Source organism: Hylobates moloch, unplaced genomic scaffold, assembly GCF_009828535.3.
Source record: "Hylobates moloch isolate HMO894 unplaced genomic scaffold, HMol_V3 SCAFFOLD_18, whole genome shotgun sequence".
Lineage (NCBI taxonomy): Eukaryota > Metazoa > Chordata > Mammalia > Primates > Hylobatidae > Hylobates > Hylobates moloch.
The window spans coordinates 57,588,413-57,732,591 of NW_026652293.1; the positions used below are offsets into that span (position 1 = coordinate 57,588,413).

The window sequence follows — 144,179 nt, forward strand, 5'->3', positions numbered from 1 at the left end:
AGAGGGGCAGAGAAAGCCCTCAGGGAGAGACCCAGGAAAGCCTCTGCACAAATGGGCACTGTCTGGAGTGTACAGAGAGGACAGGAGAGGCCCTGACGTGTGTCCGATGCCACCTCACCAATGTCACACCCACCTTCACCATGACTTTCTCTATCCAAATCCCAGGGGCCTAAGCTTCAGGACCCCTCACTGGCATGCCCCATCCAGGCCCTAGGAGAGAAGCGTTGTTACTATTATCCTGTGTTTACAGATGAAGAAAATGACAAACACGGTGAGTGGAAGGAACTTGCCCACGGCTAGAGAGCAGCAGAAGAGGGCAAGTCTTATCCCCTGACAATCCCTTTCCTAATCTTTAAGAAAACAAAGCACAATGATGAAAAGTTTAAAGGTTTAAGGTTTAAATAATGCTCCAGGTAGGCTGGGCATGGTAGCTCACGCCTGTAATCCTAGCACTCTGGGAGGCCGAGGTGGGTGGATCACAATGTCAGGAGTTCAAGACCAGCCTGGCCAACATGGTGAAATCTCGTCTCTACTAAAAATACAAAATTAGCTGGATGTGGCAGGAGAATCACTTGAACCCAGGAGGCAGAAGTTGTGGTGAGCCAAGATCACGCCACTGCATTCTAGCCTGGGCAACAGAGCAAGACTCTGTCTGAAATAAATAAATAAAAAATAAAAATTTTCCAAGTATAGTCCCAAGACAAAAAGGAGTGACTCGTGAAAGGAGAGAGGACTTAAATACTCTTAAGTACTGGCTGTGGGTTAGCACAAGAAAGGAGTAAATAAAAGGAACTGGATAGAATGACTGATATAGTGGCTGGGTGCAGTGGCTCGCACCTGTAATCCCAGCACTTTGGGAGGCTGAGGGGGGCGGATCACCTGAGGTTTGGAGTTTGAGACCAGCCTGACCAACATGGAGAAACCCCGTCTCTACTAAAAATACAAAATTAGCCGGGCATGGCAGGAGAATCACTTGAACCCAGGAGGTGGAAGTTGTGGTGAGCAGAGATCGTGCTCTTGCACTCCAGCCTGGGCAACAAGAGTGAAACTCCATCTCAATAAAAGGAATGACTGATTTAGGTACAGGTGAGTAGTTTGTTAATACACTTGTGCATAACTTTGCTCACTTTCTTTTTCTGTTGCTAAAGTAATTTGTAGGCCAGGTACAGTGGCTCGCACCTGTTATCCCAGCACTTTGGGAGGCTGTGGCAGGTGGATCACTTGCAGTCGGGAGTTTGAGACCAGCCTGGCCAACAGAGCGAAACCCCATCTCTATTAAAAATAGAAAAATTAGCCGGGCGTGGTGGAGCACACCTGTCGTCCCAGATACTCGGGAGGCTGAGGCAGGAAGATTGCTTGAACCCGGGAGGGTTCAGTGAACTGAGATCGTGCCCCTGTACTCCAGCCTGGGCGACAGAGCCAGACCCTGTCTCAAAAAGAAAAAAAAAGTAATTTGTAGAAATTCACATAAAAGTAGCAAAAAGGTATATACATTGTCCATAATCCCAGCTCTCAAAGGCCACCATTATGAATGCTTTTGTAAGTCATGATGAGTGCTGGGATTACAGGCTTGAGCCACCCATGCCTGGCCAAAGCAGATCTGTGTTCCCTGTTCTGTCCTTCCCAGTCTACCTACCTTCATTTGTCCAATCACAGACCCCAAGACCCACAGACCACAGTAAAAGGTCCTAAGGTAGAAAAGCCAGACCAGAAGCTGAGCGCTGGGCTTTTCCCCCACCATGTGCCACTGTCCCCTCTGTCCCCTAACATTTGTACCAGCTGCTTCATCATAACCATACAGAAAATGGTACCTGGTCAGCCTCTTCCTAGGTTAGCGTGCAGCTCCCTGACATACTTGCAAGTCTTGTTCCAGGTCAGGTCTGTGGTCCTGTAAATCCAGCTCTGTCTATCTCTCAACTAGAGGCGTCAGGGTCAGGGGTATTGCCTCTGACTGATGGACAGTGAAGTTCTGCAGCTCCTGAAGGTCACAGTAAAGAGGCATTGAGGGGTGGAGGGCGAATGTTACCCTCTATTTGTAACCGTGGAACGCAGAGACGTAGCCTTTGCTCTTCCCTCTACCCAGCAATATCTTCCTCCCAAAAGCTGCACCACTTACTCTCACTTCCTTCAGAGATCATCTTACCAGAGGCCTTTCCTGGCCAATCTCCATACAGTAACCACCCCACTCACGCACACCCTTAGCCCTTTACAGAGCCTTTCCCTGCTTTTTCTTCACAGCACGTGCCACTTGTTTTATGTATATATATATGGGTGCATACATAAATAGATATATTTGGATTTATTGACTGTACCCTCCACCCTCTTCCCACTGGAAAGATAGGCCCAGAGGGGAGGAACTTTGGTTTGGCTCTTAGCTGTATTATTGTTACCCACTAGCGCAGCTGCAGTCAATACATATTTGTGGAAGGGATTACTGAAATCTCTCCTCCCACTTATATTACTGTCCTTGCAGTTTCTAATTTCAACTTGCAAGTGGACTATGAACTGCAAATTACTACATTGTGCACTGATGCTAATTAAAAAATCATTAGGATGGCCTGGAATGAACTTGGCTTAATTTTAATCTGCCACCTGAATGTGGTCCAGGTTCCAGGTGAAAACAAATACATGCTCCTTCAGGATTTGAGACCTGCAGTACAGTAATTCCAGCAGAGATAAGCAGGGCTTCTGGAATTTGTCCCTTATCCCCTTCACTGCTTAATCACACGTTGTTCCCTGCCCAGGCCAATTGGCATTACCTCCAGACTTCAAAATGCCCTTCTGCAGCTCCTGTGCTGATCAAAGAAAAAAAAAAAAAAACACCGTGAAGTCCACTGGAGCAAATTTTAATTTTAATGTGCCAAGTCACCAAAGAGCCAGCTGATTCAACTTGGCTGCCGAGGAAGGAACAGTGAAAAGTATGTGGACAAAAGAGATCATTTGTTGTTTTTACCTCAAACAATTCTCAAAACATATTTCATATTGAGAATGAGACAGGTACAAATGCACGTCTGGACTGTACATATTGTTGAAGGTAAATTCATTTGCTTAGTGAGTCAAGGTTGGCAGGAAGCCAAAATGTTCCGACCTTGCTTCTGATGCTGAGGCTTCAGCCAGTCATAAAATTATCTAGATCATTTAAGACATAATTACTTCTATCTCAGCCAATTATTCCAGTAGAAAGTTTTTTTTCTTTTCCAAAACAATCCTTAATTCATTAAAAGTGCTTATTTCAAAATATTTTATAGAGAAGGGGGTTTAGAATGTGTATGTACAGGCCAGGCGCAGTGGCTCATGCCTGTAATCCCAACACTTTGGGAGGCCGAGGCAGATGAATCACTTGAGGTCAGGAGTTTGAGATCAGCCTGGCCAACATGGTGAAACCCTGTCTCTACTAAAAATACAAAAATTAGCCAGGCGTGGTGGCAGGTGCCTGTAATCCCAGCTACTCGGGAGGCTGAGGGAGGAGAATCGCTTGAATCCGGGAGGCGGAGGTTGCAGTGAGCGGAGATCACGCCACTGCACTCCAGCCTGGGCGACAGAGTAAGACTCCGTCTCGGAAAAAAAAAAAAAAAAAGTGTATGTAGAGATTAAACAATAAAGTGAACCTCACGTGACTACACTGGAGACACCAGCACCTCCAGAGACCCCTGAGCACTCTGCCATTCCATCCCCTTTCCTCTCCAGAGGTAATCAATATCCCGACCTTTGTGTTAACCACCCCCTAGCATTTATTCTTAATTGTTTTTATCTCTCTGTGAATCTCTCAAAAACATTGTTTAGTTTGGAAAAAAACTGAGCAGTAAGCACAGCCCTAGCTTTGTAAGGGGAGGGCAGTGATGCTCCCATGGCTCGCAAGCTCCCTGAAGATGACCTGAGTGGAGCTTCTGGGCAGAGCCTGACTTCCACGTCCCCTTGAGTTCTCCAGAGTCCGTCTGGGGTTGTGTCACAGGGCGTAGTGTGAGTGAGGTGCTGGCTGACCAGCAGAAACATGGTCAAAGGGCATGGGCTGCTCTGGATTTTCTGCCTCTAGACTCACCACGGCTGCAGTGGGTGGAAACAGACCTGGCAGAGATCATCAGTGCCCCCGGGCACTCTGGGAAGCAGGGACTTTCATCTTCTTCGACCTGGGCACACCTGAGCATTTTTATCTTCACGTACAAGGACCATCGTTGCTCTGTGATCATAACCCTCTGCATGTCTCTCTTCTGAGTCACGGCCGCAGTCTGGACCAGCTGCTGGCTATTGCTAGGCAGGAGCTGTCCTCCCAGGAGCTCCCTTGTCCGCCGCCAGGTTCAGGACCCCTGTATCCCATGTCTCCTTTCTCCTGGGACTACTTCTTCATCTGCGGGAGCACATCGTCTGATAGTCTCCCCAGAAAGGGTGAAAGGATGTAAATAGACAAGCCTACCTGACACTACTCGGGGGGGTGGGGTGTGTCCGATGCCCCCTCTGCACCGCTCCTCTCCGAGGGCTTCCTGGGAGACAGCCCACCAGCTGGGATGTTCTAATTTGGACTCAGTAGAAACTATCAAAGTGGATGCAGTCTCAGAAAACTAGGAGGGTCAGGAATTGAGTCTGTTTTTGGCTGATCTTATCTCAGACAAAAAAAGAGAGAGAGAGAGAATTGAGCCTGTTGTAGTGCACAGCATTCCAGCCTGGGCAACACAGTGAGACCCCTCTGTAATAATAAAAAAAAAAAATTCAGCCTGGAGGAACTTAAATTAACATTGTCCTGGACTTGGAATGCCTTTAGAAAAACAATAGAAAAACCCCTAGGCCCAGCGGTGCAAGCGGGAGATAAAGGGAGCCTGTCAAGCGCTGGTGCACCAAGAACTCAAGGCCTGGGCCCCACAGCTCCCTGGCAGCAGCATTTCAGCCTTATAAGGCAGCATAAGTTGTTTCTAAGTGCTGAGGAGACTGGGGATATGGGAGGCAGCAAGTCCACATCTCTCCTCCCCTACCTGGCAGTCTCCTCCCCATCCAGGCACTGATAAGATATTGCAGTCCTGACTCTGTCTCCTTGAGATTTAAGAGAGGTATCGGGAGACACACCCTATGTGTTTGGCTTCCATCCCCAGCCCTGCCCATTTGCTGCTGGGAGTAAACCAAAGCAAAAGCACTCTGAAATGGAATGAAGTCACCATTCTCTCCTATCTGGAATCTGCGTGAGACTCTGTGGTCTTAGTCAAAGCATGCTGACCTGGGGGCAGGGGACTTGGGCCCCACCCCTGGGAGCCACTAGTGCATGCTCCTGGACAGTCATTATCAGGGCCCTGGGTTAGTTCCTCTTCTTTAAACTGGAGGTTGGGTGTCAGGGATTCTCCTCTCTTGGAACATCAGAATCACCTGGAGAGATTTAACTAGCTACAGCCGCCCAGGCCCCACCTGGAGACTCTGATATAATTGGTCTGTAGGGAGGCCCAGGTAACGTATTTTTGAAAACCCTTAGTTGATTCTTGTGTCATCCAGCTGAGAAACACTCACACATGACTCTAGGGACTTTTGTAGCATTATGATTCAGTAATTCTGATAAGAAACTGTAGGTAATTTTTTTATTTTTTAAAGAGTCTCGCTCTGTCGCCCAGGCTGGAGTGCAGTGGTGCGATCTCAGCTCACCGCAAACTCCGCCTCCCGGGCTCAAGTGGTTCTCGTGTCTCAGCCACGGAGTAGCTGAGATTACAGGCAAGTGCCACCATGTGTGGCTAATGTAGGTAATATTTTGCAACATAAAATCCAAGGGTAGGCCAGAAGCAGTGGCTCATGCCTGTAATCCCGGCACCTTGGGAGGCTGAGGTGGGTGAATTGCTTGAGCTTAGGATTCGAGACCACCCTGGGCAACACAGTGAAACCCTGTCTCTACTAAAAATACAAAAATTAGTTGGGCATGGTGGTGCACACCTGTAGTCCCAGCTATTTGGGAGGCTGAGGTGGGAGAATCACCTGAGCTTGGGGAAGTCAATGCTGCAGTGAGCTGAGATCACACCACTGCACTCCGGCCTGGGTGACAGAGCGAGACCTTGTCTCAGAAAAAAAAAAAGGCCAGATGCGGTGGCTCACACCTGTAATCCCAGCACTTTCGGAGGCCGAGGCAGGCAGATCGCGAGGTCAGGAGTTCGAGACCAGCCTGGCCAACCTGGTGGAACCCTGTCTCTACTAAAAATACAAAAATTAGCCAGGCGTGGTGGCACATACCTGTACTCCCAGTTACTCGGGAGGCTGAGGCAGAAGAATCGCTTGAACCTCACTCACAGAGGTTGCAGTGAGCCGAGATCGCGCCATTGCACTCCAGCCTGGGTAACAAAGTGAGACTCCATCTCAAAAAAAAAAAAAAAAAAAAATCGAAGGGTAACCTCAGATCTCCTGACAGGTAGTCTTGTAAAAGAAATGTCCATTGTTATGTAGTATTCAATAGGACTTCAAAACTACAGTGCAAGCACCGGCTTCTAATTATGCCTAAGGAGAGACATTAGCATTCTTCAGTGTCCCTAGAGTTAAACATTTGTCCATTTTCTTAAATGTTTTACTCTCTAGACTAGACGGGAGGATGGGTATTTCCTCACTTCCATCCTATCCATTTAAAAATCACTTATTTATTTATTTTTGAGACGGAGTCTTGTTCTATTGCCCAGACTGGAGTGCAGTGGTGTGATCTTGGCTCATTGCAACCTCCGCCTCCCACGTTCAAGCGATTCTCCTGCCTCAGCCTCCTGAGTAGCTGGGACTACAGGTGCCTGCCACCACCCCCGGCTAATTTTTGTATTTTTAGTAGACACGGGGGTTTCACCATGTTGGCCAGGATGGTCTCGAACTCCTGACCTGGTGATCCACCTGCCTCGGCCTTCCAAAGTGCTGGGATTACAGGTGTGAGCCACCGTGCCTGGCCACTTATTTATTATTTATTTATTTATTTTTAAGACAGAGTCTTACTATGTCGCCCAGGCTGGAGTGCAGTGGCACAATCTTGGCTCATTGCAACCTCTGCTTCCTGGGCTCAAGTGATCCTGCTGCCTCAGCCTCCTGCATAGCTGGTATTACAGGCACATGCCATCATGCCTGGCTAATTTTTTGTATTTTTTGTAGAGATAGGGTTCTGCCATGTTACCCAGGCTGGTCTTGAACAACTGGACTCAAGTGATCTGCCTGCCTCGGCCTCCCAAAGTGCTGGGATTACAGACGTGAGCCACAGTGCCCGGCCAAGCTAATGTTTGTAAGTCCACCTGTCTTTTTCCTCTATCCCATGCTACCAGGAACTATTAATAACAAGGCGTGTGACATTTTGGCTGCTAAAGCACAGAATCTCCAAACCCGTGCCATGCAAGCTGCCAAATTAAAGTGGATACAAATAATTTCATTCTTCACAAATGAATCTAGAGTAGACTATAAACTGAGGCTGGCAATAAAGGATTTAAGAATCTTTCATTGAGATTGTTACTTCAATGTTCAAGTTCTTAGTGGGCTGAGAAAAATAAAGCAATTGTTTTTTGAGAAAGTGTCTTGTTTTGTGGCCGAATGTGGTGGCTCACGCCTGTAATCTCAGTACTTTGGGAGGCCAAGGCAGGTGGATCACTTGAGGTCAGGAGTCTGAGACCAGTCTGGCCAACATGGTGAAACTCTGTCTTTACCAAAAATATAAAAAATTAGCTGGGTGTGGTGGCATGTGCCTGTAATCTCAGCTACTTGGGAAGCTGAGGCAGAAGAATTGCCTGAAACCAGGAGGCAGAGTTTGCAGTGAGCCGAGATTACACCACTGCACTCCAGCCTGGGCGATGGTGCGAGACTCTATCTCAAAAAAAAATACAAAACAAACAAAAAAAGAAAGTATCTTGCTCTGTTGCCCAGGCCTGAGTGCAGTGACAGGATCTTGGGTTACTGCAACCTGAACCTGCCAGGCTCAAGCAATCCTTCCACCTCAGCCTCCTGAGTAACTAGGACTATCGGCATACGCCACGATGCCTGGTTAATTTTATTTCTTCGTACAGACGCGGGTCTCACTATGTTCTTCAGGCTGGTCTCAAACTCCTGGACTCAAGTGATCCTCCTGCTTTGGCCTCCTAAAGTGCTGGGATTAGAGGCATGAGCTACTGCATCTGGCCAAATGAAGCAATTTTAAAAAATCAGACATGAAGGCCGGGCGCGGTGGGTCACACCTCTAATCCCACCACTTTGGGAGGCCGAGGCAGGTGGATCACAAGGTCAGGAGATTGAGACCATCCTGGCTAACACGGTGAAACCCTGTCTCTACTAAAAATACAAAAAATTAGCCGGGCGTGGTGGCAGGCGCCTGTGGTCCCAGCTACTCAGGAGGCTGAGGCAGGAGAATGGCGTGAACTTGGGAGGTGGAGCTTGCAGTGAGGCGAGATCGCACCACTGCACTCCAGCCTGGGTGACAGAGCAAGACTCTGTCTCAAAAAAAAAATAATAATAAAATAAAAAAAAATCAGACATGAGGTAGGTCCTCAAAAAGTGTTGTTGAATTAATTTGCTTTTCATCTCCTTTTATTCATTTTTCTTTATTTTTCTCAACCTCCTATTTCAATTTTTTTAGAAACAGGGCCTCGCTCTGTCATGCAGGTTGGAGTGCAGTGGCACAATCACAGCTCACTGCAACCTTGATCTCCTGGGCTCAAGCAATCCTCTTGCCTCAGCCTCCCGAGTAGCTGGGATACCACCATACTGGCTAATTCTTTTTCTTTTTCTTTTCTTTTCTAAATTTTTTAATTTCAATTTTAATTTTATTTTACGTATTTATTTTTTTTTGAGGCAGAGTCAAGCTCTGTCGTCCAGGCTGGAGTGCAGTGGCACAACCTCAGCTCACTGCAACCTCCGCCTCCTGGGTTCAAGTGATTCTCCTGCCTCAGCCTTCTGAGTAGCTGTGATTACAGGTGCATGCCACCATGCCCAGCTAATTTTTGGATTTTTAGTAGAGTCAGGGTTTCACCATGTTGGTCAGGCTGGTCTTGAACTCCTGACCTCAAGTGATGCGCCCGCCACAGTCTCCGAAAGTGCTTGGATTACAAGCGTGAGCCACCGCACCCGGCTTCTTTTTCTTTTTCTTTTTTTAGAGATGGGGTCTTGCTATGTTGCCCAAGCTAGTCTTGAACTCCTGGCCTCAAGGGATCTTCCCACCTTGGCCTTCCAAAGTGCTGGGATTACAGGCTGAGCCACGGCGCCTGGCCCTGATCCCCTTTTCTAATATATGGCTTTTTAATTTGAAAAACTGATTTCCTTATACGCTGTGAAACAGCATTTCTATAGCTCCCTGGACTATGCTAGTTCCCTCACCCAGTGTCTCCACTTCTAAAGTCCTCAGTTACTGTGAAACTCATTTATCTTTCTGCAACATTAATTTTGAGAAAGTTGAAGCGAGCGAAACTTCCTGGAATCTGAAAAGAAGACCCATTGTCCCCATACCAGGCTCACAATCAGCCAAAGGGGGAAGCAGATTTTCCTGTCTGTACAAAAGAAGGTAATTAGGATTTTGGTTGTAATAAATTATCTATAATCTCCTCTTTGAAGCTGTTTTAGAGAATGCTCCTGTAGGCCAGGGTCTTAGAAAGCTTCTTTTGAATGCCTTGACCATATTCAGGGCTCCTGGGCCCCTCAGCATGAGAGAAGTATTGCTAAAAGGCTTCTGACCAGCAGTAACTAAATACCAGAGGAAGCCCCACCTCCAAAGCCTTACGGCTTGTCTGCAGACAGCCACGAAATCTTAGTTTGGTGGAAATGACATCAGATCTCTTCACTGTTAACTGTGCTTTGTGCCATAGACTAAAGTGATTCAGTTGTTCAATTATTATAAAAAGTCACTTGCTGGCCAGGCGCGGTGCCTCACGCCTGTAATCCCAGCACTTTGGTAGGCCGAGGAGGGTAGATCACCTGAGGTCAGGAGTTCAAGACCAGCCTGGTCAACATGGTGAAACGCCGTCTCTACTAAAAATACAAAAATTAGCTGGGAGTGGCAGTGCATGCCTGTAGTCCCACCTTCTCAGGAGACTGAGGCAGGAGAATTGCTTGAACCCGGGAGGTGAAGATTGCAGTGAGATCGCACCACTGCCCCCCAGCCTGGGTGACAGAGCGAGACTCTGTCTCAAAAAAAAAAAAAAAAGTAACTTGGTTCTTATTATGCGTCAAGTGCTATAGATGCCAAAATGAGGACAGGACATGCTATGGTCAGTTTTAGCCTAGCACTTAAATAGCAGATCTAGTATCAGTGCTGGTCAGTCCAGGTCAGCACAGAAGGCAGTCTGAGCTGAAAGCAGATGGAGGAGGAAAAGCTGCTCAGGAAATGGTATTGAAATCCCAACGCAGTCCCTGTGGGTGGTAGGGAGGAGACATTCTAGGAAGGGGGAACATCATGAGCACAAACTCAGAGGTGTGACAGAACATAGCACTGGAATGGAATGGCAATCAATCCAATCAAGGAAAGAGGAGGGACAGGTACCAAAGGTGGGTTGATGTCAGATTACAAAGTCCATGTGTAATTAGACTAATGAATTCATGCCCCTGAAGAATGTTCCGCAGAGAAGTGACATGATTTATTTTATTTTATTTTTTTGAGACGGAGGCCGGAGTGCAATGGTGCAATCTCAGCTCACTGCAACCTCTGCCTCTCAGGTTCGAGTGATTCTTGTGCCTCAGCCTCCCAAGTAGCTGGGATTCAGGCGTGCACCGACATGCCCAGCTAATTTTTTGTATTTTTAGTAGAGATGGGGTTTCGCCATGTTGGCTAGGCTGGATTAATTTGCATTTTGGAAAGGCAACTCTGGTTTCAGTGTACAAGAGATTTGAACAGGAGATTAACCAGGAAGCTATAGTAATAGTTATGAAAGGTGATGACAGCCTGAAATTAGGTCAGTGTCTATGAGAACAAAGGGGATGGATTTCAGAAACGTTTCTAAATCATAAATGACTGAACCAGAAGAACTGAAGCTGATGTCAGATTTCTCGCTTGGGTGATGAGGAACAAGGCAGGAAGAGCAGCAATGAGGACAGAGGTGGAAGGGCAGCTCAGGAATTTCCCTGGAGTTTTCCCATCTTGAGACTTCAGTCTTGGAGGACAGAATGGCTGTGACATAATGTGGACTTCTTACTTCCACCTCTAGGAAAGCGTTCTTTGGAACACCTTTGCTGAGTCTCTCTCTCCTCTGCTCACGGGTAAGGCTTACTTGGTAGTGGGACCAGATTGCACAGTGTCAACATGCTTTCTAAGGAAAATCCCAGAAGGCGGCATTCGTCCAGATAACCTTGCTGGCTGCATACATATTTGAAGCTTATATGCACAAATGGAGTTCTTCCAGAAAGAGAGAATGGCATTTGTGGAGGGTGAATCAATTAATTCAGCTGCTGCTTTTTCCAACCTCAGTTTCTCACCATAAAGAGACAGAACAGCATGAGCAAAGTATCTGGTGTTTTAGGGTAAAAAGAGGGAGGAAAGGGTGGCTAACTTATCCACCAGGCATACTAAACTATATGTGGTTCTTTACTTTTAAGCAACCCACATATTCAACATTGATATCCCTGTTGTTTTTTATTTTCATAATATGTATTTATAGTACTTCTTCAGAATCAGATGAAGAATCATGATATACAGTTGTTTTTTTTTTTTTTTTCTCTAAGACGGAGCCTCACTCTGTCACCCAGGCTGGAGTGAAGTGGCGCAATCTCGGCTCACTGCAACTTCTGCCTCCCGGGTTCACGCCATTCTTCTGCCTCAGTCCCCCGAGTAGTTGGGACTACAGGCCCCTGCCACCACGCCTGGCTAATGTTTGTATTTTTAGTGGAGACGGGGTTTCACCATGTTAGCCAGGATGGTCTCGATCTCCTGACCTCGTGATCCGCCCGCCTCAGCCTCCCAAAGTGCTGGGATTACAGGCCTGAGCCACCGTGCCCGGCTGTATGTACAAATTTTTACCTTAAGTTTGTTAACTTTTTTTTTTTTTTTTTGAGACAGAGTCTTGCTCTGTTGCCCAGGGTGGAGTGCAGTGGCATGATCTCGGCTCACGGCAACCTCTGCCTCCCGGGTTCAAGCCATTCTCCTGCCTCAGCCTCCCTAGTAGCTGGGGTTACAGGCACACGTCACCACTCCTGGCTGATTTTTGTATTTTTAGTAGAGACAGGGTCTTGCCATGTTGCCCAGGCTGGTCTCCAACTCCTGAGCTCAAGTGATCCTCCTTCCTCGGCCTCCCAAACTGCTGGGATTACAGGCATGTGCCACCGAGCCTGGCTAAGTTTGTTAATTTTTTTTTTTTTTTTTTGGGGGGGACGGAGTCTCGCTCTGTCACCCAGGCTGGAGTGCAGTGGCACGATCTGGGCTCACTGCAAGCTCCACCTCCTGGGTTCACACCATTCTCCTGCCTCAGCCTCTCGGAGTAGCTGGGACTACATGCGCCCGCCACCACGCCCGGCTAATTTTTTTGTATTTTTAGTAGAGACGGGGTTTCACCGTGGTCTCAATCTCCTGACCTCGTGATCCGCCCGCCTCGGCCTCCCAAAGTGCTGGGATTACAAGCGTGAGCCACCGCGCCCGGCCAGTTTGTTAATTTTTTAACACAAGTAAACATACTTGCAGAAAAGAGCCCATATAAGCATATAGCATGACGGATCTTCACAAAGGAAACTCGACCATGTAAGCATCACCCGGATCAAGGAGGGCATGGTTGGCACACCAGGGGCAGACCTAATTCATGCTCCCTTCCAGCCACCACCCCTCCCTAAATATCAGCCTACTAATGAAATCAATTGGCTTTGTCTTCGAACTTTATATATATTAATCAGTAGAATCACACAAGAACTGGCTTCTTTCAATCAACATCTATGAGCGTCACCCATGTTGTTGTAGCCAGTTTGTCATTGCTGGGTCGTACTGCATTCTAGTGTGCGAAAACACCACATTTATCTGTTCTACTGATGATGAACATTTGGTTTGTTTCTAGTTTTGATCTATTATGAATTATGCTGCTATTTTGGTGAACATATGTATGCATATTCATTTATATGTGTGTAGGAGTGGAACGTTGAGCTATTCACATGTCTCTCTTTTTTTTTTTGAGACGGAGTCTCACTCTGTTGCCCAGGCTGGAGTGCAGTGGCACCATCTCAGCTCACTGCAACCTCTGCCTCCCAGGTTCAAGCGATTCTCCTGCCTCAGCCTCCTGAGTAGCTGGGATTACAGATGCGCAACACCACACCCGGCTAATTTTTGTATTTTTAGTAGAGACGAGTTTCACCATGTTGGTCAGGCTGGTCTCAAACTCCTGACCTTGTAATCCGCCCACATCAGCTTCCCAAAGTGCTGGGATTTCAGGTGTGAGCCACCGCACCTGGCCAGCCACCGTGCCCGGCCGACATGTCTCTTTATCATTTTTATTTTTTGGGTATTGCTTTGTCACCCAGGCTGGAGTGCAGTGGTACAAACATGGCTCACTGCAGCCTCAACCTTCTGTGCTCAAGTGATCCTCCCACCTCAGCCTCCCAAGAAGCTGGGACTACAGGCGGTCACAACCACACCCAGCTAATTTTTGCATTTTTTGTAGAAACAGGGTTTTTCACCATGTTGCTCCGGCTAGTCTAGAATTCCTGAGCTCACGTGATCCACCTGCCTTGGCTCCCAAAGTGTTGGGATTACAGGCGTGAGCCACTGCACCCAGCTCTTTATCATTTTTCATATGACAAAGTCAAACTTCTTTTTATTTTTGAGACGGAATTTTGCTCTTGTTGCCCAGGCTGGAGTACAATGGCACGATCTCAGCTCACAGCAACCTCTGCCTCCTGGGTTCAAGCAATCCTCCTGCCTCAGCCTCCTGAGTAGCTGGGATTACAGGTGCACACCACCATGCCTGGCTAATTTTTCTATTTGTTGTAGGGATGGGGATTCACCATGTTGACCAGGCTAGTCTCAAACACCTGACCTCAGGTGATCTGCCTGAGGCCTCCCAAAGTGTCCCAAAGACACAGGCATGAGCCACTGTGTCTGGCTCATATGACAAAGTCAAACTTCTATTACCTGGTGAGCAAACATTAAAAATTCTCACCTGGAGGAGCTGTGCCCCAGCAGTCTAATTTGGACAAACATGTTGTTGAAGAACAGTTCATTCACTTCACTTTATTCAATGCTTCCTGTGTACCAGAATCCGGGCTGGGTGCTACAGAGACACCGACTGACAGAATCCTTGCCCTTGGCCAGGCACAGGGGCTCACGCCTGTAATCCTAGCACTTTGGGAGGCTGAGGTGGGCAGATCACTTAAGTCCAGGAGTTCAAGATCTGCCCGGTCAACACGGTGAAACCTCGTCTCTACTAAAAATACAAAAATTAGCCGTGTGTGGTGGCAAGCGGCTGCAATCCTAGCTACTTGGGAGGCTGAGGCAGGAGAATCCCTTGAACCTGGGAGGCAGAGGTTGCAGTGAGCCGAGATCGTGCTATTGCACTCCAGTCTGGGCGACAGAGCGAGACTCCATCTCAAAAAAAAAAAAAAAGAAAAGAAAAGAAAAAGAAATGCTGATAATAGTGATAAGCGTAAGTCTCATAATCCAACGCAAAAGCAATAAGGCTAGAGTCTGAATCATGAGCAATACCATCTCACCCAAATCTATTTGGCTTCTCAGCTTTGGAAGGTGAGTAGTGCAATCTCAAATAGTGAGGGATTTATCCAAAGAATGTATCCAAATCTATTCAGTTCCTGAGTTCAAACAGTGACATCTAGAATAGTGACAGATAAAAAGTATAGGTTACTATACTTTTACCTAAATTATATCTACTTATACTTTTTAGGGTAATAAGGCATTTTACAACATTTTTAGCTTTTGGAAATAAGATCTTCCCGTAAATACTACTTGGACATGTTTTCAGCAATAACCTACATACGAACGTGAGAGGCCACCTGCTTCTTCCCACTGACACCAGCCCCTCCCTTATCCAGGCCCTTGTTCTCTGCTCAGGTCATTTACCTCCTTCCTTCATCTTCTCGGCCTTCAGGATTCCGCTGACACGTCGCATTCTTGGGAGAACCTTCCAATTCCAATTATGGACTAGCTGCTCTTGCCCTGTGCTCTTTGCTTGGTGACTATTCTTATCCCTCTTCAGCCCTTCTCACACTGTTTTGCGACTGTCTCTTTACCTGTATTAAGTTGGATATTAATTTGGCTCCTTTCACACGCACCAAAATATAAATGGCTTAAGCAACATAAAGATCACACACACAAGTGAGGCAAATTGACCATCTGAGGGGTGAGGAAACTCTGGGGCAAGGGTTGCCCACGATCCTGGTTTCTTATTACTTTGTCATTCCCTAGGATGTTGTCTCCATTTACAAGGCCAAAACAGGTTCATCATCAGCTCATCACTCTCTAGTCCCGGGAAGGGCAGCATGGAGTTAAAATGACAGGTAGCACCTTCTTTTTAAAACAAGTTATGACTTTTCAAGGACACAGCCAGAGTCTTCGCTTCTGGGGGAAGGTGTGTTGAGTTCAGTGTAGGCTGCCGTGAGTTAATGATGGGTTAATGCAACCCAAGTCACTTCCTTATAAGGATGTAACCAGAAGCTGTTCCCATCGCTTCTGTTTATATTATACTAGCCAGATGTTTGTTAGTCACTTTCCTGGCAGCAAGAGCCCTTCTTACTAAAAGGTAGAAGGAAAGAATGGACATTATGGGGCGATAAGCTCTCTGCCACACACACCACACTGGGCGTTAAGTTCTGAGTTTGTTCACCATTATGTCAGTAATGCTCAGTACAAAGTGTTTAATGAAATGGCTAAATCTTTGACAGTGTCAGAACAGAGGATATAATTCCGGGAGTTTCTGAACAGAGGACTGGATCTTTTTCCCAAGAGAAAGAAAAGTTAGACCGCTGTAGACCAGAATTCACACTGTTCCGCGAGTCCCCTTGAACAGGCTCTGAACCTTGTTCTTTTTGATGAAATGGGGATAACGCTATTTGATCCCCAGTATGAGTTGGGAGCGTTGATAACATTTGGCAGTGTGTAGTACACAGATCATGCTGAAAAATACGATCTTCCCTTCCATTTGCAGAAGTGCTGGCAACATCCACTGTCAAACTAGCTGTCACAGTATCTGCCTGCTGTTCAACCTGTACCATACCTGACTGGCAAAGCCAACGAACACGCAGCCAGTCTGCTCTCTTATGCGTTCTACATTTTATGCCGAGGTCAAGCTAAACTACCAGCAAGTTGGATACTTAGACCTAACATTTAATAGTCAAGAAGATTTTTGCTTTTTCTCAAAAGCCACATCTATGATATACCTGACTGTGTTTCTCAGGATTGGGTGGATGTCAGAGTTGAATCTGCTCCTCAAATTTAAGACCTCCTGGTGCATATTCCAATTTTCCCTTCATTCTTTTTTTTTTTTTTGTGAGACGGAGTCTCACTCTGTCACCAGGCTGGAGTGCAGTGGCACAATCTCGGCTCACTGCAACCTCCGCCTCCTGAGTTCAAGCAATTCTCTTGCCTCAGCCTCCCAAGTAGCTAGGACTATAGGTGCATGCCACCACACCCAGCTAATTTTTGTATTTTTAGTAGAGACGGGGTTTCACCATGTTGATCAGGATGGTCTTGAACTCTTGACCTCGTGATCCACCCGAGGCGGCCTCCCGAAGTGTTGGGATTACAGGCGTGAGCCACTGCACCCGGCTTCCCTTCATTCTTAATCACCTACCTTTAGTATGTGATCCTGATTTGCCTTTTTTTTTCTTTTTTGGTGCTCCCTCTTCTGGTGTCCTAAGGTACCCTCTTCTTCATGCCCTTTCATTGGGCATGGTCATACTCTGCTGAGATGTCTGAATCCTTCTGCGAACTCCTCAAAAAAAGGACTGTGTCGGCTGGGCACAGTGGCTCGCACCTGTAATCTCAGCACTTTGGGAGGCCGAGGCGGATGGATAACAAGGTTAGGAGATCGAGACCATCCTAGCTAACACAGTGAAACCCCGTCTCTACTAAAAATACAAAAAAAATAGCCGGGCATGATGGCAGGCACCTGTAGTCCCAGCTACTCAGGAGGCTGAGGCAGGAGAATGGCAGGAACCCGGGAGGCTGAGGTTGCAGTGGGCCGAGATCACGCCACTGCACTCCAGCCTTGGCAACAGAGCGAGACTCCATCTCAAAAAAACAAACAAAATAAAACAAAACAAAAAGACTGTTTTATTGACCTTTGTAACCCTGATTTGCTTTTAGTAACATTTTTTCACCACATTCTTTTTGTAAATTTTTTTTTCTTTTTTTGAGACAGAGTCTCACTCTGTTGCCCAGGCTGGAGTGCAGTGGTGCAATCTTGGCTTACTGCAACCTCCACCTCCGGGTTCACGTGATTCTCCCGCCTCAGCTTCCTGAGTAGCTGGGATTACAGGTGCCTGCCACCACGCCCGGCTAATTTTCATATTTTTAGTAGAGATGGGGTTTCACCATGTTGGCCAGGTTGGTCAAGAACTCCTGACCTCAGGCGATCCGCCTGCCTTGGCCTAATGCTGGGATTACAGGCATAAGCCACTGCGCCTGGCCTTGTAACATTTTTTTCTTTTTTTGTAGCGATGGGGGGCGTCTCACTATGTTGCCCAGGCTGGTCTTGAACTCCTGAACTCAAGTGATCCTCCCACTTAGGCCTCCTAAAAATGCTAGGATTACAGGCATGTGCCACTGTGACTGGCCCACATTCTTAAAAGGAGCCCCAAAATTTTTGTAGAATGAGGTGAAGTAAAAATTTAAGAAGAAAGAAAAGTAGGTGACCAGACCCATCTAAATGTAACTTCAGGATATATTGTGAGCAACACTGTAAATGATGAGTTGAGATTAAACACAACAAAAATCAAGCCTTTCACAAAGTATTGCCTAGGGACTCATCAAACATATACAGTGGCCAAAGGAGAGTCAAATCTGGGACAGTTTAAATATCATAATGATAATAATGGATAATATATTAAAAAATAGTAATACTTGACTTTAATGAGGAATAGACTTTATAGAGTTTCAAAGTAACTTCCCGCTGGGCGTGGTGGCTCACGCCTGTAATCCCAGCACTTTGGGAGGCTGAGGCGGGTGGATCACAAGGTCAGGAGTTCAAGACCAGCCTGGCCAAGGTGGTGAAACCTCGTCTCTACTAAAAATACAAATTAATAAGCCGGGCTTGGTGGTGGGCACCTATAATCCCAGCCACTCAGGAGGCTGAGGCAGAGAATTGCTTGAACCTGGGAGGAGGAGGTTGTAGTGAGCTGAGATCATGCCACTGCACTCCAGCCTGGGAGACAGAGCAAGACTCATCTCAAAAAAAAAAAAAAAAAAAAAAAAAACCAACAAAGTAACTTCCCATAAAATACAAATACACTACAAAGTGAAAAAAAAGAGTAAAGAGTAACTTTGTAGTGTGAGAAGCCTGGAAGAACTACCTTAAGTGATCACAGTGAACATCATGAGTAACAGGACAAACTGAAATTGTATGCCACATGACAAGTGCACAGTGTCACTTTGTCATCTGCCAAAGATGCATAACTTGAGTCTAATCACAAGGAAAACATCAGACACATCCCCATCGAAGGCATTTTACAAAGTAACTGGCCTAAAACCTTCACAAGTGTCAAGTCAAACCTGAAGAACGGTTCCACATTTAAAAGAGATTAAATAATGTAGCCACTAACTGCAGTGGCCTCCTTTTAAAGCAGCGGTCCCCAATCTTTTTGGCTCAGGCACTGGTTTTGTGGAAGATAATTTTTCCAGACAGGGTCAGGGGAGGTGGTTTCAGGAAGAAACTGTTCCACCTCAGATCATCAGGCATAAGATTCTTATAAGGAGCGTACAACCTAGGTCCCTCAAGTGCACAGTTCACAATAGGGTTCACGCTTCTATGAAAGTCTAATGCTGCCACTGATCTAACAGGAGGTGGAGCTAAGGCAGTAATGCTCGCTCACCCACCACTAACTTCCCACTGTGCGTCCTGGTTCCTAACAGGAGACAGATAGGTACCTGTCTCCAACCAGGGGGGTTAGGGACCTGTTTTAAAGGACATTATCAGGACAACTAGAGGAACTTGAATGGAGGAGGATTAGATGGCAGTCATGTATCAATGTATTAATTTCCTGACTTTGATGGTGGGTTATGTAGGAGAATATCTTCAAGTGTAGGAAATACACATGACAGTATTTGGGAGTGATAGGGCATCAGGTTGGCACTTATTCCTAGATGGTTGTGGAAGGCGTGGGAGGAGTTCTCTGTAACTTTTCTGTATAGTCAAAATAGTTCAAAGTAAAAGTTTTATTTGAAAAATGTAAGAGTAATTTTATTTCAGTAGTTTAAAAATTTTCCTTTTTCTTAAAGAGGAAGAAGGCATTTTCATACAAGGCTGGCCAGATGGGAAGAATCTTCAGCTTCAGCTTGGCCTCATTCATTTGAAAATAAAATGTTTACATGAGGCCGCACCTGTGTCCAGCTGAAAGTGGGTCCTTCAGAGCATGTGGGGGATTCTCTGCCAGCTTGATGGGCTAGCTCCTCTAAGCCGGCTGCTGGAGACGTCACCGGCTGAGGGACTCCTGCAAACGTTCATACATGATTTGATCCTGAAAGAGGGAGAACACAGAATACAAGAGCCCATCACTGCTTGTTTTGGGCTGAATGGTGCCCCCCAAAATTCACATACTGCAGTCCTCACCCGCAGGACCTCAGAATGTGATTGCAACTGGAGAGAGGAGACTGGATTAAAATGAGGTCATACAGGTGGACTCTTATCCAATATGACTGCTGTCCTTACAAAAAGAGGGGATTAGGGCACAGGAGGGAAGAGCATGTGCACAGAGGGAAGAGCACGTGCAGGCGCTGGGAGAAGACAGCCATCGTGAGGACAAAGGCTCCAGAAGAACCAACCCTGCCCAACACTCTCCAGAACTGTGAGAAAATAAATTTTCCACTTTTTAAGCCACCCAGTCTGAGGTACTTTGTCATAGTAGCTCTTTGCTGACTAACTTCCTGTTAAAGAGAGGTGATATTTTACTTTCCTGCATCTAAATCCTAATCTAAATCCTATACATGCTCCTTTCCACAGGGGACTCCATGACTTTCACAAGTGTTGACTCAAGTTTTCCTAAAAAATCAGGTCAAGAGTCTTATGTCTATCTAATTAGTGAAGAAAGCACAATTCTAAACTACACTATATCCAGATGGAAAGGAGGCAAAAGCAGAAGCTTCTTTTTTTTTTTTTTGAGACGAGTCTCACTCTGTTGCCCAGGCTGGAGTGCAGTGGTGCAATCTCGGCTCACTGCAATCTCTGCCTCCCAGGTTCGAGGGATTCCCCTGCCTCGGCCTCCGGAGTAGCTGGGACTACAGGTGCGCACCACTACGCCCGGCAAATTTTTTGTATTTTAGTAGAGATGGGGTTTCACCATGTTGGCCAGGATTGTCTCAAACTCCTGACCTCGTGATCCACCTGCCTCGGCCTCCCAAAGTGCTGGGATTACAGGCGTGAGCTACCGTGCCAGGCCGGGAAAGTAGAAGCTTCTTACACTATATTAACGTTCGTAAGAAATTGCCAGAATGGGACAGGCGTGGTGGTTCACACCTGTAATCCCAGCACTTTGGGAGGCTGAGATGGGCAGATCACGAGGTCAGGAGATTGAGACCATCCTGGCTAACATGGTGAAACCCCATCTATACTAAAAATACAAAAAAAATTAGCTGGGCGTGGTGGCAGGCGCCTGTAGTCCCAGCTACTCGGGAGGCTGAGGCAGGAGAATGGTGTGAACCTGGGAGGCGGAGCTTGCAGTGAGCCGAGATCACACCACTGCACCCCAGCCTGGGTGACAGAGTGAGACTCCATCTCAAAAAAAAAAAAAAAAAAATTGCCAGAATGTTTTCCAGTGTGGTTGTATCTACATTTTCAGCAACAATGTATATGAGTTCCAGGCCAGGCGTGGTGGCTCAGGCCTGTAACCCAGCACTTTGGGAGGCTGAGGCGGGCGAATCACCTGAGGTTGGGAGTTGGAGACCAACCTGACCAACATAGAGAAACCCTGTCTCTACTAAAAATACAAAAAATTAGCTGGGCGTGGTGGCGCATGCCTGTAATCCCAGCTACTCGGGAGGCTGAGGCAGGAGAATAGCTTGAACCCAGGAGGTGGAGGTTGTGGTGAGCTGCGATTGTGCCATTGCATTCCAGCCTGGGCAACAAGAGCAAAACTCTGTCTCAAACAAAAAAGAGTTCCAGCTGTTTCACATCCTTGCCACCATTTAGTGTTGCCAATCTTTTAAATTTTAGTCATTGTGGTAAGTGTGCAGTAGAATCTCACTGTGGTCAAATTAAAAAAAAAATTTTTTTTTTGAGACGGATCTCAATCTGTCGCCCAGGCTGGAGTGCAGTGGTGCAATCTTGGCTCACTGCAACCTCTGCCTACCAGGTTCAAGTAATTCTTCTGCCTCAGCCTCCTGAGTAGCTGGGACTACAGGTGCACACCACCACGCCCAGCTAATTTTTGTATTTTTAGTAGAGATGGGATTTCACTATATTGGCCAGGCTGGTCTTGAACTCCTGACTTCATGATCTGCCCGCCTCAGCCTCCCAAAGTGCTGGGATTACAGGCGTGAGCCACCATGTCTGGCAAATTAACATTTTCAATGTTGGGTGGCAATTCCACTCCTGTGTATTTATCCCAAAGAAATACTTGAAGTGTGTTTTTTCTTCTGTGTTTATTTGTTTTTTTTTTTGAGACGGAGTCTTGCGCTGTCGCCCGGGCTGGAGTGCAGTGGCGCAATCTCGGCTCACTGCAAGCTCCGCCTCCTGGGCTCACGCCATTCTCCTGCCTCAGCCTCTCCGAGTAGCTGGGACTACAGGCGCCCGACACCTCGCCCGGCTAATTTTTTGTATTTTTAGTAGAGACGGGGTTTCACCGTGGTCTCGATCTCCCAACCTCGTGATCCACCCGCCTCGGCCTCCCAAAGTGCTGGGATTACAAGCGTGAGCCACCGCACCCGGCCTATTTGTTTGTTTTTGAGACAAGGTTTTGTTCTGTAACCGAGGCTGGAGTACAATGGTGTGATCATGGCTCAATGGAGCCTCAACCTCCTGGGCTCAAGTAATCCTTCTGCCTCGGTCTCCTCAGTAGCTGGGACTACAGGTGCATGACACCATGCCTGGCTAAGTTTTAATTTTTTTGTAGAGACAGGGTCTCACCATGTTGCCCAGGCTGATCTTTAACTCCTGGGCTCAAGCCATTCTCCCACCTCCACCTCCTGAGTAGCTGAGATAATACGCATAAGCCACTGTACCCAGCTCCACAATGATTTTTTAACCCTTCTCCCACCTATGGTGAAGATGTTTTTATTTCCCTAAAATGTATGGGTAAGTCCCTATGGCTTAGTTTGGGTACAGTCTAGCTCTAAGAAATACAAAGCTATTTGTCAAAAAGGGTAGAGTAGGTCAAATAGTACTTGAATTAGATGATTAAAAATTCCGAGATTGGCCGGGCGCGGTGGCTCACGCCTGTAATCCCAGCACTTTGGGAGGCCGAGGCGGGCGGATCACGAGGTCGGGAGATCGAGACCATCCTGGCTAACACGGTGAAACCCCTTCTCTACTAAAAATACAAAAAATTAGCCGGGCGTGGTGGCGGGCGCCTGTAGTCCCAGCTACTTGGAGAGGCTGAGGCAGGAGAATGGCGTGAACCTGGGAGGTGGAGCTTGCAGTGAGCCGAGATCGCGCCACTGCACTCCAGCCTGGGCAACAGAGCGAGACTCCGTCTCAAAAAAAAAAAAAAAAAAAATTCCGAGATTGTGGGCCGGGTGCAGTGACTCACGCCTGTAATCCCAGCACTTTGGGAGGCCAAGGCGGGTGGATCACGAGGTCAAGAGTTTGAGACCAGCCTCGCCAATATGGTGAAACCCCGTCTCTACTAAAAATACAAAAAATTAGCCAGGCGTGGTGGTGCGTGCCTGTAGTCCCAGCTACTCAGGTGGCTGAGGCAGAAGAATCGCTTGAACCTGGGAAGTGGAGGTTGCAGTGAGCCGAGATCATGTCACCACACTCCAGACTGGGTGACAGAGCGAGACTCTGTCTCAAAAAAAGAAAAAAAAAAATCTGAGATTGTGGAGGCAGGAGAGGTCATTCTCTTTCTGAATAAAGTTGTTAGAGAATCTAGTTAGGAAAACTGTGTTCCAGTCCCTAAGAAACATATAAAATTAAAATCTCTCAAGAACATTCTCACAAAGGCAATTATTTTGCTTGTTTTCAGATCAAAATGAACCATGTAATTTCTTTTCATGAAGTAGAAGTAGTATACAAAACAATCTGTAAAAGAGTTTAATTCAGCCGGGTGCGGTGGCTCACACCTGTAATCCCAGCACTTTGGGAGGCTGAGGCAGGCAGATCACGAGGTCAGGAGATTGAGACCATCCTGGCTAACATGGTGGAACCCCGTCTCTACTAAAAATGCAAAAAATTAGCTGGGCGTGGTGGCAGGCACCTGTAGTCCCAGCTACTTGGGAGGCTGAGGTATGAGAATGGCGTGAACCCGGGAGACGGAGCTTGCAGTGAGCGAAGATCACGCCACTGCACTCCAGCATGGACGACAGAGCAAGACTCCGTCTCAAAAAAAAAAAAAAAAAAAAAAAAGCGTTTAATTCATGAGGTCATATCTACTGGTCTAAAATTCTAGTTTCCTTTCTCTATACATTTAACAGCATTGCTTACCTTTTTTGATATAGATGATCTTACTTTCTTAAAAGCTTCTTCAAAATGCTTATGACTAATCTTGAGTTCACCTATGGAGCAAATGCAGGAATATACACATCTCAGTATCGTATGGTAACTGACTTAGAACTTAACTTCCTTTGAAAGACTTCGAAAGTTTCAAGGGGTCCACTAAAGAGATCAGTGATGAGATGGGCTCTATTCTTTTAAAGAACAGTATTCTAGCCAGATATATTCTGCTCATCAGATTTTAATCCAAAACCACCCAAAGAGACCTGCCACTCATAAGTTGGTAACTTTTTGTAGGCCTCTTTGCATTGTTTAACTTAATGGTGATGCTTATGAAGAAGAACCAGAATTATTCAGATAATTCAAATAAATTTAACTGGGAATAGAAAGTAGGATTCCATAGTACTAATATTTAAGAGTATGCAACACACAATGAGATCTTATGGAGCCATAATATCATAGAATATTTTATATATGATATATCTCAGCACTGGTTTAGAAGGGAGCTTTAGGTCAGGCGCAGTGGTTCAGGCTTGTTATCCCAGCATTTTGGGAGGCCGAGGCGGGTGGATCACAAGATCAGGAGTTCGAGACCAGCCTGACCAATATGGTGAAACCCCGTCTCTACTAAAAATACAAAAAAAGTTAACTGGGTGTGGTGGCACACGCCTGTAATCCCAGCTACTCGGGAGGCTGAGGCAGGAGAATTGCTTGAACCAGGAGGTGGAGGTTACACTGAGCCAAGATCGTGGCACTGCACTCCAGCCTGGGCGACAGAGCAAGACTCAGTCTTGAAAATAAATAAATAAATAAATAAAAATAGAGACAGGGAGGCCGGGCGCAGTGGCTCACACCTGTAATCCCAGCACTTTGGGAGGCCAAGGCGGGCGGATCACGAAGTCAGGAGATCGAGACCATCCTGGCTAACATGGTGAAACCCTGTCTCTACTAAAAATACAAAAAAAAAAAAAAAAAATTAGCCAGGTGTGGTGGTGGGCACCTGTAGTCCCAGCTACTCGGGAGGCTGAGGCAGGAGAATGGTGTGAACCTGAGAGGCAGAGCTTGCAGTGAGCTGAGATTGTGCCACTGCACTCCAGCCTGGGCGAGAGTGAGACTCTGTCTCAAAAAAAAATAAAAATAAAAATAAAAATAGAGACAGGGTTTTGCTCTGTCACTCAGGCTGGAGTGCAGTGGTGCAATCATAGCCCATTGCAGCCTCGAACTCCTGGGCCTCACCCTCCCAAGTAGTTAGGACTATAGGCATGCACCACCATGCCAGTCTAATTTTTAAATTTTTTATAGAGATGGTGTCTTGGTTTGTTGCACAGGCTGCTCTCAAACTCCTGGGCTCAAGCAATCCTCCTGCCGCAGCTTTCCAAAGTGCTGGGATTACAGATGTGAGTCACCACACCCAGCAGACAATTTTTTTCCCCCATATGCGCTCAAATAGTAACATTAAAGACACTGTCAAATGTGAAGGATGTTGCAAAGCTGTCGAGATGGCCCCAAAGCATCACATAATACAATACACAGATTTTATATTTTGAAAGGAAAGTCTCAACATATGGAAAGTTATTCCAAATTTCACTTCTCTCGTGTATTTCCTAAGCTCTCAAATTTAGGCTGCATTTTAACAGGCAAGTAGATACCACCTTAGCAAAAGAATAAGTTTTTCCAGAATTGATAAGCAGCCCAGACTCATGATGAAGACAGCAAATGGATCCATTTGCCTATAGGGACAGTACTCTTTATTAGAGAGGTACTAAATAACTTTGCTATTATTATAATTGTCAGCAACAGAGGTTACCTAATATTTCAGAACAGCTTCTAACAGTCTCATTAGAAAAACATTAGCTTTAATATCATAGATAACAGACACTAGAAAATGGTCATTTTCCAGGGCAACAGTGGTTTTAAGTATCATAATTAGAATTGAGAGATTCTGGAGACAATTGTACCTTTTTCATTTCCACTCTTCTGTCTTGCCATTTCCTGTCTCAGGGCACAGATAGAAGCTTCTCGTACCAAAGCAGAGAGATCTGCACCCCTACAATAAAATAATAGTTATTTACTTATTCTTAGATACTGCAAAACCCCAGAAAAAAACCCAGAAAACAATTTTCATATAAGTCATATATTAAATAATCAGGAGAGAAAGTGACCAATAAAGATTAGAAATAAATTGATTATCAATCAATAGAAAAGAGCTCTTAGCTTTTATGTAAGATATTTCTAGGCCAGGTGCAGTGGCTCACGCCTATAATCCCAGCACTTTGGGAGGCTGAGGTGGGTGGATCACTTGAACAGGAGTTTGAGACTAGTTTCAGCAATATGGAGAAATGCCATATCTACAAAACTACAAAAAAATTAGCTGGGCATGGTGGCATGAACCTGTAGTCCCAGGCACTGGGGAGGCTTAGGTGGGAGGATCACTTGAGCCCGGGAGGTGGAGCTTGCAGTGAGCCAAGATCGCACCACTGCACTCCAGCCTGGACAACAGAGTGAGACTCTGTCCCAATTAAAAAACAAAAACAAAAAACTAAACTCGAGAAGAAAGGAAATTATGGAGGAAACAATACAATGTATAAAGGGCTAAAGTGCTGACTAGCATATTCGTGTATTACATAATGTCTAAAGTAAGCTTATTAAAAAGTCATTTATGGGCTGGGCGCAGTGGGTCATGCCTATAATTCCAGCACTTTGGGAGGTTGAGATGGCAGAATTGTTTGAGTTTGGGAGGCAAAGGCTATAGTGAGCCTGGGTGACAGAGTGAGACCCTGTCTCAAGAAAACCCCCCAAAAAGTCACTTATGGCTCCAAGTTCAGAAGGGAAAAATACAAACCCTGGAAAGTCTTTAATGCACCTGATTTAAGTTAAAACGGAATGAACACATCATAAATTACTTAAAATATGACAAATACAAACAGGCCTTCACTTATTTAATTATTTCACATAATAATATGCTGAGTCAGCACAGTTCTGAGTTCAATGAAAGACACTCATGCTGACTGGAGTTTCACTACATTACAGCTGTAACAGGATTCTTAGAGATTATTTGAGAAAGAGTTTGAATTTGGGGATAAAAACCTCACTTCTATGATTCACAAGTCTTGGAAAGAAAAGATGAAAATGAAAAATAAATTTTTTTTTAAAAAAACCTCATCTCTGGACATTAAACTTACTATATAATGTTGATAATCCCCATACTATATAATTTTTTTTCGTTTTTTTTGAGATGGAGTCTTGCTCTGTCACCTAGGCTGGAGTGCAGTGGTGCGATCTTGGCTCACTGCAACCTCTGTGTCCCAGGTTTGAGTGACTCTCCTGCCTCAGACATATACTATATAAAAGTAAAGACCCACAGGCTTAAATTTTTAACTGAATCTGGTGTTTTGTTGGCTAAATGTTAGGGTTATAACATTATTTAATAATCACATACCTGCTGGGGTATTCATTCCTTCCCATACTATGAAATCTAACATTGGTGGAAACACCATTAACTAACAGAAACAGATAGCTATAGACTGTAGTGGTGTAGTGTCTCTCAAACTGTGATTATAGTGGCATGAAAATCCAAAATGTACACCATTCAACTTTAGCCCTAACCCCTTCACAGACTGACAGCCTACTTGGTATATCCAAAAGATTTAGCCCAGGGCAAGTCCTGCCACCAAAACCACCTCTGTTACTCACCGAAAATCTTTTCAGATTTGAGCACTTACAGCAGTATTATTATTATATTTTTTTGTAGAGACGGGGTCTTACTATGTTGCCCAGGCTGGTCTTGAACTCCCGGCCTCAAACAATCTGCCTGCCTTGGCCTCCCAAAGGGCTAGGATTACAGGTGTGAGCCACTGCTCCCACCCTTAAAGCAAGCAGTAGTCCCCTAAGCATAAGATCATTTCTTTATTTTAAATTTTATTTATTTTTATTTTTTTGAGATGGAGTCTCGCTCTGTTGCACAGGCTGGAGTGCAGTGACACGATCTCAGCTCACTGCAACCTCCACCCGCTAGGTTCAAGCAATTTTCCCATCTCGGCCTCCCTAGTAGCAGGGATTACAGGTGTGCACTACCATGCCCGGCTAATTTTTGTAGTTTTAGTAGAGACAAGGTTTCACCATGTTGGCCAGGCTGGTCTCAAATTTCTGACCTCAAGTGATCTGCCCACCTCAGCCTCCCAAAGTGCTGGGATTACAGGCGTGAGCCACTGTGCCTGGCCACATCATTTAAATAAAGACTGGTATGGATTTGATTCCTAATTAGGGGGTGAGGCACATCCTATTTAAGGGGAGGTAGGGGCATTTACATCTGCCCCTCATCACCCCTGCCTGAGACTCTGATCAGTTTCTCTTCACTGAGAATCACTGCTACATTGGAAGGACATAACGTGAAAAAAAGGGCCAGGCGTGGTGGCTCACTGTAATCCCAGCACTTTGGGAGGCTGAGGCATGAGGGACTACTTAAGCTCAGGAGTTCATGACAAGCCTGGACAATATGGCGAGACCCCAAAACTACAAAATTTTTTTAAAAAAATTAGCTGGGGATGGTGGCATGCACCTGTAGTCCCAGCTATCCAGGAGGCTGAGGTCAGAGGATTGCTTGAGCCCAGGAAGTCAAGGCTACAGTGAGCCATGATCATGCCAGCCTGGGTGAAAGAGGGAAACCCTGTACGGAAAAAAAAAAAAAAGAAACAAAACAAAAAGCCGGAGGGGGCATTGTCTCTGTTAGTTAAACTTGAATTTCATTTCCTCCCTCTGTGTTCCCAAATTGGGAGTTAACAAACACATTTACTTCAAAACATATGAAGAAAAACTAATAACTGTAACAACCACAAACATAGGAAGGATGAAGGCAGAAATGTCAGATTTCCTGATGTTACTACAGGCTATGTGGAGGTGAAAAGGCGTGCGGCAAAAATGCATCCTGAGGGCTGCAAAATGTGGCACTTGTAGATTAGTCTCTTTTAAATGCTGACGCACCAGTACAATTTGTAAAGGACAGCAATGCTGGTTAGGGTAGGTTAAGTACCAAGAGTCAACATATGAAAGGACTCCCCTGTTCCCAGGAATTCCTTCAGGGCCTCCAAATGTGCAGTCTCTTCTCTAGGAAGGGAGATGCCAGACACTTTATATGCTTCATGGGATACCTCATTTAATCCTCCCAACAATCTGCTGAGGTGAGCATCATCACCCCTCATTTTATAGATGAGGAAATTGAACCCCAGAGAGTGAATTGACTTAAGATTTAAACACTTACGTATAGCAATCACAGCGAAGGTCACCAGCAATTGCTTCCAAATTTACATCTGCATCCAGTGGTGGTTTGGTACCATTCTAAGTAAGAGAGAAAAATGATTTTTCATTGGAGCTTTAAGACCATGCCGGGCACGGTGGCTCATGCTTGTAATCCCAGCACTTTGGGAGGCCAAGGTGGGCAGATTACCTGAGGTCAGGAGTTTGAGACTAACCTAGGGAACATGGTGAAACCCCGTCTCTACTACAAATACAAAAATTAGCCGGGCATTATGGTACGCACCTGTAGTCCCAGCTACTCGGGAGGCTGAGGCACGAGAATTGCTTAAGCCCTGGAGGTGGAGGTTGTAGTGAGCAGAGATCATGCCACTGCACTCCAGCCTGGGCGACAGAGTGAGACTGAGTCTCAAAATAAAGATAAAGACCATATTCATCTACATAATAGGTTCTTAATAATGGCTGTTTGACTAAATGAGTATAACTGACTTCCAGACCAGTGCTGTTAAGGTTTATACAAATTTCAATGTTGAGAAATGAGGCTAAGAAGCAGATTCCAAACCTGAGAAAGCTAAAGGCAAACAATTTATGCTCATGAAGTTTGAGGAATTTGTGTACAGCTGCAGCAAATACTAAACACCATCAACAAGAATGAAAACCAGCACCTCGATCTTTCCAAAGGTGCAGAAACACATTTCCTTTCCAGCTTAAATATGGCAAATACTTAAGCAATGCTTAGTGTTGGTGTGAGGCTGGCTAGGACGGGAGAAATAATACTGAACCTGGCCAGGAGATAAGGAGCAGTATCTGCTCTATCATAAAAGCACAAAGCCTTCTAAGCTCAGTATATTCCTTCTTAATCATTTATCTAACACTCAATCTTGATTTTGGTGCCAATTCCCCTTCAGCTCATTTCGAGAGACATTAGCAATGACAAGTATGTAACTTCGAACTCTTAGAATTTCTCATGAGACTGGATGTAGAGAAAAAAAACCAACCCAGAATTTTAACACTTAACCCAGTACCTTGCATGCATACATTATGTTTAATAATATTTTTAGTGACAAACTGCAGAGGCAAACAAAACAAGCTTTTTCTTCCCCCCAGGGTCTTGCTCTGTTGCCCAGGCAGGAGTGAGTGGAACAACCACAGCAGACTTGACCTCCTGGGCACAAGAGATCCTTCTACCTCAGCCTCCCAAGGAGCTGGAACTACATGCCACCATGCCTGGATAATTTTTTTTTTTTTTTTTTGAGACAGTCTCGCTCTGGAGTGCAGTGGTGTAATCTCGGCTCACTGCAACCTCTTGTCTCCTAGGTTCAAGCGATTCTTCTGCCTCAGCCTCCTGAGTAGCTGGGACTACAGGCACATGCCACCACGCCTGGTTAATTTTTTATATTTTTAGTAGAGATGGGGTTTGGCCAGGCTGGTCTCAAACTCCTGGCCTCAGGTCATCTGCCCGCCTCGGCCTCCCAAAGTGCTGGGATTACAGGTGTGAGCTACCACGTCTGTTTTTTTTTAAAGACGGGGTCTTGCTATGTTGCCTAGGCTTGTCTCAAACTCCCGGCCTCAAGCAATTCTCCTGCCCCAGCCTCCCAAAATTCTGGGATTACAGACATAAGCCACTGCACCCAGTCAAAACAGTTCTTAATTATTTAAAATGTATGACAGTTAGATGGTAAGTTTATGAGTATTTGTTTATTATTCTGATTCATAACTTACATATACATTGCATATGTTCTTTCCTGTGCAGCAAATATTATTAAATAACTATTTTAAGAAGAAACACGGCCAAGCGTGGTAGCTCACGCCTGTAATCCCAGCACTTTGGGAGGCCGAGGAGGGCGAATCACCTGAGGTCAGGTGTTCGAGATCAGCCTGGCCAACATGGTAAAACCCCATCTCTACTAAAATAAAAATTAGCTGGGTGTGGTGGCGTGTGCCTGTAATCCCAGCTACTCGGGACACGGAGGCAGGAGAATCACTGGAACCCGGGAGGTGGAGGCTGCAGTAAGCCAAGATCACACCATTGCACTCCAGCCTGGGTGACAGCTGGAGAGTTGGAGACTTGGTCTCAAAAAAAAAAAAGAAAAAAAAGAAGAAGAAACACACACAAAAGTGAATAAACACAAGCCATTAAGCTTTCCTCTTTTCTTTTTTTTTCTTTGAGACAGGGTCTGGCTCTGTCACCCAGGCTGAAGTTCAATGGCACAATCTCAGCTTACTGCAACCTCCACCTCCTGGACTCAAGCCCTCCTCCCACCTCAGCCTGGGTAGCTGGGACTACAGGCACCCACCACCACACCTGGCTAATTTTTGTATTTTTCGTAGAGACAGGGTTTCACGATGTTGCCCAGACTGATCTCAAACTCCTCAGCTCAAGCGATCTGCCCGCCTTGGCCTCCCAAAGTGCTGAGATTACAGGTGTGGGCCACAGAACCTGCCCGGTAAGCTTTTCTTAGTGTAAAACGTCAGCCTGGCAAATGCTCCAGGCACAGGGTTCGGCGACCTGGCTGAGAGGACCGGAGCTGCCGGCCTTGTGCACTAGTTACCTGTTGCTCTGCCCACACTCACATACCAGCGTCTCACTGCCTCCCAGCAGGGCATGTTCAAGAACTGCATAAATTATACATCTGTTAGTTGCTATCACTAAATAAAATGGACATGTTATCTACCACAGGTTCAAGAAACAGTTAATTTCCCATTCAATCCATTTTGACCTGGGACACAAACTATGATCTTAGGCAAACCATCTTGTGCTTTTTTCTCTGAGTAGTAAAACTAAAGGGTCAGAATGTAGGGTTGCTAAGCATCTTTTAGTGTAAACAATTTTCAACTGAGTCAGGATAGTGGTCAATCCTGGGGGCAGGTAGAAGTGGGTAGTGGCTGGAAGCAGAAGGGTAGCTTTTGTCGATGTGGGAATGTTCTATTTTATTGTGGCAAAACATACAAAAAACTGACCATTTCAACCATTTTTCAGTGTACAGGTCAGTGGCATTAAGACCATCCACGTTGCTGTATCACCCCTATCCGGCTCCAGAACTTTTTTATCTTTCCAAAGAAAACAATGCAACCATTAAACACTAACTCCCCATTCCTCCCGCCCCCGCCTCCCAACCTCTGGCAGTCACCATTCTACTTCATAATTCTATGAATTAGACTTGGAGTGTTCTTTTTCTTGATCTGGAGACTTTGTAACAATTCATGCAGCTGGACATTTACCACTTTTTAATTTTTTTCTTGAATCTCTAAATCTACTTTACATTTACCACTTTTCTGTAGGTGTATCATACTTCAATAAAAAGACCTAAGGAGTGGAAATAACACTGGATGAGGAATTAGAAAACCTGAGTTCTGAAGTTCAAATTTGCAACTGAATGGCCCTTATAGAAGTTTGTTAATCTTTATTATTTATTTAATTTTTTAAATAAAGTATCTTAATAGATAAGTATCTATCTCCAGATGAGTATATATAATTTTGTGCTATATTTGAGAGGGGAGGGGGGCATCAGTGAACATATAATAGTGATTTCTTAAAATGAAGACTAGCGTAGACTTTCTTGCTATGGTGGTGGGACTGCCACATTAGGTAGGAGCCCTTGTTAGGTGCTTTCTATGATTTTAAGAACCTATCAACTTACCTCGACTGTCACACTGTCGCATTAACTGTACGGATCTTCCCTAAGGACACTCTGCGTGCTGTTAGACAATCTAATCTAAAACTATCTAGTGTCCTGTTTTAATCAAAAGCTGAATCATAAGAAGACAATTCTTTTATACTTCTCAATATCTAAATGCTACCCTTGGGTTAAGCTGGACCTCCACAAGGTCCTGTGCACTCTCAGAGTGCATTTCTTGGACCTTCATCAAATTGTATTTAATGAACTGGCTTTGAGTAATATCCTCAGTTTATATTAAGAAAATGACAAGCCTCAGTCCCAAGAGGCTTATTGTGTTTATGTCAGAAATACTGTTTAAAGACATGGTGCATCACATCTTAGCGTTCTCTTTGTGAGGACCCAGAGGAGGAATTTTTCTTTTTTCTGTCTCGCTCTGTCACCAGGCTGGAGTGCAGTGATGTAATCTCGGCTCACTGCAACCTCCGCCTCCCAGGTTCAAGCGATTCTCCTGCCTCAGCCCCGAGTAGCTGGGATTACAGGCGCGCGCCACCACGCTGGGTTATTATTTTTTTTTTTTGAGATGGAGTCTCACTCTGTCACAGGCCCAGGCTGGAGTGCAGCGGCGCGATCTCAGCTCACTGCAACCTCCGCCTCCCGGGTTCAAGCGATTCTCCTGCCTCAGCCCCCCAAGTGGCTGGGATTACAGTTGCCCGCCACCACGCCTGGCTAATTTTTTGTATTTTTGGTAGAGATGGGGTTTCACCACGTTGTCCAGACTGGTCTTGAACTTCTGACCTCAGGTGATCCACCCACCTTGGCCTCCCAAAGTGCTAGGATTACAGGAATGAGCCACTGTGCCCAGCCAACACTGGGTAATTTTTGTATTTTAGTAGAGACAGGGTTTCACCATGTTGGTCAGGCTGGTCTCAAACTCCTGACCTCATGATCCGCCTGCCTCGGCCTCCCAAAGTGCTGGGATTACAGGTGTGAGCCACAGCGCCCAGCAGAGGAGGAATTTTTCTCACATTTGCATAGTGAGAGCAATTGTCAGCTTTCTATTCTTAGCATACCCTTTGTTTAAGAAAATCTTTTGTGAAAGAAAGCTCAGTATATAAAGGAACACAATAAATAAATGAGGTGGGGTATGAGCTTCAGAAAATGAATTCACTGTTATACATTTAGATACTCTCAGAAGTTTCCTAATTCTTAGAAGATTAAACCTTTGGAAAAAGAAATAATTTCAAGTACCCTCACTTGAAAGAAAGTAACAAACTGTCCTTTTTTTTTTTTTTTTTTTTTTTTGAGACAGAGTCTTGCCCTGTGGCCCAGGCTGGAGAGCGATGGCGTGATCTCGGCTCACTGAAAGCTCCGCCTCCCGGGTTCAAGAGATTCTCCTGCCTCAGCTTCCCAAGTAGGTGGGATTACAGACGTGCACCACCACACCCAGCTAATTTTTTGTATGTTTAGTAGAGACAGGTTTCACCATGTTGGCCAGGCTGGTCTCAAACTCCTGACCTCATGATCCACCCACCTCGGCCTCCCAAAAGTGCTGGGATTACAGGCACGAGCCACCGCGCTCAGCCAAACTCTCCTTTTTTTGAGGGCATGAGGTGTGCTCTACCTAGGATACCTCCAAAAGTTTCATTAGCAACATTACTTTCTAATTAGTAGAAATAAGGGCTAAGGAATCTTTGGATCACTGAAATCTAACTATTCTTTAATTGAAATGTGGTAATGTTTCTGACTTATAGTAAGAACTAAAATGAATTCTATTTATTCTCAAGTGAGAGCAACGAGAACAATTTTAAATGGCATAATAAAGAGCTTATAAAACAAAATATGAGTATTTTGGAAAATCACTTATTGAAATGGTACTAGGATATCAAGTATTTAGAAGCTTAAATTAATTTGGTTTTTCTTTATGACATTATCTCTATTACAATACTATTATATTATTTTTTAATAAAGGCCCTAATGGAAATCTCAAATAGTTTGGTAACTATAGAAAGCTAAGCTAAAGGAATTATTAGAAAAAGAAGGAAAATAGTCTCTTAAGGAAATTATAGGCCAGGCGCCGTGGCTGATGCCTGTAATCCCAGCACTTTGGGAGGCCGAGGCGGGCGGATCACCTGAGGTCAGGAGTTCGAGACCAGCCTGGCCAACATGGTGAAACACCATCTCTACTAAAAATACAAAACTTGGTCAGGGGTGGTGGCAGGTGCCTGTAATCCCAGCTACTTGGGACACTGAGGCAGGGGAATCGCTTGAATCCAGGAGGCAGAGGTTGCAGTGAGCCGAGATCACACCATTGCATTCCAGCCTAGGGAACAAGAGCGAGACTTCGTCTCAAAAAAAAAAAAAAAAAAAAAAAAAAGCAAAAAACAGGTATGGTAGCAGGCGCCTGTAATCCCAGCTACTTAGGAGGCTGAGGCAGGAGAATCACTTGAACCTGGAAGGCAGAGGTTGCAGTGAGCCAAGACCACGCCATTGCACTCTAGCCTGGACATGAAGAGCAAAACTCCATCTCAAAGAAAAAAAAGTAAAGTTATATCCCACAAATAATCCCACAAATATTGTATGATTCTACTTGTATGAGGTACCTAGAATAGGCAAAGCATAGGGACAGAAAGTAGAATGGTGGTTGCCAGGGGCTAAGGAAGGAGGAATGGGCAGTTTGTGTTTAATGGAGACAGAGTTTCAGTTTGGGAAGATGAAAAAGTTCTGGAGATGAGTAGTGGTGATGGCTGCACAACAATGTAAATGTACTTAATGCCACAGAAATATACACTTAAAAATGGCTAAAATGGTCAATTTTATGTTATATATCTATAGTATTTTACTAAAATTTGAAAAAAGTTATGGTTCATTTACACTGGTATTTTCCTATAATTCTTATTAAGCATTATATGTTATGAAATATTCAGGTTCAAAAAGTAATTCAAGATGTGCTACTAGTTTTATTTTAACAAATATTTTCATTTGGTCATACAAATCTACTCTTTTTTTCTTTTTTTTTTTTTTGAGATGGAGTCTCACTCTGTGCCCAGGCTGGAGTGTACTGGCATGATCTCACTTCACTGGGTTCAAGCGATTCTCCTGCCTCAGCCTTTCGAGTAGCTGGGACTACAGGCGCACGCCACCATGCCTGGTCAATTTTGGTATTTTCAGCAGAGATGGGCTTTCACCATATTGGTCAAAGTGGTCTCAAACTCCTGACCTCAGGTGATTCACCCGCCTCGGCCTCCCAAAGTGCTGAGATTACAGGCGTGAGTCACCGTGCCCAACCAAATTTATTCTTAAATCTATTCTTAATTACGTATCAGAGTTTAGAATCATTAATGCTTTTTTTTTTTTTTTTTTTTTTTTTGAGACAGTTTCACTCCTGTTGCCCAGGCTGGAGTGCAATGGCGTGATCTTGGCTCACTGCAACCTCTGCCTCTGGGTTCAAGCGATTCTCCTGCCTCAGCCTCCCGAGTAGCTGGAATTTACAGGTGTGTGCCACCATGCCTGGCTATTTTTGAATGAGATCACCTCATTCAGGTGATCTGCCCGCCTTGGCCTCCTAAAGTGCTGGGATTACAGGTGTGAGCCACCACACCTGGCCAGTAATTATTTATTTATTTTTTATTTATTTTAAAATCCAGCTTCTGCAGGAAGCAATTTTTATTCACATAGTCGACTGTGAAAAATTAAAGAAAGGGCCGGGTGTAGTGGCTCACTCTTGTAACCCTAGACCTTGGGAGGCTAAGGTGGGTACATCGCTTGAGCTCAGGAGTTCAAAACCAGCCTGGGCAACATGGTGAAACCCTGTTTCTATAAAAAAATACAAAAATTAGCTAGGCCTGGTGGCACGTTCCTGTAGTCCCAGCTACTCAGGGAGCAGAGGCAGGAGGAAAACTTGAGCCTGGGAGGATGAGGCTGCAGTGAGCCAAGACTGTGCCACTGCCCTCCAGCCTGGGTGACAGAGCAAGACCTTGTCTCACCAAAAAAAAAAAAAAAAAAAAAAAAGTTTGTAAAAAGTTTGCTCATCAGTAAAAGGAAAATATTTAAATATTTTGTAAGACATACACTTCAAAGGGAGTGTCAAGGTTTAAGCATGTGTATAAATGTAAAATGAAAACACTACATGGAACAGAGTAAGGGCTTAATAAATGTTAGCTATTATTATATCAGGTATTCTTAGGTCATACTTTTTTTTTTTCTTTGAGATGAGGTCTCGCTCTGTTGCTCAGGCTGGAATGCAGTAGTGTGATCTCAGCTCACTGCAACCTCCACCTCCCGGGTTCAAGAGATTCTCCTGCCTCAGCCTCCCAAATAGCTGGGATTACAGGCACCTGCCACTACACCCGACTAATTTTTGTATTTTTAGTAGAGATGGGATTTTGCCATTTTGGCCAAGTAGGTCTCGAACTCCTGATCTCATGATTCGCCTGCCTCAGTCTCCCAAAGCGCTGGATTACAGGCATGAGCCACCGCACCCGGCCTTGTCACTCTTTTAAAGACTATATATTATCTGAAAGTATTTGGCAGATCTCAAATAATGTTTCTGGTTTTCTGAGATCTTTTAATGACACTTAAAAGGAAGTAGAAGTTATGAAAAAAAAATTTTGGGGCTGGGCGTGGTGGCTCATGCCTGTAATCCCAGCACTTTGGGAGGCCAAGGAGGGTGGATCACCTGAGGTCAGGAGTTTGAGACCAGCCTGGCCAACATGGAGAAACCCCATCTCTACTAAAAATACAAAATTAGCTGGGCGTGGTGGCAGACACCTGTAATCTCAGCTACTTGGGAGGCTGAGGCAGGAGAATCACTTGAACCCAGGAGGCAGAGGTTGCAGTGAGCTGAGATCACACCACTGCACTCCAGCCTGGGCGACAAGAGCAAAACTCCGTCTCAAAAAAAAAAAAAAAAATTTCTACTTCTCAGGAAGCTTTTAGTGATAGACCTCTTATCACCACATCATCACCAGAAATACCAAATAAAAAATATTAAAAAGTAGTATATGGCTCTCTCTTTTTTATTTGAGGTGGAGTCTCCCTCTGTTGCCCGGGCTGGAGTGCAGTGGCGTGATCTCGGCTCACTGCAACCTCCACCTCTCGGGTTCAAGCGATTCTTTTGCTTCAGCCTCCTGAGTAGCTAGGACTACAGGCGCGTGCCACCACGCCTGGCTAATTTTTGTATTTTTAGTAGAGACGGCTTTCACCATGTTGCTCAGGCTGGTCTCAATTTTTTTTTTTTTTTCTGAGACGGAGTCTCACTCTGTTGCCCAGGCTGGAGTGCAGTGGCGCAATCTCGGCTCACTGCAACCCCCGCCTCTTGGGTTCAAGTGATTCTTCTGCCTCAGCCTCCTGAGTAGCCGGGACTACAGGCGCCCGCCACCACGCCCAGCTAATTTTTATATTTTTAGTAGAGACGGGGTTTTACCATATTGGCCAGGCTGGTCTCGAACTCCTGACCTTGTGATCCACCCACCTCGGCCTCCCAAAGTGCTGGGATTACAGGCGTGAGCCACTGTACCTGGCCCACTCGCTCTTCTTTTACTAAACTTAGATCCCAAAAGATATGAAGAAGTTGCTTTGACCCACAAATTTTTTTCAGACTTTTAAGAACAGGACTAAAGATCTTCATTCTAATCTCCTTATAATATTTCAGATGTTAATAGGAGAAAGAGAAAACTGTATATAAAACAATCTGGATAATTAAAGTCAAAAGCCAGCAAACTGAAATAGAAAGGGTAAACATTAAAAATGCCAATTTTCCTCATTTTCTGTTGACTTACAAAGAACATACATGGGCAGGAAGTCTGCCTTGTGACTTCTCCCCTCTGAAATTAGATATTGTGCTTCCTCTTCCTCTCACTCTGCCCTGCTTTAGCCATCAACAAAGTTTTTTAAACAAAAACATTCATGACCTCTGAAGGATGAGGTAAGATAAGGATGTGAAATTGCACTGCTAACAGCTCTCTTGAGAGGGCAACAGGCCGACGCAGGCAGACAGGGCACAGGGAGGCTGCATGTGGGTCCTGCTCCTCCTGGGCAGCTCTGCCCAACGAGGTTCCAAGTCTTAGAATAGGACACAGTCAGAATTGGAGCAAAAATGCACTCTCAAATCAAAGAGAATAACAAAAGCCCTTCTGCCGTTGGCACAGACAGAGGCTGAGGACTGACTATGCAGCAGTCTAAACCACAATCTACAAAAGTTGCTTTTGGCCTGGCATGGTGGCTCACACCTGTAATCCCAGCACTTTGAGAGGCTGAGGTGGGTGGATCACCAGGTCAGGAGTTCCAGACCAGCCTGGCCAACATGGTGAAACCTCATTTCTCTAAAAATACAAAAATTAGCCAGGCGTGGTGGCACGTGCCTGTAATCCCAGCTACTTAGGAGGCGGGATCCGTCCACCTTGGCCTCCCGAAGTGCTGGGATTACAGGTGTGAGCCACCATGCCCGGCCAAAGTTGACCTCTATTGAAATGTCTTTTTTGTTTTTTTTTCTTCTTCCATATTCACAACTTTGTGCTTGGAAGCTGCAGGGCTCCTCTCTGTTACCCACCGCATTTATGTCAGATGACTTTTTTTTTTTTTTGGAGACAGAGTTTTGCTCTTGTTGCCCAGGTTGGAGTGCAATAGCACGATCTCGGCTCACCACAACCTCTGCCTCCCAGGTTCAAGCTATTCTCATGCCTCAGCCTCCTGAGTAGCTGGGATTACAGGCATCCACCACTATGTCCCCCTAATTTTGTATTTTTAGTAGAGACGGGGTTTCTCCATGATGGTCAGGCTGGTCTCCAACTCCTGACCTCAGGTGATCCGCCTGCCTCAGCCTCCCAAAGTGCTGGGATTACAAGCTTGAGCCACCACTCCAGGCCAGATGACTATTCTTTACACAGACAGACAAACCAAACACATACATACATATATGGTCATGAGAGAAAATCTGAAAATATAAAGCAAATGAATACTCTGGGAGGCCAAGGCAGGCAGATCACTTGAGACCAGGAGATCGAGACCAGCCTGACCCACATGGCAAAACCCCATCTCTACTAAAACTACAAAAATTAGCTAAGTATGGTGGCGCATGCCTGTAGTCCCAGCTACTCAGGAGGCTGAGGCAGGAGAATCACTTGAACCTGGGAGGCGGAGGTTGCAGTGAGTAGAGTAACATCTGACATATAGGGTGATATTAGCAGGTAGGTCTTGTTGCTCCAAGCTGGCTGGGCCCTTACAGCGAAGCTGTGGTGCTCTCCTATTACACATAAATAATTCCACAGAATATGGACATTAGACAAGGCCACTCTGTGACCATGAAGGATCAAGACAGAAATGAGAACACTCTGTAATGAAGTCTGAACATGGACAAAGCACAAACACTGTCCAAGACACGAAAATGACCAAACATCCGCCATCTTAGCTAATAGAACTACTGTTTCTTTGCCAATCACAGTTTCAGCCTTGGTCTAGTCTTCCTTCCTTTTAGGCAAGATTTATTAAGTCACCCAATTATAGAATTATGCTTGCTTTTTAACAGCCATTCAGGGCAAAGGCCATTATTAAATCCTTCCCAAATCTAACACAAACCCCAAATCAATTAAGTCCTAAGACTCTCTTACTGAGATACACCCTCAGTTCCCCATGGAGTACATTCTCCTGCGCTGCAGAGTAATAAGCCCAACTTGTTCAACTACATGTGTGCTCTTGGTGGGCTTTGGTTGAAGAGCACTAACACAGTGGAAAAATGACGCATAATGCCATCTCCCAGAGGCAAGCACTGTATGTTGGCATATTTCCTTCTTGATGTTTTTCACTGTATGTCTTTATAAATATAGTTGAAATCTCCACACTATTCAGTCGCCTTTATTTACTTCCCCTCCTCAGGAATGAATTAATACATTTGTCATTGCTTCATAAACATTCCTATTATCATCTGGAAGGCAAGCTCCTGATAGGTAAGACAATGTCTTACGTTTCTTAGTCTCTACACAGTCAAGGATGTATTTAGTTTATAACAAATACTTCTTGACGAAGTAGGATACTTTTTTTTTTATTTTTTTTGAGACGGAGTCTTACTCTGTCGCCCAGGCTGGAGCACAATCTTGGCTCACTGCAACCTCCGCCTCCCAGGTTCAAGCGATTCTTGTGCCTCAGCCTCCTGAGTAGCTGGGATTACAGGAGCACACCATCATGCCCAGCTAATCTTTGTATTTTTGTGGAGACAGTGTTTTGCCATGTTGGCCAGGCTGGTCTTGAACTCCTGACTTCAAGTGATCCACCTGCCTCGGCCTCCCAAAGTGCTGGGATTACAGGCATGAGCCACTGTGCCTGGCTGAAGTGGGGTACTTTGAATATTTACCCCTTGGTCTGAGGCCTAATGATTTTGGCAAATAGCACTGAAATTCTAGATGAATGAAGTATAAAGTTGTTCTGGTGTGAGTACCATACATTGAATGAAACACAGCAGGAAGAATGAGCCAATCATTCTTCTGGTTCCAAATTTATAAAGCTCTGAATACTACATGCCTCATGTCTGGCATGTCTAGAAATAAATACCAATTCAACTTTTCTCTTTAGTTCATGAAATCCCAAGGACAAGTGTGAAAGCATTATCATTATGTCACCATGACTACAGGAAATTCATAGAAACAAAATTGGATTATATGTGTGTGCTTATTTTGTATATACATACACACCCACATACATTGACCAAAGCAAACAAAATCTCACTAACATAGTTCCTGATAGCTCATGCCTGTAATCCCAGCACTTTGGGAGGCCGAGGTGGGCGGATCACTTGAAGTCAGGAGTTTGAGACCAGCCTGGCTAACATGGTGAAACCCTGTCTCTACTAAAAATGCAAAAAAAAATTAGCCGGGTGTGGTGGCATGCACCTGTGGCCCCAGCTACATGGGGAGGCTGAAGTAGGAGATATGCTTGAACCCAGGAGGTGGAGGTTGCAGTGAGCTGAGATCATGCCACTGCACTTCAGCCTGGGCAACAAACAGGGTCTCTTTTTTTGACATACTGTGTCAAAAAAAAAAAAACAGAGCCAACGAAAGGGAGAGAAGATACTATGATGCAGTCATCATCAGACTTGTTTGATGCAAAGAAATAAGTATATGCAACCAAAGCAGGGTTTCTTAACTTTGGCATTACTGACATTTTGAGTTGGATAATTCTTTTTTTTCCCCTTGAGACAGGGTCTCAGCTCTGTTGCTCAGGCTGGAGTGCAGTGATGTGATCATGACACACTGCAGCCTCGACTTCTTGGGGTCAAGCCATCCTCCCACCTCAGCCTACCAAGTAGCTGGGACTACGGGTGTATGCCACTATGCCCAACTAATTAAAAAAATTGTCTTGGCCAGGCGCAGTGGCTCACATTTGTAATCCCAGCACTTTGGGAGACTTGAGGCAGGTGGATCACGAGGTCAGGAGTTCGATACCAGCCTGGCCAACGTGGTGAAACCCCGTCTCTACTAAAAATACAAAAATTAGCTGGGCTTGGTGGTGCACGCCTGTAATCCTAGCTACTCAGGAGGTTGAGGCAGGAGAATCACTTGAATGCGGGAGGTGGAGGTTGCAGTGAACTGAGGTGGCACCACTGTACTCCAGCCTGGGCAACAGAGTGAGACTCTGTCTCAAAAAAAAAAAAATTTTTTTTTCTTGTAGAGACAGGGTCTCACTCTGTTGCCCAGGCTGGTCTCCAACTCCTGGGCTCAAGTGATCCTCCTGTCTCAGCCTCCCAAAGGGCTGGGATTACAGGCCTGAGTCACCATGCCTGGCCTTGGATAATTCTTTGTTGTTGGCTGTCCTGTGCACTGTGGAATATTTAGCAGCATGATCACTCCTCTGCGTAGTGGTAAATAAATGTCCCTAGACATTGCCAAAAGTTCCCTGTGGACGTGAGGTGGGGTGGTGGGAAAATTGCCTTAGGTTGAGAACTACTAAACTAAAGCAACATGTTTTCATGGCTTTGACCACCAGCTATGGACTGATGACAGACAAAACTATAGCCCAGCCAGAGGACTCTCCTGGACTCCCAACCACAGACCCAACATCCTGCTTAACTTTTCCACTTGATAGTGCCCAGGCACCTGAAACTCAGATAGCTCATCTCCCAGACCTCTAATCCTGGTGGATGCCACCAGCTGCACAAGCTGCAAATTCATCTACCTTTTCCTTTAACTCCCAACTCTACAGTTAATCCAATGTCCTACTAATTAAAACCTTTAAACAGTTCTCATGTCTATATCTTCTTTGTTATTCCCGTGATAATGCCTTAGTTCGTTACTTTTTCTTTTTCACTGATGTTTCTCAATCATATTGCCTTAGTTCTAACATGCTTAATTTCATAACTTTTACTTTACTGGCTTCCAAGCTATTTTCCATACTGTCCATCAATAGAATCTTTTTACCCTACAAAGATGATCATTCTTCTGTTCTCATCTGCCCTGTTCTCCCTCCTCTGGGTGATTTTTAGGAACACTGCTAAAGGCGGTTTTAAGTAATGATGGCCCAGTGAAGCAGGATCACAGAATCTTCCTTTGTCAGCATCAGAAGAATACTAAAAAAAGTTAAACAACTTGCCAGTAGCAACCAAAGAAAGGGGTAAACCTTCATGCTGCAAATGTTGAAAAGTGGGTGCGAAGAGAAAATTTGAAAGTGGCTGATAATTAGGCCTCTATTCCTGGGAAGGAGTACTGAACAAAGAACGTAAGTTAACAAAATCTTGTGATGTCTATTAACATTCCAAGCTGGAGACAAGCAGCCTGAGGAGAAGATAGCTCTAGAAAAAGTTAGACACACACAATCAAGGGATTTCAGCAGATTCAGGAAGAACTGCCAAGGTATGCCACTTTCCAGGGAGCCGGACAGAACTGGGTACAATCCCATGGGAGTGGGACAGCTCCCATGGGGGAGGTATCTCCAACTGGATGGACAGAGCGGGTCCAGGTACAAGTGATTTCATCCCCAGAAGGGTTAACACCACCAGCTTAGCTCCCTCTCCCATCCCAAGGCTATAGAAATGTAGAAACAAAGCAGTTCTACAGACCTCAAAATGTGATATGTGAAGGGCAGAAAAACTAGTTCCACGTAGTGAGAAGTGGGATGACAGAACTCATTCAATTTTTTTTTTTGAGAGAGGGTCTTGGGCTGTTACCCAGGCTTGAGTGCAGTGGCGCGATCTTGGCAGACTGCAACCTCCACTTCTTGGGCTCAAGCGATTCTGCAGCCTCAGCCAGGCATGAGCCATTGAAGTCCAGCTAATTTTTGTATTTTTTGTAGAGATGGGGTTTCCCCATGTTTCCCAGGCTGATCTTGAACTCCTGAGGTCAAAGCAATCCACCTGCCTTGGCTTCCCAAAGTGCTGGGATGACAGGTGTGAGCCAACGTGTTTGGCCCACTTATTTATTTATTTTTAGATATAGTGTCTTGCGGGTCCGGGTGCGGTGGCTCACGCCTGTAATCCCAGCACTTTGGGAGGCCGAGGCGGGTGGATCACGAGGTCAGGAGATAGAGACCATCCTGGCTAACATGGTGAAACCCCGTCTCTACTAAAAAACACAAAAAATTAGCTGGGCGTGGTGGCGGGCGCCTGTAGTCCCAGCTAATCGGGAGGCTGAGGCAGAAGAATGGTGTGAACCTGGGAGGTGGAGCTTGCAGTGAGCCAAGATCATGCCACTGCACTCCAGCCTGGGTGACAGAGCAAGACTCCGCCTCAAAAAAAAAAAAAAAAAAAAAAAAAAAGATAGGGTCTTGTTCTGTTGCCCAGGCTGGAGTACAGTGGCATGATCACAGCTCCCTGCAGCCTTGACCTCCTGGGCTCAAGCAATCCTTCCACCTAAGCCTTCTGAGTACATGGTCCCACAGGTGGGTGCCACCATATCTGGCTAATTTTTTCTATTTTTTTGTAGAGACAGAGTCTCAGTATATTGCCCAGGCTGGTACCAAACTCCTGGGCTCAAATCTGTTCACCTCGTGCTCCCAAAGTGCCAGTTTCTCCAAAAGTTTCTACTCCATTTCAAATATGATCTGATGTAAATTATTTTAAAGTAATAATCGAAGATCAGTTCACCGTCCCTTTGGGAGATATAGGCTGGGCAAACACAGTTACAGAAAAGAAAGTAATCAGTCAACCAAAATTACTACCTGTTATAACTGTCTCTATTTAAAACAAGAGAAACATACAAAAATATACCATTTCCTTTACTCACTTTTGTGATAGTTTTTAAGATGGCAAGGCGATCTGCAGGGGGTGGTAAACCCACAAACAGTGTTTTGTCCAGGCGGCCCGGGCGCAGGATTGCAGGGTCAATTATATCTAGAGAAGAAGGGAGAAAAAAAGTCTTAAATAAAACCTTTTATTCTTTTTTTTATTTTTTTGAGAGAGGGTCTTGTTCCATCTCCCAGGCTGGAGTGCAGTGGCATGATCTCAGCTCACTGCAGCCTCGACCTCCCAGGCTCAGATGATTCTCCCACCTTAGCCTCCTGAGTAGCTAAGACTATAGATGCATGCTACCATGCCTGGCTAATTTTTTTCTTTTACTTAATTTAATTAATTAATTTATTTTTTATTTCAATAGGTTTTTGGGGAACAGGTGGTGTTTGGTTACATGAGTAAGTTATTTGGTGGTGATTTCTGAGATTTTGGTGCACCCATCACTGGAGCAGCATATACTGTACCCAGTGTGCAGTCTTTTATCCCACAACCGCTCCCACTCTTTCCCTCGAGTCCGCAAAAGTCCACTGTATCATTCTTATGCTTTGTGTCCTCATAGCTTAGCTTCCACTTATGAGTGAGCACATAAGACATTTGGCTGGCTAATTTTTTATTTTTAGTAGAGACAGGATTTTGCCATGTTGCCCAGGCTAGTCTTGAACTCCCGAGTGCAAGCAATCCGCCATTCTCGGCCTCCCAAAGTGCTGGGATTACAGACGTGAGCCACTGTGCTCAGACCAAATAAATAAAATCTTTAAAAAAATGCCATTGGCCAGGCGCGGTGGCTCATGCTTGTAATCCCAGCACTTTGGGAGTCCGAGGCGGGCAGATCACGAGGTCAGGAGATCGAGACCACGGTGAAACCCCGTCTCTACTAAAAATACAAAAAAATTTAGCCGGGCGTGGTGGCGGGCGCCTGTAGTCCCAGCTACTCGGAGAGGCTGAGGCAGGAGAATGGCGTGAACCCAGGAGGCGGAGCTTGCAGTGAGCCGAGATTGCGCCACTGCACTCCAGCTTGGGCGACAGAGCGAGACTCCGTCTCAAAAAAAAAAAAAAAAAAAAAAAAAAAAAAAATGCAATTAACAGCTGGGCGCGGTGGCTCACACCTGTAATCCCAGCACTTTGGGAGGCCAAGGCAGGCAGATTACCTGAGGTCAGGAGTTCGAGACCAGCCTGGCCAAATTGGTGAAACCCCGTCTCTACTAAAAATGCAAAAATTAGCCAGGTGTGATGGCACACACCTGTAATCCCACCTACTCAGGAGGCTGAGGCAGGAAAATTGCTTGAGCCTGGGAGATGGAGGTTGCAGTAAGCTGAGATCGTGCCACTGCACTCCAGCCTGGCCAACAGAGTGATACTGTCTCAAAAAAAAAAAAAACAACAAAAAAAAACCAAAGCAATTAACATGAGATGAGAAGAACCTCTTTATAAAAAATAAAAAATTAATAAATTGCATTTTATTTAAATGAAAAGCTTCTGCTCATCAAAATACATCTCTTTGGCCATGCATGGTGGCAGATCACCTGAGGTCAGGAGTTTGAAACCAGGCCTGGCCAACATGGTGAAATCCTGTCTCTACTAAAAAAAAAAAACCAAAAAATTAGCTGGGTGTGGTGGTGCAAACGTGTAATCCCAGCTACTTGGGAGGCTGAGGCAGGAGAATCACTTGAACCTGGGAGGTGGAGGCTGCAAGGAGCTGAGATCGTGCCACTGCACTCCAGCCTGGGCGACAGAGCAAGACTGTGTCTCAAAAACAATAACAAAAAAACAAAACATGTCCTTAAGAAAATGAAAAGTCCACCCCACCTTCCGGCCCCAAACTGCTCTTCTTCCAGGATTCCCTATCTCAGATAATGATCACCACACTACTCCACCCCACCCTACCTCCCAAATACCAGGCAGGTTTCTCCCTTCCCTCTAACCAATTTCCATCAAGCATTCCTCTGATTACGTCAACCCTCAGTCAAGGCAAAATGTGAGTCCTCCTAACTGGTCCTGCCTCTAGACTTCCTCTCTCTGGGCCTCTTTACAATGCCGCTAGTGTTATTGTCCTAAAATACACGTCCAATTCTCTCAAATTCCGCTCCCACTGCAGAATGAATCCTCCAGCTGTCACTATGGCAGGAAATCCCTTTAGGATCTGACCATCTTCCTTTCTGGTTTTATTTTTCCTACACATTCTTCCAACTCCCACACCCTGTTTACATCAGATCTCTTGCTGTTCCCCAAACAATCCAGAAGCTTCATGCCTTCTCTGTGCTCTCAGTGGTTCCCTTCCCTGAAGTGCCTCCCTCCTCATTTATACCTGTGGGAATTCTCAAAGGACACCTCTTTCAGGAAGTTTTCCTTGAGTCTCCCCAAATAAACTCTCTCACCTTCCTTTGTGCCTGCCAGACCCTTGGTATCAGGAGCACAGAGCAAGCCCCACACCTGAAGCTCATTTTGACCATTCCTGACTCCTCCACAAAGACCTCATTTTTAATAAAATCAAATCATTTCCAACAGTCCCTTAACCATTAATAAGAGGGTTCTTATAGCTCACAATGTTCAGACACAGGCTATAATTAATGAGATTCACGTTTCTAATAAACCTACTAAGACTTAACCAATGATTTACTCCTCTACAAAGAGGTAAATTATTATTATTCCCTTTTTAGCTAAAATTCCAAACCTGTTAGATGTTGTTCTTTAACCACCTTATGGAACCCATCTACTTATTATTCAATGGTTTCATCACTATTCAGCACATTGTTGGAATTCTCTCTTGGAATGCTAGGATTCCATACTTGGAAATAGGAAGGAATATTACTGCATAACACTTTCAATAGCATACTAGAGCATGATTCAACAAGCCTAAGGTTCTTCTGACTCTACAGGGCAGAGGTTGTCAAATATTCATGTCTCAGAATCCCTTTGCACTCTTAATTTATTGAGGACTCCTTTGTAACCTTTCTCTCCTGCCCTTCCCTCCTCTCCTTTATCCTTAGGCAGCCACCTATCTGTTTTGGCACTATAGATTAGTTTGCATTTTCTAAAGTTTTATATAAGTGGAATTATACAATATGTACTCTGCTTTCATGCAACATAATCATTTTGGGTTTCACCCAAGTTGTTTCATGTGTCAGTAATTTTCTTGTACAAGTCTTTGTATATGCTTTTTTTTTGACATCGTCTCACTCTGTCACCCAGGCTAAAGTGCAGTGGGGCAATCTGGGCTCATTGCAACCTCTGCCTTCTGGGTTCAAGCAATTCTCTGCATCAGCCTCCCAAGTAGCTGAGATTACAGGTGTGCCCCACCGCCCCCCATGCCCAGCTAAGTTTTCTATTTTTAGTAGAGACGGGGTTTCACCATCTTGGCCAGGCTGGTCTTGAGCTCCTGACCTCATGATCCACCTGCCTCAGCCTCCCAAAGTGCTGGGATTACAGGCGTGAGCCATGTCTCCCAGGCTGTATATGCTTTCATTTCTCTTCAGTAAATTACCTAAGTGTAAGATACCAGTAGTATGGCCGTATCAAACTGTAGGTATATGCTTAACTTTTAAGAAATTGCCGGCCGGGTGGAGTGGCTCATGCCTGTAATCTCAGCACTTTGGGAGGCCGAGGCGGGAGGATCACGAGGTCAAGAGATTGAGACCAGCCTGGCCAACATGGTGAAATCCCATCTCTACTAAAAATACAAAAAGTAGCTGGGCGTGGTGGCGCATGTCTGTAATCCCAGCTACCTGGAAGGCTGAGGCAGGACAATCACTTGAACCTGGGAGGCGGAGGTTGCAGTGAGCCGAGATCAGGCCACTGCACTGCAGCCTTGGGACAGAGCAAGACTCTGTCTCAAAAAAAAAAAAAAAAGAAATTGCCAAACTGTTTTCCAAACTACTCTTACGATTACATTCCCATCAGCAGTGTATAAAAGTTCCAGTTCCTCCATATCCTTGCCAACATTTGGCACAGCCAGTCTTTTCAATCTTTGTTAGTTATTCTAAGGTTTGTGGTGCTTATTGTGACTTTAATTTGCATTTCCCTAGTGACTAATGGTGTGAAGCATTTTTCATGAGTTTATTTGCCATTTGTACACCTCCTATGGTGAAGCAACTGTACAAATCTTTTGGTCATTTTTATGTTTAAAGTTGATTAAATAATTTTGTAGACTGACAAAGAAAAATGGTATATATTTAGGTTGTACAACATGTTTTTTTTTTTTGTTTTGAGATGGAGTCTCACTCTGTCGCCCAGGCTGGAGTGCACTGGCATAATCTCAGCTCACTGCAACCTCTGCCTCCTGGGTTCAAGTTGATTCTCCTGCCTTAGCCTTCTGAGCAGCTGGGATTACAGGTGACCACCACCATGCCAGGCTAACTTTTGTATTTTTAGTAGAGACGGGGTTTCACCATGTCGGTCAGGCTGGTCTCGAACTCCTGACTTTGTGATCCACCTGCCTTGGCCTCCCAAAGTGCTGGGATTACAGGCGTGAGCCACAGCGCCCGGCCTTTTTTTTTTTTGAGATGGAGTTTTGCTCTTGTTGTCCAGGCTGGAGTGCAATGGTGCAATCTCAGCTCACCGCAACCTCCGCCTCCCGGATTCAAGTGATTCTCCTGCCTCAGCCTCCCGAATAGCTGGGATTACAGGCATGTGCCACCACGCCCGGCTAATTTTTTTTTATATATATTTTTAGTAGAAATGGGGTTTCTCCATGTTGGTCAGGCTGGTCTTGAACTCCCAACCTCAGGTGATCTGCTCATCTCGGCCTCCCAGAGTGGTGGGATTACAGGTGTGAGCCACCGTGCCTGGCCAACATGTGTTTTAAAAATGTGTATACACTGTGGAATGGCCAAGTTGAGACAATTGACACACGCATTACCTCATATTCTTATTACTTTTTTTGTGGTAGATCACTTAAAATCTACTTTCTTGGCAATTTTAAAGTACCTTTTGGCCACTTTTAATATGGTGCAGATTTTTTTTTTTTTGAGACGGAGTCACTGTCACCAGGCTGCAGTGCAGTGGCACAATCTTGGCTCACTGCAACCTCAACTCCCGGGTTCAAGCGGTTCTCCTGCCTCAGCCTCCCAAGTAGCTGGGATTACAGGCATGCACCACCATGCCTCAGCTACTTTTTGTATTTTTAGTAGAGACGGGGTTTCACCATGTTGGCCAGGATGGTCTCGATCTCCTGACCTTGTGATCCGCCTGCCTCGGCCTCCCAAAGTGCTGGGATTACAGGTGTGAGCCACTGCGCCCAACCCAAAATGGTGTAGGGTTTTTGTTTTTTTTCCTGAGACAGAGTCTCACTCTGTCGTCAGGTGCGATCTTAACTCACGGCAAGCTCCGCCTCCCGGGTTCTTGCCATTCTCCTGCCTCAGCCTCCAGAGTAGCTAGGACTACAGATGCCCGCCACCACGCTCGGCTAATTTTTTTTGTATTTTTAGTAGAGACGGGGTTTCACCATGTTAGCCAGGTTGGTCTCGATCTCCTGACCTTGTGATCCGCCTGCCTTGGCCTCCCAAAGTGCTGGGATTACAGGCGTGAGCCACCGTGCCTGGCCTAAAATGGTGTAGTTTTTAATCCTTTATCAGATATATGCTTTGCAAATATTTTCTCCTAGTCTGTGGTTTATCTTTATATTTTCTTATTTGCATTTTTTTAAGAGACTGGGTCTCACTACGCTGCCCAGGCTGGCCTCGAACTGCTGAGCTCAAGGGATCCTTCCACCTCCGTCTCCTGAGTAGCTGGGTTTACAGGTATGTACCACTGTACCTGGCTTATTGGCACTTTTTGAAGAATAGTTCAGTTTATCTATTTGCTCTTTTATGGTTTGTGCTTTTAATGTCATATAGGAAATCTTTGCTTAATTCAAGGTAGAAAAAAATTTCTCCAATGTTTTCTTCCAAGAGTTTTATAATGTTGTTTTCAATGGTCTTTGATCCATTTTGAGTTATTTTTTGTATGTGGTAAAAGGTATGAATTAATTTTTCTTTTTGCATATGGATATTCAGTCGCTCCAGTACCATTGTTGAAAGACTATACATTCTCCACTGCATTGCCTTTGTGCTTTTTAAAAACCTCAACTATCTAGATATGCATAGGAATATTTCTGGATTTTTTTTCTGTTCATCTATCTGTCTCAGCTCTATGCCAATTACCATGCTGTCGAAACATCTTTTAATTTAAACACATAAATACACGCCAGGCATGGAGGCTCATGCCTGTAATCCCAACACTTCGGGAGGCTGAGGCGGGTGGATCACTTGAGGTCAGGAGTTCGAGACCAGCCTAGCCAACGTGGTAAAACCCCGTCTCTACTGAAAATAAAAAAAATTAGCTGAGCATGGTGTTGCGCGCCTGCAATCCCAGCTACTCGGGAGGCTGAGGCAGGAGAATTGCTTGAACCTGGGAAGTGGAGGTTGCAGTGAGCCAAGATTGTGCTTCTGCACTCCAGCCTGGGCAACAGGGTGAGGCTCCATCTAAAAAAAAAAAAAAACCCACAAAAACAAATCTTAAAGCCAGTTCTACATGCCCCAAGGTAAAGGGGCATACGGATGATAATTAGAACGCATTCTTAGTTTGGAAGTCCTATAATCACTTAACATCTCTGACAAATATCACACTTAATATTATGCAGTTTATTATTTTAATAAGTTATTTACAGTAAAAGGCATTCTGGACACTTTATATAAATTTTAGTATTAGATGACTTAAACTACACTTCACCAAAGGCTCCGGCAAGATTCCATGTATCACATCATTAGAAATGAGATGCTAATCTCTTCCTAGCTCTTCCCTAAACAGGCCCCTACCATTGTCTTTCCCATCTTAGTTAATGTGAACTCATTCTCCCAGTTTTTCAGGCCCAGACCTTGAAGCCATGCTTGATTCCACTTTCCCACATCCTTAATTACTCCATTAGCAAATCAGGTCAACCCTATGACATAATATATTCAGATTCTTTCTACATCCACAGCTATCACCCGGCTCAAACCATCACCATCTTGCACCTGCATTATTCTTACATCTTCCCAACTGGTTCCCTATCTAATTATGTCAGAGAGAGAATTCTTTTTTTTTCCTTTTGCCCTCTCAACCCAGCTTTTCAGAACTTTGGGAAATCTGGGAAGAGAAAGCCTAAGAGACAGAATTCTTAGGTAGATGACAAAAAATAACAACTCTGATATTTACAATAAAAATGGCACTAACAATCCCAACACTTTAAAGAGAAAGTCCATTCACTCACAAATGAGATGGTTGCCTGAAAAAGAACCCTCCTTTGATCTGTTGATAAGCAGCACCTATTGTTCTATATCAAGCACCTCCCTCTCCTCAAAAAAGCTATTACAGCTTGCCATGGGTAAAAAACATTAATTAGAAAAAAAAAAAGTTAAAATTGAGAGGTAACAGTAGCAACTTTAAACTTTAGGAAAACATCGTTTTGTTACAAATGGACCCTCAATTTTTAACCAAGGTAACAAGACAATTCAATGAGGGAGTAATTAATCTTTGCAACAAAGGTACTAGGACAAGTGGATTTTGTTTGTTTGTTTGTTTCTTTTTTTGGAGACAGGGTCTCACTCTGTAGCCCAGGCTGGAGTGCAGTGGTGTATCATAGCTCACTGCAACCTTGATCTCCGGGGCTCAAGCAATCCTCCCGCCTCAGCCTCCCAAGTAGCTAAGACTACAGGCATGCACCACCATGCCCATTTAATTTTGTTTGGTTTTTGTGTATTTTTTGCAGAGATGAGGTCTTACTATGTTGCCCAGGCTGGTCTTGAACTCCTCAGCTCAAACAATCCTCCCGTGTTGGCCTCCCAAAGTGCTGGGATTACAGGCATGAGTCACTGCACTGGGCCCGACAAGGGATATTGACACTCAAAAGAATCAACTTGCACACTTTCCTCACAACACGCAACAAATCAACTCAAAATGGATCAAAGACTTAAATGTAAGAGCTAAAATTTTATGAGAAGAAAATGCAGGAGTTAATTTTAGTGACCTTCGGTTAGGCAATGATGTTTACACCATTGATACACCATCAAAATTGCAGGCGGTAAAAGAAAAAACACATAAATTGGAATTTATCAAAATTTAAAACTTGTGTTTCAAATGACACCAAAAAAGTGAAAAGACAATCCACAGATTGGGTGAAAATATACGTAAATCACATATCTGATTTTAGATTTGTATCTAGAACAGAGAACTCTTACTACTCAATGACAAGGCAAATAACCTAATTGAAAAATGATTCAAACAGACATATCTCCAAAGAAGACACACAAATGACCAACAAGCACAATAAAAGATGCTCAACACTATCAGTTATCAGGGAAATGCAAATCAAATCAGAATGAAATACCACCTCACATCCACTAGAATAACTATAATAAAAAAAAGACAATAACAGGTATTAGTAAGAATGTGAATAAATTAGAACTCTCATATATATTTAATGTCAGAATTACTAGTGGGAATAAAAAAATGAAGAAGCCACTTTGGAAAAGAGTTTAGCAGTTTCTCAAAATGTTAAACATGGAGTTACCATATGATCCAGCAATTCCACTCCTAGGTATAGATCCAGGAGAAATTAAAACATATGTCCATACAAAAATGTATACATGAATGTTCACAGCAGCATTATTCATAATAGCCAAAAAGCAGAAACCGCCCAGATGTCCAACTGGTGAATAAACAAAATGTGGTATATCCATACAACAGGATATTATTTCATAATAATAAGGAATGAAGTATTGATACATTCTATAATATGAATAAATCTTGAAAACATTATGCTAAAGAAGCCAGATTTAAGAGCCCTCATATTGTATAATGCTATTTACATAAAATATCCAGAATAGACAAATTTATATAGACAGAAAGTAGATGATGGCCAGTAGTGACACATGCCTAAAATCTCAGTACTTTGAGAGGCCAAGGCAGGGAGCATGCTGCAGGCCAGGAGTGCGAGACCAACCTGGCTAACATGAGACCCTGTCTCTACATTAAAAAAAAAAAAAAAAAAAAAAAGGAAAGTAGATTAGTGGTTGCCTAAGGCTGGAGATGAGAAAAGGAAAAGTGAATGCTAACAGGCATGAGATTTTTTAAGGGTGATGAACATTTTTTTTTTTTTTTGAGATAGGGTCTCACTCTGTTGCCCAAGCTAGAGTGTAGTGGCACAATCTCGGCTCACTGGAACCTCTGCCTTCCAGGTTCAAGCGATTCTCCTGCCTCAGCCTCCTAAGTAGCTGGGACTATAGGTGCGCACCACCATGCCCTGCTAAATTTTGTATGTTTTTGCCAGAGACGAGGCTTCACTGTGTTGGCCAGGCTGGTCTCAAACTCCTGGCCTCAAGTGATCCACTCACCTCGGCCTCCCAAAGTGCTGGGATTACAGGCATGAGCCACACACGGCCCAGGTGATGCAAATATTCTAAGATTAGATTGTTGGGATGGTTGTAAAGCTATGTAAATATACTCAAAACCATTGAATGGTATACTTAAAATGAGTAAATTTTATGATATGCCACTTACATCTCAGTAAAGCTTTTTAAAAAAATGAATCCTCAGACTAGCAACACTATAAATATATCCATTGAAAATAATTACAAGATCAGACAACCTTCATGTAATAGGTTTCTACTCATGATTCATTAAACAAATAATAATAATAAGAATGATTTTTTTTGTTTGTTTGTTGTGAGACAGAGTCTTGTTCCATTGCCCAGGCTGGAGTGCAGTGGTACAATCTCAGCTCATTACAAATTTCACTTCCCAGGTTCAAGCGATTCTTGTGCCTCAGCCTCCCAAGTAGCTGGGATTACAGGTGTGTGCCACCATACCCAGCTAACTTGTTTTTTTTTGTATTTTTAGTAGAGATGAGATTTTTGCCATGTTAACCAAGGTTGGTCTCGAACTCCTGGCCTCAAGTGATCTGCTCACCTCGGCCTCCCAAAGTGCTGGGATTACAGGCATGAGCCATCGCATCCAGCCATAAACAAGTAATTATTGAGCTCTACTACATATCATGGCATCTATAACTCAGCCAAAGTTCTGGCTGGGCATAACTTAATTTTAAAAGGGCAGTACTGTGCCAAAGGGCAAAACATACAGGGTTGACCATGGCACCAAGTCATTGTTCAATTACCTTCAAATGCATTCAGCAACGACCCAAGGCATCCAGACTAGATGTGTAAGGAAACACTCTATTTAGCTTGGAACTTCAGGGGTAAATATCTTAGTACAATGAAATAAATACCTTCTCTGTGAGTCATCCACTCTTTCATCTGATAATTATTATTATTTTTTGAGACGGAGTCTTGCTCTGTCACCAGGCTGAAGTGCAGTAGCGCAATCTCGGCTCACTACAACCTCCACCTCCCGAGTTCAAGCTATTCTCCTGCCTCAGTCTCCTGAGTAGCTGGGACTACAGGCACGTGCCACCATGCCCAGCTAATTTTTCTATTTTTAGTAGAGACGGGTTTCACCATGTTGGCCAGGATAGTCTCGATCTCTTAACCTTGTGATGTGTCTGCCTCAGCCTCCCAAAGTGCTGGGATTACAGGCATGAGCCACCACACCCGGCCTTCATCTGATAATTATTAAGGGCTTAGAATGGGCAGAGCCTCTAACTAGAACCTACCTCTCAGAAATAAAAGTGCAGAATGAATCCCTGCCCTGCAGAAGCTTGCACATCTAATCATAATTTACTTATTTATTTCTTCTTTTCTTTTCCTTTTTTTTTTTTTTTTGAGACAGGGTCTTGCTCTGTCATCCAGGCTGGAGTGCAGTGGTGCAATCATAGCTCACTGCGGCCTCAAACTTCTGGTTTCAAGTGATCCTCCTGCCTCAGCTTCCCAAGTAGCTGGGATTACAGATACACACCAGTGTATCTGGCTAATTTTTATTTTCATTTTATATTTTTTGAGACAGTCTTGCTCTGTCACCCAGGCTGGAGTGCAGTGGCGCGATCTCGGCTCACTGCAACCTCTGCCTCCTGAGTTCAAGCGATTCTTCTGCCTCAGCCTCCCGAGTAGCTGGGACTATGGGCGCGTGCTACCACGCCCAGCTGATTTTTTTATTTTTAGTAGAGACAGGGTTTCACCATGTTGGCCAGGCTGGTCTCGAACTCCTGACCTCATGATCTGCCCACCTTGGCCTCCCAAAGTGTTGGGATTACAGGTGTGAGCCACTGCACCCGGCCTAATTTTTATTTTATTTTGTAGAGATGGGGTCTTGCTTTGTTGCCCAGGCTAATCTTGAACTCCTAGCCTTAAGAGATCCTCTTGCCTCAGCCTCCCAAAGTGCTGGGATTACAGGTGTGAGCCACCACACTTGGCCCTTATTTATTTTTTCAACTGAGCCATGCATAGAAGGCAGAAACTCTTTCTGGATTGTACTACTGGTAGAAAATACATAATTATTGAGTAGAAGAGAAAGTAATAAGATATTTGGGTTTCATAATTGTGCAGGAATATCTTTTTTAAACAGCTAGATAATAGATTAAGGGGGAACAGGCAGTTCCGTAACTGAGAACATCATTTACAGGAGTTGGTATATGAAAACAGGAATGCAAAGATGTGCATAGGAGAGACTAAGGTTAGGGTACAAAGAACTGCATTTCCTCTGGTTAAGCACAAGGAAGTTCGCTTGTTTCCAGAAGATGTGGACTTTGATATAGCACACATTAGAAGAGGGCTAGGGCTACGCACGGTGGTTCACACCTGTAATCCCAGTACATTGGGAGGCTGAGATGGGAGGATTGCTTGAGCCCAGGAGTTTGAGACCAGCCTGGGCAACATAGTGAGACGTCATCTCTACAAAAAAGTTTTTTTTTTTTAATTAGCTGGGTGTGGTGGTGCATGTCTGCAGTCCCAGCTACGTGAGAGGCTGAGGTGGGATGATCTCTTGAGCCTAGGAGGTCGAGGCTGCAGTGACCAGTGATTGCACTACTGCACTCTAGCCTAGGCTACAGAGTGAGACCCTGTCTCAAAAATACAAATAAATAAATTAAATAAAAGAAGAGGGCTGTTCAGTTCTTCAAAATAACCAAAGGTGGAATGGTGAGAGGACAGTATTTTCACTTACTTTCTAAGCATTAATACCTCAATAATTGGGAAAAAAATTAAAGGCAAGAAGATGAAAAATAAGAAAAAAGGACATTTAGGAGATCAGTCCAGGAGGGTTTAAGATCCAAGTGCTAAGCACACAAATTAAACAAACAAACAAAAAGTCACATAGAAAGAATAAGAATGACATGGAACCTTTAAAAGAAAAAAAGCAATGTCTATAAATTATGAAGAAAAATAATTTTAAACTCAAAATTATATCCCAGCTAGGTTACCAATCAAAATTAGGGTGGAATAAAGATATTTTCAAATATAAAAGAACTATGGGGGATGGTCTCACATTTGGAAAAACAAATCAAATATACAAGCAGTCAAAAAAAAGCTACTTCCTACATAATCTTTCTTAGAAAAGCCACTGAAAGGTAAGTGCCAGCAAAATGAGGGCATAAGCAAGATAAAAAAAGTACACACAAAAAACCCATGAGATCAGAAACAAAGGGCAAACAAAGGAAAACAGTCAAGGAAGTCCTGAAATAACAGCTGTTTAGACCACAGGCCTAAAGCAACCAGTCCAGATTAGAGCAGGAAGGTGGAAAGCTCCAGAGGGAGGTATCCAGAAACAAACAAATGGAACTGGTACATCGTTTGAATAAATAACATCGACAGCTGTGTAAAATATGTTATGAACAGTAACAGAAAACAAAGCAAAAGAAAAAAATGAGGGCCACTGAATCCAAGAACAAGAGTTATATGAGAAAGGAAACCTAATCAGTGTCATGCCTGGGTCAGCAAAGAGAAATAGTGACACAGCCATAGTAATGTAAACACTAGTGACTTAACCAAGAGTTCTGATCAAACTATATTACAATACTGGGAGGATGGGGAAGAGGACAGATGATGTGGCAGTGATGGTGGGAGTGGAGGGTATGGAGAAAGGGTGAACATAAGATAACTAAATCTTCATCTACCTTAAAATGAAGTTAATGGGCAGTGTTTAAAATTGATAAGAAATAGCCATAAGAGTATATTTGAAAATATGAAGGAAAAAAAATAGCTCAAGTGGTTGCCTCTGGGCAGGGGATTAGAAGGGATGGGACAGAAAACTACAGTTTTTGTTATAAGCTTTTCCCGCCATTTGATTTGAAACTGGGTCCCTCCCTCTATATGTCAAAATTACAACTGGAGATGAGATTTGGGTGGGGACACAGAGCCAAGCCATATCACTCACCAAGGTTCAACTTTTGCACACGTGTAGTTTCCTCGTAGGGCTGTTGTGAGGTTTACAATGGTAAAGCATCCAACAGAGGGCCTGGCACTCAGTAGGTACTCCAAGAACCTAATTGTTATTACTGGTGATTGTTTTAAATAATATGGACTTGTAAAGAAAATGAAATAAACTCATTTTCATCTCCTTGCACAGACATTTTAGAACTGAAAATAGACCAACTTTTCTCCAAGTGTCCCCTATCTCAGAAGTGGCAAAACCTTTCACCCAGTATAGGTAAAACAATCTAACAATAAGAATAGCCCTTATTTATTTTCTTTCTCTTATCCCACATCTAATTCCAGAAAATCCTATTAGTTTTACTTTCAAAATATGTCTCAAATTTTACCACTTCTTACTTCTCCCATTAAGCTCACACAAATTCTCCATGGACTGTAGATCTTCTGGCTCAGAGTATCTTTTGTGTCAAGGACTTCTTTGGAATACAGAAAGTTTATAGACTGCTTCTTAAACGTTTTTCAATGTATAAAGTAAAATACATCAGAAAGATTACAAGGTGAAACGCCATCTCTACTAAAAATACAAAATTAGCCGGGTGTGGTGGTGCATGCCTATTACAGGCTCAGAGTATCTTTTGTGTCAAGGACTTCTTTGGAATACAGAAAGTTTATAGACTGCTTCTTAAACGTTTTTCAATGTATAAAGTAAAATACATCAGAAAGATTACAAGGTGAAACCCCATCTCTACTAAAAATACAAAATCAGCTGGGCGTGGTGGCAGGTGCCTTTAATCCCAGCTACTCGGGAGGCTGAGGCAGGAGAATCACTTGAACCAGGGAGGCAGAAGTTGCGGTGAGCTGAGATCACGCCACTGCACTCCAGCCTGGGCAGCAGACCAAGACTCTGTCTCAAAATAAATAATAAAAAAAAAAAAAAAACTTAAAATATGGTGCAGGCTGTTAACGATAGAATAGGTTATTACAGGAAATGAAAGATTGATGCTGTGGTTTGAATGTATTCCCCAAAGTTCACGTATTGGAAACTTAATCCCCCCAAAAAAGTGTTGAGAGGTGGGACCTTTAAAAGGTGATTAGGTCATGAGGGCTCTGCCCTCATGAATACTGCTGGTTTCAAGGGAGTGGGTAAGTTATTACAGGAGTGGACTCTTGATAAAAGGATATGTTTAGCCACTCTCTCTATTTTTTGAATAATAGAGACAAGGTCTCACTATGTTGCCCAGGCTGGTCTTAAACTCCCAAGCTCAAGCGATCCTCCTGTCTCACCTCTTAAAGTGTTAGGATTACAGGCATAAGCCACCATGCCCAACTTGGCCACTTTCTTTCTTTCTTAAATGTCTACTCATTTATTAACTATGTTTCTATATGATGTTATTAATATACTGCATATATGACAAGCCATATATCAAAACCAGATAGTACAAACAATGAAATAAAGTAACAGATAATAATTTTAGCATTTTCTTGTCTCACCACCAACAGATACTAAGCCCATCCTTACTAATTTATGCTCCTCACTTTAAAAAGGATGATCATATACTGGAAAAAACTGGATCAATGTATTTCTTCAACGAGGTTTTTTTGAGAGAAACAGGGCCCTCATTTCCTACTCCCCAGGATCCCCCCTCTCTCTGCTTCTCTCTTCTCCAGACTTCCTCCAGTGAAACTAATCTTTTGCTATACAAAACGCTTTTTGGTAGGCTGAAGAAAACAGTTGTTTAGCTCAGGCAGTTGAGATAAATGTCCAAAGATAGGGTAAAATTAATTAAGCTTTATTTGTCCACACTTATTCATGGGCCCATGGTTTCTTCCTGTCCAGGCCACTTTCCTTTTGCTCTCTCATGCATGCTCTTGTGCTCTTCCACCCTTTCACCTTGGGGTGATGCAGCAAGAAGGCCCTTGACAGATGCAGGCCACTCAACCTTGACCTTCCCAGCTTCCTGAACTAGAAGAACTGAATCTCTTGTCTTTTTAACACAAATTATCCAGTTTCAGGTATTCTGTTATAGCAAAACAAAACAGACTAAGACAAGCATCTTCTTGAAATATGTGAGAAAAGATCTGTATCTGCTTATGAAAGGGAGGATGTGATTCTGTTCAACTCTGAGGGACTTTCTTCTAGGATGACTCTGTGATTTTATGACCTAATGACTGTTCCCACTACTATTACCAAACTGCTTATGAACATGATAACAATTACTAAATAGCAACGTGCTGTTTAACACCACTGTGGTAGATACATTACCAACATCATTTAACCTTTGTGGCAATCCTGCCAATTAAGTATTATCATCCTCATTTAAAAAGTGCCAAAATGACGGTCAGCAAGATAAAGTAATATAGTCTCAAGGTTACTATGGTATAATACAGAATATAATTGGTCTTTGCCCACCTTTCCTGGCATAGATCTTCAAAAATCCTTGCAATTTCCTGAGTGCCAGGAATATCTTTGTTGAGCTAATGTGGTGACGCATAGTGGCCCCACAGGTAGCTTCGGGCAGGGGACTGATCACCAGAAAGATCAAGCATGTGATTAGAGTTGTAACTCTGAGCCATCTTCTGCACTTCTGTAGTCTTGAGCCCTTTTCTGAATCCCTCAAAGAATGCTTAACCTTGAAAACAATTTTCAGTAATTATTAAGGGCAAATATAGGGGCATGGCTCCAGCATAAAACCTTAAAAATCTATCTTTAATTTCTAGTAGAGTGAAGAGTCTGGTTTTTGTTTCCTATAAGCTAGAGAGAAACCACAAGACACAAATTCTGAAAATACTTTTGTGGTCAAAAGTGTATGCTGGTTGGTTGCAGTGGCTCACGACTGTAATCCTAGCACTTTGGGAGGTCGAGGTGGCCAGATCACCTGAGGTCAGGAGTTCAAGACCAGCCTGGCCAACATGGCGAAACCCCATCTCTACTAAAAATACAAAAAATAGCCGGGCATGGTGGCAGCATCTGTAATCCCAGCTACTCAGGAGGCTGAGGCAGGAGAATCACTTGAACTCAGGAGGCAGAGGTTGCAGTGAGCCAAGGTCATGCCACTGCATGCCAGCCTGGGTGACAGAGCGAGATTCCATCTCAAAAAAAAAAAAAAGTGTATGATGCAACTGTTCTCAGCCAGAAAGAGCTTTCTAAGCACCAACACAGAAAAGCAATCTCATGGGATCCAAGCAGTAATACTATACTTTTTACTATAGCTTATGCAAAAGCTTTCTAAGCCTTTATTTTAACTATGAAGTTTCCTTTCACAGAACCAAAAATGGATTGCCCAAATTTAATCTTCCTTTCCTAGGACGCATGTGAATTATATTGTTTATAAATGCTATAAGTTTTTACTTTTAATTATCTGAATCTCTTCTATGGAAATGCTATAAGTTTTTAGATTCCTCGGTGTCACAATATTTTTATTTCTTACCTGGCCTGTTAGTGGCTGCCATAATAAAAACCTGCTGGCGTGCTTCCAGACCATCCATCTCTGTAAGTAGCTGATTCACCACTCGGACACTTGCCCCTGTCTAAAAAGACATAAATCTGGTTCCATCAGCTCTCAATACAAAGGAAAAAAACCCATTTTCTTCCGCATAAAAATAATACATTTCCCCATGCAAAAGAGATAATGATCATTTTCTGAAGAGTCACGATATGCAGACACTATGCAAAATGTGTTCTCATCAGTGGACCTCCCCAGCAATCCTATTATTATCCACAGTCTAAATGAGGAAAGTGAGGCTTAGAGGGGTTATTTGTCCAAGTTCTTATCACTAGATAAAGGAAGAAATGAGACTCAATCTCAGGCTCAATGGATCCCAAGGTCTGATGTTTTTGAGTTACTCAAAGATCTAACCATCACAATACACGTCCCTTGGGGCAAATCTACAGGTAGCTTTTGTTTCTTTGGTAGAGATGGGGTCTTGCTATGCTGTCCAGGCTGGTCTCGACCTCCTGGCCTCAAGCAATCTTCTTGCCTCAGCCTCCTAAAGTGCTGGGATTATAGGTGTGAGTCGCTGCACCCCACCAGGACTAAGCTTTTTTACTTGCTTGTTTTGTTTTTTGAGATGAAGTTTTGCTCTTGTTGCCCAGACTGGAGTGCAATGGTGTGATCTCGGCTCACTGCAACTTCTGTCTCTCGGGTTCAAGCAATTCTCCTGCCTCTGCCTCCCAAGTAGCTGGGATTACAGGCATGTGCCATGACGCTTGGCTAATTTTATAATTTCAGTAGAGATGCGGTTTCAACATGTTGGTCAGGCTGGTCTTGAAACTCCTGACTTCAAGTGATTGGCTCACCTCGGCCTCCCAAAGTGCTGGGATTACAGGAGTGAGCCACTGCACCCGGCCCTAGACTAAGCTTTTGAACCCCAAATTTCCCAGTATATCAGGTATTCTAGATCTCATTTTATTTTTAAAGCCAGTCAAATTTAACAGTGGGAGGGTGTATACCAACTTTGGTGAGACTAACTTTTTTTTTTTTTTTTTTTGAGGCAGGGTTTTACTCTGTAGCCCAGGCTAGAGTGTAGTGGTGTGATCTCAGCTCACTGCAGCCTTCCCCTCCTGGGCTCATACAGTCCTCCCACCTCAGCCTCCCAAGTAGCTGGAATTACTGGTGTGTATCACCACGCCTGGCTAATTTTCACATTTTTTCTAGAGATCCTCTTGCTATATTGCCCAGGCTAGTCTCAAACTCCTGAGCTCAACCGAACCTTCCGCCCTGGCCTCCCAAAGTGCTGGGATTACAGGCTTGTGCCACTGCACCTGGACGACACTAATGTTAATAAGTTCTGATAACCCACCACCATTAGACCAGCCAGGTGTTCCAGATCTTTTTAGTGCAACACATACAGGAGTATCTGGGACACTGAGGTATTTTCTCTTTTCCTTGAAGCAAATAATACAAAGTACAGCTACCTCAGCAATATCTAAGTGAAAGGAAACATTCAGGGAGTTGGTATAAATTCAGGGAGAGGGATAAATCACTTAGATACAGAAACAACAAAAAAGTTTTAAATGAAGGAAATGAGAAAAGTGGTGCTGTGTTTTTGGTCATTAATTGCTTTTCTTCACCATAAATTTTATGTACAGAGGTGGTAATGGGCTTACCTCATTTTCTTTCTTTTTTTTATTTTTATTTTTTGAGACAGGGGTCTTGTTCTGTTGCCCAGGCTGGAAGTGCAGTGGTGAGATCTCAGCTCACTGCAACCTCTGCCTTCCAGGCTCAAGCAATCCTCCTACCTCAGTCTCCCAAGTGGCTGGGACTACAGGTATGCACCACCACACCTGGCTGATTTTTCTTTCTTTCTTTTCTTTTTTTTTTTTTTTTTGTAGAGCCAGGATTTCACCATGTTGCCCATGCTGGTCTTGAACTCCTGAACTCAAGCAATCTGCCCGCCTCGGCTGCCCAAACTGCTGGGATTACAGGTATAAACTACCACGCCCAGCTTACCCCACTGATTTCTCTAGAAAAAAAATATTTGGTGCTCCTTATCATCACTCCTTGGTAACATAACACTAACAGAATCATAATCCATACTCAAAAATATAAGGAAGTAATGGGTAAAAAACATTTTTTTCTACATAAGCAAGACAAACTCAGAGTCAATACAACAATGACTGACAGATTTTGCTGTATTAAAGCCATAATATTCTGGCCGGGCATGGTGGCTCACACCTGTAATCCCAGCACTTTGGGAGGCCGAGACATGTGAATCACCTGAGGTCAGGAGTGCAAGACCAGCCTGGCCAACATGGCAAAACCCCATCTCTACTAAAAATACAAAAAATTAGCTGGGCATGGTGGCGGGAACCTGTAATCCCAGCTGCATGGGAGGCTGAGGCAGAAGAATTGCTTGAACCTGGGAGGCGGAGGCTGCAGTGAGCCGAGATCGCGCCACTGCAGTCCAGCCTGGGCGACAGAACGAGACTCCGTCTCAAAAAAAAAAAAAAAGAATACATTCAAATTTAAAATGTTTTTAGAGTCCAGGCATGGTGGCTCATGTCTGTAATCCTAGCACTTTGGAAGGCTGAGGCAGGTGGATCACCTGAGGTTAGAAGTTCGAGACCAGCCTGGCCAACATGGTGAAACCCTGTCTCTACTAAAAAAAAAAAAAAAAAAATACAAAAAATCAGCTGGGCGTGGTGGCACACACCTGTAGTCCCAGCTACTCAGGAGGCTGAGGCACAAGAATCGCTTGAACCCAGGAGGCAGAAGTTGCGGAGAGCTGAGATCACGCCACTGCACTCCAGCCTGAGAGTGAGACTCTGTTTAAAAAAAAAAAAAAATCAAATAAAAAGAAACAAACAAAAAATAAAAATAAAATGTTTTTAGAAACTGCTTTAGGTGAAAATGTTAGAAAAGCAAACTATAGCTGGGCGTAGTGGCTCACACCTGTAATCCCAGCACTTTGGGAGGCCAAGGCGGGTGGATCACCTGAGGTCAGGAGTTCGAGACCAGCCTGGCAAACATGGTAAAACCCCGTCTCTACTAAAAATACAAAATTAGCCAGGTGTGGTGGCACACATCTGTAGTCCCAGCTACTTGGGAGGCTGAGTCAGGAAAATCGCTTGAACCTGGGAGGCGGAGGCTGCAGTGAGCTGAGATTACACCACTGCACTCCAGCTTGGGTGACAGAGCAAGACTCTGTCTCAAAACAAACAAACAAACAAAACAAAAAACAAAACAAAACAAAAACACAAGAAAAGAAAGCCATATATATCAGAGTATAGAAATGTATGGCAGTAGGCTAGGCGTGGTGGCTCATGCCTCTAATCCCAATACTTTGGGAGGCCGAGGATGGTGGATCACTTGAGACCAAGAGTTCGAGACCAGCCCGGCCATCATGGTGAAACCCCATCTCTACTGAAAATACAAATATTAGCCAGGCATGGTAGCAGGCGCCTGTAATCTCAGCTACTCGGGAGGCTGAGTCAGGAAAATCACTTGAACCTGGGAGGCAGAGGTTGCAGTGAGCTGAGATTGTGCCATTGCACTCCAGCCTGGGTAACAGAGCAAGACTCTCTCTCAAAAAAAAGAAAGAAATGTATGGCAGTAGACATCCAAGAAACAGATAAAGCTGCTCTGCCTATGGAGCGGCCATTCTTTATTCCTTAAAAAAAAAGAGAGAGACAAACCAGAAGTTAGACATGTACTTCATACGGCTACAGACTTCTTTAAGGGCAACAGTTGACAATGAACCTCTCCAAATTTAGATTTACCAGCTGACAGTAGAGAGCTTCAAACCAGTTGAAGGGGCTATGGACAAATGAAGGGTTTATTCATGGCAAAAGAGACGGGAATAGAAAGGAAAGGAATAAAATCCAGAGCATGCTGTGTCCTAACCAGCTGGAGATAACAAAGTGCTGTGTTTTGCTCCATAGCCCACAGTAGACTTTGGAATATGACTGGGGAACCTGGGAAAGATCTCTGCCTCAGTCACTGACATCACTATCAAAGATAAGCCTGTAATAAGAATTTTCTATGATGGTATCAATGACTACCGGATGAAGAAACAAAACCGCTAAAATGTGAGTCACATTTATTTATTTATTTATATTAGTCATCTTTTTTTGTGTGACTTTTGAATGTTTTTGGAGATTTTTAGCAAAATGAGGCATGTAATAATGTTTTATGACCTAAGAACACACACACACACACACACACACACACACACACGCACACACACCCCGCTATTGAAAATAAATCACAAAAGATTTCCTAGGTTTCAGAAATGATGGTAAAACTCTGTCTCTACTAAAAACTACAAAAATTAGCCAGGTGTGGTGGCGGGCACCTGTAATCCCAGCTACTCAGGAGGCTGAGGCAGGAGAATCGCTTGAACCTGGGTGGCAGAGGTTGCAGTGAGCCGAGATTGCACCATTGCACTCCAGCCTGGGCGACAGAGTGAGACTCTGTTTCAACAACAACAACAACAACAAAAAAGAAATGTAACCATTCCTTTAGTCATCTTACAAGAAATGTACTTGTGGCCGGGCATGGTGGCTCACCCTTGTAATCCCAGCACTTTGGGAGGCCGAGGTGGATGCATCACCTGAGGTCAGGAGTTCAAGATCAGCCTGACCAACATGGGGAAACCCTGTCTCTACTAAAAACACAAAAATTAGCCAGGCATGGTGGCGGATGCCTGTAATCCCAGCTACTCAGGAGGCTGAGGGAGGAGAATCGCTTGAACCCAGGAGGCGGAAGTTGCAGTAAGCCAAGATTGCGTCATTGCACTCCAGCCTGGGAGACAAGAGCAAAACTCCATCTCAAAAAAAAATAAAAATAAATAAAAATAGCAGTTGCTATCTGCTTCAAAAAGGTTATATATTTATTGTTTATGTTATGCTTCACTAAGCTTCAAATTGTTATATAATAGCACTCCTAATAACAAGTGTTTCTGGTACTCCGTACTGAAATCCCTAAGGACTGTGACTCAGTGTGGCTGACACAAGGGGTATTCAATGCAGATCAATTTTATATCTTCTCCAGATATAAAATGGGTGTTGGGTCTTCTTTTATCTTCTTCATTTTAATGTCCTCACTTTAAGAGAAAAGGTTTTGGGTCTTAAAGTTAATAACCTGACCCTATTTTGAGTGCATGATATCTTAAACTGTATTTTTTCCTGTCTCAAGAACCCATTTAGCTCAAGAATGTTGTAGGATTACAAGATTATAAGGCAAGCTATTTAAAACAATATCATTTCCATACCTACCTACTCATTTGTGTGAATTAGGATGACCTAAAGATTGTGCAACCAAAATAATATACAGGAAAAAAAGTGGATGCAGAGGCAGATACAGAATACAACTGCTATCTCTAAGATTTGATTTCAAATTACTAGATGCCTTCATTAAGAGTCTCAATGCTCCCAAGGGATGACTTCATAAGAAATACCTGGCTTGGAACACAGAAAAGGTTTATTGTGCTAAAAGAATCTGAAAACCACTAGTCCGTGATACTTACCTCTCGGTCTGATCTTCGAGGACATAAAGCATCTACTTCATCAAAGAATATCACACAGGGTGCTGAGTTCTTGGCTCGTTGAAAAACTTGTCGCACAGCACGTTCACTCTCACCAACATACTAAACATACACAGAAAGGAAATAAAATACCAACAGTTCAACTTTGTGGTTTGGGTCAAATGATACTAAAACAGTTTTATGTGACATAAAACTAGTTTTATGTGTCAAAGTACAGAAAGTATCAGAATGAACTATATACAATTGCTGATATTTAACCATTTTTGATCTGTAATAGCCAACTGCATATAGTTCAACTTAATAAAATTAGCTACTATTTCAGCCTACTATAAATTTCCTTATTTATAAAATGAAGACTTAAGTGAAATGTAAGGTCTTCTCTAGCTCAAAAAAATCACCAAAATTCAATTGCACTTTAGAATTAATCTTGTAAGCCTCATGCATATAAAATATCCAGCAGTAATTTTCATTGATTCAACAGTATTTTACATGCACACAAGTCAAATTACTGTTTTATTGTTATTTCTACACAAGTCGTCTTACTAAATAAAGGAATACCTATTTTGTCATACAGCATCAGAGGAAGCAAAGTGAGCCAACTAGGCATTTAACAGGTTTCATAATGGCTTACTCTATGTTGAAATCTAAATCAAAATATAAAACATTAAGATAAGTCAAGAAATATAGCAATTCACAAGCAACTATAACATTAGGACTAAGTAATATGAAAAGCTACATGTAAGGATTATTTCACTTTTAGCTTAGGCATAAGAAATTTTTCTTGTAAAATGTCAAACCAGATGATTAAGAAAGAGCAGTTTTTTCTTAATGAAACTGCTAAATAAGATGGAATCCAAAAACATCTTTACAGTGCCAATTATTATTATTATTTTTGTTTTAAGACAGGGTCTCTCTGTCAACCAGACAGGAGTGCAGTGGAGCGATCTCAGCTCACTGCAACCTCCAACACCCAGGCTCAAGCAATTCTCCTGCCTCAGCCTCCCGAGTAGCTGGGATTACAGGCACACCGCCACTATCACCTGGCTAATTTTTGTATTTTTAGTAGAGATGGGGTTTCACCATGTTGGCTAGGCTGGTCTCGAACTCCTGACCTCAAATGATCCACCTGCCTCGGCCTCCTAAAATGCTGGGATTACAGGCATGAGCCACTGCCCCCGGCCTACAGTGCCAACTATTTCATATCACCTATGCTATTTAATGACTATATGGCCATACTAAATAATCAAGGCAAAGAATACACCACAGACGACAGAGATTAAAGTGTTATTTTTTCATTTGACTAGAACTTTCTTTCCCTCACATTCTTTTGGTACTTTTCTTTGAACTTTTGCTCATTCTGCTTCCCTTACTTGAACTGCTTTCTAACCTACCTCCAAACATTTCTTGTTGCATTCTAAAAGATCCTCATTAATCATTCTTCCCATAATAGCTAATTTGATTAAGTTGAACTATATGCAGTTGGCTATTACAGGTCCAAAATGGTTAAATATCAGCAATTGTATATGGCTCATCCTCATCCTGATACTTTCTGGACTTTGACACATAAAACTAGTTTTACAACACATAAAACTGTTTTACTATCATTTGACCCAAACCAAACCCAAAGTATTTCTTTGCTCTTAAAGTACTTTGTATTATTATAACATTTGAGCTCTTCTACCTTCACTATATTATATTACAAAGCCCTTGGAAAGCAGGGGTCCTATTCAGATATTCAGATTTTATCATTTTTATAATATTTGAGCTCTTCTACCCTCACTATATTATATTACAAAGTCCTTGGAAAGCAGGAGTCCTATTCAGATTTTTCTGTCATAACATCCTGCACGGTGTACAAATATAGCACACAGTGTGCAAATATAATAAACAGTGTACAAATATAGTAGACTTTCCTGGAAAATCTAATTCAGCAAAAACTATACTTGCAATGCTGAAGCAAAATATTCAGTACTGTTGTAAAAGAAGGCCTATCAGGGGGCTGGGAGACATAAAGTTTCAGATAGGAATAGAAGAGAACAATCAATACCGTTGGCAAAGTGACTTTGGAAATGGTAAACCAAGGTAGCTAGGTAAAAGGAAATTTAATTTAGGGAAAGGTAAACCTAGAGTTTCAACAAGGAAATATTAAAACCTATTTAATCTTAACAAGGCAACAGTGATTAAAAATAAGTAAATAAATGAAAAGCCCATCTTATCCTTTATTTGAAACATGCAACATTTCAAGTAAAGATCCTACATTTATTATCTCAAAATCTTTATTGGCCATCAAATTTTCAACCATTTTAGTCTGGCTTTTGCAAACATCATTATTAAACATATTTTCCCTAGAGCCACCAATGACCTTCTAATTACCAAATCCCAAGTCCCACTCTCAATATCTTTTATACTGTTTGGTCACACTGACAAGGTTGAAAAACTTATCTTCCCTTGGTTTTCAGGCTTAGAAGGTCCGGGGTGTCCTCCATCTTATGACCAAGAATTTTCAGTCTCCTTTACCAGATCTTGCTTCTTTATCCCTTAATTGTTCGAATCTTTCAGGGTTCTGTCAGAGGCCCTTAATGTAACTGTTCTTTTACTTAGTAAACTTGTCCTACCAGACTGAACCCATTCCCATGGTTTTAGGTACCACTTAGATGATAGTGACTTTCAAGTCTCTTCAGAGCTTCAGATTCACATTTCCTACTGCCTGCTGGACATCTCCAGATGGCTGTTTAATCTAAAATGTCCTAGAGCGAACTCATTATCCAATCCCAAGATGTCCATCTTCCTCATTAGATCATCTAATCTTTTTTTTTTTTTTGAGACGGAGTCTCACTCTGTCGCCCAGGCTGGAGTGCAGTGGTGTGATCTCTGCTCACCGTAACCTCCACCTCCTGAGTTCAAACAATTCTCCTGCCTCAGCTTCCTGAGTAGCTGGGATTACAGACACCCACCACCATGCCTGGCTAATTTTTTTGTATTTTTACAACGGGGTTTCACAGTGGCCACACTGGTCTTGAATTCCTGACCTCAAGTGATCCGCCCACCTTGGCCTCCCAAAGTGCAAGCATTATAGGCGTGAGCCACCGCACCCAGCCCAGACCATCTCATCTTTCAGAGATATTCTGCACTCTTCCATAGACCTCTTCCCCCACCCACCCATAAAAAACAAATCAGACCACAATGAGGCAAAATGTCATATTCACCAGACTGGCAAAAATGAAAATATCAGACACCAACACTGCTGTTGAGAATGTGGGACAGTCTGATACAATCCCTTTACAAAAATAGTCAGCAATATCCAATTTTTTTTTTTTTTTTTTGAGACAGGATGTTGCTCTGTTGCCTAGGCTGGAGAGCAGTGGCGTGATCATAGTTCACTGTAGCCTTGACCTCTCAGGCTCAAGCGATGCTCCCACCTCAGCCTCCCAAGGAGATGGGACTACAGGTGTGCATCTGGCTAATTTTATGGGTTTTTTTTGTAGAGACAGGGTCTCACTATGTTGCCCATGCTGGTCTCAAACTGGCCTCAAGCAAACCTCCTGCCTTGACCTCTCAAAGTGCTGGGATTACAGGTGTGAGCCACTGTGCCCAGCCAATACCTAATATTTTTGAAAGTGCACATACTCTAAGATTCAGCAATTCTCCTTCTGGGTATATACCCTAAGGGGAAAAAAATCTCACAAATATATGCAAAGATATACATATACAATATTCAACCTAAAAATTCATCAGAAAAAAACTGATTTTTAAAGTATGGTTATATTCATTCAATGAAGTGCCACACAAAAAGTTAATAAACTAAAAATACATCAACAGAGATAAGTATTATAAATAAATATTGAACAAAAATAACAACCAAGAATAGGTGTAGTCACTCACGCCTGTAATCTGAGCATTTCGGGAGGCTGAGATAGGAGGATCACCTGAGGCCAGGAGTTTGAGACCAGCCTGGACAACACAGCAAAACCTCTGCTTCCAGAGACCCTGTCTCTTTCTCAAAAAACAAAACAAAACAAAAACCAAAAAACTCAACCAAACCAAGTTGCAAAATAATACACACTATTTAAAGGGGTTTTTTGTTTGTTTTGCTTTATACCATGGACAGTTTATAAGGAGAGTTCCAAACTTATAACTAAAGAGATATAACAGTTATAAACTTCAAATGTACCCATCCACTAACCTTCAATTATTATCAACTCAATTAATGACCAGTCTTGCTTCATCTATATACTCCTGGCCACTTTCCTTGTTTTACTGAAGAAAATCCTAGATGTCCTATTTTATTTATAAATATCTTGGTATCTCTAAAATATGATTTTAACATGTCATTATCACACTTAAAAATTAGTATTTCCTTAATAACAAATATTCAGTAAGCACTAACATTTCCAATTATCTCATAAACCTCATACTTAAAAAAATTACATTAAAAATTTTTTTGGTAGAGACAGGGTCTTGGTATGTTGGTCTGTCTTAAATGCCTGGCCTCAAGTGATCCTCTTGCCTCAGCCTCCCAAAGTGCTGGGGATTACAGGTGTCGGCCACTGTGCCTGGCCTTATACTTCTGAAACATATAAAATAATACTATATATTGTTTAGGGATAAATACATACATAGTAAATGTAGAAAGAAGTGCATGCAACTAATAAGCACCAAATTCAGCCTTGTGGTAAGTTCCATGGGAAAGAGAAGAGGGAACATCACGAGGGAGGGTTTGTAAGAAGCTTTAAGTGTACTGCTGTTTTTTTTTTGTTTTGCTGGGTGATAGATACATAGGGGTATATTATATTACTCTTTGGAATTCCTTATATGTGGAAATATTTTATAATACAATTTTTGTTAATTACAATCTTTAAAAATATGTTACACTCGGCCGGGCGCGGTGGCTCACGCTTGTAATCCCAGCACTTTGGGAGGCCGAGGCGGGCGGATCACCAGGTCAGGAGATCGAGACCATGGTGAAACCCCGTCTCTACTAAAAATACAAAAAAAAAAATTAGCCGGGCGTGGTGGCGGGCGCCTGTAGTCCCAGCTACTTGGAGAGGCTGAGGCAGGAGAATGGCGTGAACCCGGGAGGCAGAGCTTGCAGTGAGCCGAGATCACGCCACTGCACTCCAGCCTGGGTGACAGAGCGAGACTCCGTCTCAAAAAAAAAAAAAAAAAAAAAAAAAAAATGTTACACTCTTGCTTTAAGGCCTCTATTAGCTCTCTGATATTCTGAAGTTAACATCCAAACTTCAGCTTGGTATAAAGGCCCTTCAATGTCTGGCTATAACCTTCTTTTCCAATCCCAGTTCCCACCAATGCCCTCTGCTTCAAGGTTCACATCTAATACCACCTCTGCTGGAAAATCAAAACGAAGTACAAGAAAAGTTAAGAGGTACGTAAAAAGCCCATAGGAAATACTTAAGTGTAACTCCCTTATTTTAGGGAGAAAGTAATACACAATAGGTAAGATTTAAAAATTGGGGTAGAGATAAATTTTAAAAACCTTTTAAAACAAATGTTACCCTCATTTCTTCTTTGTTGGAATATATCATAGAATGGCATTTTTACTTTTCATAGAAAGGGACAAAAAAATAAGAAATTCAAAGTGTCTTAAATTTAGATAATAAATTGCTTAAATGCAGAAGGAAGATACAGCACTTGAGTGACTTCTATCTCCAGAAGTATTTTTATTTATTAATACAGAACTCATCTGAGCCACATGACAACAGGACAAAAAGTAGATCAGGAGTCGGACAACTCAGATTGAAATCTTTGCTCTACTGCTTCTAGCTGTGGGAAAATTCAGGCTCAGAGGTTAACAGACTTAATTGAGAAAGCATTTATACACCCAAAGTAGCAGAGCAGAGCAAAGCTCAGCCTCCTCACTCCTACAGCACTGATTTTAAATACCAAAATACCACAATTGCTGAAAGATCTGAGAACATTTTACCCCGTAATTTGCATGACCATTACTTTTTCTAATCTAAAATAACAGTTCATGCTCAATAACTTACCATGTTTAGTAATTCGGGGCCCTTGACAGATATAAAATTTAGTCCGGACTCATTTGCAACAGCCTAGCAAGAGGAAACAAAAAGACACAAATAAGACCAATACACAGTAAAAATAACAATAATGATGATGATGTGTGACAATGAAAGGACTTTGTGTGTGTGTGTGTGTGTGTGTGTGTGTGTGTGTGTCTGTGTGTGTGTTTTTAGATGGAGTCTCACTCTGTTGCCCAGGATGAAGTGCAGAGGTGCGATCTCGGCTCACTGCAAACTCCGCCTCCCGGGTTGACACCATTCTCCTGCCTCAGCCTCCCGAGTAGCTGGGACTACAGGCGCCTGCCACCATGCCCAGCTAATTTTTTATATTTTTAGTGGAGATGGGGTTTCACCGTGTTAGCCAGGATGGTCTCAATTTCCTGACCTTGTGATCAGCTCGCCTTGGCCTGCCAAAGTGCTAGGATTACAGGTGTGAGCTACTGCACCCAGCCCTTTTTGTGGTCTTAAGTCTGTGTCTCCCTTTCTATATTAATAGTTATCTCTTTCTTATTAAAAGGAAAAAAGGGCTGGGTGCAGTGACTCACGCCTGTAATCCTAGCACTTTGGGAGGCCAAAGCGGGTGGATCACCTGAGGTCAGGAGTTCGAGACTGGCCTGACCAATATGGTGAAACCCCATCTCTACTAAAAATACAAAAATTAGCTGGGCATGGTGGCATGCGCCTATCGTCTCAGCTACTCGAGAGGCTGAGACAGGAGAATTGGTCGCACCCGGGAGGCAGAGGTTGCAGTGAGCCAAGATTGCACCATAGCACTCCAGCCTGGGCGACAGAGCAAGACTCTGTCTCAAAAAAAAAAAAAAAAGAGAGAAAAAGACAAATGGGAAAAGGGGAATGGATAAAGGGAAAATCAAAGGAAATAAATGTTAACGTGTTAATGTACAACTTTTTTTTTAAATTTCTTTTTTCTTTTTGTTTTTTTTGAGACAGAATCTTACTGTCGCCCAGGCTGGAGTGCAGTGATGAGATCACAGCTCACTGCAGTCTTGACTTCCCAGGTTCAGGCAATCCTCTCACCTCAGCCTTCCCAGGAGCTGGGATTACAGGAGTATGCCACCACACTCAGCTAATTTTTGTATTTTTTTGATAGAGGCAGGGTTTTGCCACATTGTCCAGCCTGAAACCTACGATTTTCTAAGAATTACTAAGGCTATAAATCAAATGGAAATGACACAAAATATTTATGTGAACATTTGTTTACATAAACATGCTTATGTAAATACAAATACATTTATAGCCCTAGTTTGGAATTCCAGTGAAATGCTAGTCTCTGTACTCAAGAAATACCTCATGGGATGAAAGCATTCATTCATTTACAAACGAAAATTTAACATCAGTTATCAGTCTTTACCAAGAGTCAGTGTTGAGAAACTCATAGTTGTATGTGTAGAAGAGTCTAAGAATTACAATCTGAATGCAGAGGTGAAACCTGAATAAAATCAATCAGAACTTCAAAATGATCACGGAAGAGAGGTCTTTCCTACTCTTAGAACCTGGTATCTGAGCTCCCCATCTATGTTCCACTTATTCTTCAGCATCACCACTTGGATTGCACAAGCATTTCAAATCTATCACTTCCAAAACTGGACTCCCAATTCTTATTCTTCCAAACCTCTCCAACTCCAGTAACTGCATGCCCTGACTTTATGCTAGTTACATACTTAGTATGTGCAGGTGCCAAGAAAAATTGTATTATTTTGTTATCCTGAGTAAACAAAACAGTCAAGATCAGCCAAATACCTAATTTCATATGCATCTCTAGGTTTCTAGGTTCTGACCTATAATTTGTTCCATGAGTTTATCCTAGGCCACACTTTGCCTCTGCCATTCAAGGACATTTTCTGTTTCTGGATTCTTGGGCACGTAGCCTTGCACCCCTTGGAGAACCTGATGAAAGTTGTTGTGAACACTCTTCCCCAGAAACAATACATATACACAATACATTGCCTGGGCTCATAGATTCAGTGAAGCTGTGAAGTCCATTCATGGAGTCCTAGGTTAAGAGTCCCTGCTCCCAAAGGTCAGACATAAGAAATCTGACTAAGGCTGGGCGCAGTGGCTCACGCCTGTAATCCCAGCACTTTGGGAGGCCGATACCGGTGGATCACGAGGTCAGGAGACCATCCTGGCTAATGCGGTGAAACCCCGTCTCTACTAAAAATACAAAAAATTAGCCGGGCGCGGTGGCAGGCACCTGTAGTCCCAGCTACTCAGGAGGCTGAGGCAGGAGAATGGCGTGAACCCAGGAGGCGGAGCCTGCGGTGAGCCAAGGTTGTACCACTGCACTCCAGCCTGGGTGACAGAGCAAGACCGTCTCAAAAAAAAAAAAAAAAAAAAGAAAGAAATCTGACTAAACAGAGTGGTCCTCAATTGTTGGCAGTTCAGTAGGGAGGAGAAGAAGAGGAGAAATGTGGATCTATGATGTTTTAGTACTATATATGCTTTTCAAGTTATCCAAGCTACCCCCTCTCTGCTGTGAACAGGACTACTCAAAGGCAGATGTAACTAATTAAATAATAAACACTATAGGACCCACATGAAAGGGAACTGCATTGACCTGGAGAATTCACACACCAGCATGCAGAACCTTCTTTCTGGCTATATTTTTCCAAAACTATTTTGAAAAAAATGTAGATCAATGACTGTGTTGTTCTCTTCTACCTCCATACCCAGCTCTCTGAAAGCAATGCCTTTTAAGAGTACTGAAAGCATTAAGCAATGAAAATTAGTAGTATAAATAAAAGTAAGTTTTACACACAGCACTATGGATATTTGTTATTTACTGAGGAGCTATAATTTGGTTGCTGTGGTACTTATTAAAAATGTTATTATTTCAATTTCTTACAATTCAAAATATTTTTAAAAGTTGATAAGGGTTCGTTATGGATGTAATATTATGCAGACACTAAAAATGATGGATAACATACTTTACACATAGGGAAGACAGTTCTAATAAGCATAATTCCAATGGGAAAAAAAAGCATAAAAAGACAGAAGTTTGCCCACATAAAAATAAAACCAAAAAAGCTCAAGGTGTCAAACATGGTTACAGCCAAGATAAACTAATCAACATTTATAAATAACAAATCTTAATATATGAAGTCATATAAATAAGAAAGAAAATCACATGTATGCCATTAGAAAAATAAGAAAGGATATGAAGAGACAATTCACAAAGAAATATAGCCAATAAACATATTTAAATTAAAAAAAACTAGTTGTTTGTTTCTTTTTTTGAGACAGAGTCTTACTCTGTTGCCTAAGCTGGCATGCAGTGGTGTGATCTTGGCTCACTCAGCCTCTGCCTCTTTCGGTCACGTGATTCTTGTGCCTCAGCCTCCCGAGTAGCTGGGATTACAGGCATGCACCACTGCACCTGGCTAATTACTGGCCAAAAAAACACTAGTAATTTTTAAAATGCGACTTAAACCGTAAGATAGCATTTTTACCTATTAAACTGTCCACTATTAAGAGCAACGTTCATGGCCATCACTAGTTTAAGGTGTGGGAAAATTGATTCTCATACCCTATTGATACAAAGGTAAAAACTGGTGAAAACCTTTAGGAAGGCACTTTAATAATATGGCTCAAAAGCCTTAAAAACATACATTCCTTTGACTGGAAAATTATTTGGAAATGCATTCTAATATAATTATTAGTCAAGGTACAAAAATATAAGTGCAAGACCATTTAAAGTAGTGTTGTTTCAATATGGGATCATTTCCACAAATTATATAACATCTATCTTTATGGTAGAATATTATGCAGGCATTAAAAATATTGATGTGTATCAATATATACTGACATGTGAAGATGTTCAGGAAATATAGCTAAGTGAGAAAAACATGTTTAAAAAAGCTTATATTTGTGGCTGGGCGTGGTAGCTCACGCCTGTAATCCCAGCACTTTGGGAAGCCGAGGCGGGCAGATCACGAGGTCAGGAGTTCGAGATCAGCCTAACCAAGATGGTGAAACCCCATCTCTACTAAAAATACAAAAATTAGCCAGGCGTGGTGGCGTGTGCCTGTAACCCCAGCTACTCGGGAGGCTGAGGCAAGAGAATTGATTGAACCCAGGAGGCAGAGGTTGCAGTGAGCCAAGATCATGCCACTGTACTCCAGCCTGGGCGACAGAATGAGACTCTGTCTAAAAAAAAAAAAAGTAAAAATGCATGTAAAAATGTAAAAGTTAGATATTACTTTGATATGTATGCATAGAAAAATATCTGAAGGATTGACAATGAAATGAAATAATAGTAGTAGATGGCAGTGAGAGAATTACACACAATGCTTTTCCTTTTTGCTTATTTTTATTTTCTATTATGAAAAAGAATTTTAGAAAATAATTACAAGAAATATAGAGGAAAATATTTAAGTTATAAACAATAAAAATACCAAAGCAGGAAACCAAGTCAAGTAAAAACTAAAACTATGGAATAATACTCACTAAAAAGCTAAAATATAATACGTAGAAAATATAATAATTGCATGTTAAAATTGATAGGATTATGGTTGATATAAACATTTTTCAATCATGTGCCTTTGTAATTTAAAAAAGTAGGAAACTTTCATGAAGAAAGTTGTCAGTTTTGCTAAAATAAACTTCTGATAAAAATTATGCATAAGACTTACCTCACTGTAATATTTAAAGTTAAATTCACGTTATCCTATCTGATAGTAAGAAATAAATTACATGCAATTGAACTTATATGATACCTTCGCCAGCAGAGTCTTCCCACAGCCAGGAGGACCAGCAAGGAGGACCCCAGCCGGAGTCACCAATCCAAGAGCTTTGAACTGGTCTGGGTTGCGTACTGGTGCCTGGAAAGAATGATACCAACGGCGATCCATTACATGTCCATTTTATACTGCAGGTTCAAATTATTTCCAGATACATATTTTATGGGTTTTTTTTTTTTTTTTTTTTTTTTTTGAGTCTCCCTCTGTCACCCAGCTGAAGTGCAGTGGCGCTATCTTGGCTCACTGCAACTTCTGCCTCCTGGGTTCAAGCGATCCTCCCACCTTAGCCACGTGAGTAGCTGGGACTACAGGCACATGCCACCACGCCTGGCTAATTTTTGTATTTTTAGTAGAGTCGGGGTTTCACCATGTTGGCCAGGCTGGTCTTGAACTCCTGACCTCAGGTGATCCACCTGCCTCAGCCTCCCAAAGTGCTGGGATTACAGGCATGAGCCACTGCGCCCAGCCTCTCAGGCTTATTTTCAACATGACTGTGAGGCCTGAAGATATGAACAGTACCTGGTTTACCTGTTCATGCTCTGTGGTGATAAAGAGAAAAGTCCCTGCACTTGAGGAATTTATACTTGAACATAATGTCTAAGAACATTTTAGACATAATGATATAATATTTCAACAAATACTTTTTAGAAAACCATTTAAATTTCTAGGTTATAAAATGTTTAGACAATGGTCTCCTCTAAGAAATCAGACGCAGCAGTAACTTTTGCATAGTTAAAAAACAGAGATACCTGTTGACTATAATCCCAGTGTATTTTCTCTTTCAGTAGTACATACCTCTAAATTGATCATATTTCAATGAACCACGGAATGATGAGTAGAAAAGTAAATAAAAATTAATCCAAAGTTTTATGTGCATTAAAATTGCCTTGACCCATAAGATCAAGTTCAGAAAGTCTTTGTCAAACAATTTGGTCTTGACTGAAACCTGTAGTTTTTTGTGGTTGTTTAAACTCACTGCTATAGAAATGAAGCCCAACCAAAAGGATCAGCATAAAATAGGTCTCAATGGAATATTATTCAGCCACGAAAATGAATGAAATCCTGTTATTTGCAGCAACATGGATGGAACTAGAGGTCATTATGTTAGTGAAATAAACCAGGCACAGAAAGGCAAATATTGCACATTCTCACTCATAGTGGGAGCTAATAAAGTGGATCTCATGGAGACAGCGAATTGATGGTTACCAGAGGCTGGGAAGGGAAGGTGGAGAGGAGTATGATGAAGAGAAGTTGGTTAATGGGTAAAATAATAGTTAGATAGGAGTAATAAGTTCTGGTATTTGATAGCACGGTAGGGAAATTATATTTCAAAATAGCTAGAAGAAAAAAGTATATTTCAAAACAGCTAGAAGAAAAAAGTATAATGTTCCCAACACAAAGAAAACATAAACATTAGAGGTGATGAATATCCCAATTACCCTGACTTCATCATTACACATTTAATACATGTATCAAAATATCACATGTACCCCAAAAATATTTACAACCACGATACATCAATTAAAAAAATAAACAAATAAATCAGATCTCAAACAAAAGAAAAACCATTGTTGGGGGCTTAGCACTTGAAAGAAGTGCTCTATTCAAGTCAAGTTAGACACAGTGATTATAGTCAAGTCAGTTTAGCCACAGAACCTAGTACACGTGCATGGAGCTTTATCTCTGGTCTTTAATCCATGACATGCCAATAATATTTGGCAGCTGATATACCTACCAATATTGCCATGGTGAGCTCCTCTCTAATGTCTTCCAGGGCACCAATATCTGCCCATGTCACATTAGGGACAGTGACAAAGCCTTCCCTTTTGGCAGAGGGTTGGACTGAGGATAGAGCAACAATGAAATCATTCAGTTCAATGCACAGTCCTTGCATCTGCTCCTCTGAGAGGGGATCTTGGTCTCTTAGCAACCCCAGCAGCCTTTGTAATTCATCCTTGAAGGGAACAATTGAGGGGAAAAAAATAAAAAAACACCACAACAGCTATTGAAAAGTTACATTTTCTACTTGTAAAAATTATTGCTGTAATATTTCTGTAAGCTATCCTGAAATTCTATGTATTTTAATAATTTTCTCTCTGACACGAGACAAGTTCATTTTATTCTAAAAGATCATATGCTCTGGTCAAGTAAAGATATACCAATTATAATTAAACATATAAGAATGATTTCTATATACTAGGGCTAGGTATAGCAAATATAAGCAGTTGGCAAATATTCATTTCAGCAACCATGATATTTCCCAGGTTTCATTTATAAATATTCAAGAAACAGCTGAATCCTGATGAAATTAAAACAAAGTTACGCTGGAGGTAGTATAATTCATTAATATGGTTCCTTGATGGTTTATCAACTAAGTAGAGGGAAGGCAATATTCCTATTACCATCAAATCTTAAACTTAAAAGGCAGATTTCTTGCTTTGTAGAGAAGATGAAAGGATAAGTCTAAAAAATAGGTAACAAATTAATTCAATTTACAAAATATTAACTTATATGCAATATTATAAAAGGAATGAGTTTGTTATTTTTTACAGAAGTAATTGCAGTTTCAAATGTCTAAGAAAAAAACAAATTATCTGAGAACAAAAGATCTGGATTGAAGCCCCTGCTCTATAAAGTACAGGCTGTATGGGCTTGGGCAAATCACAACCTCTTAAGCTTAGTGCATTTGATTATAAAATGGGGAAAATGATATTTATATAAGGTTACAGGGATCAAATTATATAACATACAGAAGCCATCTGTGCAAGCTATAAAATGCTATATAAAATGCTATATATATTGAATTTTCATGACTCATAAAACTAAAAAATTTAATACTGATCTTAGACTGATAACTGTCCCCTATTATTCACATGACTGTCCTCCAGAGCTGTTTGCAGCTACCGACGTGGATATAGTTGTGTCAACAGACCACTGTAATCTACCTAACCAAAAGTTAACCAGGAGATAAATTAAATGCCAATGCTGAAATAGGGGTTGACAATCTTTTTCTGTAAAGGACTAGACTGTAGACACTGTAGGCTTTGTGGGCCACGGTCTCTGCTGCAGACTCCTGTGTGAATTCTGCCGTGAAGAACGAAAGCAGAAACAGACAACATGTATACAAATGAACCTGGCTGTGTTCCAATATAACTTTAATTTACAAAAACACGTGGTGGGTGGGTAGGCCACAGTCTGCCAACCCCATTCCAGAATTTCATAATCATTATTGTAAAATGAATTTATTCAGAATAAACTAAACATAAAACAACTCATATTTTTGAAATGATACACATTGTGAGTATAAATGATTATTCTATAGATTAAATGCCAATAAAACAGAAAGCAATAAACCTCAACTATATTGACCCTTGCTTCAATGTAAGACAACACAAAGAACATTAAAAGGACACTTTAAGGTGCCTTTAGAGAAAGCACCTGTGTTTCAGAAGTGGGCTCAGTTCCCAGCCTTTCCTCCTGGACTTCTTTAGATGGCAAATCTTCCATTTCAGGATCTTTCTTCTGCTGTTCCTGTAGCTTCATTAAGACTCTATTGACTGCACACATTGCTGCCTCTCGGCACAGTGCCATGAGATCAGCACCAACAAAGCCTGGAGTTAGGTGTGCTAAGTGACAGAAATCAAAAGTTTGAGGAAGCCTCAGTTTTCTGCACAATGTTTGAAGTATTCTGTAGAAAAGACAGGGGAAAAAATTTCTGATTCCTGATCTAATAGTAAAAACAAGTCACCAACTATATTTATTTGAAGTCCTTCACGTCTGCCAAAGGTATCAAAATGGATACTATATAAGATCAAATAGTTCATTCACTCAATAAACGCTATCATTATTACTTGTTCCATCTTATTTCAGAAAGAATTATGGTAAATATCTGCTTTGTTAGGAACCATGCTAAGTGCTGTGACGAATACGTAGAATTTTTAAAAAATATTTTGCCTTTAAGAATTTATAACATTACAGGGGAAATAAGATAAATAACTTATGGGGGTACTTTTAGAGTAGATTAAATGGATATCTACCAGAAATAAAAGAGCCCCCATTCACACAAATCATTAATTATCTTCATCATTGAAAATTATCTTGCCATATACTTCCCATTTCATATTAGGACAGTTAAATCTCCAACTTTATCTTTACCTATTGTTCATCCCCTATACTACACGTATGAAAAATTTTGTTCAACCTAACCGGCAACATGGTATCTATAAACATCTGGACTTCTAGATAATTGTTATTAAGGAATATCTTGAACAATTTCTGATAAGACCTTCTGAATAAAAACTTAAAAGCAGTAAAGATATTCAAGATGAGGCCAGGTGCAGTGGCTCATGCCTGCAATCCCTGCACTCTGGGAGGCTGAGGCAGGCAGATCACCTGAGGTCAAGAGTTTGAGATTAGCCTGGCCAACATGGCAAAATCCCATCTCTACTAAACATACAAAAATTAGCTGGGCGTGGCCAGGCGCGGTGGCTCCCAGCACTTTGGGAGGCCGAGGCGGGCGGATCACGAGGTCAGGAGATCAAGACCATCCTGGCTAACACAGTGAAACCCCGTCTCTACTAAAAATACAAAAAATTAGCCAGGCATAGTGGCAGGCGCCTGTAGTCCCAGCTACTCGGGAGGCTGAGGCAGGAGAATGGCGTGAACCTGAGAGGCGGAGCTTGCAGTGAGCCGAGATCACGCCATTGCACTCCAGCCTGGGCAACAGAGCGAGACTCTGCCTCAAAAAAAAAAAAAAAAATTAGCTGGGCGTGGGGGCGGGTACCTGTAATCCTGGCTACACGGGAGCCTGAGGCAGAATTGCTTGAACCGGGAGGCAGAGGTTGCAGTGAGCCAAGATTGTGTCACTGCACTCCAGCCTGGACGACAGAGCAAGACGCCGTCTCCAATAAAAAAAAAAAAGATATTCAGGATGAAAGGTCTGAAGCCAAACTGCAAGAGTCTGAATCCCAGCTGTTACCCTTTGTAATCTGGGCCAGTTACTTAATCTTTGTGCTTCAGTTTCTTCATTTATTCAATCTATATTATAGTAGTACTTATTCAGAGGGCTGTTGCTACAAATGAATACATGCAAAGCACATAAAACAATGGCTGATCCACAGTTAGCGCCCAGTGAATGTTAATTCTTTTTTTTCTGAGACGGAGTTTTGCTCTTGTTGCCCTGGCTGGAGTGCCATGGCGCGATCTCGATCTCGGCTCACCGCAACATCCGCCTCCCGGGTTCAAGCCATTCTCCTGCCTCAGCCTCCCAAGTAGCTGGGATTATAGGCATGCGCCAATGAATGTTAATTCTTATTTACATATTTTGATATTATAAACTAACTTGGACAAGCAAATATATTTTAAAATTAATAAATTTATAAAGAAGACTAATATTTTCAAATGTCAAGCTAATAAAGAATAAATTATAGAATAATCATTTGGGGCCGGGCGCGGTGGCTCACACCTGTAATCCCAGCACTTTGGGAGGCCAAGGTGGGCGGATCATGAGGTCAGGAGATCGAGACCATGGTGAAACCCCGTCTCTACTAAAAAATACAAAAAATTAGCCGGGCGTAGTGGCGGGCGCCTGTAGTCCCAGCTACTCGGGAGGCTGAGGCTGGAGAATGGCGTGAACCCGGGAGGCGGAGCTTGCAATGAGCCGAGATTGCGCCACTGCGCTCCAGCCTGGGCGACAGAGTGAGACTCCGTCTCAAAAAAAAAAAAGAGAAAAAGAAAAAGAAAAATCATTTGGGATCATATCAGTGAGCAGAATACAAGCAGATAAACATTACTGACAAATTTTTTTAAATTTCACTTGGATACTCTGAATAATGGGAATCAAGAAAACTTTCCACTAAAGAACTATTTTCAAAAGACACAGATCCAATCTGCTACTATGCACAAGAATACAAAACACTCTTCGACTTACCATGAGTTTACGTCCTGATAAACCCATCTTAAGTCAAAAATATCATGATAAACCCTTTGTAAAGTTGAAAAACTATAAGCCAAACCACTGTCAGTTGGGGACTATCTGTACTAAGAACCTTTTGGATGTTATGAAAATGGATAACAGAAAATAATGTCGTCCTTTTCATAGTTGTACTCTATCCCTAAAAAATGTGGGTATTTTTGGTCATCATACTGTAGAAACTCCAAAAGAAGGGAAAGCTACCACTGTTTCTAGCTCCAGCTACTGCAGCCACGTGAGACCGCGAGGCAGAACCATCTAGCTGAGGCCTTTTTAAATTCTTGATCCACAGAAACTTTCAGACACAATGAGTATTGCTGTAAGACACTAAATTTCGGTGTGGTCTGTTTTACACCAATAGAAACTGGAACAATTATATATGGGTCTCCTTTTATGTACGCTGAAACTTTTCCATAATTTAATGCTTTTGAAGTACAGGATGATATCCGGAGGATCATTTGAGGGCAGGAGTTCAAGATGAGCCTGGGCAACATAGTGAGACCTTTTCTCTTTATAAAAAATAGTAATAATAAAAGAGACAGCTATCAATAGCTACCTTATTAAAAAAAATTCTCTGTCAGATATTGTGCTAGGTTATGTTAATTTAATACTCACAGGAAGCCTTTAATTTATAGTATTATGATCACTTTATAGATAAAGTTATTATTATTATTACTGCTTTATAGGTAAATAAACTAAAGCTTGGAAATGTTAAAAACATTGAACAAGGACCAAGGATAACAGGAGGCAGAGGTGGAATAATTTTCCTTCGCTGGCTCAAAGTTTGGGCATCTATTCACTGCCTCTGCAACCCAGTCCCGCCTAGGTCTGGCCTTTCCCCTCCTTACTTACACTTACTCACACCCTGGACCTCGTCATCACCTGGATCTAGCCCCTATCTGAGATCACAGTCTCACATGCGGCACTCTGCCCAGTCTCACATGTCTGAGCTTATATGTGCAATTACTCCCACACTGTTCCTGGACCTCACCAGGATCTTCAGTGCACCCCTTCCTCATTAAATACCTTTTTTTTTTTTTTTGAGACAGGGTTTCACTGTGTCACCCAGGCTGGATGGAGTACAGTGGCACGACATCAGCTCACTACAACCTCCACCTCCCAGGTTCAAGTGATTCCCCTGCCTCAGTCTCCTAAGTAGCTAGGATTACAGGCATGCACCACCACGCCTGGCTAATTTTTTTGTGTATTTTTAGTAGAGATAGGGTTTCACCATGTTGGCTAGGCTGGTCTTGAACTCCTGACCTCAAGTGATCCACCCGCCTCGGCCTCCCAAAGTGCTAGGATTACAGGTGTGAGCCACCATACCCAACCTAATATTTCAGAACATTTCTTTTTTTTTTTTTTTTTTGAGACTCCGAGACTCTGTCGCCCAGGCTGGAGTGCAGTGGCGCCATCTCGGATCACTGCAAGCTCTGCCTCCCGGGTTCACGCCATTCTCCTGCCTCAGCCTCCCAAGTAGCTGGGACTACAGGAGCCCGCCACCACACCCGGCTATTTTTTTGTATTTTTAGTAGAAACGGGGTTTCACCATGTTAGCCAAGATGGTCTCGATCTCCTGACCTCATGATCCACCCACCTCGGCCTCCCAAAGTGCTGGGATTACAGGCGTGAGCCACCGCGCCCGGCCCAGAACATTTCTTAACTAGATATCCACTCTACCACTTCAACAGTGCTTCCTGAGATAGTCTCGCTTATGAAGTTATATTTCTGGTTATTGGTGGATGTTTATTTGCTCTATGGACATTACTCATTTGCTCAATTACTAGGAAAGGCTGGTAATGCAGCAAACAGCTTTCAACTGTCTGGCTGACATTTCATTACTGGTAACAGGACCTGTGGTCTCAGACAGGTTAGTGGAATAGGTTAAAGTATGGTACTCAGATTTAACCTATAAGTGGACCAGATGGCTTGCTGTATGCCATAGCTCCAGACATTGCCACTAACCTGGTCAGCCAACTAAAGAATGCAAGTCATTGTTAATAAGACCAGACAAATGAGTATGGATACCTAAGTCCATTACTACTTCTGAAAAAACAACCTGAAACAATTATCCTACTGATGAGTAAATTGTTTTCTTCCTCTTTTTTTTACAGAGGGGCCTCCCTCTGTCACCCAGGTTGGAGCGCAGTGGCACAATCATAACTTACTGCAGCCTTGAACTCCTGGGCTCAAGCAATCCTCCTGTGCTTCAGCCTCCTGAGTAGCTAGGACTACAGGTGTGTGCACAGCTGATTTTATTTTTTGTAGAGACAGGGTCACACTATGTTGCCCAGGCTCAAACTCCTGGTCTCAAGTGATCCTCCTGCCTCGGCCTCCCAAAGTGTTGAGATTACCGCATAAGCCACTGCACCCAAGCATAAATGATTTTCTTAATGTGGGCTTCTCCTTTCCAAATCAATTTAATTGGTACAAAAAGAAAGTGAGAGAGAAAGAAAAGGCTACATGGTATTTCTCACCTCTTACTTTCAAACCATTCAGTTAAGATGACTTAGTGGCATACAAACTTCATTCTATAAAAATATACCTTTCCCTGGATGCTTCATCTGGGATACCTAGGCATATTTCTCGGTCGAACCTTCCTGCACGTCTCAAAGCAGGGTCTAACGAGTCTGGTCGATTAGTAGCTCCAATAACTAGGACCCGGGCTGTAGCAGCCACATTATTCAGATCTAGTAAGAGACAGAGAAAGAGTAGTGAACAAAACACTTGACATTGAGGGCAATAATGGTTACAGAATCATTTCATGGTTAAAGATAAAGTATTACAGATTTTGACAGCAACATACATATAAAACCAACATTTATTAAATGTCAAATATGTAAAAGGTGTGAGGAGGATAAATAAAATACAAACTCTGTCCTCAGCAGTTCACAATATATTGAGAAACACTGAGTGTGTAAATAAAAAAATGGCATCAGACAAATTTTGTGAAATATAATAACAGATATAAACAAAGCACCATGGTAATACGAGAAAAGACATCATGAATTCCAACTGAGGAATAAGGGAGGGTTCATGGAGGTGGTAACATTTCAGAAAAGGCTTGAAGGGTAAATACAATTTTAACAAGCAGATATCTAGGCTAATGGAATTCCGTGTAGAAGAAAGAGTATTAGTGAAAGCACAGAGGGTCAAGCATGCATGGCACATCCAGGCAAGGTGAACAGGACAACAGGGAGGCTGGGGAGGATGCCGAAGTCTGTGTCTCAGAATAGACTGATAAAATTAATTCGAGCAGGGGAATACAAAATAGTCTTCAGCTGTTCTGGCTTAATCTAGGAATGTATTTCCAGGAATGGACAAAACTGAGGGCTTAAATCTTATCTTTCCTAAGTATTATTTCTCTCAGCTGAACCAGGATTGAACAGCAGGGAGTCTGAGGTTATTTTCCCTCACAGGTAACAAGAAGGTAGTAAGATGCTAATTGAATCATGAGGAGTTTATACAGTGTGTTCTTTTTTTTTTTTTGAGATGGAGTCTCACTTTGTCGCCCAGGCTGAAATGCAGTGGCGCCATCTCGGCTCACCGCAAGCTCTGCCTCCCGGGTTCACGCCATTCTCCCACCTGAGCTTCCCGAGTAGCTGGGACTACAGGCGCCCGCCACCACGCCTGGCTAATTTTTTAATTTTTTTTATTTTTTAGTAGAGACAGGGTTTCACCGTGTTAACCAGGATGGTCTCGATGTCCTGACCTCATGATCCGCCCACCTCGGCCTCCCAAAGTGCTAAGATTACAGGCGTGAGCCACCGCACCCAGCCACAGTGTGTTCTTTAGCTAGCAAGAAGCCATGAAAGCATTTTCTCAGAATACAGGCCTCAAAGACATGGCAAGAAAATTTTAGATAAAAATAAAACAGAATCCCAGCACTTTGGGAGGCTGAAACAGACAGACTGAGCCCAGGAGTTCGAGATCAGCCTGGGCAACATAGTGAGACCATCTTTTTAAAAACAAAAACAAAAACAAAAACACCCAGCCACAGGGGCTCACACCTGTAATCCCAGCACTTCAGGAGGCTGAGGCCAGCAGATCACCTGAGGTCAGGAGTTCGAGACCAGCCTGGCCAACATGGCAACACCCTGTCTCAAAAATCAGCCAGGTGTGGTGGCACACACCTGTAATCCCAGCTACTCAGGAGGCTGAGGCAGGTGAATAGGTTGAACCCAGGAGGCACAGGTTGCAGCGAGTTGGGATCATGCCACTGCACTCAAGCCTGGGCAACAGAGAGAGACTGTCTCAAAAAAAAAAAAAAAAAGCCAGGCATGGTGGTGCACACCTGTGGTCCCAGCTACTTGGGAGGCTTAAATGGGAGGATCACTTGAGCCCAGGAGGTCAAGGCTGCAGTGAGCTGTGATTGTGCCACTGCATTCCAGCCTGGGTGACAGAGCAACACTCTATCTCATCAATCAATCAATCAGTCCATCAATCAGAAGAAGAAGCAACCTACAACCTGATAATGCAAGGAACATAAAATATATGCTTCAAATTTTCTTGTGTACACAAAACAAGTGCTATTTCTTTTTATTCATTTTTAGAGGTAGCATCTCGTTATGTTGCCCAGGCTGACCTCAAACTACTAGGCTCAAGCAATCCTCCTACCTTAGCCTCCCAAAGTGTTAGGATAACAGGCATGAGCCACTGTGCCCAGTATGACTTTTTTTTTTTACACTATTTGATATTTACTATATGAATATTATTTTATGTCTTCATGTATTAATTACACTATTTTAAAAAATTTACTCTCTTAAAATGAATTTATTATTTTCAACTAACCATCCATGCAGGTTAGGAGTTGGGCTACAATTCTTCGTTCCATATCTTTTGAAGCCACTTCTCTTTTGGGGGTAATAGCATCAATTTCATCAATGAAAATGATACATGGTGCATTTGACTAGAAATAAAAATGTCACAAAAAGACAATCATAAATGCATCCCTTACACTGAAGCACAGTTAAGCATATACATTTTTTAAAAAATCTTAAAGGTCAAGGATCATTTGCCAAAAGAATAACCCTAAAGAAGGCAGTTCACATGTGTTACTTCTGATTTTTATCTGACTTAAGAGAACCAAAATGATTAAAAGTACACAATAAGAGACTGCAGATAGGATAACACATTTATAGTCTCTTCATCAATGCATGTTTTGTGATAAATCTACTGAAATTCTTTTGTAAATTAGATACATTTGCTATGCTATGAAACAGAAACAATGATTTTGGATAAGCATATGCACAGAAAAAAAAATTAAGACAACAAGTTTATAAACTTTAAATTAGCAAACCCAAGCTTGCTAGAAACGTTATGAGGGTTTCTACTAACATAAGAATCTCCAAGCCTTTCTCTATAATTTGCTATAAGAGGAAATTTGAGAAGCACCAGAAGCTTTTTTAAAAATCTGTGGTAAGATATACATAAAATTTACCATTCTAACCACTTTGGGTATGTAGTTTAGTGGCACTAAATATTTTCAGACTGTTGTGTAAACGTCACCACTATCCATCTCCAGAACTTTCCCAGCATCCACACTAAAAGTACCGGAAGCTTATTTTAAAGGCTACACTGAATAAGGAAGGATGGTAAAGTTCTAATACATCATTGTAAAGATCACCTCCAGTTTTTTGTTTTTAAGAAATAAACTAGATACGGTTCAGAAAGAATAAGTTAAGATGTAAGGATCAGCTACTGAGAGTAGTCAAATTCATTAAGACAAAAAGTAGAATGGTGGTGGTGGCCAGGGACTGGTAGGAGAGAGGAACGGGGAGTTACTGTTTGGGAACATGAAGATGTTCTGGAAATGGATGGAGGTAATGATTACACAACAATATGAGTGTACTTAATGCCACAGAATTGTACACTTAAAAATGTTTAAAATGGCCTTTTCAGTTGGAACTGCCAACTTCCACTAATTCACCAAAATGACGAACACAAAGAGAAAGAGGAGAGGCACCTGAGAGATGTTCTCTAGGCCTTTCAGAAAACATGGAACTGTTCCTTTGGCTATATGTATGCAAATCTATTAGAAATGTCTTATTGTAGGCCAGGTGCCATGGCTGACACCTATAATCCCAGCACTTTGGGAGGCCAAGGCGGGTAGATCACCAGAGGTCAGGAGTTCAAGACCAGCCTGGCCAACATGGCAAAACCCCATCTCTACTAAACATACAAAAACTAGCCGGGTGTGGTGGTGCATGTCTGTAATCCCAGCTATGCGGGAGGCTGAGGGAGGAGAATTATTTGAGCCTGGAAGGCAGAGGTTGCAGTGAGCTGAGACACTCCAGCCTGGACAACAGAGAGAGACTCCAGCTCAAAAAAAAAAAAAAAAAAAAAAAAATTAGCTGGTGGGTAGTGCATGCCTGTAATCCCAGCTATTTGGGAGGCTGAGGCAAGAGAACTGCTTGAACCTGGGAGGCAGAGGTTGCAGTGAGCCGAGATTGTCCCACTGCACTCCAGCCTGGGCAACAGAACGAGACTCTGTCTCAAATAAGAAAAGAAAAGAAAAAAGAAAAGAAGACAAGAGAAGAGAAGAGAAAAAGAAATGTGATACTGTAGACATCAAGGGAATGGGTACTGTTCAAAAAGGAATGTCCCACAAGTGTTAGCACCGCAAAACTGGAAGAGTCTATAACGTTATCCAGCATGCTGCTGGCATTGTTGTAAAGAAACAAGTTAAGGGCAAGATTCTCGCCAAGAGAATCAATGTGCGAGAATCAATGTGCATATTGAGCACATTAAGCACTCTAAGAGCCGAGATAGCTTTCTGAAACGCGTGGAGGAAAATGATCAGAAAAAGGAAACCAAAGAGAAAGCGTCAGTGTGCTCCACCCAGAGAAGTGCACTCTGAGAACCAATAGGAAGGAGCCTGAGCTGCTGGAACCTCTTCCCTGTGAATTCATGGCATAATAGGTGGTAATAAAGACCTCTGGACTGTAAAAATGTTTCTCTTCATTGAGTAGAAGTGTAGTGTCCTCTTCCCCAAAGAAACATTTAAAGCAAATTTAAATTGTTGTCCTAATTCGTTGTGTAATGTCTTTACTATTCAAATTTAATGTATTTCTTGCTGAAAGACGTGAGGTGCCTTATTGTGCAACAAATTACTCAATTGGTTAGAAAACAGCCAGGTATTATTTATGAAATATCTGTACTGGTTTGAAGATAGTCCCTCTAAATCATCATGGAAGAAATAAAAATATTTACAAAAAACTTAAAAAAATGTTTAAAATGGTAAATTCTGTTATATATATTTTACCACAAAAAAGAGATAAGGATCAGTTAAAATGAAAAAAAAATGAAGAAAATTATCTAGATTTACAATCTAAATCATTTTACTCAATCAGTTACTCAATGGTTAGGACTGACAGTGATTATGCTAAGTAAGGCTGTCAGTGTCGCTTAAGGCATCTCAAAACCATGGGAACCACCACATCTTAAAGGGAAAGATATTTAACCTATGGCTAGCTGGCTCTCTTCCCTAATCATCCTTATGACAATGTTTGCACAAGACGCCTATGACTGCTAGATATATTACCCAGTTACAAAGGAGTAAAATTACAGAGGCCAAAAGCATCAGAAAACAAGCACATCAGTACTTGTCAGTGACCTGGAAAGTTGAATGGGGGAAAAAAAAAGAATAAATGATGGTCATCAGAATGTGGCCTAAAGAAAGCATAGTTTTCAACCAAGTATCACTTGATTGGATTTCACCTTTTTGCCTGATCCACATGCTTTACTGTACTCATTCTCATTAGGGAAGAGGGGACCAGGAAAAGCAGGGTGCTAGGCCACATATTTACTGAGCATCTACTGTGAGGTACTGTACTGGCTCAGTACTGGTTTAGTGAGAGGTTTAAACACAGAACTAACAACCTAAAGATGCCATTTGTCTCTTATCCTTATTCATCGTGTTTACCATACACACAAAATTTACTACTTGTCTCTGGCTATGCATGACAATTTAACAACGGAATCCACCGCATTTTGGAAAACAGGTAGCACCTGAAAAAGTTCAGCTTTGCTCTGCACCCTGCCCTTTCCATCCTTTTTCTCTTTATCCTCCTAGTGTTGCCCACAGCTTTTTCAATGTCAGCCCGCACAATAACTACGTAGATGGCCTACCCATTCTTGTTATTTAAAATGTTTTTTTTCTCAATTACTGCTTAAATATAATTTCTCTTCTAATTTCACACAGGCTTCTAGCAGTTGTATTGGATATTCATCAGCTACTATATATTGTCAGTGCTAATAATGACATAAAATTAAACTTTTCACCATTTTTTAGTTTTAAACACAGTGATATTTGTTCAAGTGTGAATAATCTTACAGCTAATATTTATGGGGCTTGTGCTGTGTGCAAGGCACCATATCGAAGGTTTTATAAGAATTCTCTCATTTAATACTCTCAATAGCCATATGAGATTTGGGTATTATTATTGCCCTAGTTTACTAGTAAAGAATGACAGAATTTATGCTGGTATTTTTATGGTTGCTTTTATAATACCCTAAATAACAATTTTTACATTGCTTACAATCTTTTTTGGCCAAACTTAAGTTGAGGAAAGTAAAAGTGAGTGGAAAGTATCATAAGGATAATATATTTTCAACATATGACTACAGGGTATGACAGCCCAGAATTTCTCACCAATTATATTTATGGTCGATTTCAAATGAAAAGGGTTATTTATCCAACAGCTGGTATCACTAAATCTACTTTAAATATTTAGCCATCATGCAGAGCAAATTACCATGTTTATATTAATAAAAGAATGGCCAGTGAGTAGGTTAACAAATACTAGCATCAGAAAAAGCAGGATCTTTAATATAAACTGGTAGCTAGCATCTGACCCCCTGGCGTTAGTCATTAACTGACTCACCACAGCTTGCTCAAATAGTTCTCTCAGCTTCTGCTCAGACTCTCCGGATACTCCAGACACAATCTCTGGAGCAGCCACTTTCAAAATTGGCAGGTCAAGTTCCTATGCAGACACATAAAAGAATAACCAAATATTCAAATTTTAATTTCCCTACTTTTTCTTATCCAGTCCCCTCAAATTTTTTAAATAGCTAGTTTCCTGAGGAACTTCATCTTTTTATGTTGGCCCAGTGAAAAACACTATTTGAAAATCAATGGTTTTGGCCGGGCACGGTGGCTCAGGCCTATAATCCCACTACTTTGGGAGGCCGAGGTGGGCGGATCACCTGAGGTCGGGAGTTCGACACCACCCTGACCAACATGGAGAAACCCCATTTTTACTAAAAATACAAAAATTAGCCATGCATGGTGGCGCATGCCTATAATCCCAGCTACTCAGGAAGGCTGAGGCAGAAGAATTGCTTGAACCCGGGAGGCAGAGGTTGTAGTGAGCCGAGATCGCGCCACTGCACTCCAGCCTGGGCAACAAGAGCAAAACTCCGTCTCAAAAAAAAAAAAAAAAATCAATGGTTTCATGCAAACACATTTAAGTGGATACCTTCAACTTGTTTTTATTTTATACATGTCACTATGAAATTCGATTATCTTTTCTGAATAAAGGTTCTTGACTCTCAAGAGATATGTTACCCCCACTTAGGGCTGAGCCAAAGCAATTCTTTGTTTTTTTTTTTTTTTTTTTGGAGGGACTGTGTCTCACTATGTTGCCCAGGCTGGTCTCAAACTCCTGGCCTCAAGCCATCCTCCAAATTCAGCCTCCCAAAGTGCTGGGGATACAGGAGTGACCATTCCTGGCCTATCAAAACAATTCTTACCTATCTGCTAAGGAGAAAATAGCAAGGGTTGTGACACAGATGTTTCCCACACATTCTGCTAGTATTTCTCCAAATCCTAACCCAGAGAGTAGCCAGTTACTAGTCAGAGGAGGGAGACTCTTTAAGAAGAGGCCAGGTGTGGAGGCCCATGCCTGTAATCCCAGCACCTTGAGAGGAGTTTGAGACCAGCCTGGGCAACACAGTGAGACCCCACCTCTACAGAAAATAATAAATTAGCCAGGCATGCTGATGCATGCCTGCAGTCCCAGTTACCTGCGAGGCTGAGGCAGGAGGATCATTTGAGCCTGAGAAGTCAAGGCTGTAGTGAGCTGTGATCATGTCACTGCACTCAGCCTGGGCAACAGTGTGAAAATCAGTTTAAAAAAAAAAAAAAGAGAGAGAAGAGAGACTACTGTTCTCCCATTCTTGTGCTTATCTTGAAATTTCACTTCCTCAACCATACCTTCCTTGAACCCAACTCTAATTTGGGAATCCTAACATACCATACAGCATTTTGCACTTCTTGTTTTCCATTTATTATAGTCATTATTATGTACAGCATTTATTTATATGAATGACTGTTTAATGTCTCTCTCATATTAGAACTAGGATTGTGGTACTTAACACTATAATCCAAAGTCTGGGATGCAGTCGTCATGTAATGGAATTATTAAACAAAAATGAAGCAAACCAATCAAGTCCCCCTTTACAAATGATTTTCTTTCATAGAACATTATTGTATTAGCACTAGGTATAACATGCTGTTTTTCTTTTTTCTTTCTTTTTTTTTTTGAGATAGAGTCTCGCTCTTGTTGCCCAAGCTGGAGTACAATGGCATGATCTTGGCTCACCGCAACCTCCGCCTCCTGGGTTCAAGCGATTCTCCTGCCTTAGCCCCTAAGTAGCTGGGATTGCAGGCATGTGCCACCATGCCCGGCTAATTTTGTATTTTTAGTAGAGATAGAGTTTATCTATGTTGGTCAGGCTGGTCTCGAACTCCCGACCTCAGGTGATCCACATGCCTCGGCCTCCCAAAGTGCTGGGATTACAGGCATGAGCCACTGCGCCCGGCAAGCATGCTATTTTTCTAATCGAAGTTACTCGGATAGTTTACATTATTGCCCCCTACAGTTTCTGAAAAATCTGAGAGGGTTAAAATAAGATTGCTAACTTTTAATTTCTCAAAGTAAGTGTCTATTATTACCATTTTAGAAAGAATTATTTTAAAACTAAAAAGTATAAGAACATGACTCTAAATAAAAATTTTGAATAAATTTAGCTCTATGAAAAATAATATAACCCTAGTTTTCTTATTTTACTGCTCCTTAGAACCACTGGGAGGGCAGGTGCAGTGGCCCATGCCTGTAATCCCAGCACTTTGGAAGACTGAGACAGGAGGACTGCTTGAGGCCAGGAGTTTAAGACCAGCCGGGTAACATAGTGGGATTCCGTCTCTACAAAAAAACAAAAACATTAGCTGGGCGTGGTAGTATGTGTCTGTGGTTCCAGTTACTTGGGAGGCTGAGGTGGGAGGACCACTTGAGCCTGGGAAGTTGAGGCTGTAGTGAGTCATGATTGCACCATTGCACTCCAGCCTGGGTGACAGTGAAACTCTGTCTCAAAAAAATAAGTAAAATGAAATAACTATTGGGTTAAAGGGAAAGTGAAGTAACTAAAATGTAAGCTATGTGTTAATAAAAAGGTTTGTTTAAACTGTATTATTATGGCCGGGTGCGGTGGCTCACACCTGTAATCCTAGCACTTTGGGAGGCTGAGGCGAGCGGATTGCCTGAGCTCAGGAGCTCGAGACCAGCCTGGGCAACAGGGTGAAACCCTGTCTCTGCTATAACACAAAAAATTAGCCTGGCATGGTGGCGTGGTGGCGTGTGCCTGTAGTCCCAGCTACTGGGGAGGCTGAGGCAGGAGAATTGCTTGAACCCAGGAGGCGGAGGTTGCAGTGAGCCAATATCACGCCACTGCATTCCAGCCTGGGTGACAGAGTGAGACTCTGTCTCCAAAAAAAAAAAAAACCAAACTGTATTATTTTACTTTTTATCTAACTCTTGCCATATATACCATTACATACATTTAAAAAAAAAATCCCTCAAGTTGCTCGTGAGAAACAATAAATAAACTAAATGAATAAATATCACAAATAATACCAGCATGATAACAAAGGGATCAGTTCCAATGACTATGTTCTCTTCCTGAAGAATGCCATGTCTGGTTTAAGTTGACCAAAGAGAAAAAACAAAAACAAATAATAACAACAAAAACAGCAAAAGCAAACAAATGTCAGCAAGCCTCACCCCAGCAATTGCATGTGCAAGTAATGTCTTCCCACAGCCTGGTGGTCCATGAAGGAGAACTCCACGAGGGGGCACGACGCCCAGGTGGTGGTACACCTCCGGGTGACGCATGTGTATAAGCATCTTGCAGACCTCCTAGCAGAGGATAAGCACAAAGATGTCTTTCAAGACAGAAGAATCAAAGTAGAATGAAATGTCCTATTTTTCAGAGCAGCGAAATGGAGTAGATAGGTAGAATATACACCCTAGACTTAGATCAGACTTTGAATCCTGGCTCTGGTACCTACTGTGTGATTTCAGCAATAACCTCTCTGAGGAGCTATTTCCTAAGCTGTAACATTATGTACCTTGAGGATGTAATGCAAAGTTAACTAGCATGGCAGATGAAAAAGAGTAGGCATTAAAAATAAAGTTACCATTACGGCCGGGCGTGGTGGCTCACGCCTGTAATCCCAGCACTTTCGGAGGCTGAGGTGGGCAGATCACGAAGTCAGGAGATCAAGACCATCCTGGCCAACATGGTGAAGCCCTGTCTCTACTAAAAATCCAAAAATTAGCTGGGCATGGTAGCACGTGCCTGTAATCCCAGCTACTCGGGTGGCTGAGGCAGAAGAATCGTTTGAACCTGGGAGGCAGAGGTTGCAGTGAGCCGAGATCGCGCCACTGCACTCCAGCCTGGCGACAGAGCTACACCCCTTCTCAAAATAAATAAACAAATAAAATAAAATAAAAAATAAATAAAAATAAAGTTACCATTACTATTAGTACTGTTAAGACAATATTACTTATAAAGCATGGATCTTATATATACTATAATTAAAATAATAGAAAAGTTCAAAATAGTATGCATCTTTTCTCCTGCAACGCCCAAAAGGGTACAGGTCAGGTTTGCCCTTCTCAACCTTTGCAGTTTCCTTTTCTACACCCAGATCATATTAGAAACAAAGAGGCAGGCTTTTTTTTTTTCATAACTGATTAGTAATATATCCATTTGAGGTAAAATTCAGAATTTGCACTAACTTTTAATGTCATATCATTGCCTCCCACATCTTCAAACTTCACGCTGGAGATCTGGAATTCTAACCCCCTGGCTTTAGCTGGTAAACAAAAATGAGGAGATGAAAAGATTAATGATTCAGTAGTAACTCATAACTATAATGAATAGTCTTTAAGTAAACAAAGGTCCATTAAATATAGAAATATTTTCTGGTAAACATTTCTGCACATAGAAGGTCCCTCAAACAAAATAGCTTGGAACAGAATGATGCTTCTCTCACTGCAAACATGACCACTGCCACCAACAAGACTCACACCTTACCTTTCTTTTGCAGGACAGCTTCAATTTCTCCATCTACTTCCTGAAGATCTTTCTTCCTTTTGCTTCCTTTATTCTTTAGCTTGCCTTTCCATTTTATATCACTCTCCAAAAGAGAAGAATCTTTTGAACCCTCAAAAGAAAATAAATTTAAATATGCCATGCTTAAAATTCTATGCCAATAATTATTTTACTTTTTAAAGAGGGGTATTGTAAAGAAAATTCATTCCTGCCCTAGCACTTTCACCTCTGTTAACTATTCCCAGCCTCTTTGCTCAAAGATGCTGTCTATTGGGAACGTCCTTCTTCTCACTCCCTTAAAGCTCAGTTTAAATCTTAACATTTGGTGCTGGACTCGGCAGCACATATACTAAAATTGGAATGATACAAAGATTAGCATGGCCCCTGTGCAAGGATAACATGGAAATTTGTGAGGCATCCCATATGGGGAAAAAAGAAAAAAGAAATATTAACATTTGAATGACGCTTCTTTTCCAGATTCTTTCAGTTAGAGTTTTTTTTTTTGTTTTTGTTTTGAGATAGAGTTTCGCTCTTGTCACCCAGGCTGGAGTGCAAAAGGGCGAACTCAGCTCACTGCAACCTCCACCTCCTAGGTTCAAACAATTCTCCTGCCTCAGCCTCCCAAGTAGCCCACCACCATGCCCAGCTAATTTTTATATTATCAGTAGAGACGGGGTTTTGCCATGTTGGCCAGGCTGGTAACGAACTCCTGACCTCAGGTGATCTGCCCACCTCAGCCTCCCAAAGTGCTGGGATTACAGGCGTGAGCCGCCCTGCATGGCCCTCTTTCAGTTAGATTTAATCTTGTCCTCACATTCCAAGGACACTGCATTTGCAACTATTATCAGTTGGAATAATCTGCCTTGTATGAGTGATTCACTTATCTCTGTCTCTCTCACTGAATTGTGAGCTCCTTGATTAAGGACACTGATACTTGCCTTTTATTTCTCACTGAGTCTTCTACATAGTTGTCTTCATCTGACAGCTGATGATTCACTAAATTAAATATGACTATAGAACTGCTTTGACAGTCATAACAAAGTATAATTCAGCCAAGCACACTGGGACACACCTGTAGCCCCAGCTACTTGAGAGGCAGAAGGACCACTTGAGCTCAGGGTTTCGAGGCTATAGTGTTCTGTGATCATGCCTGTGAAAAGTGACTGCACTCCAGCCCGGGTGATGTAGCAATATTCCAACTCTTAAAAATAATTTTTTTTTTTTTTTGAGACGGAGTCTCGCTCTGTCACCCAGGATGGAGTGCAGTGGCACGATCTCAGCGCACTGCAAGCTCTGCCTGCTGGGTTCACGTCATTCTCCTGCCTCAGCCTCCTAAGTAGCTGAGACTACAGGCGCCCGCCACGACACCTGGCTAACTTTTTGTATTTTTAGTAGACACGGGGTTTCACCATGTTAGCCAGGATGGTCTCAATCTCCTGACCTCATGATCTGCCCGCCTCGGTCTCCCAAAGTGCTGGGAATACAGGTGTGAGCCACTGCGCCCGGCCAAAAAAATTTTTTTTTAAGTATGATTCAGGCTGAGGTGGGTGGAAGACTTGAGCTCAGGAGTTCAAGACCAGCCTGAGCAACATGGCCAAACGCCATCTCTATAAAAAATACAAAACTTAGCCAGGTGTGGTGGTGGGCACCTGTAGTCCCAGCTACTTGGAAGGCTGAGATGGGAGGATGGCTTATGCCCAGGAGGTGGAGGTTATAGTGAGCCGTGATCATGCCACTCCACCATGTCAGCCTGGGTGACAAGGCAGACCCTGTCTCAAACCAAAAATGTATTTCAGCATTAAGACTTGAGTTCTTGCCAACCATAACAATGTTCTCCATAGATGGATGATATGGATAATTAAAGCAAAGAGATTTGGAAAGGCCTATTAATAAATCAAAAGGGGGAGGGTTCTGCCAAATCAAAGGGCTTAGTTCTTAGAAACCAGTTGAAGCATCATTGTCCATGAGGAATATGTGAGCCACATATGAAATTCATTTAATAATCTATTTTACTTAACCCAGTATATCCAAAATATTATCATTTCAACAGAGTCAATATAAAAAATTATTAATGAGATGTTTTACATTCTATTTTTTTAGTGAGTCTTCAAAGTCTAATGTACACTTTAAGTTAATAGCACATCTCAATTTGGACACTAAATTTTCATGGGAAACACCTGATTTGTACTTAGAGTTTGTAAAATTTACAGCTGAGGAAACAGATTCACATACCTAACAGGGTGGTAGGAGATAAAACTGAAGAGAAAGTCAGGCAGCCAAATCATAAAGGACTTTAGCGGCTGTCACAGGCCTTTGGATTTGAAACTGAATGAAGCCAGTAGAGGGTTTTAAATAGAAGAATGATAATATGTAGTGGCTCACGCCTACAATCCCAGAACTTTGGGAGTCCGAGGCGGGTGGATCGCTTGACCCCAAGAGTTCAAGACCAGCCTGGGCAACATGGCAAAACTCCATCTCTAGAAAAGATATAAAAGCTAGGTGTGGTGGTGCATGCCTGTAGTCTTAGTTACATGGGAGGCTGAGGTGGGGGATGGCTTGAGCCTGGAAGGCAGAGGTTGCAGTGAGCCAAGATTGCACCACTGCACTCCAGCCTCAGTGACAGAGCCAGACCCAGTCTCAAAAAAAAAAAAAGCTATCTCTGCGTAAAGAATAAACTAGGGGAACAAGAAAGGACACAGACTCCAGCTGGAAGGCTGTTTCAATAATTAAGTCAAGAACAAGAAAAGGCTTAGACTAGGATAGAAAGAATGGCAAGTAGTGCAATGTGATCAAATTCTCCATATATTTCAAAGTTCCTATGTCTTCCACAAAACACAAGTATCTGCTTGATATTATATTCAACTAAAAGATTGAAATGTACTTCGATGATATGGGGCTAAAATTTCATTACAAAAATACCTGTATCTCAGTTATTGGCTTCTTAGGATTACTTTTATCATCTGACAGGTCCAAGAAAAAACTGTCTTTCTTTCCACCTGGGGTTTTGTCAATAAACCATCCTCCCTCAGAATCTTTGGCAGGAGTCTTCAAGGGAATGGAGCCTGTTTTGGAACTTATCCGTGGTGTTGAAGAGATGGTTTCTCTTTGCTCCATCTCAGGAGTATTTGAAACAGAATCAGGATTTCCTTTCCGATATAAAGACAGCAGGGAACTGTTCATGTGATTTGCTGACTGGCAGAAAGATAAAACAAAATTGTAGCATAAATTACTCAACAGGTACTCATAAAAGTTGTATTGCCTATAGTAATAAGTTTTCTATATTTTGTTTTTTAACAATTTCTCTCAGAACATTTATAATCAGAATATATAGGTGTTAGGCTGGGCACAGTGGCTCATGCCTGTAATCCCAGCACTTTGGGAGGCCGAGGTGGGCAGATCACTTGAGGTCAGTAGTTCAAGACCAGCCTAGCCAACATGGTGTAACACCGTCTCTACTAAAACTACGAAAATTAGCTGGGCGCAGTGGTAGGCACCTGTAATCCCAGCTACTTGGGAGGCTGAGGCAGGAGAATCACTTGAACCCAACAGGCAGAAGTTGCAGTCAGCCGAGATCACACCACTGCACTCCAGCCTGGGTGATAGAGGGAGACTCCGTCTCAAAAAAAAAAAAAAAGAGAAGAAAAGAATATATGGGTGTTCACAATAAGATGACTCACAAACAAGTATTTACTATTCAAAGAGACTTCACTCGGCCAGGCACAGTGGCTCATGCCTGTAATCCCAGCACTTTGGGAGGCCTAGGCGGGCGGATCACGAGGTCAGGAGATCAAGACCATCCTGGCTAACACAGTGAAACCCCGTCTCTACTAAAAATACAAAAAATTAGCCGGGCATGATGGCGGGCGCCTGTAGTCCCAGCTACTCGGGAGGCTGAGGCAGGAGAATGGCGTGAACCCGGGAGGCGGAGCTTGCAGTGAGCCGAGATGGCGCCACTGCACTCCGGCCTGGGCGACAGAGCGGGACTCCGTCTCAAAAAAAAAAAAAAAAAGACTTCACTCCATTCCAGTGGAAAACCAATTCATAATTGGTGGTTTAATAAAATAATGTAAGTATGGTTGCTTCTAAAAAAAATACACTAAAGAAGTATGAAAACGAGCTGGTTGCCAGTGAGAGTCACTGCTATTCCATCAAATCAAAACTGGGGCTGGGCGTGGTGGCTCACCCCCTGTAATCTCAATGCTTTGGGAGGCCAAACTGGGAGAACTGCTTGAGGCCTAGAGTTCAAGACCGTCCTGGGCAACACAGCGAGACCCTGTCTCTACAAAAAATTTAAAATTTACCCAGGCATGGTGGCACATGCCTGTTATCCTAGCTACTTGGGAGGCTAAGGTAGGAGGACAACTTGAGCCCAAGAGTTTGAGGTTGCAGTGAGCTAGGACCATGCCACTGTACTCCAGCCTGGGTGACAGAGTGAGACCCTATCCCCGCGAAAACTGGATCAAATATTTTGATAATAAATTCAAAACTTATATACCAAGGGAAAAAATAAAAAGTAAATTATAAATAATTTGACAAACAGTTGGCCCTCTATATCCAAGGGTTCTGCATCCAGGGATTCAATGAACCTCAATCGAAAATATTTGGGAAATAAAAAGCAATTAAAAAACACAATACACCAATAAAAATAATACAAATTTTAAGAAATACAGTGTAGGCTGGGCATGGTGGCTCATGTCTATAATCCCAGCACTTTGGGAGGCCAAGGTGGGTGGATCACTCAAGGCCAGGAGTTCAAGACCAGCCTGGCCAACATGGTGAAACCACATCTCTACTAAAAATGCCAAAAATTAGCCAGGTGTGGTGGCGCACGCCTGTAATCTCAGCTACTCAGGAGGCTGAGGCACGAGAATCGCTTGACCTTGGGAGGCAGAGGTTGCAGTGAGCCAACATGATGCCACTGCACTCCAGCCTGGGTGACAGAGAGAGATCCTGCCTGTAATCCCAGCTACTCAGGAGGCTGAGGCAGGAGAATCGCTTGAGCTGGGGAGGTGGAGGTTGCAGTGAGCTGAGATTGCACCACTGCACTCCAGCCTGGGTGATCACACCACTGCACTTCAGCCTGGGCAACAGAGTGAGACTCCCTCTCAAAAAAAAAAAAAAAAAAAAAAAAAGAAAGAAATATAGTGTAAAAACTATTTACATCTTATTTACATTGTATTAAGTATTACAAGTAATCCAGAGATAATTTAAAGTATACAAGAGGATGTATATAAGGTTATATGCAAACATGATGCCATTTTACATAAGGAACTTGAGCATTTGCAGATATTCATGTGGGGCTCTGGGGCCAATCCCCCATGGATAGTGAGGGCCGACTATATTATCTCCATATTCTCCTTTAATCAAGCCTTTTCATTACTAATGCCATCTCCTTGACAAAAAGTATATCCCTTTTTCCATTTTTACTATTAATTACCCTATTCTTGTCTGTCCTTATTTCTAGCTATTCTCTTCCCTTCTTTTTCCTTGTATAACTGACTTATAAACATAAATACTGGAAGGATGGTTAATCCATCACCAACACTGAACACAGAAAGTGTTCAATTATTTATTGATGAAGATGTCCAAAGTCTCTTATTCTATTCCCCGTCCTTCCTCTCTCCCTCCCTTCAGCCTTAACCCTTTTTTTCCTTTTCCTCTTTCCTTCTCTTCTCTCTCTCTCTTTTGCAATAAGGTCTGTCACCCAGGCTGAAGTGGAATGACACAATCATAGCTCACCGCAGCCTCAAACTCCTGGGCTCAAGCGATCCTCCAGCCTCAGCCTCCTGAGTAGCTAGGACTATGGGTGTATGCCACCAGATCCAGCTAATTTTTGTTTTTTGTAGAGACAGAGTCTTGCTATGTTGCCCAGGCTGGTCTTGAACTCCTGGCTTCAAGTGATCTTCCCGCCTCGGCCTCCCAAAGTGCTGGGATTACAGACGTGAGCCATAGCCCCTGGCCTTTTATTCTATTCCTTACTGATTTTTATTTATTTATTTTTTTGGAGACAGGATCTGGTTTTGTTGCTCAGGCTGGAGTGCAGTGGTGCAGCTCACTGCTACCTCTGCAACCTGGGCTCAAGTGATCCTCCCACCTCAGCTTCCTGAGTAGCTGGGACCACAGATGCAAGCCATTACACCTGGCTAATTTTGGGGGGTTTTTGGTAGAGATGGGGTTGTGCCATGTTTCATAGCCCGGTCTCGAACTCCTGGGCTCAAGTGATCCACCGTCCTTGGCCTTCCAAAGTGTTGGGATTACAGGTGTGAGCCACAACAGCTAGCTTTACTTTTTTAAAAAAAGATACGGTCTCACTCTGTCACCCAGGCTGGAGTGCAGTGGCACAATCATGGCTCACTGCAGCTCACTGCAGCCTTGACCTCCTGGGCTCAAGTGATTCTCCCACCTCAGCTCCCCAAGTAGCTGGGACCACAGGTATATGCCACCATGCCCGGCTAACTTTTGTATTTTTTGTAGAGATAATGTTTCACCATGTTGGCCAGGCTTATTTTTTTGTACTTTTTATAGAGACAAGGTTTTGCCATGTTGCCCAGGCTGGTCTCAAACTCCTGGGCTGAAGTGATCTGCATGCCTCAGCCTCCCAAAGTGCTGGGATTACAGGTATGAGTCACCATGCCCAACTCTTACTGAGTTGTTCAAAGGAGGTACCATAACAACTAAAAAAGAAAAAATCAAAGTGGACCCACTACATGTTTGGCTTACCTGTGGATCTGGGTAGTCTTCCATACTTGAATCATCATCAGAATAGCTTTCAGTATACCTCAGTAAAAGGAGGGAAAAATGTTTTAAAGACTTTCTCTCCCATATCCTAAAAAAATGACTACCCAAAACAAGTAAATATATTCAGGCAAAAGATAATGGTGGCTAAGAGTCCAAACTCTGGAATCAAAGAAACTAGGATTCAAAATCCAACTTAACCAGTTATTACTTAACCTCTCTAAGCGTCAGCTTCCTTATCTATAAAACAGAGATTTAATAAGTAATGTCTACCTCCCAGGGTTATTAAAGGATTAAATAAACACTTGCAAAGTCCTTAAGCATTTACAATATATAATGAATGCAAAATAAATTACAGTTATATTTATCCCAGCAATAAATAAGAGTGAGATACAAATTCTCTCAGGCCCAAGGGTCCCATTTAGGGATATCAGATTCAGCTGGAGGAAATATTTCAGCAACCTATGATCAAGTACTCTGAGTAACAAATTCACGAAGTCAACATGACCAAACCATGTAACCAAATACAACTTCTCCAAGACTGTTCATGAGGGATGAAGGAGCAAATAAATTTCCTGTATCAGAAAAGAGGTATAAATCCTAATAAACTACAAGCTGAGAATGTAGTCTTAATTCACTATAACCGAAAGTTGTTATCTAACAGCTTCAAGTAACTTCAGGACTCTGCTAGTATTTAATACTTCTTTGGAAATTATTTAAATAGGCCCGGTGCGGTGGCTCACACCTGTAATCCCAGCACTTTGGGAGGCCGAGGTGGGTGGATTACCTGAGGTCAGGAGTTCGAGACTAGCCTGGCCAACATGGTGAAACCCCGTCTCTACTAAAAATACAAAAATTAGCCAGGCGTGGTGAAAACACGCCTATAATCCCAGCTACTTGGGAGGCTGAGGCAGGAGAATCGCTTGAGCCCGGGAGATGGAGGTTGCAGTGAGCCAAGATCATGCCACTACACTCCAGCCTGGCCCACAGTACGAGACTCTGTCTAAAAAAAAAAAAAATTATTTAAATAAGAAAAGGACTTTTTTTTTTTTTAAAGTAGAAAGCTTTATATGAATGCAATGAAATGCTGTTATAATTAAGATATTAAGATACAAATTCTAGCCTGGGCAACTAAGGGAGATTCTGTCTCTATAAAAAAATTAAAAAATTAGCTGGGCATGCTGGTGCACACCTGTAATCACAGCTACTTGTGAGGCTGAGGTGGGAGGATCGCTTGGGCCTGGGACGTCAAGACTGTGGTAAGCCATGATTGTGCCAGTGCACTGAAGCCTGGGTGACAGAGCGAGACACTGTCTCAAAAAAAAAAAAAAAAAACAACACACAAGCAAATTCTGTATTCATTAAAATTAATCAGCATTACTTGGGAGTAATTCTAATCAATGTAAATAAGGTATATCATTCAACTATTTGAAAAAAAAAAGTTTTGCCTTACAACTCATGCCCTAAAAAAAGAAAAAAAAAATTCCAAGTGGATTAAAGAGTTAAACATAAAGAAGAAAAAAGTGTAAGTAATTATTTTACACGCTCTTGTGAGAGAGGTCTTTCTAAGCATACCAGCATAAACCAAAAGGAAAAAGACTGATAGATTTGACTACATAAAAATGCAAAACTTCTCTAATCAAAAGACGGTGCAAACAAAAATTAAAAGAGAAGCGCAACATGGGGAAAGCAGTTAAAATGCATATAAAAAGAGGTATTATTTTATGCAAAACACTCTGACAACTAATAAGGAAAATGCAAATACCTCTCAAACGGAATAGAAAAAAACCCATAAGCAAGCAATTCGCAAAACAAATATGAAATAACAAAAAAACTAACCTCAATAATTATAAAATCACAAATAAAAATATGATCAAGGCCGGGTGTGGTGGCTCAAGCCTGTAATCCCAGCACTTTGGGAGGCCGAGGTGGGCGGATCACCTGAGATCAGGAGTTCAAGACCAGCCTGGCCAACATGGTGAAACCCTGTCTCTACTAAACATACAAAAATTGGCCAGCAGTGGTGGTGGGTGCCTGTAATCCCAACTACTCGGGAGGGTGAGGCAGGAGAATTGCTTGAACCTGGGAGGCAGAGGATGCAGTGAGCCAAGATCGCACCATTGGACTCCAGCCTGGGTGACAGAGCGAGATTCAGTCTCAAAAAAAGAAAAAAAAAAAAGATAAATATGCCTATAAAAACAGCAAAGATTATAGTATAACTAAGATTGCAGGGATGCAGAGAAATGTGCCCTTTATACAAAGTTGTTGGGAGTATAAACTGAGGCAACCTTTTTAGGAAGGGTAAGTCCAAATGCACTAGACATCTCAAAAATATAAATCTTTGACCCCAGAAATTCCACCTCAAAAATTCAACATAAAAAAAGTGATGTGTGCCGGACGTGGTGGCTCACGCTTGTAATCCCAGCACTTTGGGAGGCCAAGGCAGGCGGATCACGAGGTCAGGAGATCGACACCACGGTGAAACCCCGTCTATACTAAAAAATACAAAAAATTAGCCAGGCGTGGTGGTGGGCACCTGTAGTCCCAGCTACTCGGGGAGGCTGAGACAGGAGAGTGGCGTGAACCTGGGAGGCAGAGCTTGCAGTGAGCCGAGATTGCGCCACTGCACTCCAGCCTGAGCGACAGAGCGAGACTCCGTCTCAAAAAAATAAATAAATAAATAAATAAAATTTAAAAAGTGACGTGTACAAAGATATATGCAGTAAAGAGTTATTTATTATGCAATAGTGTAAGGCAAATAAATATCCATGAATACAGAACTGGTTAAGAAAATTATGATAAATCTAAATGAAAAAGGCTGAGCTACAAACAGTAAAATGGGGCTATCACCCCAAATCCTATAGACATTAAAAGGATAACAAGAGAATATTGCAGAAGCATTATGCCAACAAATTCCACACCTGAGAGAAAATAAACAAATAATTGAAAAATACAATTTATCACAATTGACATAAGGAGAGATGTAAGGAAGAGCCGTATATCTAGCAAAATTAAAATTTATCAAAATCCTTCAGAAAAAGAAGACTCTGGGGGAAGTTGACTCTAGGCCTAGATAAACTGTGGGCGAACACTAACAAATATTCAAAAAAGAATTTCCATAATGTGTTTTCATAAAATAGAGAACAAAAGAACACTTTCCCACTAATATCATGAGGCCGGTGTAACCCTAACACCAAAACATGACAGACGTTCCAAAAATGAACAAAAGAAAATTCAGATCAATATGACATACAGATGCAAACATCTGTAGAAAAAGATTAGTAAATCGAGTCCAATTAATACTCTTTTTTTCAAAAATTAGCTGGGCATGGTGGCATGTGCCTGTAATCCTAGCTACTCAGGAGGCTGAGGCAGGAGAATGGCTTAAACCTGGGAGGCGGTGGTTGCATCGAGCTGAGATCACGCTATTGCACTCCAGCCTGGGTGACAACAGTGAGACTCCATCTCAAAAAAAACAACATCAAACAACTACTCTTTACAAATACTCTTTTTGTTTTTCTTTTTTTTTTTTTTAGAGACAAGGTCTCACTCTCTCACCCAGGCTGGAGTGTAGTGGCATAATTATAGCTCATTGTAACCTTCGACTCTGGGGCTCAAACAATCCTCCTACCTCAGCTTCCAAAGAAGCTGGGATAGAACCATGCAGCACTATGCCTGGCTAATTTTTAAATTTTCTGTAGAGACAGAGTCTCGCTATGTTGCCCAGGCTGCCAACAATACATTAAAAAGATAACATATCAGGACCAAGTAGAGTTTATCCCCGGAATGCAAGATTGGCTTAATACTGGGAACCAATGTAATTCACCAAATTAACAGACTAAAGGGGAAAGGCCATAATGAGAAGTTTCAACAGATGCAGAAAAGCATTTGACAAATGCAATACCTATTCATGACAAAAATTCTCAGCAATCTAGGAATATTAGGAAACTTCCTCAATCTGACAAAGGACATCTACAAAAAAACCTAAAGCTAATGTCATATTTACAGTGAAACACTACTGAAAATTAAACACTGACCATACCAAATATTAGCAATTTGTGGAAAGAGTAGAATTCTCATAAACTGCTAATGTAAAAGTAAAATGGTACAAACACATTGGAAAATAGTTTGGCAATTTCTTAAATATGCATCTATCACAGAACCCAGCTATTTCAATCTTAGATATTTAACAAGGAAAATGAAAATACTGTTCACACAAAGACCTGGCTTTAGGCAACCATTGATTTGCTTTCTGTCACTACATGTTACATTGCATTTTGTAGAATTTTATGAACATAAATGTTCATAGCAGCTTAATTTGTAATAGCCAGAAACTGGAAACAAACCAACTGCCCAACAAGAGATAAACAGATAGGTCAGGCAAGGTGGTTCACACCTGTAATCCCAGCAGTCTGGGAGTCCGAGGCAAGAGGATTGCTTGAGTCAAGGGGTACAAGACCAGCCTGACAACATAGTGAGACTCCCGTTTCTACAAAAATTTAGAAAATTAACCGAGCATGGTAGCATGCACCTGTATGGGAGAATTGCCTGAGCCCAGGAGGTAGAGGCTGCAGTGAGTTGTGATATGCCACTCCACTACATTCCAACCTGAGCAACAAAGTGAGACCCTGTCTCAAAAAAAAACAGATAAATAGATAAAATAATTGCAGCATGTCCATACATACTCATCAATAAAAAGCAATGAACTATTGATACACACAACATTGATAAATCTCAAAATCATGCTAAGTGAAAGAATGAAAGAATCCAGACTTTAAAAGTATGATTCCAAATAAAATTCTACAAAATGCAATGTAACATACAGTGACAGAAAGCAAATCATTGGTTGCCTAAAGCTGGGTGCTGTGGCTCACACCTATAATCCCAACACTTTGGGAGGATGAGGCGGGCAGACTGCTTGAGCCCAGGAGTTCGAGACCCAGGAGTTCGAGACCAACCTGGGCAACATGGCAAAATCCCGTTTCTACAAAAAATTAGCTAGGTGTGGTGGTATGTGCCTGAAGCTACTTGGGAGGCTGAATTAGAAGAATCAAGTAACCTGGGAAGTCAAGGCTGCGATGAGCTGTGATCGCACTCCAGCCTGGGTGACAGAGTAAAACCCTGTCTCAAAAAAAAAAGAAAAAAGTTTGCCTAGAAACAGGTGGAGGGAGAAATGAACTGCAAAGGGGAACAAGAAGACTTTTGATATTTATGGAAAGGTTCAGTATCTTGCTTATGGTGATAGTTCAATGAGTACACACATATGTCAAAACTTAACAAATTTTATACTTTAAAAATGTAGAGGTTGGCCGGGCGCAATGGCTCATGCCTGTAATCCCAGCACTTTGGGAGGCCGAGATGGGCGGATCACTAGAAGTCAGGAGTTCGAAACCAGCCTGGCCAACATGGTGAAACCCCGTCTCTATCAAAAATATAAAAAATTAGCCAGGTGTGATGGCACATGACTGTAATCCCAGCTACTTGAGAGGGTGAGGCAAGAGAATCGCTTGAACCCGGAAGGCAGAGGTTGCAGTGAGCCGAGATGGTGCCACTGCACTCCAGCCTGGGCGACACAGTGAGACTTAATCTCAAAAAAAAAAAAAAAAAAAAAAAAGTAGAGCTTACTGATGTAAATTATACCTCAATAAAGATATTTTTTAAACTCTCAATACTATTTCTTAAACAAAATTAATCAGCACCTTTTTATATATCTGATGTTGTATTAGGGCAGAAAAAGAAGGTAATGAGACAGTACTGTTGGTAATGCAAACAAGTAAGCAAATAATTTCAATGCCATATGATATGATAAGGATTATAACAAATATCTGTAACTAGAAGCTAAGGAAACATTTAAAAAGGGGTCTTAGGCCTAATAAAGGCAGTAACATTTCAACTGATTCTTGAGGGCTGAGTGGGAGTTTGTGAAAGGGAAATGACACTCTAACTCGACAAAACCACCCATACAAAGGCACAGCCAAAGAGAATTTGATCTCTTTGGGGAATAAAGAACATTCAATATGGCTGAAGAGGTTAGGTAAATATTACACAGGGCTTTGTTGGCAATGAAGAGCCATTGAACGTTTTACAAGCAGGAATGTAACGTGATAAGGTTGATGGTTTAAAAAAACCCTGCATTTTGTATACTTACTCATTATCCTCTTCACCTTGTCTTGCTCTTTTTGCCAAATGTTCATCTTCTAATTCTGTTAAATTATTAAGTTCCTTCTCACTACTAATTATGCTAAATACTGAAACAAAAAGAAAACACTATGAGCTAAAACAATTGTTTGTATAACTTTATTGATAATTTAGCTCTAACAATAAAAGACTCACCTTTTTCTACCTGAATCCTAAAAGCATTTCTTTTTCTTCGACCATAGTCTATACTGAAAAAAGAAAACAAGAAGTTTAGCATAGTAGTCTCCACCAATATTTTCCCATTAAGTTCAATCTAAATGAATCAAATAAATTTGCATGAATATTTCATTATGTTACGGTATAGACACTTGCCATAAACCTATTTTCAAACTTCTAAGTTTATATATTTACTATTGTGACCTTTCTCCATTTTTTCCCCTTTTTTAAACTAACCTTTTTTGCTTCATATTTTTATTTTAAAATTTCAAACTTACTAAAAATATGAAAGAAATAATGTAATCAACACTTATATATTCTTTACCTATAGTATTCTCAAACTGCCACATTTACTTTATGTCTGTCTGCATATAGAGATTTCTTTTGGAGGGGTAGAGCAGAACCATTTGAAAATAAGTTCTAGGCCAGGCACAGTGGCTCATGCCTGTAATCCCAGCACTTTGGGAGGCCGAGGTGGGAGAATCACTTGAGCCTAGGAGTTTGAGACCATCCCTGCAACACAGGGAAAGCCTATCACTACAAAATATTAAAAATTAGCCAGGCATGGTAGTAAGTGGCTATAGTCCCAGCTACTTGGGAGGCTGAGGTGGAAGGACAGCTTGAGTCTGGGAGGTGAAGGCTGCAGTGAGCCGTGATTGTACCAATGCACTCAGCTTGGCCAACACAGTAAGATCTCATCTCAGAAAAAAATAATAAATTAAAAAACTAAGAAGAAGAAACTAAGTTATAGACCCTTCATCTCAAAAATTCTCAGCATGTATCTCTGTAAAAAAGAATATCTGCAGCCAGGTGCGGTGGCTCACTCCTGTAATTCCAGAACTTTGGGAGGCTGAGGTGGGAGGATCATGAGGTCAGGAGATCAAGACCAGCCTGGCTAACACGGTGAAACCTCGTCTCTTCCTGGCCTCAAGTGATCCTCCTGCCTCAACTTCCCAAGTAGCTAGGACCGACTACGGGTGCATGCCACGCTAATTTTTTATTTTTTTTTTTGTAGAGACAGAATCTTGCTATGTTGCCCAGGCTGGTCTCAAACTCTTAGCCTCAAGTGATCTTCCTGTGTCAGCCTCTCTAAGTGCTGAAATTACAGGTGTGAGCCACTGTGCCCTGGCCTTAGACCACTCATTAAATAAATTCTGATAAGGAGAAGGAAAAATACTACTGAATGGTAGCCAAAGTGAGGTATACTATTGTTTTAAAAAGCTTTCTGTCTTAGTTTATCTTCTTTTCTTCCTTCCTAATACAGATTTTGGTACTGGTAAGTATAGTGCTACTGTGACAAATACCTTAAAATGTAGAAATGGTTTTGGAACTAGGTAATAGAGGCCAGAGAGTTTTGAGGTGCATGTTAGAAGAAACCTAGATGGCTCTAAAGTGACTGCTATTAGAAATATGGACACTGCAGGGCGTGGTGGCACATGCCTGTAATCCTAGCATGTTGGGAGGCTGAGGCGGGCAGATTGCCTGAGCTCAGGAGTTCAAGACCAGCCTGGGCAACACGGTGAAACCCTGTCGCTACTAAAATACAAAAAATTAGCCAGGCATGGTGGCGTGCACCCGTAGTCCCAGCCACTTGGGAGGCTGAGGCAGGAGAATCGCTTGAACCCGGGAGGCAGAGGTTGCAGTGAGCTGAGATTGTACCACTGCACTCCAGCCTGGGTGACAGAGTGAGACTCCATATCCAAAAAAAAAAAAAAAAGGACACTGAAGGCAATTCTGGTAAGAGCTCAGAAAGACAAGAGCTGTACAGGAAGGTTCTATAGTTATATACACACAGAAAGAGAATGCTATTAGAAATATGAATGTTAAAGATGCTTCTGGTGAGGTCTCAGACAGAAATGAGAAGCATAATATTGGAAATTGGAAGAAAGGCAGTCCATGTTATGAAGTGGCAGAGGACTTGTGTTTTACTGTTTTAAAAGTAGAACTTGTAAGTGATGAATCTAGATATTTCACTCACATTTCCAAGCAAAGTGTTGAAGTGTGGCCTGATTTCTCCTTGCTGCTTATAGTGAGATTTTACAGTATAGAGAGAGATAAAGAAGGAATTGTTCAACAAAAAGGAAACCAGAACCTGAAGATTGGAAAATTCTCAGTTTATCCATACTGTAAAAAATGAAAAAGTATAATCTAAAGAGAACATCAAGGGTGTGGGGGGACAACAATTTGCTAAAGCGATTACCAGCATATGACTTATGGATCCAGTCAGCCATCTCAGCAGAAGCCAGGAATAGAGATGGGGTTAAAGCAACAGAAACACTGCCAGTTTGGACTGAAGGGACAGAGATGGGGACAAAATTAAGGAAGGCTATTGGACTTCCAGGATTCTATAGGACAGGGCCAATAAAACCATCCAGCTGTGAACACAAGTTATCCTTCAAGAAAAGGGAAGAATAACCCTTAAGGAGGCTCAAAAGAAGGCAGGGCTGCCACTGCCAACACAGGCCCAGAGGGCACAGGTCCAGCAGGTGGGGCTGTCTCCTCCTAGGTAACAGAGCAGGATCACCAACTTACTGAGCCCACAGGGCAGGGCATCAAGCCAAAGAGGATTATTCTAAAGCCTGAAAATCTAATGACATTTGCCCTGCTTGATTTTAGACTTGCTTGGGACCCATGACTCTTTCTTTTTTCCAATTGCTCTCTTTTAGAATAGGAATGTCTAACCTACACCTATGCCTGTCCCGCCATTGTACAATCGTGCATCACTAAACAATGGAGATACATTCTGAGAAGTGTATCGTTAGGCATTTTCATTGTGTGAAAACAAAAATAAGTAAGACTGTACTTACACAAACCTAGATGGGCTAGCCTATTACACACCTAGACTACATGGTATAGCCTACTGTGCCTACAAACCTATACAGCACATTATTGTACTAAATACTACTGGCAACTGTAACACAATGGTATTGTGTATTTAAACATATCTAAACACAGAAAAGGTACAGTACAAATATGATGTAATAATCTTATGGGATCACCATCATACATGAGGTCCATCACTGACTGAAACACTGTTATATAGCACATGCCTGTATTTTGGAAGCAGATAACTTGTCTGGTTTCACGTTAATAGATGAAGAGGAATTTTGCCTCAGGATAAATCATACCTTGAATCTTAGCCATTACCAATTAATTTAGATAACATTATTTTTATTTATTTTATTTTTAGAGACAGGGTCTTGCTCTGTTACCCAGCTGGAGTGTACTGGTGCAATCATAGCTCACTGCAACCTTGAACTCCTGGGCTCAAGCGATCCTCCCACCTCAGCCTCTCGAGCAGCAAGGACTACAGGTTCATGCCACCATGCCCAGCTAATTATTTCTATTTTCATTTTGTAGAGATGGGGTCTCACTATGTTCCCCAGGCTGGTCTTGAACTCTATGGACTTAAGCCATTGGCCCCTCAAAATGCTGAGATTATAGGTGTGAGTCCTTGCATCTGGGCTCATTTAGATGATATTTAGATGAGAGTTTGGACTTCAGAGTTGATGCTAAAATGAGTTAAGACTTTTGGGGCTTGTGGAATGGAATGAATGTATCTGCACATGAGAAGGACATGAATTTTGGGAGCCACAGGACAGAGTCCAATAAGCTGAATTGTGTTTCCCTTAAATTCTTATGTTGATGTCCTAACCCCCAGTACCTCAGAATATGACTGCATTTGGAGACAGAGCCTTTAGAAATAAGTAAGGTATTCTTGGCCAGGTGCGGTGGCTCCCGCCTATAACCCCAGAACTTTGGGAGGCTGAGGTGGGCGGATCACCTGAGGTCAGGAGTTCAAGACCAGCCTGGCCAACATGGTGAAACCCCATCTCTATTAAAAATACAAAAATTAGTTGGGTGTGGTTAGCGCATGCCTGTAATCCCAGCTACTCAGGAGGCTGAGGCAGGAGAATCGCTTGAACCCAGGAGGCGGAGCTTGCAGTGAGCCAAGATCGCGCCACTGTACTCCAGCCTGGGCGACAGAGCAAGACTCCATCTCAGAAAAAAAAAAGAAAAGAAAAAAAAGACTCAGGAAGCTGGCTGGGAATGATGGCTCATGCCTATCATCCTACCACTTAGGGAGGTGAAGGTGGAAGGATCACTTGAGGTCAGGTGTTCAATACCAACCTGGGCAAATACAGAAGGCCCTGTCTCCACAAAAAATAAAAATAAAAATTATATTAAAAAAAAAAGAGAAGGCCGGGCGTGGTGGCTCACGCCTGTAATCCCAGCACTTTAGGAGGCCGAGGCGGGCGGATCACGAGGTCAGGAGATCGAGACCATCCTGGCTAACATGGTGAAACCCTCGCCTCCACTAAAAATACAAAAAATTAGCTGGGCGAGGTGGTGGGCGCCTGTAGTCCCAGCTACGCAGGAGGCTGAGGCAGGAGAATGGCGTGAACCCCGGGGGGCGGAGCCTGCAGTGAGCCGAGATCACGCCACTGCACTCCAGCCTGGGTGAAAGAGCGAGACTCCGTCTCCAAAAAAAAAAGGCTGGGTGCTGTGGCTCACACCTGTAATCCCAGCACTTTGGGAGGCCAAGGTGGGCGGATCACCTGAAGTCGGGAGTTCGAGACCAGCCTGGCCAACATGGTGAAACCCTGTCTCTACTAAAAATACAAAATTACCCAAGTGTGGTGGCACATGCCTGTAATCCCAGCTACTTGGGAGGCTGAGGCAGGTGAACTGCTTGAACCTGGGAAGTGGAGGTTGCGGTGAGCCGAGGTCATGCCATTGCACTCCAGCCTGGGCAACAAGAAGAGCAAAATTCCGTCTCAAAAAAAAAAAAAGAAAGGAGTCAGGAAACTCAGGGAGATCATACATGCTGGTGATGGTTTTAATTTTCTTTCTTTCTTTTTTGGGACAGGATCTTATTCTGTCACTGAGGTTAGAGTGCAGTGGCATGACCATAGCTCACTACAGCCTTGACCTCCTGGGCTCAAGTGATCCTCCCACCTCAGCCTCCCAAGTAGGTGGGACCACAGGTGCATGCCACCAAGCCTGGCAAATTTTTGTATATTTTTTGTACAGATGGGGTTTCACCATATTGCCCAGGCTGGTCTCAAACTCCTGGGCTTAAGCCATCCTCCCATCTCAGCCTCCCAAAGTGCTGAGATTACAGGCATGAGCCATTATGCCTGGCCCGGTTTTAATTTTCTAATGAAGCAGGAAAGGAAGTGATAAAATAACATCTCTATCTCTTGACCAGACTGTGAGGTACTAAAAGATAAGCAGCGACCCATTTCCCACAGTACAAAAGACATCTTACTGCACATAATAGGTATTTGATAAATGTTTGCATAATCAAATTGAGTTCCAAGATTATGGATTGGTGAACTAATGCCAGCAGCTATTGATATCAACTGGAAATTTAAGCAGGATATAAACTTTTAAAATGGTAAAGGAGAAATAAAAATCCAAGGATCTGGAAACTATATTTATTTACCTGTACATTCTTTGTAAATCAGACGCTAAGACTCCAATGTCCACATATTTGCCACATTTGTTACTGGTAAGGTACTAAAACAGAAAATAGAACAAACACAAAACACTCAGTATTTCAAACTCAGTGATTTTAATCAACAGATTGAGCTATCTGAACACATTATACTTTAAGATAAACTCTTCATTAATAAAGCATAACAGAAACATAAATAAAAGTAACCAAATAATTGTCAAGTCTGAAATCAGAAAATTTAATTAACATTATTAATCACTATAACACAATACTAATAATTACTAGAATAGTTATAAGGCAGTAAGTGAGGGCTTACTTACTAATATCCTAGGTTTCCAAACACCCCAGAACACTGCAATAAACTCATAAGGGCAGGAGGGGATATTTTAAACTTCAAGGAACACAGTGATATTTGACATCTGTCAGATACTGCAGAACTACTAGCTTGAGGCAATTTAGTTTCAATATTAAATCACCTTTTGGCTGGGCGTGGTGGCTCATACCTGTAACCCCAACACTTTGGGAGCCCAGGAGTTTGAGACCACCCTGGGCAACAAAGTTTGACCTCATCTCTACAAAAAAATTAAAAAGTTGATTGGGTGTGGTGGCTTATGCTTATACTCCCAGCATTTTGGGAGGCCAAGGTGGGAGATCGCTTAAGCCCAGACTTAGAGGTTGCAGTGAGCTATGATCGAGCCACTGCACTCTAGCCTGGATAACAGAACGAGACCTTGCCTCAAAAAAAAATAAATAAATAAGCCTGGGCGTGGTGGCTGACACCTGTAATCCCAGCACTTTGAGAGGCCAAGGCGGGAGGATTGCTTGAGTCCAGGTGTTCGAGACCAGCCTGGGCAAGATGGTAAGATCTCATCTCTACAAAAAATTTAAAAATTAGCCAGACATGGTGGTGCATACCTGTGGTCCCAGCTACATGGGAGGCTGAGGTGGGAGAATCACTTGACTCCACTAGTTTGAGACGGCAGTGAGCAGTGTTCACACCACTACACTCCAGCCTGGGTGACACAGCGAGACCCAGTCTCAAAAATAAAAAATTAAAATTAAATTAAATATATAGCTAAGTGAAAATTTATTTAAAATATTGTGTAAGACTATCTTCAGGCTATGTGTGTAAGGTGTATATGAAACATAAATAAACTTCATGTTTAACTTGGGTCCCATCCCCAAATACCTCATTATGTATGTGCAAACATTCCAAAACCTGAAAAAAATCAATCTGAAACATTTTTTTGGTTTTAAGCATTTAGAATAAGGGATATTCAATTTGTACTTTTATAATGAACCAAAGTGAAAGCGATAGAGGAAAACTGATGTCAAACGCTGAAAAGAGTCAAGTGTGAGGACACAGAAGAGGCCACCGGATCCAGTAATTAGGAGTCACTGCTCAGAAACCTGAATAAAGTGAAGGAGCAAGTTGTGGGACGTGGGAACATCAGAGGAAGAGTAATTCAGAGTGACTGAACAACGAGAACAAAGGTCCTGTGCTTGGCATGTTTGAGAAGGTCTGTGTGGTTGGGACAGGAGAGGAAAAGTAAACTAGGACAACAGAGGCCAGAATATGCAGGGCTTTTTAGACTGGGTTTTACTCTAGATGTCTGTGACTCCACGGAAAGGTTTTGAGCAGGGCTATGGCAAGCTCTGATTTTCTCCCCCTTTTCTTAAATTATACTTAAAGTCCTGGGATACATGTGCAGAACGTGCAGGTTTGTTACACAGGTATACAGGTGCCATGGTAGTTTCCTGCACCCATCAACCCGTCATCTATATTAGGTATTTCTCCTAATGCTATCCCTCCTGTAGCCCGATTTTTCCCTTTAAAAGGATGTCTTGGCCAGGCCTGTAATCCCAGCACTTTGGGAGGCTGAGGCGGGCAGATCACCTGAGGTCAGGAGTTCAAGACTAGCCTGGCCAACATGGTGAAACCCTATCTCTACTAAAAATACAAAAATTAGCCAGGTGTGATGGCATGCACTTGTAATCCCACATACTCGGGAGGCTGAGGCAGGAGAATCGTTTGAACCCAGGAGGCAGAGGTTTCAGTGAGCAAAAAAAAAAAAAATTAGATGTATCTGGCTGCTCTGTGGGGAATAGGCTTTAGGTGAAAGCAGAATCAGAGAGATCAGTTAGGAGGTTATTGCAATAGTATAAGGTAGAGATGATGGTTTGGACTAAGATGGTTACAGGGAAAGACAGTAAGAAGTACTTGGAATATATTTTGAAAGTAAAGCCAACCAGGCTGTTGACAGATAGTATACAGGAAATGAAAGAAAGACTCAGAATGATCCTTAAGGTTTTTGGCCTTAAGAACTGGACGAATGGTAGTATCATTTACTGAGATACAGAATACTAAGAAAGGGCAGGTTTGAAGGAAGAAAAAATCACAAGTTCCACTTGGCCATTTTAATTTGGAGATATACTGACTAGGCAGCTGGATATATCAATCTGTACTTCAAGATAAAATCTGGACTGGAGATATAAATTTAGCAGTCATAAATATATAGAGGCCAGTGCAGCAGCTTGCACCAGTAATCCCAGCACTTTGGGAAGCTGAGGCCCAATCACTTGAGCCCAGGAGTTAGAGACCAGCCAGAGTAACATAGTGGAACCCCATCTCTACAAATAATAAAAATAATACATTAGCCAGGTGTGGTGGTGCACACCTGTAGTCCCAGTTACAGGGGAGGCTGAGGAGGGAGGATCACTTGAGCCAGGGAGGCCGAGGGTGCAGTGAGCTATGATTGTGCCCATAAACAGCCACTGCACTCTAGCCTGGGCAACAGAGCGAGACTATGTCTCAGAAAAATAAAAATAAAATGAAATAAATACATAGATAATAGAATATGTAGATACTATTCAAAGGTTATTACACTAAATGAGATCACATAGGAAGTATGGATAGATAAGAAAGGTGTATGAGGAAAGAGGAGGAAGGGGAGGTAAGAGAACAGTGGCTCAGAGCACTTCCAACATTTACAAGTTGGTAGGAAAAGATGGGTCCGAAAAGGAGATTGTTTAGGGGCTGGTGAAGTGAAAGAAAAACAAGGAGAACGTGTAGTTCACAAATTCCTAAGTGAAGAAAATTCTCTCCCACCTTTTAACTCAGACTGCTTGCTTACATTCTAAGGTATTTGCCACACACTGCTTTTTTACTGATGGTCATGAAAATGAGAAAACCGTAGGCAAAGTGCCTGTTACTGTTGCCAGACCCATGTTACCTCGTTTTAGTGTGTAAGTTCCTTGAGAAAGGAAATTAACATATTATTTATGCCACCCCTTCTCAAAGACCTCTTACAATGCGAGGGTTTGAAGACCATTCCTGTACTAACTTCACTAACTTCACAAGCCAAAGAGGTTAAAATTCAAAGGCTAACACCACTCTACTGAATGATCTGCGCTGAAGACGACCAGACAACCTGGGCAGCCCTACCAAGCTGCACCCTCCCACCGTCCCCGGCTTTTCCCTGAGACTCCGCACCAACGTGGGTAGGGAAGGCCCCGGCACCACCAACTAAGGAGGAACAGATGCACGCCCAGACCCAGACTGGGGAAAGAAGACTAGTTGAGTTCCACCTGGACGCCACCCGACAAAAGGGGAGGGGCACCCTGGGGCAGCGATCGGGGCCCTTGGCCAGGCCGAGCGGTGCAGAATACACACCTGGATGACTCGCTGCTTGAGTTTATTATCCACGAACCCTGCAGGTCTGGGCTTCATCGCGTCGGTCTTCCAAGCCACAGCTCGGACCGCCAGCTCCTGGTCAACCGGGGGCCTCGTAGGGGTTGCCCGCCGCGATCGCCGGGCCAGTTGCACCTGAAATGAGCCCCTCCTGGGGCCTAGCCCGCGCCGTTTCCGTCAGAATAAAAGTAATGCGAATGTGGGGGAAAAAATTCCGAGGAGAGGGAGAAGACTTGAAAACCTCAGGGAGTTTCTAGGGGCCTTATTTTGCAGGCCTGCCCAGTGGACCCTGGAAGATTAGGACCCTTTTGAACGCGCTCAACTTTATTGGTTCCCCGCCGGGCGAACCAGGCGGGAGGAAGTTCCTACCCCGGCGCGGTGTGCGGAGACGCTGTCAACTGCGTCCGCTGGAAAACTTGGTTTGATTTCCTCAGGCGTTCCAGCCACACCTCATTCTGATGGAAAGCTAGTCTTCGCAAAACCAGTGACGGTAGATACTTGGAGTGATAAAATCAGGGTAAAAACACACCACCAGCCGCTGCTGGATTTCCCACGTAGTTATCTTACATTTTAGAGGCCTGACAAAAGGGCTAGGTGAAAAAGAAAAGGAAGGACGGATTTATCCAGATAACTAAGTCGTTTGTTACTTTTAGAACTCGCTTGACTTACGCTGTTATCATCTGCAGGTAATTTGGTGAATATATCCAGTGCAAGACTCCTTGGCCCAGAATTTTCTCAAGCGTTTGTATTTGCCCCAAGAAGTTTATCCTGCACTTAGGGAGACACAAAGGGACAGTTACCAAGCATTAAAAAAAAAAAAAATGCTGGCGTTGGTTTCTGTCTTCTTGTTTATTTCAACCTTGTTTTGAGTATTCTTATTTCAGGTCCTACTTGGCTTATGACAAGGTTAAGTGCAGTGTATTAAGGGGCAGAGGAGAGGAGAGAAAATGGAATTAAGAGAAGGGTGTGAGGCCGGGCACGGTGGCTCATACCTGTAATCCCAGCACTTTGGGAGGCCGAGGTGGGCAGATCACTTGAGGTCAGAAGTTCACGACCAGCCTGGCAACATGGTGAAACCTTGTCTCTACTAAAAATATAAAAATTAGCACTGAATTAAGTATTAGATTTCCCACTCAAAATATTGATCCCTTTGGTTGCAACTTCATTTCCTACTTCTTCACTATATGTAGTTTTGTTTTTATTTTTATTTTTTTAATTGTAAAATGTAAGAACATTTACCATCTTAAACATTTTAAAGTGTGCAGTTTAGTGATATTAATACATTCCTAATATGCAACCATCACTGCCATCTAGCTCCAGAACTCTTTTCATCTTGTAAAACTGAAACTCTATACTAATTAAAAAATAACTCCCCATTCCTCCCTCCCCCCAGCCCCTGGCAACTACCATTCTACTTGCTGTCTTTATGATTTTGACTACACTAACTTCCTAATGTAAGTGGAATCTTCCAGTATTTGACCTTTGTGACTGGCTTGTTTCTTAGCTTATTGCCCTCATATAGCATGTGTTAGAATTTCCTTTTTTTTTTTTTTTGAAACGGAGTCTTGCTCTGTCGCCCAGGCTGGAGTGCAGTGGCGCAATCTTGGCTCACTGCAACCTTCGCCTCCTGGGTTCAAGAGATTCCACCACCTCAGCCTCCCAAGTAGTTGGGACTACAGGTGTGTGCCACCACGCCCGGCTAATTTTTTGTATTTTTAGTAGAAATGGCATTTTGCCATGTTGGCCAGGCTGATCTTCAACTCCTCACCTCAAGTGATCCACCTGCCTTGGCCTCCCAAAGTGCTGGGATTACAGGTATGAGCCACCGCACCTGGCCTTTCCTTCACTTTTTTAAGGCTGAATAAAATTTGGCTCTTTTGTTGCCATTCTGCCTTTTGCCATAGGATGACACAGCAAGAAGGCCCTCACCAAATAACAACTCCTTGCTATTGGACTTTCCAGCCTTCTTGCATACATTCAACAAGTGTTTGTTGAGTGCCTACCAGTTTCAGTCTCTGCTCTGCGCTTTAGGCTTATGGGGAAAAGTGGAAGAATTATAACTGTAACTTTTTATAACATTTAAAAAATTAGATTAGGTATTTATGTGCTTGATTACATTAAATGTTAGCAAAGATTCCCTACAGCATATAGTACAAATGTAGTCAATGCCTAGTAATTTTTAAAATGAAGTGTAATTCTGTGCATGCCAAATGTCCAACATAGAATGAAAACACATTGAGGCCAGGCATGGTGGCTCATGCCTATACTCCCAACACTTTGGGAGGGAGAGGCAGGTGGATCACCTGAGGTCAGGAGTTTAAGACCAGCCTAACCAATGTGGTGAAACCCTGTCTCTACTAAAAATACAAAATTATCCAGGCGTGGTGGCGCATGCCTGTAATCCTAGCTACTTGGGAGGCTGAGGCAGGAGAATCACTTGAACCTGGGAGGCAGAGGTTGCAGCCAGCTCAGATCGCGCCATTGCACTCTAGCCTGGTCAACAAGAGCAAAACTCCGTCTCAAAAAAACAAATAAACAACCACATTGAAAGGCCTAGTAGTATCACGACATGTACTAGGCAACATAGTTTATTAGTCTATAATTTGTCATAGAATACTATCCTACACTTAGGGTTGACTTCATGGGTGTGTGACCTGTGTAGTCACACAGGGCCCTGTGCTCAGAAGGGCCCCACAGGTGGTTTAATGCTCTACTGTTGCCATCTTGAAATACTTTCTGAATAAGCTGTCCCTTATTTTCATTTTGCACTGGGTCTTACAAATTATGTAACCAGCCCTTCCTATGTAAACTTGAAGTACTCTAGAATGCTGCCTTCTTCTTCTTCTTTTTTTTTTTTTAAGTGGAGTCTCACTCTGTTGCCAGGCTAGAGTGCAGTGGTACAATCTTGGCTCACTGTAACCTCCGCCTCCCGGGTTCAAGTGATTCTTCTGCCTCAGCCTCCCAAGTAGCTGGGACTCCAGGCACACGCCACCATGCCCAGCTAATTTTTGTAGTTTTAGTGGAGACGGGGTTTCACCATATTGGCCAGGCTGGTCTTGAACTCCTGACCTCGTGATTCGCCTGCCTTGGCCTCTCAAAGTGCTGGGATTACAGGCATGAGCCACTGTACCCAGCCACCACCTTCTTAAAGGCAGGGAATGTGTTGTTCATCTCATTATTGCTTCAGGTGCAGAAGGCAATAATTGAAAGTGAATTAATACTAAGTGATAATATGCTTGAACATTTCCTGTTGGAATTATTTCATCAATTATTGCCTTGAAGACCATTTTACATTGATTCCAATGTTTGGATTTACAGTATCATGCATCAAAACCAAAAAGATTACTGAACAGTAACCTAAGTGCATATACACTTCAAGCACTTCCTTTTTTAACTGAGACATCCTCCATTCTTTAGTGGTGTAACCCCACCTAGTGGTGGTGGCACATTTTATCTTTTGTCTTTCACACTTTCGTTCTCCTAAACCTCATACAGTATTTCACTAGCAAACAGCTTCTGGTCTAATTATGCTTCATAACTAGGGTGATTTTTGTCCAGATTTGCTCAGGACAGTCCTGATTTTTGCCTGTTGATCCAGCAAAATTATTGCTAGTATCCCCTTTGTGGAAATACATGAAGACCAAATACATAAAAAGAGGCAAAGACTATTTGTTCAGAGTTTGCTATAACAAGGGAGTCAGCCACCATCACTTGTGTTTTGACAGAGCCTCAAAGACAGGCAGAGGAGTGGGAAAACTTTATGGTGGGGAATAGGGGAAGGCTTCAGGTATGCCCTAACTGAAGACTGTTGTCATAGGGAAGCTATAGGTGGGCTAACTAGAACTAGCAGAGCATCCTATGTGTTTGGTTGGGATGCACAGTTGGTTTTCTTTTTGGTCCTATGTTGACAGCAGGTCCAAAAATTAGAAAAGCTATCATTTATTAATAAAGTTCTTGCCATCTGGGGCCATTTGTTACAGGGGTTGTTGCTGGGTTCCTGGATTGTTTGCTAGTGATAGTGATCTAACTTCCTACATGTCTGACTTGTAGATAATAGATTGGTTTTCTGATCTGGTTGCTGCAGATTGTGAGTCAGAGTTTTATTTTTGCATATGGTCTGGCCATTTTTCATTCACATGTTCAGTGTCGTCCTTTTATCTCTCAAAAAGGTTCTAGTTTGGACAATGTATGACCACTGTATGTATAGTAGGAACATGGAGAAAAAGATGAAGTTTGCATGTCAGAGGATCCTTACTGAGATGCAAAAATGAGGCTGCCTGCTTGCTGGCAGCTGGAGACTGAGTTCTGTTCTGTTATGTTCTTTTCTTTTCTTTTTCGAGACAGGGTTATATGGTTTGGCTATGTCGCCACTCAAATCTCATCTTGAATTGTAGCTTCCATAATTCTTACGAATTGTGGGAAGGACCCAGTGGCAGATAAATGAATCATGGGAGCGGTTTCTCCCATACTGTTCTCGTGGTAGTGAATAAGTCTCATGAGATCTGATGATTTTATAAGGTGTTTCCTCTTTCGCTTGGCTCTAATTCTGTCTCGTCTGCCACCATGTAAGATGTGCCTTTACTCTTCCACCATGATTGTGAGACCTCCCCAGCCACGAGGAACTATAAGTCCATTAAGCCTGTTTTTCTTTATAAATTACTCAGTCTTGGGTGTGTCTTTATCAGCAGTGTGAAAATGGACTAATACAGAGCATCCCACTCTGTCGCCCAGGCTAGAGTGCAGTGGCATGATTTCAGCTCACTGCAACCTCTGCTTCCCTGGTTTTTTTTGTTTTTGTTTTTGTTTTTTTTGAGACGTAGTCTTGCTCTGTCGCCCAGGCTGGAGTGCAGTAGCACGATCTCAGCTCACTGCAAACTCTGCCTCCCAAGTTCAAGCAATTCTCTGCTTCAGCCTCCCGAGTAGCTGGGATTGCAGGTGCCCACCATCACACCCAGCTAATTTTTTTGTATTTTTGGTAGAGATGGGGTTTCATCATCTTGGCCAGGCTGGTCTTGAACTCCTGACCTCGTGATCCACCCGCCTCGGCCTCCTAAAGTGTTGGGATTACAGGCGTGAGCCACTGCTCCCGGCCACTTCCCTTGTTTAAGTGATTCTCCCACCCCAACCTCCTGAGTAGCTGGGACTACAGGTGCATGCCACCACACCTAGCTAACTTCTGTATTTTTTGGTAGAGACAGGATTTCATCACATTGGCCAGGCTGGTCTCAAACTCCTGACCTCAAGTGATCTGCTCGCTTCAGCCTCCCAAACTGCTGGGATTACAGGCGTGGGCCACTGCGCCCAGCCTTGAGTTTTTTGAGATTAAAAAAAATCTTTGATTTATTTTATTTGGTAATGGCTAACAATTCCGTTTTCTAATCAGGTTTATCACTCTTTGAGGTGATTGCCTCATTTGTGTTCCTAATCCTGAATAAAATGAAAATAATATTTTGAGCTTGGCATTTTATACATTCATTCTACAAATATTTATTGTCTCCTGTGTACCAGTTACTATGCCGAAGTCAAAAAAAAAAAAACAGAAAAACAGTGATGACCAAAACAGATATGGCCTTGGAACTTATATTCTAGAGTGTCCCTTTAGAGAGGGACAGGAAACGAACTGGTAAATCAATAAATATTTATTTAAAAAATGAGAAGTAAGGAAGATTTCATAGCCCACGGTATAGAATCTTTTTATTTATTTATTTAGAGACAGAGTTTCGTGCTTGTTGTCCAAGCTGGAGTGCAATGGCGTGATCTTGGCTTACTGCAACCTCCACCTCCCAGGTTCAAGCAACTCTCCTGCCTCAGCCTCCCAAGTAGCTGGCATTACAGGCGTGCACCACCATGCCCAGCTAAGTTTTTGTATTTTTAGTAGAAACGGGGTTTCCCCATGTTAGCCAGGCTGGTCTTGAACTCCTGACCTCAGCTGATCTGCCTGCTTCAGCCTCCCAAAGTGCCGGTATTACAGGGGTGAGCCACTGTGCCCTGCCTATTTTTTTATTATTATTTTTTGAGATGGAGTCTCACTCTGTCACCCAGGCTGGAGTGCAGTGGTGTGAGCTTGGCTCACTGCAACCTCCACCTCCCAGGTTTCAAGCTATTCAAGTGATTCTCCTGCTTCAGCCTCCCAAGTAGCTAGAATTACAGGCACGCACCACCATACCTGGCTAATTTTTTTTGTGTTTTTAGTAGAGATGGGGTTTTGTTATGTTGGCCAGGCTGATCTCGAACTCCTGACCTCAAGTGATCCACCCACCTCTACCTCCCAAATTGCTGGGATTACAGGCATGAGCCATTGTTCCTGGCCTGAATCTTTCATATAGAAAGTTTTTAGTAAATAATTGTTAAGTAAATGAATGAAAATTATGATGTAAATAATCAGAGTACTGTGATAGAAAATAACAAGGCCAGGTGCAGTGGCTCACGACTGTAATCCCAGCACTTTGGGAGGCCGAGGCGGGTGGATGACCTGAGGTTGGGAGTTTGAGACCAGCCTGACCAACATGGAGAAACCCCATCTCTACTAAAAATACAAAAGTAGCCAGGGGTGGTGGCACATGCCTGTAATCCCAGCTACTCAGGAGGCTGAGGCAGGTGAATCGCTTGAACCCGGGAAGCGGAGGTTGTGGTGAGCTGAGATTGCGCCATTGCACTCCAGCCTGGGCCACAAGAGTGAAACTCCATCTCAAAAAAAAAAAAAGAAAAGAAAGTCTCACTCTTGTGGCCCAGGCTGGGGTACAGTGGTGATCATAGCTCACTGTAGCTTCAGCCTCCTGAACTCAAGTGACCCTCCTGCCTCAGCCTCCTGAGTAGTTAGGATTACAGGCATGTGTCACTGTGCTGGCTATTTTTTTTTTTTAATTGGGTCTTGCTGTGTTACCCAGGCTGGTTTTGAACCCCTGGCCTCAAGCAGTCCTTCTGCCTCAGCCTCCAAGAGTGCTGGGATTACAGGTGTGAGCCACCATGCTGGGTAAATTTCTTTTTAATTGAGGTAAATTTACATAGCATAAAATTCACCATTTTATTCATTTTAAAGTATACAATTCAGTGGCATTTAGTATGTTTACAGGGTTATACAGACATTACCACTATATAGTTCCAGAACATTTCATTAGCCCAGAAAGAAACCCTGTAACTATTAAGCAGTCACTTCAGTTTTCCCCTCTTCCCAGCCCCTGGAAGCCACAAATCTACTTTTTGTTTCTATGGATTTGCCTATTTTGGACATTTCATGTAAATGGAATTATACAGTATGTGACCTTTTGTGTCTGACTTCTTTCACTTAGCATAATGTGTCCAAGGTTTCTCCATGTTATAACATATATTAATACTTCATTCATTTTCATCGCTGAGTAATATTCTGTGGTATAGATATATCCCATTTTAGTTATCAGTTCATCACCTGATAGACATTTGGGTTATTTCCACTTTAAGTTTCAGTTCTGTGGGGTATACAGTACACCCAGGAGTGGAACTGTTATGGAGCAAGGGCTCACTGCCTGATAGGCATAGAAGCCAATACTGAGGCAGGAGAATAGGGTGTGGAGACAGGGAGCCTTCACTTCAGCCTCTGATTAGTCGCAGGCCAAGTCTTTATTTGCATAGAGTGTAACTTACTTCAGCTTCCAATTGGTCGGGGGCCAAGTCTTCATCTACATAGGGTGTAACCAATAGGAAACTTCTAAAGGGTACTTGAACCCCAGAAGATTTTGCAACCAGGAGCTCTTGAGCTACTTGCTCAAGCCCGCTCCCCTCTGTGGCGTGTACTTTTGCTTCAGTAAATCAGTGCTTCATTCTTTTGTTGCTTTGTTTGTGCATTTTGCTCAATTCTTTGTTCAACACACCAAGAACCTGGACAACTCGTCAAGACCTGGACAACCTAGTCAAGACCCTCCACCAGTAACAATACCATGGCACTTGCTTTTGAGAAAATAGAAACCTTTATTGCAAAGTTGACTTGCCATGCTCAAATCTGTCTCCCTGAGCTGGAGAATGGGGACAGGTTTTATAGGCAGATAGTTACAATGAGGAAGATAGGAAAATGCAATGAGGTAGGCCAGGCGTGGTGGCTCACGCCTATAATCTCAACACTTTGGGAGGCCCAGGCGGGTGGATTACTTGACGTCAGGAGTTCGAGACCAACCTAACAAACATGGTGAAACCTCATCTCTACTAAAAATACAAAAATTAGCCGGGCATGGTGGTACACACCTGTGGTCCCAGCTGCTTGGGACACTGAGGCAGGAGAATCACTTGAAGTTGGGAGGTGGAGGTTGCAATGAGCTGAGACTGCACCACTGCACTCCAGCCTGGGAGACAAAGTAAGACTCCATAAAAAAAAAAAAAAAAAAGGAAAAATGCAATGAGATAGGATCTGATTAGGTTATGCTGAGGGTCCTTGGCTCTTAAGTCTGTACTGCAACAAAATAGGGTACTCCTTGTTTCTGAATTTGGTCCCCGTTCCTTGATCCAAGCACTTTGGTTCTGCTTGTGACCGACTTTTTCATTCCTCCTGGCTCCTAAGTCACCAGTGGGGCACACTTGGCTCATCTGGGCATGGTTAGGTTATGTAACTTGCAACCTGGTGGTTGGCTGCACTGAGAAACCACTCAGAACTTTGTTACACAAAGGTTGAACCAGATTGAATTGATTCTGCTGTTACAGAATTGCTGGGTCACATAATTCATTATTTAACTTTTTGAAGAATCACTGAACTGTTCCCTCCAGCTGCTGCAACATTTTACATTTGTAGCAGCAATGTATTGAAGGTTGAGATTTCTCCATATCCCCCCCCAACAGTTAATTTCTCTTTTGTTTTTTAATTACAGCCATTCTGGTGGGTGTGAAGTAATACCTTTTTTTTTTTTTTTTTTTTGAGACAGCGTCTCACTGTGTCACTCAGGCTGGCGTGCAGTGGCCTGACCATGGCTCACTGCAGCCTTGACCTCCTGGGCTCAAGTGATCCTCCTACCTCAGCCTGCCACGTAGCTGGAACTAACAGATGCACGCCACCACACCCAGCTAATTTTTTCCATTTTTTGTAGTCACGGGATTTTGCTGTGTTGCTCAGGCCTGCCTTGGCCTTCCAAAGTGTTGGGATTATAGGTGTAAGCCACCTCGCTCAGCCACAATCAAATGATTGTCATTTTGATGTGCATTTTTGTAAAGTTAATTTCTTAATGATTGCCCAGGAAAGTAAAATTAACATCTTAATTTATAACAATCTAGTTGAATTAATACCAACTTAGTTTCAATAGTATACAAAAACCTTACTGTTATATAGCTTTATCTCCCTTCCCTATATTGTTATTGTCATATATTCAGCTTTATACATTGTGCCTATCAGCATAGATTTATAATTACAGTTTTATGTAGTTGTATTTTTTTTTTTTGAGATGCAGTCTCGCTCTGTCACTCAGGCTGGAGTGCTGTGGCACGATCTTGGCTCACTGCAACCTCCACTTTCTGGGTTCCAGTGATTCTCCTGCCTCAGCCTCCCGAGTAGCTGGGACTACAGGTGTGCGCCACCACGCCCGGCTAATTTTTGTCTTTTTTAGTAGAGACAGGGTTTCACCATATTGGCCAGGCTGGTCTCGAACTCCTGACCTTGTGATCCACCTGCCTCAGCCTCCCAAAGTGCTGGGATTACAAGCGTAAGCCACTGCACCCAGCCTATGTAAAGCGGAAGGTTACAAGCCATAAATATATATATATTTGTTTTTGTTTTTATTTTTGTTTTGAGATGGAGTTTTGCTCTTGTTTCCCTAGCTAGAATGCAATGGCATGACCTCAGCTCATTACAACCTTTGCCTCCCGGGTTCAAGCGATTCTTCTGTCTCAGCCTCCCGAGTAGCTGGGATTTCAGGCATGTGCCACCACGCCTGGCTAATTTTGTATTTTTAGTAGAGCTGGGGTTTCATCATGTTGGTCAGGCTGGTCTTGAACTCCTGACCTCAGGTTATCTGCCCACCTCAGCCTCCCAAAGTGCTGGGATTACAGGCGTGAGCCACTGCACCTGGTCCAAAAATATATTTTATACTGACTTTATTTATTATTATTATTATTATTATTATTATTATTTTGAGATGGCGTTTTACTCTTGTTGCTCAAGCTGGAGTGCAGTGGCGCGATCTTGGCTCACTGCAAAGAGGTTGAGCAGCAGAGGCCTCCCGGGTTCAAGAGATTCTCCTGCCTCATCCTCCGAAGTAGCTGGTATTACAAGCACACGCTACCACACCCGGCTTTTTTTTTGTATTTTTAGTAGAAACGGATTTTACCATGTTAGCCAAGCTGGTCTTGAACTCCTGACCTCAGATGATCCGCCTGCCTCAGCCTCCCAAAGTGCTGGGATTACAGGTGTGAGCCACTGTGCCTGGCCTATTTATTTATTTTTAATTAATTTATATTTTTTGAGACGAAGTCTCCCTCTTGTCACCCAGGCTGGTATGCAATGGCACGATCTCAGCTCACTGCAACCTCCACCTCCCAGGCTCAAGCAATTCTCCTGCCTCAACCTCCCGAGTAGCTGGGATTACAGGCACCCGCTACTATGCCTGGCTAATTTTTATATTTTTAGTACAGATGAGGTTTCACCACGTTGACTGGGCTGGTCACAAACTCCTGACCTTAGGTGATCCGCCCCGGCCTCCCAAAGTTCTGGGATTACAGGCATGAGCCACTGCACCTGGCCTATACTGACTTTAATATTTACCTAGGTAGTTACCTTTACTAGAATTCTTTATTTCCTCATATGGTTTTGTTACGGGATCTTTGGAGTGTTGCTTTTCTGGCTGGTAACCTCTGTGGCTGGTGGCGCCTTTGCCCGAGTTTTGCTTGTGCCCACTGGGCTCATTCCGCCCACTTGGCCTGGCAGGCTGTACTGGGCTCATGCTACCAGCCTGGATCCCATGCTTGCCAAGGACGAGTCAGGCATGGGGCAGTAAGGTGTATGTGAATGAGTCAGGCGTGGAGCTGACTCTGGGGTCTGGCCACTGCACAGTCATACACCTTGGCTGCTGCAGAGGGGCAGGCAGCTCCAGGTGCCAGTACGGGCTCTGACTCTCTGTGAGGCTGCAGCTGGATAAGGCGCATGGCAAGCAGCTTCCACAGCTGGCATTGGGGAACACTGGTGCCTGGAAGCTTGGAGATGCCAGGAACCACAGGGCCCCAAAGAGGGAGTCACAGCCCTGGCCTGGGGAGCTCCCAGGTTGGGGGTCCCCAAAGAGCCACAGATCTTCTCTTCACCCACAACATGGTAAGCAAAGGGCATGTTTCAGCCCTGTTTGTGTTACAACTCTTTTAGCCTCACCATTTGGTGGGTCCCAAGTTCTTGTCCTGTGACCAGGAAGAATGAGGTCCTCAGACAAATGGAGGGTAAGCAAGCTTTATGGAGCCATAGAATAGCTCAGAGGAGACTCCCAGGGGGCAGCTCCTTTCTACAACCAGGGTGTCCGTTTGAGTGTTCAGCTCACAGCAGAGAGGGTAGCTCCTCTCTACAGCTGGTCATCCCAACAACTGTTCCGCTCTCAGCAGAGAAGGTAGCTCCTCTCTACAGCTGGTCGTCCTGTGGTCTGTTCAGCTCTGGCTGATCCCAGGGCTTTTATCGGCCTGAGAGGAGAAGCAGCCATGGGCAGGCCCGGGAAGGGCACCACAAGTTCCCACTCCAGACCACAGGATTGGCAGCCCGGCCCCCAGCCTTCAGGACCTCCCTAGCCTGAAGGTGAGGCCTCACCAGTTACCTGCCCTCTTCTGCCCAAGGAGCCTGTCTGCCTCCTGCTGCCGTCCATGGCGCCCAGGCTGCTTGCACCAAGGGGCACCTGCAGGCTAGTGCTGAGCTGCCCTCAGCTCCCCCTTGGCTTCCCCCTGACGCTCATGGGCACCCACAGTCCAGAGGGGGCTGAGGTGACAGAGGCCTGGCATGTCAGGGCTGCCCGAGCATGTGCACACCCGGTCAGGCTGTGACAGCACCCGGGCCCAGCCCCAATTTCACTCTGAGATAGGAGCAAGTCCCAGGAGTGGGGAGAGGCCAGACAGTGGGAACAGACACCCCCGAACCTGTGGGGAGAAGGGGGCCTTGCCTGGTTCTCCATGGTGCAGACTGCAGAGACGCCCAGGTCCTGTGCCTGGAAGGGCGGGGCTCCCACCGGTTCCCTGGAGCGTGCTGGCAGCCCTGGCTGCGCCTCCTCACAGCCTGGAGCGGGGGCTCCAGGTCCTCACTGGGCAGCTCTCTGCCCAACCCTCTGTACCCGACCAGCGGCTTCTCCCCCACCGACGGGCAGCCCCGCCTGGCCCCATCGCAGAGACCCCCAGGGCGGTGGGCTTTGGTTAGGGGGTTCCCACTTGTCCCTGTCTCCTGCCGTCTCCGTGGAGCGCGGCACCGCCTTGGACCCAGCTCCACCTCCTCCCCGTGCCCTCCCCACGAGGCCTGGGAGCGGGTCCTACCCGGCTGCGCAAGGGTGGGGGTGGCGCAGTTAGCTGCCTTTTGGACGCAGGGCACAGGGGACCCACCGCCGCCACTGCTGCTCCTGCAGCCGCTCCTGCTGCTACTGCTTGCACCTTCCTGCGGCAGCTCGCGCAGTGGCAGTGGCCGTGTCGTTTCATTTCAGCCTGACGTACTGCCTCTAAACCTTTTCGTGTAGAGCAGGACTACTAGTGAAGAACTCTCAGTTTTTATTTATCTGGGAATATCTTTATTTTTCCTTTGTTTAAAAAGAAATTTTAAATTATAGTTAAAAACACATAACATAAAATTTATTATGTTAACCATTTTAAGTGTACAGTTCAGTACTGTTAATTGTATTCACATTGTTGTGTAAGTAATATATCTATAGAACTTTTTTATCTTGCAAAACTGAAACTCTATACCTATAGATCAATAACTCCCTATTTCCCACTTGCCCCAGACTCTGGCAACCACCATTCTACTTTCTGCTTCTATAAATTTGAGTACTTTACATAATTCATATGAGTAGAATCATACAACATTTGTCCTTTTGTGATTGGTTTATTTCAATTAGCATAATGTCCTCAAGGTTCATCTATGATATAGCATGAGAGAGGAGTTTTTTTCTTTTTAAAGGCTGTATAATATTTTATTATTTGTGTGTGGCACATTTTCTTTACCCATTCATCTATCTATGGACATTTGTCCACAGATAGACACTTTTCTTTTTTTTCTTTCTTTCTTTTTTTTTTTTTTTTTGTTGTTGAGACGGAGTCTCGCTCTGTCACCATGCTGGAGTGCAATGGCGTGATCTCGGCTCACTGCAACCTCCACCTCCTGGGTTCAAGGAATTCTCCTGCCTCAGCCTCCTGAGTAGCTGGGACTACAGGTGCGCACCTCCATGCCCAGCTACTTTTTTTGTATTTTTAGTAGAGATGGGGTTTCACCATATTGGCCAGGATGGTCTCGATCTTTTGACCTCCTGATCCATCTGCCTTGGCTTCCCAAGGTGCTGGGATTACAGGTGTGAGCCACCACGCCCGCCCTGCTTCCATTTTTTTACACTTGTGAATAGTGGTGCAATGAACATGTGTGTTCAAATATTTCTTTGAGATTCTGCTTTCAGTTCTTTTGGACGTATACTCACAGGTGAGATCCCATAGGTGCTAGATCCTATGGTAATTCTATTATTAATTGTTTGAGGAACCACCATACTATTTTTCACAGCACCTGTACCATTTTACATTCCCACCAACAGTGCACAAGTCTTTCCATTTCTCCACATCCTCACCAACACATGTTATTTCTTGGTTGTGTGTATCTCTGTGTGTGTGTGTGTTTTAAATTATGGCCAACCAAATGGGTACAAGGTGATATCTCATTGTATTTTTTTCTTTGATAATTAGTGATATTGAGGATCTTTTCATATATCTGTGGGCCATTTGTATCTTCTTTGGAAAAATGTTTTCATGTCTTTGACCATTTTAAAATCAAGTTTAGAGTGTGTGCATATGTTTTGGGAGATGAGGGCTTGCTATGTTACTCAGGCTGGTCTCAAACTCCTGGCCTCAAGTTATCCACCCGCCTCCACCTCCCAAAGTGTTACAAGTGTGAGCCACTGTGCCCAGTCAGGTTATTTGTTTTATTATAGTTTTTTTTTTTCTTTCTTTTTTAAGAGCTAGGGTCCCGCTCTATTACCTGGACTTCAGTGCAGTGGCACCATCATAGCTCACTGCAGCCTTGAACTCCTGGGCTCAAGCAATTTTCTTGCTTCAGCCTTCTGAGAATCTGGAGCTACAGATGTGTGTCAGTATGCCCAGCTAATTATTTTTTTTGCTGTAGATATGGGTTCTCACTTAGTTGCCCAGGCTGAGAAGTTCTCTCTATATTTTGAATATTAATCTCATCAGATATATGATTTGCAAATATTTTCTCCCATTCTATAGCTTGCCTTTTCACATTATTGGTTATGTCCTTTGATGCACAGAAAGTTTTAAGTCTGATGTAGTCCCATTTGTCTATTTTTTTCTTTTTGTTGCACATGCCTTTGGTGTTGTATGTAAGAAATTATTGCCAAACCCAATATCATAAAGATTTTCCCCTATGTTCTTCATCTAGGAGTTTTATAGTTTTAGGTCTTATGTTTTCCTTTCACTTTTTCTTTTAATTTTTTTTTTTATTTATTTGAGACAGGGTTTCGCTCTTGCTGTGCAGACTGGAGTGCAATGGCATGATCTTGGCTCACTGCAACCTCCGCCTCCCGGGTTCAAACGATTCTCCTGCCTCAGCCTCCCGAGTAGCTGGGATTACAAGTGCTCACCACCACGCCCAACTAATTTTTTGCATTTTTAGTAGAGATGGGGTTTCACCATGTTGGCCAGTCTGGTCTCAAACTCCTGACCTCAAGTGATCTGCCTGCCTTGGCCTCCCAAAGTGCTGAGATTACAGGCGTGACCCACTGTGACTGGCCCTCCTTTCACTTTTTAAGAATCATTTTGCTGGACATAAAATTATTTGTTTGAAGAGTTTTTCCCTTCTTTGTACACTTTATGTTATTCCAGTGCCACCTAGCCGCCATGGTTTCTGATGAGAAATCAGCTGTTAATCTTATTGAGCATCACTGGTATATACTTAATTGCTCCTCTCTTGTTACCTTCTGAATTTCTTCTTTGGCTTTCAATAGTTTGATTATGGCCTGCATGATGGCTTATACTTGTAATCTCAGCCCTTTGGGAGGCCAAGGCAGGAGGATTGCTTGAGCCTAGGATTTTGAGGTTACAATGAGCTATGTTCATGCAACCACACTCCAGGCTGGGTGACAGAATGAGACCTTGTCTCAAAAAAAGTTTGATTATGATTTGTCTCAGAAGGAATCTCTTTGAGCTTATCCTACTTGGGATTTGTTGAGGTCCTTGGTTGTGTAGAAACGTTCTTGTTTCTTTGCATACCTATTTTTCTGTTGTGGAAAACTGGACATTTTAGGGTTGTGTTTTGTTTTTGAGATGGGGTCTTGCTCTGTCACCCAGGCTGTAGTGCAGGGGTGTGATCACAGCTCACTGCAGCCTTGACCTGACAGGCTCAGCATTCTCCCACCTCAGCCTTCCAAGTAGCTGGGACTACAGGTGTGCACTACCATGCCTGGACAATTTTTCTCTTTTTTGTTTTTCTGGATTTTTTATAGAGATGGGATTTTGCCTTGCCCAGGCTGGTTTTGAACTCCTGGCTCATGTGATCTGCCCACTTCAGCCTCCCAAAGTTCTGGGATTATGGGCTTGAGCCACTGCCTTGGTCTGTTTCTTTTTTTTTTTTTTTTTTTTTTTTTTGAGACGGAGTCTCGCTCTGTCGCCCAGGCTGGAGTGCAGTGGCGCAATTCGGCTCACTGCAAGCTCCGCCTCCCGGGTTCACGCCATTCTCCTGCCTCAGCCTCTCCGAGTAGCTGGGACTACAGGCGCCCGCCACCACGCCTGGCTAATTTTTTTGTATTTTTAGTAGAGACGGGGTTTCACCGTGGTCTCGATCTCCTGACCTCGTGATCCGCCCGCCTCGGCCTCCCAAAGTGCTGGGATTACAAGCGTGAGCCACCGCGCCCGGCCTGGTCTGTTTCTTTTTTGAGGGTGGGCAGGGGGATGGAGTCTGCCTCTGTTGCCCAGGCTGGAGTGCAGTGACACAATCTCGGCTCTCTGCAACATCTGCCTCCCAGGTTCAAGAGATTCTTCTGCATTCGCCTCCCAAGTAGCTGGGATTACAGGTGCCTGCCACCATGTCTGGCTAATTTTTGTGTTTTTAGTAGAGACGGAATTTCACCATGTTGGCCAAGCTGCTCTCGAATTGCTGGCCTCAAATGATCCTCCTGCCTTGGACTCCCAAAGTGCTGGAATTACAGGCATGATCCCAGGCCCTCAGTCTGTTTTTGATTTCTGCTGCTCAATATATTACCTTTGAGATATCCATGTTTTGCGTATATCAGTAGTTCATTGTTTTTATTACTGGGTATTATTCTATTTTATGATTATGCCACAATTTGTTTATCTATTTGCCTGGTCATAATTGTCGGGTAATTTCCAGGTTTTTTTCCTACATTTTCTGTTTTTTCAGAAATGGGGTCTCACTATGTTGCCCAGGTTAGAGTATAGTGGCTATTCACAAACACAATTATAGTGTACTGCAGCCTTGAACTCCTGGGCTTAAGTGATTCTCCTGTCTCAGCTTCCCAAGTAGCTGGGACTATAGGTACACACCACTGCGCACAACTCTCTAGTATTTTAAAGTGCATATTTATTCATATTACATTACCTTATATATCTGAATCTTTTTCTTTATGCACAATTGGCAATTTGCATTCAGTGATGTTTCTCTTTTTCAAGAATATTTTTGTTGTTAATTTTATACTTTAGACACCAATCCCATGTGTGCAATGTAAATGTGAATTCAAATCATATATGTAACCATGTTCCTGACCTGTAACTCTGATTTCTTTTGGGAAGTTTCTTTTTTTTTTGAGACGGAGTTTCACTCTTTTTGCCCAGCCTGGAGTGCAATGGCACGATCTCGGCTCACCACAACCTCTGCCTCCCTGGTTCAAGTGATTCTCCTGCCGTAGCCTCTTGAGTAGCTGGGATTACAGGCATGCGCCACCACCCCTGGCTAATTTTGTATTTTTAGTAGAGATGGGGTTTCTCCATGGTGGTCAGGCTGGTCTCAAACTCCCAACCTCAGGTGATCCGCCCACCTTGGCCTCCCAAAGTGCTGGGATTCCAGGTGTGAGCCACCGTGCCCAGCCTCTCTCTCTCTCTCTTTTTTTTTTTTTTTTTTTGAGATGGCGTCTTTATCTTGTCACCCAGGCTGGAGTGCAGTGGCATTATCTCAGCTCACTGCAACTTCCGCCTCCCAGGGTCAAGCGATTCTCCTGCCTCAGCCTCTCGAGTAGATGGGATTACAGGTGCCCACCACCACACCTGTCTAATTTTTCTTTTTTGGTATTTTTAGTAGAGATGGGGTTTCAGCCTGTGGCCCGGCTGGTCTCAAACTCAAACTCAGGTAATCTGCCCGCTTCAGCCTCCCAAAGTGCTGGGATTACAGGCGTGAGCCACTGTGCCTGGCCTCTTTTGGGGAATTTTGTTTTTTTACCCAAAGTGAAGCTTTTTTGAAATGTTAATTTGCTTTTTATATCTCTTTATTAATCACAAACCCTGCTTATACATGGGACTGATCCATAGGATTCCTGTAATCAACGCCATATTTTCCTTACTTATGAGGTTTCAGTCTTTGACTCTGTTTCCTACTTGGACAATAAAGTCCCAGCTGGCAATTGTTCGATCCATGAGTAGTTACAATTCCCTCAAGGGTTTTTCAGCTCTGCTTCACTGATTCCTCTAATTTCGGCTTATGAAACTAGGGTAATCCCACCTTTTAATGAATGTTTAGTGTTTATTTTTAAAATTATTTTTATTTTTGTTTTTGAGTTGGGATCTTGCTCATATCACTCAGGCTGGTGTAGACTGGTGGGATCACAGCTCACTGTAACCTCAAACTCCTGGGCTCAAGTGATCCTCCTGACTCGGCCTCCCAAGTTACTGGGAATACAGGCATGTACTACCACACTCAGCTAAGTTTTTTAAAAATTTTATTTTTGTAGAGAGAGGGTTTTACCTAGGCTGGTCTTGAACTCTTGGCTTCAAGTGAGTTCAAGATCCTCCTGCCTTGGCCTCCCAAAGTACTGGGATAACATGTGTGAGCCACCATGCCTGACCTAGTGTTTATTTTTTAATGTTGCTTTTTATGTGGCATTTATTTTTGTTTGGCACTGGATGGAAGGAAGATAAATTCTGTGTCAATTAGGTTTATTGACACAGATATTCAATCAATATTGACTGAATTTCTATGTAAGAAGATTGAAGATATTGTTTTCCTCTTTACTGCATATAGGGTTGCCAAGATTGTACCAAGATCACATTTTTTTCCTTTATACTATGATTCTATTTTTAAATTTGTGAATAAGGTGAGAGGTATGAGCCAAAGTTTTTGTTGTTGTTGTATATGGCTGTTTAGGGGTTCCAGAACAGTTTGTTCTGGAAAAAATATAGCTTCTCCATTAAATTGTCTTTGCACGTTTATCAAAAAAATTAATTGACCATATATTTGTGGACCTATTTGTACATTCTTAATGTTGTTCCATTTATCTATGCATCTATCTCTCCTTTCATGAATATCACAGTGTTTTGATTGTGGTAGCTCTTAGTACATCTTGAAATCAGGTAGTGTGAGCCCTTAAACTTTGCCCTTTTTCAAAATTGTCTTGGCTATTGAAATTCCTTTGTCTTTCCATATAAATTTTAGAATATGGTTAAGATTTCTACAAAAATGCTAATATTGTTTTAATTGGATTGCATTGAACCTACAGATCTGTTTTGGAAGAATAGACATTTTAACAATATTGAGTCTTCTAATCCATGAACATGATTTTTTTTTTAGGTTTTTAGATTTTACTTAGGTTTTCTCTTTTCTCTCTTTTCTCTTTCTTTCTTTTTTTCTTTCTTTCTTTCTTTCTTCTTTCTTTCTTTTTCTTTCTTCTTTCTTTCTTTCCTTCTTTCTTCTTTTTTTTTTTCTTCTGGGTCTTGCTCTGTCACCAAGGCTGGAGTGCAGTGGGGTGATCATTGCTCACTGTAGCTCAACCTGCCAGGCTCAAGTGATCCACCCAACTCAGCCTCCCAGGTAGCTGAGACTACAGACACACCACATGGCTGGCTAATTTTTGCATTTTTTGTAGAGATGGGGTTTCACCGTATTGCCTAGGCTGGTCTCGAACCTCTGGGCTCAAGTGATCTACCCACCTTGGCCTCCCAAAGTGCTGGGATTACAGGCATGAGCCACCGCATCTGACCTATTTAGGTTTTCTTTTATTTCATCAGTGTCTTGCATTTATCACATACAGATCCCGGAGATATCTTAATAGATTTATTCCTAAGTATTTCATGATTTTTTATATTATAAGTGGTACTGTTTGGATTTTTTTTTTTTTTTTTGAGACAGGGTCTCACTCTGTCACCCAGGCTGAAGTGCAGTGGTGCCATCTGGTCTCACTGCATCCTCCAACTCCCGGATTCAAGTGATTCTCCTGCCTCAACCTCCCCAGTAGTTGGGATGACAGGTGCCCCTCACCATGCCTGGCTAATTTTTGTATTTTTAGTAGAGATGGGTTTTCACCATGTTGGCCAGGCTGGTCTCGAACTCCTGACCTCAGGTGATCTGCCTGCCTTGGCCTCCCAAAGTGCTGAGATTACAGGCATGAGCCACCGTGCTTAGCCTACTGTTTTGATTTTTAATTGGCAATTGCTAGTATATGGAAATGCAATTAATTTTTGTGTGTTAACCTTGTGTCCTCTCTTTGCTAATAATACAGTCTATGTAGACAAAACTGATTACTTCATTTCCAGTCCATAAATATTTTTTTCTCGCTTTATTGTGCTGACTAGACATAATAGAGAAGAAAAACAAGGTGCAACAATGAAAACAGGAAGATTAAGGGTTTGCCCTATGACTTCACTTCTTTGATGGATCTAAGAAGAATTTTTGATTTTTCAGTTTGTTTGGGTTTTTACTTGTAAGAACAGAGTTGCTACTTTTGGGTCTATACGTGCTAAACCAGAAACCCTAACAGTTCAGTTTATACTTTTAAAATATAACACATATTTTATTTTACTTCTGTATTTTATTATATTATATTTTTTTGAGGCAAGGTCTCGCTCTGTTCCCCAGGATGAAGTGCAGTGGCATGATCATGGCTGACTGCAGCCTCAACCTCCTGGTCTCAAGTGATCCTCCCATCTCAGCCTCTTGAGTCACTTGGACTATAGACATGTTTCACCGTGCCTCGCTAATAGAACATGTATTTTAAAACAAAAATTATATTAACACACAAACACCATTTATTGTTTTTTATCCTGATCATTTCTTTTTTTTTTTTTTTTTTTTTGAGACGGAGTCTCGCTCTGTCGCCCAGGCTGGAGTGCAGTGGCGCAATCTCGGCTCACTGCAAGCTCCGCCTCCCGGGTTCACGCCATTCTCCTGCCTCAGCCTCTCCGAGTAGCTGGGACTACAGGCGCCCGCCACCACGCCCGGCTAATGTTTTGTATTTTTAGTAGAGACGGGGTTTCACCGTGGTCTCGATCTCCTGACCTCGTGATCCACCCGCCTCGGCCTCCCAAAGTGCTGGGATTACAAGCGTGAGCCACCGCGCCCGGCCTGATCATTTCTTTCTCCCAACTTTTGTATTCCTTGTAATTGAGACATTGCAACCCTGTTTTTAAGGAGGATAAAAGATAGAGGTTATCTTAATTTTATGGTAATTCAATCATTACCACTGATTATGGTACCAGCTTTAAAAATTTTCCCAGGATAAAATAGCAGATAAAGAATGTGAAATATGGTCCAGCACAGTGGCTCACGCCTGTAATCCCAGCACTTTGGCAGGCCAAGGTGGGCAGATTGCTTGAGGCCAGGAGTTTGAGACCAGCCTGGCCAACATGGCAAAACCCCGTCTCTACTGAAAACACAAAAATTAGCTTTGTCTTTTCATATAAATTTTGGAATATGATTAAGATTTCTGCAAAAAATACTACTATTGTTGCATGGTGGCATGTGCCTGTAGTCCCAGCCACTTGAACTGGGGAGGCGGAGGTTGCAGCGAGCTGAGATGGCATTGCTGCACTCCAGCCTGGGCAACACAGTGGGACTCTGTCTCAAAAAAACAAAACAAAACAAAACAAAAACAGTGAAATAGCCTGTATTTCCTATTCCATCTCAGGGGGAATGTGTGTGAGATGAAGTTTATGATATTGGTAAAATCTGGACTAATATAAGTAAAATCTGTCATGATAGTGTGGATCATTCATTCAGGAACCATTTATTAACCACCAGCTATTTATAGAATAGAAAGTATTGGGATATAAAAATTAATAAAATGTTACTTTTATCATAATCTAAAGCAGGGGTGTCTAATCTTTTGGCTTCCCTGGGCCACATTGGAAGAAGAATTGTCCTGGGCCACATATAAAACACACTAACACTAATGATAGCTGATGAGATGAAATAAAAAATTGCAAAAACAATTTCATAATGTTTTAAGAAAGTTTATAAATTTGTGTTAGATTGCATTCAATGCCATTCTGGACCACATGTGGCCTATGGGCAACGGGCTGGACAAGTTTGATCGAAGGTGTTGTGTTGGGAATTGGTGGGTTCTTGGTCTCACTGACTTTAAGAATGAAGCCGCTGACCCAGGCGGTGCGTCTGGAGTTTATTCCTTCTGATGTTCGGATGTGTTCGGAGTTTCTTCCTTCTGGGGGGTTCGTGGTCTCGCTGGCTCAGCAGTGAAGCTGCAGACCTTCACAGTGAGTGTTAACAGCTCATAAAGGCAGTGTGGACCCAAACAATGAGCAGCAACAGGATTTATTAAAAAGAGCGAAAGAACAAAGCTTCCACAGTGTGGAAGGTGACCCCAGCAGGTTACCACTGCTGGCTCGGGCAGCCTGCTTTTATTCTCTTATCTGGCCCCACCCACATCCTGCTGATTGGTAGAGCCGAGTGGTCTGTTTTGACAGGGCGCTGATTGGTGCATTTACAATCCCTGAGCTAGACACAAAGGTTCTCCACTTCCCAACCAGAGTAGCTAGATACAGTGTCCACTGGTGCATTCACAAATTCTGAGCTAGACACAGGGTGCTGATTGGTGTGTTTACAAACCTTGAGCTGGATACAGAGTGCTGATTGGTCTATTTACAATCCCTGAGCTAGACATAAAGGTTCTCCAAGGCCTCACCAGAGTAGCTAGATACAGAGTGTCGATTGGTGGATTCACAAACCCTGAGCTAGACACAGGGTGCTGATTGGTGTGTTTACAAACCTTGAGCTAGATACAGAGTGCCGATTGGTGTATTTACAATCCCTTAACTAGGCATAAAGGTTCTCTACGTCCCCACCAGACTCAGGAGCCCAGCTGGCTTCACCCAGTCCTGCCAGTCCCACGCCGTGCGCCCGCACTCCTCAGCCCTTGGGTAGTCCATGGGACTGGGAGCTGTAGAGCAGGGGGCGGCGCTCGTCGGGGAGGCTCGGGCCGCACAGGAGCCCACGGAGACGGGGGAGGCTTAGGCATGGCGGGCTGCAGGTCCCGAGCCCTGCCCCGCGGGAAGGCAGCTAAGGCCCAGTGAGAAATTAAGCACAGCAGCTGCTGGCCCAGGTGCTAAGACCCTCACCGCCGGGCGGGGGCCGGCTGACCGCTCCTAGTGCAGGGGCTGCCGGGCCCACGCCCACCCGGAACTCACTCTGGCCCGCAAGCACTGCGCGCAGCCCCGGTTCCCGCCTGCACCTCTCCCTCCACACCTCCCCGCAAGCTGAGGGAGCCGGCTCCGGCCTTGGCCAGCCCAGAAAGGGGCTCCCACAGTGCAGTGGCGGGCTGAAGGGCTCCTCAAGTGCCTCCAAAGTGGGAGCCCAGGCAGAGGAGGCGCCGAGAGCGAGCGAGGGCTGTGAGGGCTGCCAACACGCTGTCACCTCTCAGTGTGACTGGCTAAGCACATAAGGAAGACAATTGATGAGTATTTTTTTTTCACCTCAAGATAGAACTGAGTATGTAATGAATATTCTGATAGAGATAGGTAAAAGGTGCAATGGGAGTTTGGTAATAGCTGGTTTAATTAATTAGATAATCTGTTAATTGTATGTCTAGCTTTAACCTGTGAACCCTTTATGAATCTATGAACCTATACTGCATCAGGAAAATCCAGTTGGGTTTTTTTGTTGTTGTTGTTTGTTTGTTTATTTTTTTGAGACGGAGTTTCACTTTTGTGCCCAGGCTGGAGTGCAATGGAGCAGTACAGCTCACTGCAACCTCCGCCTCCTGGGTTCAAGTGATTCTCCTGCCTCAGCCTCCCAAGTAGCTGGGATTACAGGCATGCGCCATCACCCCTGGCTAATTTTGTATTTTTAGTAGAGACGGGGTTTCTCCATGTTGGTCAGGCTGGTCTCGAACTCCTGACCTCAGGTGATCCGCCCGCCTCGGCCTCCCAAAGTGCTAGGATTACAGGCGTGAGTCACCACGCCTGGCCCAGTTGGTTTTGCCTTCATGCTAATTCTCCTGTTCTACTCTCCATGTGATCTCCCTGCTGACAAACTTGTTTCCTTTTCACACATTCAGTGCACTAAATAGACAGAATGAGATTTTAAAAATGTAAATCAGATTAAGCTACTTTCTTGCTTAGAACTCTCCAGTGGTTTCTCATCATATTAGGATAAAAATCCTTGCCAAGGGTCTACAGGGCCCATATAACCTTAACCTGCCTCCTTCTCTTCCTCTCAGCACTCTCTCACCCTTTTCCCCTGTGCCTTAGCCACAAGAGCACAGTAGTCTTTTTTCTATTCCTTTAACACATCAAGCCTCTATATACAACTGGGCCTTTGAAATTATTTTTCCTACTTTCTGAAACATTCTGACCGCAGACCTTCACATAGCTATTGTTCAAATTTCTACTTGTGTCATTTCCTCAGCTTGGCTTTCTCTGATCACTCCGTCTCCAAGTCTTTCCCCATCCCCTTCCAAGTACTTATGACTGCCTGTCATTAGTATATTTATTTTGTTGTCTGTCTTTCTCACTGTAATGTAAACTACAGGCTTGTGGGGACTTTTCCCAAGGTTTGGAACAGTAGCTCATATATTCTGGCTGCTCAGAAAATATTGGTTGAATGAATAAATAACTTTGACACAACCGCTCATAGAGCTTATCACTGCTTAAAGTTATCTTTTTCCTGTACTTTGTTATACTTTATTGCCTGTTCCTCCCACTCACCCTACTAGAGCAGCAACTTGTTTGCCTTGTTTATTTTTATATCTCTGGAGTCTAGAGCAGTTCTTGGCCTATAGCAGGGGTGCTGTCAGTAAATACAGCAGTCTCATCCACAGTTTTGCTTTCACTGTTTTCATTTCCCTGAGGTCAATCACAGTCCTAAAATGTTAAATGGAAAATTTCAGAAATATACAATTCATGAGTTTTAAATTGTGTGCCACTCTTAGTAGTGTAATGAAATCTCCTGCTGCTTACTTCATCCTGCCTGGGACATGAAATATCTATCCCCTTGTCCAGCATATCCATGCTGTCTATGCCACCTACCTGTTAGTCATGTATTAGCCATCTTATCGGTTATCAGATTGACTGCAGCAGTATTGCAGTGCTTGTGTTCAAGTACCCATTATTTTACTTAAAATGGCCCAAAGTTCAAGAGCAGTGAATACTGGCAATTCAGATATGCCAAAGAGA

At 42.9% G+C, this 144,179-nt stretch overlaps 1 protein-coding gene, 2 long non-coding RNA genes and 1 other non-coding gene across 7 annotated transcripts; 2 read left to right on the top strand and 2 right to left on the bottom strand.

Moving 5' to 3' along the window:
• Window positions 1–381: 381 nt before the first annotated feature.
• LOC116457790 (uncharacterized) lies at window positions 382–4,557 on the bottom strand. The gene is made up of 2 exons (XR_004245107.2): window positions 4,040–4,557; window positions 382–652 (listed from the first exon to the last, which is right to left on the bottom strand). It is a non-coding gene; the product is annotated as an uncharacterized LOC116457790 (long non-coding RNA).
• A 6,310-nt stretch (window positions 4,558–10,867) lies between these two features.
• On the top strand, window positions 10,868–19,919 carry LOC131381801 (uncharacterized). Its single transcript, XR_009210741.1, has 3 exons — window positions 10,868–11,157; window positions 14,976–15,384; window positions 19,322–19,919. It is a non-coding gene; the product is annotated as an uncharacterized LOC131381801 (long non-coding RNA).
• On the bottom strand, window positions 19,045–119,513 carry NVL (nuclear VCP like). Of its 4 annotated transcripts, XM_032136638.2 has the most exons (23): window positions 119,412–119,513; window positions 115,727–115,800; window positions 110,257–110,309; window positions 110,072–110,171; window positions 103,909–103,966; window positions 100,108–100,380; window positions 97,171–97,300; window positions 96,873–96,949; window positions 95,853–95,987; window positions 92,673–92,774; window positions 88,579–88,696; window positions 86,333–86,477; window positions 81,255–81,504; window positions 79,552–79,770; window positions 77,793–77,897; window positions 73,027–73,089; window positions 67,004–67,123; window positions 61,465–61,564; window positions 44,761–44,867; window positions 28,945–29,021; window positions 25,646–25,734; window positions 23,679–23,749; window positions 19,045–19,560 (listed from the first exon to the last, which is right to left on the bottom strand). In XM_032136638.2, exons 1-23 carry the CDS (start codon window positions 119,466–119,468, stop codon window positions 19,516–19,518), a joined length of 2,568 nt encoding a protein of 855 aa, XP_031992529.1. In that variant the 5' UTR covers window positions 119,469–119,513; the 3' UTR covers window positions 19,045–19,515. The 4 variants fall into 4 exon arrangements, with proteins under 4 accessions (XP_031992529.1, XP_058286527.1, XP_058286528.1 ...); XM_058430544.1 differs by lacking the exons at window positions 103,909–103,966; window positions 110,257–110,309; window positions 115,727–115,800; window positions 119,412–119,513 and having other exon boundaries at window positions 110,072–110,099; XM_032136639.2 differs by lacking the exons at window positions 19,045–19,560; window positions 23,679–23,749; window positions 25,646–25,734; window positions 28,945–29,021; window positions 44,761–44,867 and adding an exon at window positions 60,589–60,666 and having other exon boundaries at window positions 119,412–119,504.
• Window positions 97,514–97,617, top strand: LOC116458220 (U6 spliceosomal RNA). Its single transcript, XR_004245265.1, has one exon. It is a non-coding gene; the product is annotated as a U6 spliceosomal RNA (small nuclear RNA).
• Window positions 119,514–144,179: the final 24,666 nt, after the last annotated feature.

What these genes read in the sequence shown, in the direction of transcription:
- NVL (XM_032136638.2), bottom strand. Translation starts at nt 119,468, where the DNA reads ATGAAGCCCAGACCTGCAGGGTTCGTGGATAATAAACTCAAGCAGCGA. An exon ending in GCCCCGAATTACTAAACATG is followed by an intron (nt 67,124 to 73,026) that starts GTAAGTTATTGA and finishes GTGTATGTTTAG; the next exon opens with TATGTTGGTGAGAGTGAACG. An exon ending in TCTTAAAAACTATCACAAAA is followed by an intron (nt 29,022 to 44,760) that starts GTGAGTAAAGGA and finishes TCTCTTACTTAG; the next exon opens with AATGGTACCAAACCACCACT.